Source organism: Gopherus evgoodei, chromosome 8 (genome assembly GCF_007399415.2).
Source record: "Gopherus evgoodei ecotype Sinaloan lineage chromosome 8, rGopEvg1_v1.p, whole genome shotgun sequence".
NCBI lineage: Eukaryota > Metazoa > Chordata > Testudines > Testudinidae > Gopherus > Gopherus evgoodei.
The window spans coordinates 25,057,882-25,202,060 of record NC_044329.1 but is presented as its reverse complement, the minus strand read 5'-3'; the positions used below and the strand labels follow the sequence as shown (position 1 = coordinate 25,202,060).

The window sequence follows — 144,179 nt, the reverse complement described above, 5'->3', positions numbered from 1 at the left end:
CAGCATAGTTTCTCCCATATAACAGGATTCAGAGATGGTACAACTACTTTTCCAGTAGGTTAACCTGTGTCAAAGAGCACTGAGCTTATTGTACAGGTGCAAAATGGAAAATCTACAAGTGTTCTAGTATGAACTGATCCCAGTTTCTTCATGCATAACATTGCTAGAAACTAATGGGAAATGTCACTCAAATCAAGATCTTGTCTACACTTAAAAATTAGATTGATCTAGCTACTTCACTCAGGGCTGTGAAAAATTTTGCACCCTCATTAGATCAATCTAATCCCCCTGTGCAGTTATGGCTAGGTCAACAGAAGACTTTTATGTTGGACCTAGCTACTACCTCTCAGTGACATGTATTAACTACATCAATGGAAAAGCCCCTTGCTCCAGTGTAGGAAACATCTATACTACAGCGCTTCAGTGGCACAGCTGCAACAGCTGTAATGTAGACAGACCCCAAGATAAATGGATGCATTCCAATATCTGAAGTTTTTGTGGTCCAAATCTTCATATTAAAAGGCTAAAAACCTTGAGGAATGCATTTTAGGCACTTTCCCATAGGCATTTTAATCTCAATATTAATCTATTTAACAATACACTGCTTCCGTTGAACAGCCATTTTAATAATAAATACTACCTAGACATGCTTGAAAGCTTTTATGGTGTTATACAATGTTTCATGACTGTTAATTTTATAGATTTGTGCTGTTGTCACTCTAACAGGACCTCCTAACTATAAAGAGCTTTAGAAACTTATTGAGCATATATAATAGCAAATATTTGGTAGTGAATCAATAGGTCATCTTGTCATGAAGAATAATGTTAAATAAAATAGGCAAAGGTTACTATTTTCACAGCATGATGATGTCTTTTATGGCAGATCACTTGCTTCTCTTATGCATAGTTGCAGCTGGTTCCAGCAATATGGAGAATCTCACAAAAAGTGGAGCAGGTAAATAGGATGAACATAGACTGGAGAAATCTAGGCTGAACTGGAATGCAATGTAGCAACTATAGCTGGCTTCAAGTGAAGTAAAAAAAACACTCAGTGGGCTTCTGACTAATAAATAAGTTGAAGAGATAGTGTAACCTGGGATCTGCTAGTATGTTGTATTCCAAGGAAAAACAAAATGGATAAAAGAGTTTTGAAAAGAGATGAGTCCATGCTGCCTATTTGGTCAGCTACAATAGAAATCGGCATATATCCAGCATAAGATATTAAGCTAACATCTATAACCAAGAAAAATGGGCAGACAAATGAGTCACCCTTAACAGAAGAAGAGAGTTTGTCTACAACAAAAGTTATATACCAGTTAGAATGACACAACCTCCATTAATATGGATGAAGTTATAGGAGGCATATAGGATGAAGGCATAGGAAATAAGCTATACCATTTTAAGGAATTTTTATACCACTATACCTCTGTCTGTGTTAGGGGTTGTAATGGTATAAAAAAATTCACACACCTAACTGAAACAGTTGTATTGGTACATACATTGCATGTAGATGAAGACTAAGGAAGTGGAGATTAACTAATTTTGGGATGATGCATTTGGAACAGGAAAGTGAGGGAACCTTTCAGAGGTGATGAGAGAATAGTTGTCCTTATATAAGGCAGAAAGACATTGGCATTTCTTCCAGGTGGCACTCCTGATCAAACACTCCTTTGTGAAAATGTTAATGTAACCTTGCCTGCTATGATAATGAACTCCTTCACCTTGGACCTGCCAAGCAGGTTCTCTGGTCAAAAGGGAGAGGTTGTCAGAATGACAAGGGAATGGTCAGAGAGGTGAGCTGTTGACTTCTAGAGAGAGAAATTATTTATTTTTTCCTCTAAGTTAAGGGGAGCCTACCTGACTCGGCTTTGCCAAGTATATAGATGTTTTAGGTTGTTTTGTTTTACTAGCAGGTTGTTGATAAAAGTTGGGAAATTGAGTCACAAGTCCACCCAATTTAGGCTTAATCAATTTTTTTATTTATACAATTTCAGACAGAATTAATGTCAATTACGGTGTCTGAACATACATATATACATTAAATGCCAGGTAAATAACAATAGAAAGGATAGAACTGGCACTGGAAAGTCCTTTTCCCTTCCTTGATAGTCATCACCTTCTCTATTCCATTGGGGTTCTTCAATCCCATCCTTCAGCTTCTGGTCCGGTGTGTCTCCAGTATGGGGCCATGTTTACTTAGCTCTTCTATACAGTTCTATATTACCGATTAACTAATCTTTATTCAATTGCCTTTTATCACATTAATCCTTTGGGTATTAGGTAACCTGTATGTTACACATGAGCAAGCTTCAATTAATCAATTTCTGCATTTTTCATGCTGGTATTTGCACTTTCTGAGTCATGTCATTTTATCACCCTGTCCTGGGTCCTTTTTTGGTACAGGTTTGCTTGTGTTTATCTCAAAACTTCCCGCACAATATGTTTCATTTGTTCTTCTTCGAGTGATTGCTCACATCCATTCCAGTTAGGTGTGCGCGCCGCGCGTGCACGTTCGTCGGAAACTTTTTACCCTAGCAACTCCAGTGGGCCGGCAGGTCGCCCCCTGGAGTGGCGCCGCCATGGCGCCCAATATATATCCCTGCCGGCCCGCCCGCTCCTCAGTTCCTTCTTACCGCCGTGTCGGTCGTTGGAACTGTGGAGCGCGGCATAGCTGTCCTCCACGTCCCTAGCTCTCCTAGTTATCTATCGTTATCTATCGTTATCTCTAGTTTCATTATAGTTGTTAATTAGTTTGTTAAGTTGATAGTTAAGTTAATTAGTTGTAAAGTACTTCTATCGCCGGGGGCTTAGCCCTTCCCGGCACCCGGCACCGGGCTCATGCCTGGTTCGCCGGGCTTCAAGCAGTGTGCGGCCTGCAAGAAGCCTATGCCTACCAGCGATCCCCACGAAGCGTGCCTGAAGTGCCTCGGGGAATCGCACAGATCCGACAAGTGCCGCATCTGTAAGGCCTTTAAGCCGAGGACAAAGAAGGAGAGGGATCAAAGGCTCCGAACTCTCCTAATGGAGGCGGCACTTGACCCGACGGCTTCGCAGGCCGTGGTATCGGCACCGGCACCGGATCGCTCCGGCACCGAGAAGACTCCTCGGCACCGACCCTCTCCGGCACTGGAGCCAGAGCCAAGGCCGTCGAAGTCTAATACTCCGGCCAGGCAGACCCGGCTAGAGCGCCCGGCCTCGACATCGGCCGCGGCGCCGCCGGCACCGTCAGCACCGTTGACTCCGGGCCCGGCGGGTCCGTTGAGTCCGGTGCCGCCGAGCTCCCCCATGAGATCTGGGGTTGAGATAGTGGTCCCGTCCACACCGGAGACCTTCGCCTCGGCTCGGGACCTTATTGCCCTGACGGAGCCTACTCGGCTGCCACCCCCGGTACCTCCGGTGCGGGTCGTGTCCAGAGGCAAGCCCATGATGTCGGCACCGCCCAGAGACAGTCGTTCCCGATCCAGGTCCCGACGTCTTGGGCGCTCCAGATCCCGACGCCGCTCGCAGTCCCGGCACCGCTCCCTTCAGCGGTACCGGTCGCACTCGCGGCACCGGTCGGCATTGAGAAGGTCGCGGTCAGGCTCCAGTCGACACCGGCACCGCGACTCCAGGAGCAGGTCCCGACGCTACTCGCCGCACCGGTCGACCTCCCGGCACCGAGCTGGTGGCAGGTCCCGGTCCCGGTCTCGCTCGACCTCCCGGCACCGAACTGGTGGCAGGTCCCGGTCGACCTCCCGGCACCGAGCTGGTAGCAGGTCCCGGCACCGAAGCGGCGCCCGGCACCGAAGCGGCGCCCGGCACCGATCAGGATCACGGCACCGATCAGGATCACGGCACCGTGACAGATCCCGGTCCCGATCCCGGCACCGGTATGACTCCCGGTACCGGTCCCCGGCACCGAGACGATCCTCCGTGCCGGCCCGCGCAGACCCGTACCATCCAGGGTCGGCCCCACCGTGGCCCTCGAGACAGCCGTCCGTATCCTCCCAGACGGACAGCGGCTATGCGCTGGGCACCGACCGGCAGGCGGCGCTGTTTGGTGATCCGCCACTGCAGGACCAAGGCCCACAACAGTGGGGATTCTGGACACCCTGGGCGTACCATCAGGCCCAGGGCCCCCAGCAGCTCCCTCCTAGGCCGGCGACTGCGGAGCGTAGGGCCCCGGAAGCCTCGTTGTCTCGCCCCCCTCCCTCCCCGGAAGGGGAGGAAGGGTCCAAGCAGCAGGACTCCGCTGTGGCTCCGGAGGCAGAGGCGAGGGCTGAGGAAGACCCTCAGTTAGACACTCTCGGGCCGGGGGTCTCATCATCCTCCTCCCCGGATGAGGCGGTGGCGGGTACCTCCTCCAACAGTCCCCCCCCGCTGGATCTCAGGGCGCACCAAGACCTCCTCAGGCGATTGGCTCAAAATCTGAGTCTGCAGGCGGAGGAGGTCTCGGAGATAGAGGATCCAATTGTAACCATCATCTCCTCTGATGCTCCCACCAGGGTCGCCCTGCCCTTTATACGAACCATCCAGGCCAACGCCAACACCATCTGGCAGTCTCCGGCCTCCATCTCTCCGACAGCAAAAGGCGTCGAGAGGAAGTACATGGCCCCTTCCAGGGGATACGAATATCTCCATGTACACCCGACCCCGTGTTCACTGGTGGTTCAATCGGTGAACGATAGGGAGCGTCATGGCCAGGAGGCTCCGGCCCCCAAATCAAGAGAGGCCAGGCGGATGGACCTCCTTGGCCGTAAGGTGTATTCGGCTGGGGCGCTGCAGCTCAGGGTCTCCAACCAGCAGGCCCTGCTGAGCAGATATGCCTTTGATTCCTGGGTGGCAGTGGACAAATTTAAGGAGCTGCTGCCACAGGATGCTCGCCAAGAGTTTACGGCCATCTTGGACGAAGGCAAGAAGGTCGCACGCACGGCCTTGCAAGCCTCCTTGGACGCTGCGGACTCGGCTGCCCGTACCCTTGCGTCAGGTGTTACGATGCGTCGCATCTCCTGGCTGCAGGTTTCCGGCCTTCCGCCGGAGCTCCAGCATACCATACAGGACCTTCCTTTCGAAGGCCAGGGCCTATTTTCTGACAAAACAGACCCCAGACTCAAGAGTCTGAAAGATAACCGAGTCGTTATGCGGTCCCTCGGGATGCACACTCCCGTGACGCAGCGTAGACCCTTCCGGCCGCAACAACAACAACAACAACAACGCAGGCCGTTTTCCCAGTTCCGCCAGCGGCAGGACCTTTACAGGCGCCGCGGCAGGAACGGGAGGCGCAGGCAGTCGGGGAACCAAGGGGGGCAGAACCAAGGCTCCTCAAAACCCCCGCCTGGTCCTAAACCTTCATTTTGAAGGTGCGCTCGAGGGCGCAGTAACAGTTTCCCCTATGGATCCTTCCCCCCCATTTTCCAACCGCCTTTCGTTTTTCCTCCCGGCGTGGTCCCAAATAACATCGGACCGCTGGGTCTTAAGCGTGGTGCAGACGGGATACCTCCTGCAGTTTGTTTCGTTTCCTCCTTCCCGCCCTCCTTCCTCGTCCCTCTTCAGGGACCCCTCTCACGAGCAATTCCTTCGGCAGGAGGTGCAGACGCTCCTCAGCAAAGGAGCTATAGAGGCGGTTCCGGAAAACGAGAAAGGCAAGGGGTTTTATTCCCGCTACTTTCTGATCCCCAAGGCCAAGGGGGGCCTCAGGCCTATCCTCGACCTGCGAGAGCTCAACAAATACCTCGTGAAGTTGAAGTTCCGCACGGTATCCCTGGGGACCATTATTCCATCCCTGGATCCGGGAGACTGGTACGCCGCCCTCGACATGCAGGACGCGTATTTCCACATTGCCATTTGGCCGCGCCACAGACGCTTTCTCCGCTTCGTTGTGGGGGCTCTTCATTATCAATTTGCAGTCCTCCCGTTCGGCCTGTCCACGGCCCCGAGGGTGTTTACAAAATGCATGGCAGTTGTCGTGGCGCATCTTCGGCGCAACCGTGTCCACGTGTTCCCTTATCTGGACGATTGGTTGATTCGGGGCACGTCGGAACAGCAGGTGACCGGCCATGTCCGCGTGATCACCGGCATGTTTGCGAGTCTGGGCCTGTTGATAAACACAGACAAGTCCACCCTGAGGCCCTCTCAGAAGGTGGAATTTATCGGGGCCGTCCTGGACGCCACTGTGGGCAGGGCCTCGCTGCCTCTGCAGCGGTTCCAGACCATGGCGGCGATCGTTCAACGCTTGCGGTCAGCCCCGTTGACGTCAGTGAGGACATGTCTAACCCTGTTAGGCCACATGGCGGCGTGCACCTTTGTGACCGACTACGCTCGGCTCCGCATGAGACCTCTCCAGCTGTGGCTTATCAGTCATTACAGGCCGGCAAGGCAACCGTTAGACATGTTACTCACAATCCCCCAGAAGGTCTTAGATTCCCTCGGCTGGTGGTTGGACCAGTCCGTATTGTGTGCGGGTCTTCCCTTTCACCCGTCTCAGCCCTCGGTATCCCTGACAACGGATGCCTCAGATCTAGGCTGGGGGGCCCACCTAGGGACCCTGCGGACGCAGGGCCTGTGGTCTCAGGAGGAGGTGGGGCTACACATCAACATGAGGGAGTTGAGAGCGGTCCGCCTTGCTTGCCAAACGTTTTGTCATCAGCTTCAGGGTCGTTGTGTAGCCGTGTTCACGGACAACACGACGACCATGTATTATATCAACAAGCAGGGCGGCTCCAGGTCCTCCTCCCTGTGCCTCGAGGCGATACGACTCTGGGACTTTTGCGTAGCCCACTCCATTCACCTCAGGGCTTCCTTCCTTCCCGGAGTACGGAACACGCTGGCGGATCGATTGAGCAGATCCTTCCTGTCACACGAGTGGTCCCTTCGCCCGGACGTCGCTCTCTCCATTTTCCGGAGGTGGGGTTATCCCCGGGTGGACCTCTTTGCGTCCAAGGGGAACAGGAAGTGCCAAGCGTTCTGCTCCTTTCAGGGCAGGGAGCCGGGGTCGATAGCGGATGCCTTCCTCATCCAGTGGTCGACCCACCTGTACTATGCGTTTCCTCCGTTCCCTCTGGTTCACAAGGTCCTCCTGAAGGTGCGCAGAGACAGGGCTCGTGTGATCATGGTGGCCCCGGCATGGCCCAGACAGCACTGGTACACCATGCTGCTGGACTTGGCCGTAGCCGACCCAGTTCCCCTGCCCCTTCATCCGGACCTGATTACCCAGGACCACGGGTCTCTCTGTCACCCAGACCTGCAGTCGCTGCACCTAGCGGCGTGGCTCCTGCGTGGCTAACTGGTTCCGAGCTGCGCTGCTCCACGCCCGTGAGAGAGGTGCTCTTGAGCAGCAGGAAACCGTCCACAAGAGCCACGTATTCGGCGAAATGGAAACGCTTCTCCTGTTGGTGCGTAGAGAAAAATCTCCGCCCTATGGAAGTTTCGGTAACCGAAATCTTAGACTATGTTTGGTCCCTCAAAGAGCAAGGTCTGGCTTTATCGTCGTTGCGAGTCCATCTAGCAGCTATCTCCACCTTTCACCCGGGTGCGGACGGTCGCTCCGTTTTTTCTCACCCGACGGTGTCGAGATTCCTTAAAGGGCTGGAACGGTTATTCCCTAACGTCCGTCCCCCTGCTCCAACCTGGGATCTTAACCTGGTGTTGTCCCGGCTCATGGGGCCCCCCTTTGAGCCGTTAGCTACTTGCTCCCTGCTTTACCTCTCTTGGAAGGCTGCCTTTCTAGTAGCTATCACCTCAGCTAGACGGGTGTCGGAACTCCGAGCCCTTGTGGTAGACCCCCCATACACGGTCTTCCACAAAGACAAGGTGCAGCTTAGACCGCACCCTGCCTTTCTACCCAAGGTGGTCTCAGCCTTCCACGTCAGCCAAGAGATTTTCCTCCCGGTTTTTTTCCCAAAACCTCACTCCTCAGGCAGGGAGCAGCAGCTCCACTCGCTGGATGTCCGTAGAGCTCTCGCGTTCTACATAGAGAGGACCAAACCCTTCCGCAAATCCCCCCAGCTTTTCGTGGCGGTAGCGGACCGTATGAAAGGGCTTCCTATCTCCTCCCAGAGGTTATCCTCGTGGGTTACGTCCTGTATCAGGACCTGTTATGACTTGGCCCATGTCCCTACGGGCCGTGTGACTGCGCATTCTACCAGGGCGCAGGCGTCGTCGCTGGCTTTCCTCGCCCGTGTACCCATCCAGGAAATCTGTCGGGCAGCGACCTGGTCATTGGTCCACACCTTTGCTTCCCACTACGCCCTGGTACAGCAGTCGAGAGAGGATGCGGCCTTCGGAACTGCAGTGCTCCATGCCGCGACTTCTCACTCCGACCCCACCGCCTAGGTATGGCTTGGGAGTCACCTAACTGGAATGGATGTGAGCAATCACTCGAAGAAGAAAAGACGGTTACTCACCTTTGTAACTGTTGTTCTTCGAGATGTGTTGCTCACATCCATTCCACACCCGCCCTCCTTCCCCACTGTCGGAGTAGCCGGCAAGAAGGAACTGAGGAGCGGGCGGGCCGGCAGGGATATATATTGGGCGCCATGGCGGCGCCACTCCAGGGGGCGACCTGCCGGCCCACTGGAGTTGCTAGGGTAAAAAGTTTCCGACGAACGTGCACGCGCGGCGCGCACACCTAACTGGAATGGATGTGAGCAACACATCTCGAAGAACAACAGTTACAAAGGTGAGTAACCGTCTTTTCTGTCATCAGTAACATAATTTTAAGCAGCTTAGCAATTCTATGAAAAAGAAGATTTGGGAAAACCACACTTATGCCATCAAGATCTTTGCCTAAGTCTTACCTCATCTGTACTCATTCACTGTGCATAATTACAAATTATTAAAATATATCTATCAAAGCTTTTAATTTTACCATTTAGCAATCCTTCATTTTATATTTCAGTGTTATAAGCTGGTATATCTTTTATCTTTATGTTTGGGGAGGGGATTTTGGAAAGCATGCTATGATTCTTTAATGTCCGCATTTCTTATCCTTTTTAAATATGAGTTTTCCATACAAAGTTCAGTTTTCTTTGTGAATCATTAGAAAGAAACTTCATTCTAATTTTTCCTGTGAACACATTTTGAGGGGTGTCTCAATTTTAAGGTCTTGATATTTAGTTGCTTCTAATGGTACCCCAAGAACCATTATCTCTGTATTTTTAACTAATTTTGCTTTAAAAATTAGTATCATATCAGGTATTTTCATGCATTACCCCAAAAGAGATGAGAATCCATCAATGCCTAAAGAAAGAGATTGAAGGATGAGGAGATTCTGAAGCTTAACTCACTATTCCAGGTCTCAGACAGAAGAGGCATGGATCTCCTGCCTAGTTATTAGCATCTATGGCAGTGGTCACACCTAGTGGATATGGTTCAGTGGGCGGCAACTCCACCTAGTGGATGCAGAACTCTTGTCAACAACTCCACCTGGTGGATAAATGCAGGGGGCAGTAGGAGAACCTGGGCCCTCCCGCTCTACCAGTTTCCGACTGAGTGTCCTGGGAGGCTCGTTCAGCTGCTCACTTGTCTGTGTTTTGTGTCAGCTTCATGTCAGCTTACCTGGATCACTTCCTACTTCAGTCTGCACCCCATCTGGCCACTGCCCATCCCTGGGGAGAGTCGCCTTCTGGTTTTCCAGCCCCAGTCCTAGTTACTGTGTGTTGTGGCTCCTCTGCTCACTGATTCGGAATGGGCCCATGCTCATATACTCCACTGGAGCTCCCAGGGCACATCCTCATCCCTGATTTACAAGCTTCTGACTGAGCTGCCTGGCAGGCTTCTAAACCCTGTCTCCAACTTGACCATGCTCAGCACAGGTGGAAGGGTGGGGACTCCATAGCCCAGAGTTGCTCCTTAAGCCCCTCCTGTACAGTGAAGGGTTTGTACACCCTGTCACACATGGACACAGATGTCCTTGCCCAGTAAAGTGTATCACCAGAAATGCAGCAGATGAACAAAGGGGAGACACACAAAGACAAGGTACATTTGTGAGTTGGCATGGGGTGCAGGTGACAAACCGCAGAGAATGAGGAGAGGAATCATCCAGTATCACCTTCTAAAAAGAAAGAAAGAATGAAAAATAGAGGCTAGTGAAACGGCATGATCAACAACTTAGCATTATTAATTATGTGACAGCATTATCAACATATTAAAGATTTTAATTATGTGACAGCTTCCAGCCCACCTCTTCAAATAATTGTCTTTTCCATGTTAATTCATGACAATTAATTCAGCATAGCTGTAATATTTGACGTGTAAATAGATGTTGTTTAAAAATAAGTGCTTTCAGACTTGATTCCTTGATCCACCTGATCATCTAGTCTGACCTCCTGCATATCATGCCACCAATACCCCCACATGGTAATTAGACCAAAGTATCACAGCCATTGATGGGCTGTACATATTTAAACAAGGGGCTTCTAACGAAATGTCTCCCTTTAGCCACACTTAACCCCATGTCATGGGACATGCACTTGCAGAAAGAAGGGCTGAGTGACTGAGAACTCTATTCATTTGACTTCCCATTTAAACAAATACACTTTCTCATAAGCACAACCAGAGCTGAGGCACACAAACTGGCATTCAAACTAATGTTATCTGCCACTTGCTAGAAATGCTTCTGCTTTGTTATTGAGAACTAGACTCACTGTTCAACTTCTGCAATTTAAGGGTCTCTTCCCTTAGAGATTACCTGACATATGGCACATTCCACAGGCAAAATAATGGCTGGTCTGAATTAATTTTATATACCCATGTGTTGGGCTGGTGCCAAATTATTATGAATTGCTGTGATTGATACGAATAAATGTGGAAAGCATGAGTTTGGTATGACTTGGTAAAATGAACCTACTAGAACAGTGGTTCTCAAACTAGGGCTGCCACTTGTTCAGGGAAAGCCCCTGGCGGGCCAGGCTAGTTTGTTTACTTGCTGTATCTGCAGGTTAGGCCAATCGCGGCTCCCACTGGCCGCGGTTTGCAGCTCCAGGCCAATGGGGTGGGCAGGAAGCAACACAGGACAAGGGACTTGCTGGCCGCCTTTCCTGCAACCCCCATTGACCCCTGTAGACCAAAAGACCTGAGAGGGGAAGGAAAAGAAGAGAAGTGTCCATCTAGAATTGGTATATATGCCTGCTTTGTTTGACAATCAGGATACTGTTTAGAGCTAACATAGTTACCGAGTGTTTATGCTTGGGGAGCTAAGGCTTATAGGAAAAGATATGTACTATGTAATCTTGACTGCTTGTGTGATTCTTTCTCAAACAAATTACTGTGCATTAAGCATATTGGTTTCCAAGTTCTCACTGGTACCAGTACCATCTGTCAAGCTGTTGGCCATAAAAGATCCATTTCAACACCATGAGATAATAGTCATTTCAGGCAGGAATGATTCAGCAGTATCCAGAGGGCTGGAGGGAGGGGAGTAACTGGGCAGGAATCAAAAGTTGGGAAATCTCTCTAAAGTTCCCTTCAACATGGGTACCAGATTTTAACAAAGGACTCTCAAAAGTCTCCTCCAGCACATCACTGCAATTCCTGCAAGGAGATTGGAAACTTCTGTCACTCCCAAGAGACAGCCTATTAACATGTTAATGTAAATGAAAGCTCTCCCAGCAAGTGGATGAAACATTAAGAAACAAATCACTGAATTTTAATCATGTGCTACTGGTGGATGTTCTGAAGGCTAACTGCCAAAACAAGTGAGAAGTACTGGAAAATTACCTCAAAAGAAAAACAAATCTACAGATATTCACTGACATTTCTAATGATGACTCTCATACTTCCTTTGCTTCTTTTTTGTATTCACTTTCCTTTACTATTCTAGGGAAAACTTTACTAAAAGTGAGTATTCATGAATTGCTAAATTTAAACTCAAATGCTCAGCTATTCACTGAAAGTGAATGTGCAATTAAATATTTGATTGTGTATTTTTTTCAGTGTAACCTGTGTTGGTTATTGACATGAAGAGATAAGAAATGGTCCCACATGACTTATGCTGGTAGCCAACATGGCACACATTTTGAAGTTTGAATATTTGCAATGAACTCTTCATAAATGACCCACAGACCTAGAATTCTTTGCTAAAGAAATTGCTAAATAATATTAAATGATGAAATAGAGAAAAACACAACTTGTTTATGGACAATTTGTGAATCTAAGAAGAGGTGACATTAATTGACTAAGTTGTCCTTTATGATTTATTATTCAGGATGGATTGCATCAGCCAATCTGGAGAAGCAGAAGAACATTTTTCTCTCCATTGCAACCATGGGGGCATGAAAAGCATTTTCCCCTTTTCCTCTTCAGTGAGACACATTTTCAGCAAACAATTTTAAAAAGGGGCCTAGTATCTGTCGGTTAGGAGTGTTTTAATATGGAGGATAATTACATTGGCAGTTATGAAAGTGCTTGTGTTTCTTTGCTAAATACAGGCAAGGGCTGTTGAATGGATAGCACAGAGGAAACCAGAAACTGCATGTTTGACTTCTTCCGCATAATGGGCAATCATCTTTGTGATGCAGAATGTATACTGACACTTAGGCCCTGATCTTGCCTTTTGTGTGGCATGCAGCTGATCAGCTTCACCCATGTGGTGTTGCATTGAAGTTAACTTGACTTTGATGATTCTCCAGGAGATGCAGCTGTCCATCTGTACACTACACAGCACAGGATTCGGGCTCTACTTTAGATCTACCCACAATGGACTATTGGGCGAGATTAGAGTAAAACTGGCCAGTGTGATAATAAACTAGAACACCTGGGGAAATGCCAGTGTGAGGGGAGTGTGGGCTGAAGACAAGCCAGGCACATTGACCAAATCATTGACAAGGGGGGTTGAAAAACAGGACTGAGGGCAGAGGAGAGAGACCCTGGGAAACAGGGAAATGAACAAATTTCTAACAGGTTGTCTTTGACAAAAAATGGGGTAGGAGATCAATATTGTATACGTTATTATTGTGTGTTTGTGTTTACATTGCTTTCTAGAACCACGCTGCAACTAAGCTGAGGTGTCTTATCTTGGGAGAAGCTTTAATCTAGATAGATTCTGCAAATCAATTCTTTTTTAACTATAATGTTTTCTCTATTTTAATAATAAAACTATATAAGTCTTAGACTTTGTGTAATTGATCCCCTCAAAGAGAGCAAAACTATTGCTCTCTTGGAAGAAGTAGGCAAGGAGGTAGAGTGCCTGGAGCATGTCTCTTTTCATTAGGTGTTTCATAAAAGGATGCAGACTCAAGAGAGAAGCCCACCAGCCAAAGAGGGATGCGAGTGGTAAGGGTGCTGTGGCAGGGGAGCCTGAGAGCAACACGGTCTCCATTTGGGAAGACAACTCCATTGACATTACTGGAGTTTTGATCATATGCTTGAATTTGCCCATATATGACTACATTCAACAATACTTTTAACTAGCAAAAGAGGAATAGCAAATAGTATTTCTATGATTAAATATTAAATATATTTGCAACTTGGTCAAATTATAATTGATTTTGAAACTTTACCATCACATTATAAATAAAATACGATTATAAGGGATATAAACTCAACATACTTAAGTAGTTTTCTGCTCTAAAACTCTTATAAAACATTTTTTATAAAAGTTACTGGCACATGAGAGATAGAGAGCTTATGTGGATATTAGGCACCATGCCTCAATTTGCTTTGCTTGTGCTTAAGGCTAGTCCTTGGTAAATGAATAAAAAGAGCCCTTGAATAATAACTCTGGAGATTGATTTTGCTATGTTAATCTCAGTCCTTCAAGAATGAGTGATGGAGCAGATAGAAGTAAGAGTGAATAAAGATTTTTTTCCCTTTGTGCTGAGAATTCAAGTAAGTATACTTTGATCAATAATGTATACGTTATTATTGTGTGTTTGTGTTTACATACAAGAGCATCACTTAAGGCAAGATGATGATAGTACAAATTGATTTTTACATATTAAATTATCTTCCCCGATATTTCTTTTTTCCAGAGAAATGTGACACTGTCTCCATCTTATGCTATGACATTTATCTTGCACTCATAACACTGGAAAGTTATATAGGCAACACTCCGAAACTGCTTTAGCTTTTATTGGCAATGCTTATTAATGATAATTCCTCCATCAGGTACCTACCTACTATCATGCATCAGCAATAACTTTCAATACCTAACAGCCACTGGGCACTTGGCCCAAAATGTCCTTCAGTCATTTACAATGACCTGATTTTAAAAGTGCTCTACAGCTGCAGTTCTCACTGAAGTCAATGGAAGCTGCAGTGCTCAGCACCTTTAAAAATTAAGGCCATAATTAGCTAGCTGGAATTTAGTCCATAGTACATTTTCAGCTGTACAAAAGATTTTGGTTTTGCTTCCAAAAATATTGTCTTTCTACGTGCCTTCATTTTAGCATGCAGTTTGGTGCAAAGCATCAAGTAGGCTTGTCGTGATCCTGCCATTTCTAGAACTCAGTTATTTGTATTTTGGGGTCATTTCCCTGAGGGATTTAGACACAGTTAATGGGGAGGTTTTACTGGACTAGAGCCAGTGTTTAAAACTTTTCTAACAATACATTTCTATAGGACTGTGAACTTTCTGCTCATAAAAGGTGAAACCCCTGAAGACTGAAGTCCTGTTCATCTATAGAACAGATGCAGCCAAGGTGATAGTAGTGCTTGCTTCCCCTTACTCTGCCCTGGCAATATTCATCAAAGTTAATTTGGAAGGCACACTTCTTGGAGAGATAAGGTTAGTTCAATCTCCCATGCCCTTTAAGTCCTTGGAATTGCGAAGGTCTGAAAGCGCTAGCTTCATTCTCACAAATAGATTAGAGAATAGAGCTGCAGATTCATGACAGCTGAGTACACTGTATAGTAAAATTAATGTCAATTTCCTGCCAGAAGTATGTAACATATCTTAAAAGTAACCCAGAAAATTCCAAGCGCTTGGATTTCTAATTCATTAATGCTATTTTATGTCCTGTATGCTATGCAAAATGGCCTTGAAGCAGCTGGAGATGGCCACTGGAGAGTTCCCTCTGTGCAAGAGAACTCTGAGCACATGGAGATCTAGTGGAGGCAGTTCCTGAGCTAGTCATCTCTCACAGAGATGACAGGGGAAGGAAAGGGCATGCTGGAGATTTTAAAGGAAAATATTTGGCTTTAGGAAGAAGGGGCAACGTAGCATGATGGAGAAAAACTCTGCTACATTTGATCATCCAATGGCATAATGTCTCTGAGTAACAAAACTGGCCAGAACATTTTTGAAGAAATGAGCTGAAACTCCTCATGAGAAAGTGACAGTTTCAACTATACTTACAACAAGAAGGTTTCAGAGATCCCAGGTGGACTGTCTGGTTACTTCCATAATGCAAGAGAGACCTGAATTGAAAACCTGATCTTTTAACCCAAAAACTGACCTTTTATCACAATTCCATTTTGTGAAATGTTTGTTTCAGAACAAAAACAAAGTTCAAAACCTCAAAAGTTGTCATGAAATGGAACTGTCTTTCTCTGGCCAGTTCCACTGAAAGATTTCCTGCTTGTAGAATAAGTTTATCACTGTGCTTGTCCAGCTGAGAATTTGGGATTCTCAACCGTCTCCTTGTATCCTCCCTACTTCACTTTGTCTGAATCAAACCCTAAATATTTATCTCTAGTTCTGTTCTTTCTGGTATAGCCAAAAGGCTGATAACCCCTGGATCATTTTCTCTCTTCTCTTTGAACATCAATGTTCACGTTTATATTCTGGTAGGTGACCTGTCCGACTGTCAGCATTTCCTTTTGGGGAGGATGAAGAAAGGATTCTAAACATGTTGTGAGCACTTCTTTCTCCAAGAAATCACTTTTAGAGTCACCTGTTTCCCAAACCTGTTTCCTTAAACCTTTAGGCGCTCACCCAGAAGGTGTCTCAAAAAAATTGTGGTGAAGCACAGTGTTGTTAGTTTGTGAATGTGATGATGATAATTAACCACCTGCGAAAGACCTTAAAATCCTTTAAATATTTGATCCTCACAACACTTTGTTGAGGGAGGTAAGTACCAATCACAAATAAACTGGAGTAAATAGTGTCAAAGAGGTAAAATCTTTGTTGAAATTCTATAATGGAGAAGAGGGGGGAATCTTAGGAAGAAACTTATCCCGCTGGACTATAGCTACCTGAAATATCCAGATCTTACATGCTGTGTAGTTCCTACAAGTTACAGTTACCTCAGAACAAACAGCCTCTCATTCCATCTCTCCCCAGTTAAGGAAAAGCCCTGGAATTCCTGAGATTTAAAGGAAGCAGACAGCCAAGGCCGGCTACATATTAGCAAACTATTACCTAGCAGCTCTGTGTTCTTGGGGAACCAGTACTCAGCCTGTCTGACTCACAAAAGACCTCCTTCCTCCCCCAGCCTCTACTTGAACCAAACCTGCATCAGAAGAAAGACTTACAAAAAACAATGAAAAGGCAGTGGGAGACACACCTAAACCCTTGGGATAAGGATGACAGACTTGCAGGGAGGGATAGCTCAGTGGTTTCAGCATTGGCCTGCTAAGCCCAGGGTTGTAAATTCAATCCTTGAGGTGCCAGTTGGGGATCTAGGGCAAAATCAGTACTTGGTCCTGCTAGTGAAGGCAGGGGATGGGACTCAATAACCTTTCAGAGTCCCTTCCAGCTCTGTGAGATAGGTATATCTCAATTTTAAAATTAAGAAAACTCCCCTAGCCTCATTTACATTGAAGATGGGACAAGGAGGCATCTCCATTAGCATACAGAATGGAGAACAGAGATTCCAAGGCAAGAACCGCATGGAATTCTGGGACCAGAAAAGCAGGGAAGCACTGCATGGTGGGGGATCTCTGCTCCAGATGTTAATGAACCCACACCTGCACACACCCAGCTCAGTAGTTATCAGACCAATTCTAGTAATAAATCCTTTATTGGTATCCAAATAGTGAAGCTCCCTAATTGCATTGTGAGCTTCCTCCAAGGAACAGTGCCCAAAGCCAGGAATGATCAATTCCCATGTCTAGCCTGAACAAAACAACTTTGATATTCTCCCTTGTTTACATATAAACAAATCTAGTGTTCTCCCTTGAACCATTGTTGTTTCTCTACAAAAACTCCTACCCATGCTCAAGTAAATGTTCTGATGCCTGGATCCAAAATTTGCATCAGTTCCTTTGGGACTTCATCTTCTCCTGACTGATCATACTGGGAGCTCTGCCTGTCTCCAGCATTCCAGACCCTCAGCTACCACCACCACCTTGGACCCCTAATCGATTCAAGCATCACAGAGTGGTGGGAACCCAGCTCTCTCTCTCTCTCTCTCTCTCTCTCTCTCTCTCAGAGTATAGCTTTTTGATCCTGATTTGTGTGATCAGTTATATTTTTCTAAACCTGACTTTTATAATCAAATTTAATTTAAATTTAATATTATAACTAGTTTGTTCGTTTGATTCCCCTATGGTTATTACCTGGCAATAAATAACTTTCATGATTAAGCTGGTTGCTTCTGTCTCACTCTCGCTCTTCCCCTTATGAGTGGTTTCTTTTGGATTCCTCATTCACTCTGCGGCACCCAAAAATCCTGTGGGATTTGCTCAACAAGTAGGTTACTACCAAAACAATTGTAACGTGAAAGTGGGAATAGAGATGTGCTGAGGTTTTTAAGGTCAGGCTTGACAAAGCCCTGGCTGGGATGATTTAGTTGGGAATTTGTCCTGCTTTGAGCAGGGGATTGGACTAGATGACCTCCTGAGGTCCCTTCCAACCCTGATATTCTATGATTCTATGAACCTGGGACATACAAGCGTGGCAGCTTGAAAGGGTTGCTTGACCCAGTCTGCTGAGTCCAGGGGCATATGAGGGTGGCAGATTGAAAGTACTGCTTGACCCAGCCTACTGAGGCCAAGGACATATAAGGGATCAGCGAGGGAGTGCTGTTTAACCTGGTCCTCTCAGATGTGTGTGTTAGTCTGATTCTGGGGCTGGAAAAACCCAGCCCTGGGGAACCTAGGTCCTGCAGGTTAGCTCCATTGAGAGAGAACTTGCAGCAGGGAGAAGTAGAGCTCTGTATGAGAACACAAGTAGTACATTGATAGTAGTACAGACCTCCCCACACACACACTCCAGAAGAATAATCCTAATAAATGAGCATATCCAAAAGTAATGGGCAAACCTGGTAACAAAATGTGTAAGAAGCTTTTTGGTGGATGGTAGGAAGGACTCTGTATATTCCTAATCTTTTAACCAAAGAGCCAAAAAAAGTTTGAGTTTGATTTATTTCAAGATTAAGGCTAAGGTTAAAGATAATTATAATTTACCAACATAATTTGCCTGGTCAATTGCTAATATAAAGATTCTCTATGGCTGTGAGAAACAAAAGTATTGGAGCCATATGATATAGTAGACACTACAATATTTCCTATCTGAGTTCAGTATTTCAAAGCACTATTGTTAGGAAATGGAAAAATAACATTGTACTGAAACTGTAACACTATAATAATTGTATATAACTTAACCTATTTTCCAGACTCCTTTTGTTCATATACTGCACTCTGGTCTTAATAGGCTAATTGTCCTTTCTCAGGCTAGTCGAGTTAATTCATGGGCATCCAACATGCCTTTTTAAATCATTTTGGCAGTCTAAAAAAGGGCATTCTTCCTGAACTGTATTCAGCTGTTTGCTTTATTAAGAGTGTGAGAGTGACTGTCCTCTGTCTCTGGGATAATAGCCACTGCACTGATACAGAAGTACATTACTGGTAGCAGTAAAAAAATGAGGCTATATGGTAGATGTCATTTTCAACAAATAGAAACTCTGTGTCTCTGTAGTAGAGAGCAATACATAGCGAGAAAAATTATTTGTGAACATTTTGATGACTTCTAAATAAAATTTTGCTTCTCCCTTCTCTTCTTTGTTTTTCATGAAAATTTGAGTGAGTGCTATTTTGTTTACATGCATGCTGATCAAAAGCAAATTTCAGCCCTGTAGTCAAGATTTGCTTAATGAAAAACTTAAAATAATTTCATAAGGAAGTGGAAGTTGCTAACAAAGTGTAGGTCACCCAGTCAGGGAAAGAAATAATACCATGTGAGTTAGGTGGTCATAATACAAGTACTGAATACCTGAATAGTCAAAATGTGTAGAGTCCTGCTCTACCAGGAGCTGCAGTGACGAAAGCAGCAGCATGTCCGGCCGCTACTCTCAGGAGCCAGTGTCGAGCCTAGGGAGCTCCTCCAGCATGGCTGTCCCACCCCCAGCCCTGCCTGCTGGGGCGGGTAATAGGCTAACTGGCAGCCACTTGCACACACTAGCTTTACCAGGGATAGCTGCTGGTGAACCTGATGCCCGCCGCCATGGGCAGGACAGGGAAGGTTATAGCCACGCTGGAGAAGATGATCAGGCTGGCTGTTGGCTGTTGCTTTCACCACTGCAGTTCCTGATAGAGCCCTTCACCTCCACAGATATCCACTTTATATGCATGGATATCTGCATCTGTAGAAATACATTTTGCATCTGTGCAGGGCTCTAAAATGTGTGATTTTTGTGCTCTCTAGAGGATGAAATGTACTTGTCCAAATGAATTAATGGGTGAATGAATTAACAAAAAATAACAGTCTCTTTGATGGCAGGTTGTGAACAAAAAAAGGGCTAAATTAACCAAATAAAGTATTCATTGCAAATTGTTTGCACAGTTCTATCACTGTAATCTATTTGAACGTAATAGTTAAATTAGCAGAGCCTCCCCCCCCCCTTTTAACATATCAAGCTAATGTTGCCTACATCAAGTATGGAAGTTAAAGTAAAGTGAACTAACACATGTTCACTATATTAATAGCATACTTCAAATTATCAAGTGAACAATTGTAAAGAATATCCAGTGAGTGCACAAAATATACAGTATGTCAAGTTAATCAAGAGAGTTTAGTGAAATAATATAGTGAACAGGACATTCCCTAATGCATGAATAGGCAATATGGATATTGCAGCATTACTCTGTTTATACTTACAGTACACCAAACAACTTAATGTTGGTACTGGATATTCAGACTGAAAGCATACAGTTTGTTAAAATAGTTGTGTTACTATTTATGCACAGTGACAACTGATACAATTTAGTTTCAACATCAGTCTGGTATAATATAAGTAAGGGGCTAATCCAACATGCTATACTAGACATTATCTTTATAACAATGTATAATATAAAGAAGAGTATGATCTAGTATAACTGAAGAAAGGAGAGGAAGAATAGCAAGTTATCCTCTTTTACTAACTAGAGCCCAGATCCAGCACTGAAATCAATGGGATTGCTCATGTGTTTTAAAATTAAGCACATGCTTAAATGCCTTGTTCAATAAGAGCTTGGGTATATTTTGAAAACTTCCAAGCTCTTAGCGTTTATCTATAAGTAATGCAATTGCATTTGAGTTCTTTATCCTGTCAACTACAAATGCTTGGTTAGAAAATGTAGCAATTGCAATAGGATGGGCATATCTATTAAGAAAACCAGCCATGTAAAAGCAGAAGTTTCAGAAGGCCAAAGTGGATGAGAGATTATTGTGGCTCAAACTACATAAGGAGAATCCCTTATTCTTTGTAATATGTTTTTTTAGATGCAATATTTCAAAGCATTCAACTTCCATATTTGGTGGAACAGAGCAAGCCAAGATCTATTCTCCCTGCAGTGAAAGCTATGAAACCCCATTAACTCTGAGAGGAAGGGTACTCCTGAGGTGGCACTGAGGCTGGGGATAAGGTGAATTGAGTTCAGTTCTCTATGTTGCCACAGACTTTGTACAACATCTAGCAGGGCCAATAAGAGGAGGGCCATTTGGCCTGGGCCTCAAGTTCAAAGGGGGCCTCAAATTTAGACACTTGTTAATTTTTTGGCATGTAAGTTTCACAACTTGTTTTTATGTGCAGTGCCGCTCAGAGGATTCAGGGGGCCTGGGGCAAAGCAATTTTGGGGGCCCCTTCCATAAAAAAGAACTTTCAATACTATATTCTTGCGGAGGGGCAAATTGCCCCACTTGCCCACCCCACTTTCAGCGGCCCTGGTTATGTGCTTTCCTATTGGACCAAAATGTGACACATTCTCTCAGCTTAGAAATGAAAGTTTAAGCAAATAAGAGATGTGATTTGGTAAAAGACATAATTTTTTTGATGGTTGTAATCAACTCAGACTCTAGAACACTAGATTCACCTAAATCTATACAAGGTTTGCTACTGTAACTCACACATCTCCTGTCCCAGCTAATGGCACCAATACCACTTAATGTAAGAAATAAAAAAATGAGTCTGCTCTACAACCTTAGCTAACAGCCAGTTGGCTTTTAGCTCATGCTCTAAGGTCCCAGGTTCAATCCCGCCCAGGGGTGACCGGGGTCTGTCAGCATTACACTACCAGCTCCTCCTAAATAAAGGCTAATCTCATGGTAGATTGAAGCTCTCATGGATTCTCTGGCTCACATGAAACATGTTTCTTCTTTGTTTTATTTTAACAACATTGTTTCACCTTTTAGTGTTCTGCAATTATTTAAAAAGGAAATTATAGGAATTGACAGTTTTAATAATATATGTTTTTCTTCAGTTATATAGCCAATGATTTAGGTCTGTTCCCTCTGTAAGTGCATGTCAGCAAATGTCTTCTTTGTTTCATTGCAGGCATGAATGCACAATGTACTATTACTACAATACCACTAGTGATTCCCTAATTAAAGAGGAATTTGTCTCACAATGAGTTAAAAGTGAAACATGCATGTAATTTTTCAGTCTACATTCCAAAATTGTTAGCGTCTTAATTTTCTTTTATCTACCAAATATTTATTAAGAAATAGAAAAATATTCAGAGTAGACAATCCTCCAGCCATCTCTTTCACTTACAGTATGAATTTTTCTCATAGCACTCAGGCCCGTGCACACCATTATATTTTAGTTTTACCTACTTATTTGCAGATGTCACCAGCCTCCATTGCCTCCTCCAACTCCCCAAGACCTCCTTTAGTGCTATTTTAGGCCTGTTTCTGTATCTTTTTCCAGATTTTAGCCAGATCTCAACTTGCATGTCCCAAATGTGGGATACAATGTGTGACAAAGACTCAAAAAGAGAGAGATGATAAAGTTATTCATGCATGTGGGATTTCTTCCTTTAGTGCAAATAATTCCTTCTATATCTTCAGTTTCATGATTCCTTACTTATGATGCAAATAATCTTCAACAATACAAGTAAGAGATGCCAAATTTGGTACCGAAATGAGTAATGTCCCTGGAGATGAGCTGAAGCCTATAACCTAAAAATCCAAGACCTAATATAGGCAGTACTGGGTTTATCATGGTGCCAGTGGCTCCATGGGGCCAGACCCACACTCAGAAGGGGTCCCAGTGTCAGGACCATGGCTCCAACTCCCCTTCCGGCTCTGCTTGCGCTCTGCCCCAAGTCCCTATGCAACGCTCACTCCTCTGTCTTCACCCGCCTCCCTCCATCTGACCCCTGGGTGTGGGGCCAGTAGTGTGGCTGGGTTGGGCAGGCTCTCAGGGGTCACAACCCAGGGGTCTGCCCTACTCCCCAATGTAGCTCTGGCTTGGGCAGGCTCTGCTGACTGCCACCCGTGGGGCCCCGCCCACCTCCCTGGGCTGAGCTGCTTGGGACAGGGCATGGGTGGGGCTGTTTTGGCCAGTGTGGGGGCAATGAACGGGGCTTAGCTGCACCCCTCCAGGCAAGTGGGTCCTGAGGGAGCTCGGCCCAGGCAGGCCCCACTCCCACTTTGTCCTGGCTGATTGCGCCATTCCCAGGGGGCTAGAGCAATCCCTGATGGGCCCCAGCTGTACTGCCAGCTCAGCTCACATGCTGACATCGTCACTTCCCAAGGGGCTGGTGGGTGAGGCTGGGGGGCAGACAAAGTGTGGGGGAGTGGTGGGAGATCTGTTGGGGGTGTCTGTGTGTGTTGGGGCTTTGGGCACTGGGGGTCTGTGTGCTGGCATAGAAGGGCAGGGCTCCAGGTTGTTTCTGGGGCAGGCCTGGACCTTTCACTGTGTCAGGGTTGAGTGCAGCCTCACTGCCTAGTCCCTGTCATGGGGTGGGGTGGGAGAGGCTGTAGGGTGATTTCCCACCTCCATACAACCAGTGGCCTGTGCTCCCCATTGTCATTCTGGAGCTTCCACATTTATTGGCAAATAAAATGTGTGGAATTTTTAAATATTGTGCGTAGATTTTTTTTTTAATGCAGAATTCCCTCATGGGATGCTGTGCAGTTATGAGGTGGGTGCTGGGCAGTGAGGGGTCTGTGGGCGGGGGGCTCTGGGCAGGAAGTGTGGTGTGCAAGGCGCTGTGCAGTTGTGGTTGGAGGCCAGTGTGGGAGGTCTCTGGGTGGAGGGGCGCTGGGCATAGACAATGAGGAGAGGTGTCAGTGAGGGGGTGCTGGGCATAGGGATCTGTGGTGTAGGTCCCTGGGCAAGGGAGTGCTGGGAATAGGCTGGGGCACTGGGTACGGGGGAAGTGTGGTGCGGGCCCACCCCTGAGTGGAAGGGGCATGCTGGGAGTGCAGGGCTGTGTGGGCCAGTGTGTGTCAGGCAGCTGTGGGTTTGTAAATGCTGCCCTTGTGCTGGGCTGCGTGGAGTGGGGCCGCTCCTGCCATGCCCTGCCTCATTGCCCCCAGCCCGACCCTCACTATGGGGACTGACCCTCCCCTGCACCATTCCCAATTGTCCCCATGGTGGCACACAAATACATTTGGCGCTGGGCCCACAAAATGTTAATCCGGCCCTGATACATGAAAATTATGTTAACCTCACTTCTAAAATGTATACTGGTATGAAAACAAGATTAAAAGCAAGGTAGTAAAAGGAGATTAAAGTATACCCAGGAAATTAAAGACATATTTTAGTTTCCTTCCTCAAACTTTTCCTTCAGCAACTAGAACCATCACCGTTGGATGCAACCAGAAGACTGAGCTCCTTAACCAGTAATGCTGATTTGAAGAGTCATTTTAAAGTCACTTTAAGTACTCAGATGTGATTGGGGGTGGGGTGAAGTAAACCTGTAACACTTTACTTGATGGTTAAGAGACATCAGCACATCCTTTTTGTTATTCAGTGGTATATTCAATACAAGCTGATGGAATTTGGGAAATGGCACACTGAGCAACTGTGACAACAGATGTCAATGCATAAGGGCAGCAGCTCAGTTCAGAGGCCCTTTAACCTAATGAGAAGGCATGTATGTTTAGGTGAGTAGTAGCTGCAATTACAAAGGATAGAAAATTAGAATGGAGGGTATCAGTGACAGTGCATGAGGAGAAAACACTGAAATCTCACCAGTTCCAAAGGTCATCCTAAATAATTGCAAGTATAGAGGAGGGAAAGGCAACTTTTGAGGACAATGGAACATGCAAAGCAAAATCCAGGAAAGCAGAGGGAAGGGACAGAAGACAAATACATAAAACAAGAAATATGCTCCCTTTGACCCTGTATTGCAGGGATCGGCAACCTGTGGCCCACGGCCTGCCAGGGTAAGCACCCTGGCTGGCCGGGCCGGTTTGTTTACCTGCCATGTCTGCAGGTTTGGATGATTGCGGCTCCCACTGGCCACAGTTCACCACTCCAGGCCAATGGGGGCAGCAGGAAGTGGCAGCCAGCACCCTCAGCCCGCATTGCTTCCTGCCGTCCCCATTGGCCTGGAGCGGCAAACCGCGGCCAGTGGAACCTGCAGTCGGCTGAACCTGCGGACGTGGCAGCTAAACACACCAGCCTGGCCCACCAGAGTGCTTACCTGTGAGCCACGTGCCAAAGGTTGCCGATCTCTGCTGTATTACCTGTGCTCCTTAACTCTTATTTGAAAATTATTTGGAAGTTGGAGTCTGAGGCCTTTCCAGGGAATCTTTTTTTTATTCAAGTAAATCTTTAAATTGGAAATATTTCTAAAAGGTGATTGCTAGATATTCTCTTTTGCCCCCTATTGGCTCTGTTTATTTATTTATAAACAAATGCCCAAATGGAGTGTGTTCTTCATCTGTAAAATAGGGCAATAATCCTTCTTATCAGTGGGATGAATGTTGTATTATGTCAAATCTCCACCCTGACTTGTTGTTGGGGACATAAAAATCATCTCAGATTCCACCCACACTTTGTTCAAATCATTCCCCAAATACACTTACACTCTGAACCTCACTCAAAGATTCCCTTTGGCTTCAATGAGCTTTGGATCAGGCCTTTTTTCCATGTGTGCCCCTTTTCTCCTTCAACTCCGCCACTCCTTTTCTCTTTTATGTTCTACCCTTTACTTGTCTGTCAAGTTAATTATTTATATCCTGATCATGTAACTTGTTCCATGACCCCTACACACAGCACCATTAACTTCCCTGGAGTTCTGTATAGGAGCAGGGGTCTCCCCATCCCAAGCTTAATGCCAGATTGGCACCTTAGGGCATGGTTATATAGAGGTGGGTATTATTTCACACTGAGATTGAGCATAGTGGTTGGTATGTAGTAGGTAACCTGCAGTAAGAGCATGCACACGCACTACTTCCTGTTTCACTTCTGTTTCAATCCATATAATTGTGTACACATGACAGGGACTTTGTGTGGAATAAGCATGCAACATTTTGGGTGTGTATCCCATGGTCCTTTGCCTTGCTTTTGGGCAGAGTGCATTCTGGGACTTTTCTCCTAGCGCATTGCGAGATACATACTAGAAGTCATAAAATCATAGAAGATTAGGAGGTCTTCTAGTCCAATCCCTTGCTCAGAGCAGGCCCAACCTTGTCTTTTAAGTCTTTTAAGTGTTTGCTGTGAAACACTGAGCACATTTATGGATGCAATATAATAATTACAGTGCAAGTTAAAAGGAGAGGTAGCTTTAGGGAGATTGTTCTAAATGGCAGAGAAAAGAAGCAGCAGGTCACAGAAATGAGAACAGGAGAAATGTAGCTGCAGTATTCAGAACACCTGCCGTTAAGCTACAAGGCTGTGCAGTAACTAATATTTGTTTTTTCGACAGGCTGTTCATAGACTTTGTGGCTTCCTCTAATTGCCTGAACCCCTGTACTGGCTGTAGGTAGAGGGCATGACAAAAAACTTTGCTAGAAATCAAGGATGAGTCACAAACCCATGATTTCAACATTTGCCAGGATTCATCTGTGAGTGTTCTCAGAAATTTCTGTGACCACACAGACATATTGGTAACCCATTAAGATCTTCACTCCAGAGAAATAACAAGTAATTGATTTAGTACATACTCTGCTTTTAGCTGATGTTGCTGAGTGTCGACAGGGTCCCAAGAAGCATACTATAAAATGGAGTAGGAATAAAAAATACATTTTTTTTGGAAAATGAACATTTAAAAGGAGAAAAGAGAAAAATGCAGGATTGAGAAAGCTAATCTTCCCAACATCATTCTCCTATTAGTGTGGCTGCACTAATATGTCAACTCACAACAGATAATATTCCATTGTGTCTTGCAAACTTGAAGGTCACCTTAAGATTCAGCATATGGGGAACAAACAATTCTGGCTAGGGTACATGTAGGATGTCTGTGACCTCTCATAGTTTTTCACTAAAGGACCATGTGGCAAAATGCAAGGGGAAAAAAACAGTTAAACTCAGCCAGCCTTTCACAGTTGGGAGCTATTGGATTTTGGCATGGAGTATGACAGAGGAGCTATGAAAATGAATGCCAGCAAGAACCTGGAATGGTTAACTTGGCTGTTGCAACCAATTAAGTAATTCACTAAGCTCATATTGAAATGCTTTGTAAAATGTAAAAGTCAAGGAGTGCCAGCAGAGTCAATGTATTTATAACATCCCATCTTCATTGAAAAGAAGCATCATCTTGAGTGCTTCTGGGCAATCCTAAAGGAATTCTGAATAATTTCCAACTCATAGTTTTATCTTTCTTCATCAGTGCCAGCAAAGAGTAACTCTGAGATGAAACTGAGCCAAATACTAATGTGGCCTCTTTCAGCTTTGAGTTGCTCAAGTTCCAACAATCTCAACAAACCAAAGTAACCTCACCTGTCCACCTCCCAATTACTTAAGCAAAATACAACTTGCTGGATTTCCCTCAGTGTTCCTGATCTCATTCCTGCTCTCTCAGTACAGTCCCTTGCCACATCAGCTATGGGATTTGTTCAAGAAAACGCTTTCTTAAAAAACAACTCCAGCATAAAAGGATATATAATGTGAGTTCAGACGGAAGTCTAGAATATAATCTATATATTTTTAAACAAACACAAATAGGTTTTCTTTAAAAAAATGTTAGCCTCTAAAAACTAAACTGAGGTGCCTTCAATTGGCATACCAAAGAGCCTACATTTTACTTCATGTAAATGAAGCAAAAATGTAGCCTACTGAGCTGAACTTTTAGCCTTCACTTAGTGCCTTTAGTATCCTATTCAGCATGACCAACATTTTAACAGCTTTGCTTGAGATTTATACACAAAAGGAAGCACTCTTTAGAAACCAATATTCCCCACACTTGCTAATTAATGTATCGAGTTAATATCCATCCAGAAACTGAAAGCTACTTCCTTGCACTATTATCATTTCCACAAATTCATGGCACAGCCTCTGTGAAGAACAGAACATCTTTGCATTAGCCAAGATTATTATTCCAGTAGTTGGATACTAACTCTCCTACCTAGACCAGTTATTTGCATAGATTTTTAATGTTCTTGGTAGGGGAAAAAAGATTTCTTATTGCATTAGAAGGGGAAAAGCTTGGATGCTCTCTCCTCACTGTATTGAGTGTTTGTTGAAATGTTCCAGGTTTATTTTATTTGCTTTTATTTGTACACAGAACAGAGAAATCATGAGGCAGCTGTGGCAGTTTCTCCACATGACCAGCAGTGCCACTAATGTGTTTCCACCTGCCCTAAAGAGAAACCAAGGTAGCTCAGTCTCTGTGCCTATTCAATCCTCAGCCTCCCTGAAACTTCCATCAAGGGTGTCAATTAGTATAACTGTGAGAGCAGACTTGGGGATGTGCCCTGAGAATAGGAAGAATAACACCCACACATTTTCACATGGTATGGGCCACCAAACATATCTAACAGCTTTGAGAGCTACTGTTAGTTTCAATTTGTATCTGTGACCCAGAGGTAGAAAGTTCTGTAAACTATCATCCTTAAAGCAACCATTCTCCTAAATAATTGTCATGATGTTTGAGATCCTAATACATTTCTATCCACAGTTCACTCATAGAATAGCAGGGTTGGAAGGGACCTCAGGAGATCATCTAGTCCATCCCCCTGCTGAAAGCAGGGCTGATCTCCAGACAGATTTTTGCCTCAGATCCCTAAATGGCCCACTCAATGGCCCACTCAAGGATGGGTTTAGCAGGTCAATGCTCAAACCACTGAGCTATCCCTCTACCTGTTTTTGCCTCTTCTCTCGCCTCTATCCTCTTTCCCCAGCTAGAGAAGCTTTAACACCAAGCAAATAGAAATTAACTGATGTTGCTTGATTTAATATCACTCTAAAAAGCTTTAGGGACTTGCTCACTTTGTGTGCTACTTTATTTGGTGTGTAGTCCCAATGAACTGAAAGGAACATTTGTAGTATTCAGCAAGGGTAGCAGATTCTCTCCCTTAATTACCAACTGATCATTTGTTCAATAGCATTTGTATGAAACATTAACTTCCTTGCATAAGGGTGAAATTCTTCATATATTTTTAATTAAACTGAAAGCCTTCCAGGTTTGCATAACTTTTTTTTTCCTTTCTATGTTGTATATCTTTGCCTATTCTTTTTAACATTTTTAATGAGTTCTTCTTCTTAGCCAAGAAACCTGCATGGCTTCTCTTTACTGTCTCTGAGCAATTTGTTGTTCTCCACAGTCTGATCCTCACTGACAGTTTTCTTGACTCTATTTTCTGTGCACAAAGAGAAAAACATGCACTTCAGTCTAGATTACTTTCATTTTAGATTAGGGAAAACAGCAGTACAAAGTGAGAACGAATATAAAATCTTCATGAGAGGAAAGAAAAGTATCTGTACAATCGGTAATGTAAAACACTCTGTAAATTCTTTAATCCTCTTGGAGCCCCGTCACTAGCGGAAAGGCAGTTGGAGAGACTTCTCATTTCATGGTGTAGGAAGGATTGGTGGGAGATAAGGTCCAGGATTGGGACTGAGTAGATCTAGGTTCCTTTCTCTGGCATGAGCTTCATGTGTGTGCTGAGGCACATTGTATGCATTCTCTGTACCTCTGTTTCTCATCTGTAAAATGGGAAGATTAATACTTCCTTTGCCTATCTTGTCTATTTTTATTTTTGCTCTTTAACAATACCTCCACAGCAATAGAAGAAATATCTGCTTGATATCATTCAAATATTACAACATGTGCCTTAAGCTGTTATAACAACAGCCCAAATTCAGCAAAGCACTTAAACATATGCTTATGTTTAATCAAGAGCTTAAACCCCATTGACATCAATGAGATTAAAGCACCATTACTAAACAAGGATGCTTTCCTAAATCGATGCCCAAGATTGCAGGGTATTAAATATCTTGAAGGGGAGTGTCACTCATACAAAATAAAACATATAACATAATATAATAACATAACATAATATAATATAATGTAATAAGTATATGAAATGTCCATTGCAAAATGTAAACATTAGATTTGTCTCCAAAATAAGGTAAGGCTGAGGATGAAGTGAGAACAAAGCTATATTTATTTTTTCATTTATTTATATTTATTTTGCGTTGCCATTCCCAAACTTTAAACACAAATGAACTTTACCTTTTTGATGTTCAATGGATATAAGCTGCTATTCTGGAGATAGTTTCAATCGTTTGCAATTCCTTTCATCAACATTGTTAAAAAATTCATTTTAGCCCACTTTCACACTGCCAAAAAATGTGTTCACTGTTCTCTTTGAACTGGGTCAGATTTTCACTTTGTGGATCTGACCACTGACGTCAGGGGATCAGGCATTTGCACTGCGGGTAGAGTTTATTCATTTAACGGAAGACCGTACAAGCTCCTCTGGCTTATTTAATCCTTCATTGCTCCTGCTGAGTGAGGGGGCTATGAGCAGAACACCTGCACAGGGGGCTTTCTGGTAAGTAGTACTGCACCTTCAGCAAGATGTCTAACTAATGTCTATAGAGATATTGTAGAGAAGGAGATATCCAAGAGAAGATACTCGGTGCCCTGAGCATCAGCACCGTGCTCTCTACTGCATCTCACCCTCGTGCATTCCAATATCATGAGTCAGGCCCCTAAAAATCATGAGATTGTCTTAAAAACCAGAAAAAATAGTTATTTTTTTTAAAAAGTGTCTTCTGGTTTTCAAAGTTTTAGAATTCATGTTTCTAGTTTTTCTCCATATCCTTGTTGTCTAGAGAACAGGTCTATAAACCCTGCACTAGCCTGGGAGAGGTTAAGGAGCTACTTTGGGCTGGCATGGTCCTGCCCCTCTGCACTTGTACATCATGCCAGGACTAGAGGAGGAATTAAAAGGAGGGAGCCCTGGTAAAGGAACAGGCTATTGAGCTTTTCCAGCCTGAAGACAGGGCTGACAGCCTGCAGAGCCCCTGCTGTCTCAGAAGAAAGGTGCAGATCCCCTAAAAGGGAAAAAGAGACTGAGACTTGCACTGGAGACCCAGTGAAAGCTGAAGTGGACAGTGATACTGAAGCCAGAGCCGCATATGCTGACCAGAGCTGCCTGCAGATTTCCCCCTCCACATTTCCTTTCCTTTCTACCCTTCTTTCATTTTATTTGCTGTGTGCTCTGTTGTTGTTACCCCTGGAGCCACAAGAGGGCCAGAAATAGCCAAGAGGTCTTCTTGGCCAAAGGGCTAAGTGCTGGGCTGCTAGAAAGACACCCCCCTCCTGCAGCACCTGCTAGGGTGTGAGTAATCAGAATCACACGAGTCCCCAAGTAGCCCCTAAAGAAGACACACTATCACAGACTGATCAAGACAGCTAGAAACTTGCTTTTCTAGAATATGAATGTTGAGATTCTGATGCGCTAATATGGCTGCAAGACAAGAGCTGAGACTTGGGGGAAAAAAGACCAAACATTATGAAGTTCACAATAACATTTTGAGGGTTGGTTCACGTTCTGCCTTGGAGAGATTGTGTTTGTGTGATTGTCATAAACAGACAGTTAAGGGTTAATGCCTCTTTTACCTGTAAAGGGTTAAGAAGCTCAGTGAACCTGGCTGACACCCAATAAGGGGACAAGATACTTTCAAATCTTGGTGGAGGGAAGTCTTTGTTTGTGCTCTTTGTTTTGGGTGTTGTTCGCTCTTGGGACTAAGAGGGACCAGACGTCCATCCAGGCTCTCCAAATCTTTCTGAATCAGTCTCTCATGTTTCAAAATTGTAGGTAATAGCCAGGGAAGATGGATTAGTCTTATTTTTGTTTCCTCAACCTGTAAATGTCCTTTTTTTTGCTGAGAGGATTTTACCTCTGCTTGCTGCTAGAGGGGGTTCCTCTGGGCTATACGAATTTGATTACCCTGTAAAGTATTTTCCATCTTTATTTTACAGAGATGATTTTTACCTTTCTTCTTTAATTAAAAGTTTACTTTTTAAGAACCTGATTGATTTTTCCTTGTTTTAAGATCCAAGGGGATTGGATCTGGACTCACCAGGGATTGGTGGGGGAAAGGAGAGGGGATGGTTAATTTCTCCTTGTTTTAAGATCCAAGGGGTTTGGATCTGAGTTCACCAGGGAATAGGTGAAGTCCCTCAAGGCCACTCAGGGAGGGGAGAGTTTGGGGGGACAGGAAGTGCTCCAGATACTAAAATTTCTGGATGGTGGCAGAGTTACCAGATCAAAGCTAGTAAATAAGCTTAGAAGTGTCCACGAAGGTCCCCATATTTGTACCCTAATGTTCAGAGTGGGGAAGGAACCTTGACAGTGATAAAACTGAACAAATAAAGGTTAGAGAGAAAAGCTTTCCACTTGTATTAAACTAGCTTCCAGAGCTGAGGCCTGGGAATCTTTCAGTATATATCATGGGATTCTGTTAATTTAGATTTAAAAAAATTATTTTCTAATCATAGCAAAAAGAGATTCAGGAACTGGAACTAGTTTGCTAACTCTAAAAAAGTAGTTCAGAGATTTTGTAAAATCTTGTACTCCATTACTTTACTTATCCCTTAGGACTGCATCTCTTAAAAACATGTCTCTTTCACCTGCTCTTCTAATTACTCTTCCTTATCTAATACACAATTACTATTTTCCTCAGGGATACAGGGTTGGAATTAACAAGAAAGAAGGTTTTCATTTGTTTTAAGTATATTTTGAAAAATTACTGAATATCTCTAGAAAACTGGTCCCTATTGTATCTATAACAAAATATATTATGTATAAATTTTCTTTTTATGTTATAAATTGTATGGCTTTTGAGTGGTTAGTGGAATTGTCTCATTTACATATGGATTAAAGAGCCCTATAAATGTTAACAAGTTTTTTACTGATGTAACTAGAGAATCAGTTCAGTCCATTTTTATTTTTTGAAGTGTTCAGAGAACACAAATATTTGCTGGGCAACATGACTGTGTCAGCCTATTCAATGGAACTATAATAAATAATTCACACATTGTAGAATTACTTAATTGTACTACCACCAGAAAAGATGTAGGAAACTTCTCTTTTTCAAGGACCTCTGATTTGGTGAAAGGTATTTAAGAGCAAGGCTTTTAGATAGTCAGTGTATGAAATAGCAATTTGGATTACCTATTTAATTTAAATTCTTTTTAAAATAATTTCGAACATACTGTTTCTTAGTTGTATGTGTCATCATTTTTTCTGATATTTTAACACTGGATAAAATGTAGGTATCTGTGAAAAATTAAGCATATCACATTATATTCTACCTGATGAAGTGACAAGAGGAATCTTCCATGAATTTCAAACTACTAAAGCCTGAATACATCCTTTCTATAGGAAAGACAATCCCTTAACTAAATAATATTACTCAGAACATATAGAGCCAAATCCTTGTAGATAGTTTTGCCATTGACTCTAATAGTCATACAATTAGGTCATCAGTGTGCTTTATGTAGACGACATCCAGGAATATTTTAACTCATAGACTCATAGGTCAGAAGGGACCAATATGATCATCTAGTCTGACCTCCTGCACAAGGCAGGCCACAGAACCCCACCCATCCAATTTTATAACAACCCCTAACCCAGGACCGAGTTATTGAAATCCTCAAAATTGGTTTGAAGACCTCAAGCTGCAGAGAATCCACCAGCAAGTGACCCGTGCCCCACGCTGCAGGGGAAGGCGAAAAACCTCCAGGGCCCCTGCCAATCCGCCCTGGAGGAAAATTCCTTCCCGACCCCAAATATGGCGATCAGCTAAACCCTGAGCATGTGGGCAAGACTCACCAGCCAGCACCCAAGAAGGAATTCTCTGCAGTAACTCAGTTCCCATCCCATCCAACATCTCCCCGCAGACCATTGAGCAGACCTATCTGGTGGTAATCCAAGATCAATTGCCCAAATTAACGATCATATCATAACATCCCCTCCATATACTCATCAAGCTTTGTCTTAAAGCCAGAAAAGTCTTTTGCCCCTACTACTTCCCTCGGAAGGCTGTTCCAGAACTTCACTCCCCTAATGGTTAGAAACCTTCGTCTAATTTCAAGTCTAAACTTCCTAATATCCAATTTATACCCATTTGTCCTCGTGCCTACATTAGTACTAAACTTAAATAATTCCTCTCCCTCCCTAACGTTAACCCCCCTGATATATTTATATAGAGCAAGCATATCCCCCCACAGCCTTCTTTTGGCCAGGCTAAACAAGCCAAGCTCTTTGAGTCTCCTTTCATAAGGCAGGTTTTCCATTCCTCGGATCATCCTTGTAGCCTGTCTCTGAACCTGTTCCAGTTTGGATTCATCCTTCTTGAACATGGGACACCAGAACTGCACACAGTATTCCAGATGGGGTCTCACCAACGCCTTATATAACGGTACTAACACCTCCTTATCCTTGCAGGAAATACCCCGCCTGATGCATCCCAAAATCGCATTTGCTTTTTTAACAGCCGTATCACATTGGCGACTCATAGTCATCCTGCTATCAACCAGTACCCCAAGGTCCTTCTCCTCCTCCGTTGCTTCCAACTGATGCGCCCCCAACGTATATCCAAAATTCTTATTATTAATTCCTAAGTGCATGACCTTGTACTTTTCACTATTGTATTTCATCCTATTTCTATTACTCCAGTTTACAAGGTGGTTCAGATCTTCCTGAATAGTATCCCTGTCCTTCTCCGTGTTAGCAATATCCCCCAGCTTTGTGTCATCCGCAAACTTTATTAGCACATTCCTGCTCTTTGTGCCAAGGTCAGTAATAAAAAGGTTAAATAAGATCGGTCCCAAAACTGATCCTTGAGGGACTCCGCTAGTGACCTCCTTCCAGCCTGACAGTTCACCTTTCAATACTACCCACTGGAGTCTCCCCTTTAACCAGTTCCTTATCCACCTTACAACTTTCATATTCATCCCCATCTTTTCCAATTTAACTAACAGTTCCCCATGTGGAACCGTGTCGAACGCCTTACTGAAATCTAGGTACATTATATCTACCGCATTTCCTTTATCTAAGTAATCCGTCACCTTCTCAAAGAAGGAGATCAGATTGGTTTGACATGATCTACCTTTAGTAAATCCGTGTTGCAATTCGTCCGAATTACCATTGACCTCTATGTCCTTAACTACTTTCTCCCTTAAAATTTTTTCCAAGACCTTACATACTACAGATGTCAAGCTAACAGGCCTATAATTACCTGGATCACTTTTATTCCCTTTCTTAAAAATAGTAACTACATTAGCAATCCTCCAGTCATACGGCACAACCCCCGAGTTTATCGATTGCTTAAAAATTCTCGCTAACGGGCTCTCAATTTCATGCGCCAGTTCCTTTAATATCCTCGGATGGAGATTGTCTGGGCCCTCCGACTTTGTCCCATTGAGCTGTTCAAGTACGGCCTCTACCTCAGTTGCGGTAATATCCACTTCCATATCCACATTCCCGTTTATCATCCCTCCATCATCGCTAGATTCCTCACTAGTCTTATTAAAAACTGAGGCAAAGTACTTGTTTAGATGTTGGGCCATGCCTAGGTTATCCTTAACCTCCATTCCATCCTCAGTGTATAGCGGCCCCACTTCTTCTTTCTTTGTTTTCTTCTTATTTATGTGGCTGTAGAACCTTTTACTATTGGTTTTGATTCCCTTTGCAAGGTCCAGTTCAATGCGGCTTTTAGCCTTCCTCACTTTATCCCTACATGTTCTGACCTCACCAAGGTAGCTTTCCTTACTGATCCTGCCTTTCTTCCACTCCTGTAAGCTTTCTGCTTTTGTCTAATCCCCTCTCTGAGTTGCTTGCTCATCCAGTTTGGCCTACAACTCCTGCCCATGTTTTTTTCCCCCTTTCTTGGGATGCAGGTTTCTGACAGTCTCCGCAGCTGCGACTTAAAGTAATTCCAGGCCTCCTCCGCATTTAAATCCACTAATTCCTCCGTCCAATCCACTTCCCTAACTAATTTCCTTAACTCTTTAAAATTAGCCCTCGAGAAGTCGAAAACCCTAATCCCAGATCTACATTTGTTTATCCTTCCATCTAGTTTGAACTGAATCAGCTCATGATCACTCGAACCAAGGTTGTCCCCTACCACCATTTCTTCTACGAGGTCCTCACTGCTCACCAACACCAAATCTAAAATGGCATCCCCTCTCGTAGGTACTTCAACTACTTGATGAAGAAATCCATCCGCTATCACATCCAGGAAAATCTGACCCCTATTATTCTTGCAAGCACTCGTCCTCCAGTCTATATCCGGGAAGTTGAAGGCCCCAATAATCACACATTTCCCCTTTGTGTTTACTTCATTAAAGACATTAAAGAGGTCTCTATCTATATCCCAATCAGATCCCGGCGGTCTATAGCACACCCCAAGCACTATCTCAGGGGAAGCTCTAGTTGCTTTTTTACCCAGTGTGATTTTTGCCCAGACAGACTCTGTCTTATCCATTCCATCGCTTCTTATTTCGCTACAGTTAATTTCATCATTGATGTACAAGGCTACTCCACCACCTTTGCCTTTCTTCCTGTCTTTTCTAAACAGCACATAGCCTTCAATACCCGTGCTCCAGTCATGAGTACTATTCCACCAGGTTTCGGTTATGCCTATAATATCCGGTTTCACTTCCTGCACCAGTAACTCCAGTTCCTCCATCTTGTTACCTAGGCTCCTCGCATTAGTGTACAGACCTTTTAATTTTTGGCGTTTGGCGTCAGTGACATTCTTTCCCCCATTGTGCAGAGACCTTCTACCACCAGCATCACCTGTTACTCTGGTTTCTACTATTTAATCCCTACAACAGTCCTGTGAGGTAAATATATATTATTGTTATTCCCACTTCTAAAGATAGGAAAATGAATAGATAGGAAAGGTTAAGCCCAAGGTCACATAGTAAGTGAGAAACTTCATTACTTCTAGGTCATTCCTCTTATGTCCTCCTCAGAGAGCTCCATCACAGGAGCTCCCAAATATGCACCTCATAGGGTTGGAGTGAATTTTGAGAACTTTCAGAGGGGCAACTGCACCTGTATGCTCCCTTGTGGTCCTGCAAGGACACCCACTTTTGGGGTCTTGGCTCCCCAGCCAACATCTCTTTTGGGCAGAGACCTGCATAGCTCTCCTTCTAACTGGGATTTCTCCAGGCTGCACATTTCTCTGCCTCCACTATGTAATCCCAGCAAGCCAGACTGCCTAGACCAGCCAGCATCTTTGTGCTTTGTTTTCTCCTCAGAGGCTATAAACAGAGTAATTACCCACAGTTATAAGTTACCACACTGCCATTTCTAAACAAGCATATGTACTCTTAAAGTGGAAGTATTACAGAGAAAACATTAAAAACAATAAAAGAACCTACACGCATGCTAATAATCCTATCAGAGATCACCCCAGCTCCCGTCAACTTCAGAAGAACCCCACCAAGGAGTTCTTCTGTGGTTACAAGTTCATAAAAGCTTTTTCTCAGAACAATCACAGCCATGAATATATCAATCTCTCCTTTATATGTCTTGGTGTTTGATCTTCAGAGTCAGGGACTAGCTAGTTAGCAGACAATGGTTCTCTCTTCAGGGCATAGCTTCAAAAGGTTGGATATTTGAATTATTGAGGTGGAATTTTGTAATCACCTTTCCCCAGGTATTTCCTAGAAAACCCACTTAACTTTGTTTGCAAAAGGTCATTCTTGTCTGGAACATTATTTCAAATAGCCTTTTTAAGTTTCTAACACTTCCCAGGATTTACACTGGTCACATCTCCCCTTTAGAGAAGTTCCATACAATCCTACAGTGATATATTCGTTTTGTATTTTTAATACAATGGACTCCAAAGCTACTTCAACTTAATTTAATTAGGATTTTCAAGGACACTGCAGGAAATTGCTCTATCTGTCACATACCCCGTAATCTCCCTGCTGCATGAGATAATGCAATATAAACCATGAGACTCTCAACTCCTGAAATGTTTGGGCAGAGCTATTCAAATGTTGTTTCTTGGGACTCCTCTCTCACATAAGACAATGGCTGTGCCTCTGTTGTTTTTTTCTACTGTGCCTGCTCCTAAATCCTCGCCCTTACATGTCCCTTCCTACACATATTACTATGAGAGAGAGATTGATAGAACCAGGATAAATTTCTGTTGTGCCATCACTATATATTTTCATGCTGTAAGCACTACCCACCATAAAATCTGTGATGGGTAGTGTGAACCTGGGCCCCAGCTGTACTGGGGCAGGAGTTCCTGGCCAAGGCAGCTACTGCCAGTGCAAAGGATAAACCATCTCCAAGAGCAAATACTTGAAGTCAACAGTCTGCAGGCAAACCACAGGCTGAACATTGATCCAGAGTATTCAGCAAATATTTATGAATATTGGAAATATTCTTAGAAACCAGGATCATTTCACAAATAATCCACAAACAATAATAAAAAAAATACAAATAATTTTTTGGAGAATTTGTTTGCAATAAAGAATTCAATTAATTTTCTCCAGCTCTAGAATGTTTGGACATTATTTATTTATTTGCTTGGATATATTGTTCTGTACTGTTCAGTATCTTATACTGCACTTACCACCATTGGATCTGAATGTCTTAGATAGCTCGGGTGCAAGTAGGTCAGTATGTGTAGCACCTAAGAAATGATTCAGTAAGACAGTGAACAGGTCCTTCTGGTGATGAGCATGGCTTCTAAAAAGAATTGTATCACAGTTAGCAATAAGCATTTCTCCAGGATCTAAATGCCTGCATAGTCAGTTAAAAAGAACTTGTAAAACTACCTGTCATGGTGCCATTTAGTGATTTTCAGTATAAGAAATTTCTTCTGGCTCTTCATCCAATTATATTGCTGGATCAATGTTTTGGCTTTGTGTTTGTTTCTTTATACAGGATTCAGGGTATATTTGATATTTTCCTTTGTTTAAGAGGAATTCAGGGGCCAAATTTATGCAAGCATGTGCTTTAACAATTATCTATAGGGAATGAGGGTGGAGGAGCAACTTTTTATTGCCCATAACCATTTCCTAAGCAGATATCTTGGTTATATTGTTCTGCATACTTACTCAGAAACAACTACAGGGCTGATATTTCTTTAATACCCAGAAGGGACTGTCAGATCCCATCCTTCCAACTTCTTCCATTAATATAACACTGGTCTACAATTTTTGAGAAGTCGTCTGCTTCAGAGATAAAATGTGATATTTATTATGTATTTTGATGTGCTGAATTCAAATATGACAATTAAAACAACTGATTGGCTACTGTTTCTAAGATATTTAAGTTTCTACATTTTATGTCTATGTATATTGTGTAGATAGTAGAGTTTTCATCATAAATTGTAAACCTAGGTCTTTTCATGTGTTTATGGTTGTTTTACATGAGAATATTTCACCTATCCTGTTTATGTAACACTTTAAAAATCAGCAGAAGGGTTATATAAATAAAATTTATTAGGAAACAGAAGGCAAAAAACTATTATGTACATAGTTTAGTCCTCTTCAGTGTCTACTCGGTGCTTCTTGGCTTGTCTCTTGTATTCATTAAATGGAGCATCTCTTGTCACTGTCCAGCAATAGTCTGCAAGCATTGATGGGCTCCATTTGCCCTGATAGCCTGCCAAGAGATTCCACTGCTGTAGTCTGGAGCCCAACAGTTCTGCCTTACTCTTGGGTAGTTCCAAATCCCTGACAAGGTCATTCAGTTCACTTTCTGTTATGAGGTGTGGTTCAGAGGAGAAGGATGGGAGAAAATGTGGATTCTGTGACATTGATGGTTCAGGACCAGAAGTTTCATTCTCTTCCTCATCTAACTCAAGTGAGAATGATTCTCATGCATCAGGAAGCGGCAGTCTTTTCCGTGGGGTACTGGGGGTATAGCTGATGGAATGTTTGGATAATGCACAGTCCACTTTTTCTTCTTTGACACACCTTTCCTAACTGGAGGCACCATGCAGAAGTAACAATTGCTGGTATGATCTGTTGGCTCTCTCCAAATCATTGGCACTGCAAAAGGCATAGATTTCCTTTTCCTCTTCAACCACTGGCGAAGATTTGTTGCACAAGTGCTGCAGCATATGTGTGGGGCCCACCTCTTGTCCTGATCTCCAATTTTGCAGCCAAAATAAAGATGATAGGCTTTCTTAACCAGAGTGGTTATACTGTGCTTTTGTGATGCAAAAGTCACTTCACCACAAACATGGCAGAAGTTATCTGCACTGTTCACACAAGTACGAGGCATCTCTTCTCACTTTGGCTAAACAGAAATGTGTCCCTTTGCAAAATCAAACACTGACAAAGAAGAGAGCACCACACTGTATGATTTCTAGAGCTGATATAGGGCAATTTGTTCAACAGAGTGATGTAAGCTTCGTTCTGATTGCATCATCCATGACTTGTAGGAATAACATGATGCAATTCATATCATGTATGATGCAATACCAGCTTCAGATTGCATCATTCATTGTTTTGCCTCAAAAGCAAGTACTGTCCAAACCCAGTCATAGATTTATTCATAGATCCAGTCAAAGATGTATTTTAGTCATTTCTGGTTTAAATTGAGATCTCTTCCCTTTATAACTCACTTATCCTCCGCCATTCCCAAGTCAAGGGTCGTATAAACTGACCCAATAGCATATCTTGAAAACTAGAGCCAATCAACAATTTTAAGCATCATTTTCATTCTCAGTGACCCAGAATTAGTAAAGTTGGACTACATTTGTTTCAGAAGCATTTTGGCTGTAGAGCAGTGTAATCGGAGTGTGGGAATAATGTTGTGCTACTGTCCCATACATTTTTAACAAAATTATTAGTATACGCCTCGTTACCAGTTGTCAAGATCCTATATTGCTATCATTTGTAAGGTAAGCTTGTGCCTAGCTAGTCTGCATCCAACATTCCCTGACACTCTGAAGCCCCTTAACAACCCTCCAGGGTACATTCTGCGTATGTGTTTATATTCTCTAAAGAATAGTTGAAGCTTCACGAGAAACTGAAAAATTATTGAAACTAGAGAATATGGAGGGGAAAAAATATCCACAGATTGGCTCATAAAGTTCAAAATACATTCACTGTGGCCACACTTAAACTCTTTTGTTTTTTGCTTTCTGAAAACATTCTGGTGATATGAGCATTCATGGAAAGAAAATTTCAGGCTACAAACCCAGTGAGGATCACTACAGTAGCAGGGAAAAGAAGGTGTGACCATAAATAAAGATGGATCAAAAGAGTATAAAGCCACTCTTGCGCATATGTGCCCCTGACCTACACTATAACTCCATCAATAATACCCTAGGACAGTGGTGGGCAATCTGCAGCCCATGGGCTGCACGCGGCCCATTAGGTCAAGCGCTGGTGGGCCCCCAGACCATTTGTTTACATTTTCATGACTGATCCCAGCGGCTGTGGTTCACTGTTCCTGGCCAATGGGAGCTGCAGGCAGCCGTGCAAATGTAAACAAACGGTTTGGGGGTGCGCCAGTGGCTTGCCCTGAGAGGCCACATGTGGTCCGCGGACGGCAGGTTCCTCATCACTGCCCTAGGATCTAGTCCACTAGCTCCTAAAAGATCACCTATTATTTCTCAAAACTTATTTCACAGTATTGTTTCAAGGGATAAAATTAAGTTGTTATTATTGTTGTTAAGTGCAGAAGATTCATTATGTCTGTAAGGAACAACAAGAGTTACCACTGGAGTTGTATGGTTGCATGTGACTGTTGGGGAAGGGAAATAGGAGTGGACCCAGTAAACTGCAAGACTTCTTTCACACTGTAAAGGAGCCCTTATAGAACAAACCTCTCTGCATTCCAAGAAGCCAGTTTATAGCCCATCTAAATTAATATTGTTATGGGCAAACCTGCAATTAGTAACCAGTAACCAGACAGATGGATTATTTTATGCATGTTCATCATATGAATGTTAAGAATGAAATGACAAAGCATCAGCATTTTTCCCTGTGAATCAATTGGGGTGATTTGTTTTTGAAGCTCTGCCTCATTCTCCAAAGAAAAAGATGACATTGATCATTCATCTTATAGATCTTATCTCATCTCTAAACTGTAAAGAAAAATAGAGTGTTAGTAGGATAAAACTAGGTCTTATCAGATATAGATTTCATTATGCTAGTAGCACAAAGCGTGTGCCTGATGTGAAGATCAATACTTTTAATGTGCTTTACTACTGAGTGAATTAAATCTTTGTTAATTCTTTCTTTTCTTTCTTTCCTGGTTCGATAGATATTAATTTTAAATAAGGCAAAATGAGAGAGGCTTTTGCACTCTTGATGTCCTCAAATTTTTTTTCTATAAAAATCTTATTTACTTTTCTGAAGAAATTCACACTTGGGAGTGAAAACAATGAGGAGTCCTTGTGGCACCTTGGAGACTAACAAATTTATTTATGCATAAGCTTTCTTGGGCTAAAACCTACTTAATCGGTTATTATTCAAAAGGGTGTTAACTTGTAAGCAGAACTGTAGCACATTGTTCACACTCTAGTGCTCAAGATGCCTGAAAGCTTATGTACTATGTCTTCTACATTTTTCACTGTATATCAAAAAACACTGCAATTAAAAAAACAAAAACAAAAACAAAAAAACCTCTCAGTGATGTGTCAGCTGGGAACTCAGAGCTTTTCAGTCATGAAATTCTCTGTATATGCTGAATATGAGCATCCAAAGTGGGTATCATTGAGAACGTTGCTTTTGACTTTTATGGGAGGAGGATTAGGCCAATAACTGACATAATGATACTTATTAACCTGTAAAGGCTTCCATGAGATTTAATTAATCATTGTTTGAAAAGCAGTTTGAAATCTGGTATTAAGGATAATACAGACATTTTAAAATATTATTATTTCTCCTAGGCTTTGGTTAGGACTGGTTTGGTTTGTGCTTCTTGCATATGCTTTATTCTCATTACAAATGCATCTATATAGTTGAATTCTGCCCTCTCTGAGAATTCTTCATCAAATGGTAAGTAAAATCATTATTTATTTACCATGGATGACACCACCATCCACCCCGTTACACAGGCCTGGGAGATAGTTTCATTTTTCACTTGGGTCCTATCACTGGACCCGCATATTCAGTCCACTTATAAATGTTGCTGATTTTTTGTACATATTGCTTCTAAAATCTGGCCTTTCTTCCATGGCCACATAGCCTAAATCCTTGCCCACATTTAATTCATTTCTTTTATTAATTACTGCCACCTCCACGTTTGTGTCCTCAGCTATTGCTCCCTTGTTCCTATTCAGGATGCTGCTGAGAGAGAATTAATGTGACTGGGTGGTAAAGATGGTGGGTAATGAGATCGGAGAGGCAGGTGGGATGAGTGAGGCCAAAGCAAGGACAATTTTGAACTGAATTTTCATTTATCATTAATAATGGTAAAAACATAAGTTCAGTCACTCTGTCTGTGGTCAGCTTCCCATCTGTAAAATGGGATAAGAATAATGCTTCTTTTGTCTGCCTTTTCTCTCGAAGTTTCAAGTTTTTTCAGACAAGTTCTCTTGCTATTCATCTGTAAGCAACTAGCACAATAGGGCCTTATCTTGGCTGGGGGCACTAGGCACTGTCAGAATACAAACAACAAAGAAATAATAATTCTTGGCCGTGCTCTTACCTACCATATGGACATTCCTGAAGGGTGTCCCAGTGCAACTGTGGCAGCCTGTGCCATATTGGGCTTGAATGTATTTAGCAAGTGTATTCAGTTAACAGGCAAAGCGCTTCCTTGGAATAAAGCTGACTATTTTCTGTTGCAGCAGATCTCTGTAGAGAGCAGAAAAACCCTCACTGAGTCCATTGAAATGTCACTTTGCTTGTTGCTTCATGTTTGCTTTGATAGCCTAACATTACAATACACAGGTGACCTTTGAGCCCGTATTGAATAAGCAGTGGAGCGCATGTTCAGAGGAATGTGTCTATTCCTGCTCACTCTGAGCCAGATTCTGTTTCCCTTACTACTGCCTGAGTCTATGAATAGTTTTAGTGAAACTAATCAGGTTCCTTGAGGAGTAAGTTCGTACTCAGCCCAATTAAGGCTAGCAGGATCATGGCAGGTGGTGTTTGAAATGGTTGTTTTCTTTCCTTCCTGTAGCTATACATGCTGAGATAAAGATACTCAAATCTCATGCTTCAGATTTAAGATGGTTACCACAAAGTCCTGAAATGGATATTTTCTTCACTTGCATCACTGTACACCCTTGAAGGCTTGATGCATTATTGAAATGGGAATGTATTAGCCTTTATTTAAAATATTTATTGTCTCCTACTGGAAAAAGGATGCTAGCCTTGATGATGGTGAGTGATCTGTTCTGGCATAGTAAATCCTAAATCATAATAGTTTTATTTTGGTCAATATTTGGCATGATTTGCTCCTGCCGTGCACCTTGCATAGTCATACTTTCAGATGGAGACTCAAACTAGTATCCTTTTTCAGACCAATACATCCATTCCATTGGTTTTCAAGAGTGGGGTGAACCTAAAGTGGTGATCTACTTGAAGGCCTTGATCCTGCAAATACTTCTTCAAAAGCTCATTTTCTCATTTTGAAGTCAAAGAGCCTATTCACACGCTTAAAGTTAAGCACATGTATAAATGGTTTCCGGATTGGGGGCTAAATCATTATTATATCACAATCTAGCCAGTTTAAAAATAAAACCTTCTCAAGAGCAAACTGTAATACTGTTCTAATACGCTTTAAGCTACTTTTAACAAAGTAACCACAAGGATACTGTAGAGTGGAGTGCAGCAATTTTATTGAAAAAGTCCACTAGGGTGTGCAGTTCCTTTATTAAAAGGTTGTCAAATACATTGGACAAGGAACAATTGATGATCAAGAATTAGTTATACCTTGCTATACATGTTTGTTTCCAAAACTATACAAACAGTGGAAAACTGTCCTTATGTCTCCATATAATCTATTAGTAATTGTGTAATAACATACATATACATCTCTCATTGCAAACTCCAAACCCATTTTTCTAGAGTTGACATTTTACATCTTTGACAATAAAAAAAATGTCAGTAATATTTACATGTGCTTAACATTGCATAATTGAGCATCATACAGGTTCTGAAAACCACTGGCTAAATGAGTTTCAAGATTCACCCAGGTGGGTTAAATAGTTTTTAATACACATAAGCTATGCACATATGATTTATTAACAAAGAAACTCTTCATTTCCTTTCATTGTTTCAAGGTTACTTGTAAAGTGTGTGCTAGCCAGGGTTAGCGTCTGTACTTTTGGAAAGGTATGCACAAAGCAAAAAGCAGCACTGACTAATATTGCTGTTCAGAAACATGAATGGGTGGTGAATGATAGGTGTATACATAGTGCAAAGTATAATGAACCAAAATGAACCTGAAGTTTGCCTAAAAAATAAATATTTGTTGTGGTTGCTAAGAATCAAAGCTGTTTCTAATCCTTCTGATTAATTCAAATTGATTGTGTATTATTATTATTATTTATTTATTAGTGTATTTGTATTACTGTAGCACTTAGGTGCTCTACTCATGGGCCAGGACTCCAGTGTGTTAGGTGTTGTGCAAACACACAACAAAAAGATGGTGTCTGTTCCAAGAGGCTTACAATCTATTTCCCCAAAACACCCTGTGTGAGAAGAAGAATCAAAGTTCAGGTTCAATATGGGAAAAGATTCACTAAAAACTTAAAAGACCACAGATGATCTTGCAATGTATAATAATTGTAAATTCAGCTGAGACTTAACAATTTTATCATTGGAAAATGAGGGCTAAAACAGCAGGGAACACATACAGTTACTTTATAAACTAAGTATCGATTGCTCATACAGATTGTTCTGTCTACATGTTAGTTGTTTCAATCCATAAGGCTTCTCCAAAGTCTTACATGAAAGTTTTGTTGTCTGCTTGAATCTTCCCTGCATAAGGGAAAGGGGTAATTCTTCCAGAGGGGAAAAAAAAAACCCACATTTCAGTTATAATAGCACAGCCAGAGACACAAAATAAAAGACAATACGTTATGGTACCTTTGCTTCATTTATTTTGGCCAAAAGAGATGCATGCACTAGAGACTTTAAGTACTACAAGGTATTGAAATATTTACAGCATTGTACATGTGTTCTTAAAAGGATGGCATAGTGAAATGTCTATTTTTATTTGAGAGGGAAAGTTACTTTGCTAGCCTAGTAACATTTATTTGAAGTGAAAGGTGAAAGATGACTCTTCCAAAAAGAAAAGCCCACAGAGGACCAAGATATAGCATATTTATAGTAGATGCTAACAAACTGTACAATACTTTACCTTGAAATTCTAGCCTCAGTCACTTATAATTGAAATGACAATATCCAATCATTACTGAAAGTTGGCATGTTTCCCTCCCTTTTCCCCAATACTGCTCTGTTTGTTTCTATTCCAGCTGGTAGAGCTGTATGTTACCTGTTTTATTTTTTGTTTCAAATCACTTAAACATATTGAATGGAATCGTTTAAATCACAATAATTATATGATAGTTTTAGATGAACAATACGATATGGTTGATATTTACTGGGTTATGGCACTAGAGAATTCAGACCACTATAAAGCGTGTCATAAATACCTTAAGTGGACTTCAAAAGGAAACCATCTCTCTAAGAAATTCAGTGAGTAAGGCTTATGTCACCTATTTCCTTTCTGATTTTAAAGGTAAAGGTAGGATACCCAGTACACCAGGTTGAACAAACAGAAGGCAGTTGGAAAGAAGATGCGGGCATAGGAGTCCATTTTGGCAACGCGGATGTGTATTCTTCCATGCCGCCACGCCCCTGTTCGGCAATCCTCAAAGCAGCAGAAAAAACTGGCACAGTCCTTGCCATCGAGACACTCATACCCATACTCTTCATCCCTTTCTTGAAGGTGTGTGGCATTGTTCATTTGAATAGTAGCTGATCTTGGTCGGATATCAATTGTAGGTGCCTGTGATGAATGAGGGACAAAATATGGGAGCAGGAAGAAAGAGATTGTTACAATCTTCGTAACAAAACTTGATTTAGACTAATGGTCTGTCTATGCAAATAGGACTAAATAGGGATTAATAGGGACTTGCTAAAGAACAAGGAGCTCTAATATTAAATCCTTAATTTTAAATTATTAAAAGAATATATATATATAGCTTAAATTCTGAGATAAGCAATGCAGATTAATATTACATATTAATAAATATGAGTAGGTAGGTTTGGTGTCAAATAAATTAAACTTTAGAGGTTAAAGAAAACATTCAGGAATGCAACTTAATGGCCATTTGGATTGCTTTTCCTTTTTATATTTTAAGTAGTTGCATGATATATGAAGACATTTATTGGTGTTGCACATGAAAGGAATTGCAGTAATCAACTGGAAATGCAGGATTTTATTTAATAAAAGTAAGTCCATGCTTAGGCACTGTCAAATATCTGTAATCTGCTGAAAAGAGCGAAGAGAATGTTAACTGGTTCTTCTGAATCAAGAGGTTTGAACAGTCTCCAAAAGTTTGCTTTTATTAATCCATACAGCTCAGCATCTACCATTGTTCACCATCTAGAAGCCTCTACATGTCCAACATTATATACAGTAGTTGTACATGTATGTACATTTGCTATAACTTGAATTAATTAGGCATTTCCAACTATTTTGAGCAAGTGGTGAACATAGCATTGCATAATGCATGCCACCCAAACTTTTGGCTGACACCTGCCCAATTTTTTTTGTGATTCTAGAAAATTACGACAGGTCAGTTTCCACAGAATATGTCAATTCTATTCGCTTCAGCTCAGACCTTCTTAATTTTTTCCCTCTGGAACTCAATCTCTGCATTTCTGAATGAAGATCAGAGTCAGATGTAGTATACAGCTATCTATATTTGCTATTTTGGATAACAACAGTATGTGGATCCAGTGACAGTATTAGAAAATGTATGCATTTAAAACCCTTTCAAAACTCTGACATTAGGCATAAGAACACCATAGTGGTAATTAATGATGGCAGTGAATTTTGAACAGCTCATCATTAGAGGAGATTTTGGTTTTGTTTATTTAAATTAGATCACAAACGTTAAAAGGGGTCAGAGTTGAGTTCTAAAAGGGTGCATTACTGGTGCTCAGTGTGGCTGGTGGTATGGGATCCCATGGGTAATTGATAAAGAGAGCTATACAGATGCTTTAAACACATGAAGCTCTCTTAACTCATGCGATCCAAAAATGTTGGGCTCTCTTGAACTTCAAGTTCAAAACCATAAGTGAATCAGGGTTTGGGCTGCTGAATCAACTCTACAAATTTGTTTAGAAATCTGTAGCCATTCTACTTATTTAGGATGTTGCCCTGAGTAGAATGTTTAAATATCTAATTAAAAAGGAATAATCTCATTTAAGCTCTAATAGTTAAATTCAGCAGTCGCATGCAGTAAATTTCCATTCCAAAAACTTTATACCTTGAAGGAAAACATCCGAAGAAGCTTTTGTTTTGTAGACAGAAAAAAGAATCAGAATTTTTTAAATAAAGAAAGAAAGAAGAGGAAGAAAGAGACAAAAATGATATAAATTGAAGATACTTTTTAAAAATGTAGTAAGTAAAAAAATAAGTAAATTATAAACAGGAAAGGGGGACAGCCTTTTAAATAAAAAACTGTTATAATACGGATAAGAAAATATTTCTCTCATCTCAGTAATGTGTAATTAAAGTGGACAAAGCCACAAAATAGAGAACTTGGTTTCAATCTTTTTGTTGTTCAGGGGAATTAAGAGCTGTCATTTGGGTCATCCCATTTTAAAATCAGAGGCTATCTGCAAAGTTTGGATTTACATTTGGGGCCAAAGTCTCTGCTGCTGGAAACTGGCCCTTCAACTCTCCACCCTAATGTTTTTGGTTTCTTTGAGCCTTGATTTAACATCAGGCCCATCCCTTCTTCTGATCTGAGGAAAGAAAACCTAATCTTCTATTGGACTGTAGAAAAGAGTTGTAAATTTCCCCAGGTGCCCACAAACCTTTAGTGTTTACATGACTTCTTCATTTGGTTATTTATCCAGCACAAACAAATTCACGTTTTGTTTTGTTCTTTTTGGTAAATCAGCAGATCATTGACAAGCTTTTAAAGAATGAAGTTATAACAAAATTATTTACAATAAGATAAAACTGTGCATTACAGTGACAAAATATGTTAATATTTATTTGCTCTCCTGTGTATTTGCTCTCCTATGCACTATAAGTGCCAAAAGGATTTAGAGTAGCAGTCATGTTAGTCTGTATCTGCAAAAAGAACAGGAGTACTTGTGGCACCTTAGAGACTAACCAATTTATTTGAGCATAAGTTTTCATGGGCCCCATGCGTCCGATGAAGTGGGCTGTAGCCCATGAAAGCTTATGCTCAAATAAATTTGTTAGTCTCTAAGGGGCCACAAGTACTCCTGTTCTTTTTTTTAAAGGATTTAGGTGCTCAATTGACTTAGGTACATTTGAAAATGTCCCTTAGGTACATTTGAAAATCTCCACTGGTGTACTCCACGTACTGTGAGTGTGTGTAGAGGGAATGCAGAGGAGAAACTTCAAATGCATTTTTTTTCTTTTTATCTTTTGTCTCTTTTGGTTCCCTCCCTCCTCCACACACTTAGGCCTTGGCTATACTTGGAGGTCTGCAGCGCTGGTAGTTACAGCTGTCTTCGTACAGCTGTGTATGGAAAGCGCTGGAGTGCGGCCATGCTGACAGCTACCAGCGCTGCAGTGTGGCCATATTTGCAGCATTTGCAGTGCTGTTGGGAGTGGTGCATTGTAGGCAGCTATCCCACAGAGCACGTCGTCCCATTTTGGTGCCATGGGTTGTGGGAAGGGGACAGAAGGGTGCAGGTCATTCTGCTTCCTGTCCCAATGCCCTGTGATGCATCGCTTTGCATCCCAGCAGTCCCTGTTTTTCCGTCCACGTTTGGCGCCATTGTGACTCTCCCAACGGTTTCTGTGCAGCGCGATTTCTGTGAGAAATGGAGCCCAAACTGCTGAGAACTTTGCTGATGAGTGTCGCCAGCACATCAAGTTTGGCAGTTGAGCTATTCCTTAAGCTCCAAAGTGATGAGGAGTCCGACGATGATTGCGAGTCGCCTGACGCGTACGACACGACATTGCTTGTGGCTTTCACGGAAATGCTCAGCACCGTGGAATGCCGCTCTTGGGCTTGGGAAACAAGCACTGAGTGGTGGGATCACATCGTCATGGAAGTCTGGGATGATGAGCAGTGGCTGCAGAACTTTCAGATGAGAAAAGCCACTTTCATGGGACTGTGTGCTGAGCTCACCCCCACCCTGCAGTGCAAGGACATGAGATTGAGAGCTGCTCTGCCGGTGGAGAAGCAGGTGGCTATTGCAGTCTGGAAGCTGGCAACTCCAGACAGCTACCGATCGGTCGGGAACCAGTTTGGAGTGGGAAAGTCGACCGTTGGAGTTGTTTTGATGCAAGTTTGCAGGGCCATTAATTGCATCCTGCTAAGAAGAACTGTGACTCTGGGGAATGTGCAGGACATTGTGGATGGCTTTGCACAAATGGGTTTCCCTAACTGTGGAGGGGCAATAGATGAGATGCATATTCCTATTCTAGCACCACCCCACCTAGCATCCGAGTACATTAATCGGAAGGGGTATTTCTCTATGGTTCTCCAGGCGCTTGTGGATCACCGTGGGCGTTTCACTGACATTAACGCAGGCTGGCCTGGAAAGGTGCATGATGCACGCAGCTTTCAGAACACTGGCAGTTCAGGAAGCTGCAGGCAGATACTTTTTTCCCAGACCGGAAGATCAGAGTAGGGGACGTTGAAATGCCCATTGCGATCCTTGGAGACCCCGCTTACCCGTTAATGCCTTGGCTCATGAAACCATATACAGGGAAGCTTGACAGGAGCAAGGACCAGTTGAACTACAGGCTGAGCTGGTGCTGAATGACTGTGGAGTGTGCTTTTGGCCGTTTAAAAGGGCGCTGGCGATCTCTGTATGGGAAGCTAGACTTGGGGGAAAGCAGCATCCCTGCGGTTATATCTGCGTGCTGTACCCTCCATAATATTTGTGAAGGGAAGGGTGAAACATTCAGTGAGGCATGGACCTCTGAGGTTCAACGCCTGGAGGCTGAGTTTGCAAAGCCAGAGAGCAGGGCTACTAGAGAGGCCCAGCACAGGGCTTCAAGGATCAGGGATGCTTTGAGGGACGAATTTGAGGCTGAAAACCAACAGAAATGTTTGGTGCCTTGCACGGGAGTGAAGTGCAGTGATTACAATATTAGTAGGAATCTGTTTTTCCTCAGCTGATTTGCAGTGCCTGTTTCTTTCCTGGGCTAAGGTATCTTTGACTTTCTGCAATAATAAAGACTGTTTTCAAAGCCAATAATTCATTTATTGAAAAGAAAATAACTTTCTTGACAGACACACAACATTTTGGGAACCTAAAAGGGCAGGAGGGTGGGGTGGGGAACTGTCCAGTCACAGGTTTGAATATGTCCTGTCTGGAGTGCTGTGCAATGACTGTAGCACTTCAGGATGCCTATACTGCATGGTGATGGGGGTTGAGTGCAGAGGGTAAGGATCGTAGTTCTCAGGGCTGGTTGGTGAATGTACAGGTATTGGAGGCAGCTGGTGGAGGTAAGAACCTAGATGTTGGGCAAGGGGGTTTGGAGCTGACATTGGGGCACAAGGGAAAGAGCTTTGGGACGGGGGGGGAGCGGTGCGGTAGTGCTCTGCCTGCATGGCTACGAGCGCCTGGATAGAGTCCGCTTGGCACGCCAGGATGCTTATCAGCTGCTTTGTGCTTTTCTTCCTGGCTATTGCGTTCCTCTAGTGGATCCTGCTTTCCCTTTCCCTCCAGTCCTGCAGTTCTTTATTCTTTCTGGCAGAGTGATCCATAACTGTTTGCAGCAGGTCGTCTTTGCTTTTCGTGGCTTCTTCCGCAGGTATTGGAGTCTTTGAGCTGCTGTTAACACAGGCAGCTGAGACCTCAAGGTCGTTTGTGGAAGGAAAAAAAGGCAACAGTTAACAGAGGCAGCATTGTTTATATCTCAGACAGTTATTCCCACACAGTAAAGGAGTTTACAGTCTTCACTTTAGCATAATTTTCCCATACCAAATAGAGCGCACATAACCCACAGGAGCCCTGAAATGGTGAGTAAGGGGGAATGATCGCTTCAGGGCTGTGCTGGGGTTTCTGTGCATTGGGGAAAGCAAACAGCTGCGGGGGGCACCTACACTGAACACGCTCCCAACATTTCCCACAGGAGTTAATCCTTGAAGATATCTCGCTGCTGTGGGTCACCTGAGAAGAGCAGGAGGGTCTTCTATAGCAATGCGGATTCTGCCCTGGCCCCTATGTAGGTTGCCTGTGTGAGCAATGGTCCCCCCACCCCTCGTGGCACAGTGGTGTGGACGCGTTAGCCTGACTGGGAAAAGGACCACAGTTGCTCTACCTATAAACTTGCAGAAGCGCATTGCCCACGCTCTGGCTGAAACTTTTGAAGAGATTACTGAGGCCGATTACTACGACATGATAGACCACATCAATGGGCTATTCCACATCTAGGCATGCATGCATGCAGCCCTAACCCTCCCTCCTCTCCCAAAACATTTCCATCCTGAAAATAAAAGCCGCTTACCGGGAACCCGCTCCTCTGTTTGTCCTTCACCAAGTACCGGCTGCTGCAACTGATTGCCTTCCTCCTGGCTTGAGAAGAGCTCCTGGCTGCATGCCTCCTGGGACTCTGGGGTGTCTCCCCCCCCAGTACCCTCACTCTTGGTATCCTCCTCCCCCCACTCCTCCTCCGCCTCCACTTCTCCCCCTGCTCTGAAGTGTCCATCTTGGTCCTTGGATTGGCGGTGGGGTCACCCCCAAGTATCGCGTCCAGCTCTTTGTAAAAATGGCAGCTCGTGGGGGCAGCACCAGAGCGGCAGTTTCCCTCACGGGCTTTGCAATAGGCACTCCGCAGCTCCTTCACTCTAATCCTGCACTGCACCGCACCATGTCCCGGTCATGGCCCCTTTCCAGAATGGCCCTTGATATCTGCCCATAGGTATCGTAATTCCTATGGCTGGAGTGCAGCTGTGACTGCACAGCTTCCTCCCCCCAAACACTGATGAGGTCCATCAACTTGCCATTGCTCCATGCTGGGGCTCGTTTGGAGCGTGGAGGCATGGTCACCTGGAAAGATTCACTGATTGCACTCCACACCTGGCTGAGCAAACTGGAAGGGGATTTTTAAAATTCCCGGGGCATTTAAAGGGCGGGTCACCTGAGGCCAGGGCAGGAGAGTTTGAATTGATGAGCAGAGTGGCTGAGCAGACATTCTGGGATACCTCTGAATACATCTGGAGGCCAATAACTGTGCTTTTGGTGGCCACACTGGCAGAGCAGCGCTGCATCACCAGCGATGCAGTCGTTGTTCCCCAGGCAGAGGAGGAGTACAGCCAGCACTGTATCCAGTGAGATACAGCGTTGTATGTGCCTTGCAAGTGTGGACGGTGAGTAAGTTGCAGCGCTGTAAAGCCACCACCAGCGCTGCAACTCTCCAGTGTAGCCAAGCCCTTAGATTCTGTTGCTCTAGAAGAACAGAGTTTTGCTTCAGCATAGAAGGGTAAGATGCCAACCTCACTGAAACCAAATAGTCTGCAAATACTGCACTGACAACAGGGGAGTTCCAATGGCCTTCACTGCAGCTGTTATAAAGGCTGTTATCATATACTTGTTACTGCTAGCAGGTAATGTTACAAGTGTTAATAGAATCACATTCTGGGGTAAAAAATAAAAAAAGAGATTCAGGAGAGAGGGTACAGAAAGGAAAATAAAACAAGGAAAGAATGGTAAGGACAGAGAGACAGGGATTTGCAAGAAATACATTTTGTGCTTTGAAAATAAAAATTAAACACACAAGTGCTCTGTATTCTTCGCTTTGCCTTTGTCATTCCCCAAGAAATAATGGCACATAAACAGGTATTTTTTCCCTATATGAATGAATCTAACAGAGAAAATTCCCATTGTGACCAGAAGTTTTGATAATCATGCAACAAGATGGGGACAGCAATAAAAAGTAGAATAGCTGAATTTTTAAATCTGTCGTGTGCAGTCAAGAAAAGAGAATCATTTCAGCGTACAAACAGGAAGTCACCATATAGGGTCACAAGATATGGGCAGAGCTAAGACAGAGAAAGTGATTCTCATATCAGTGACTCTATTTACCATAACACAAAGGTATGGTTTTGGTAATAGTTGTATCTTCCAGAACACTTTGGTTAGATGGAGCCTGCCACTAAGAAATCAATCTCTAGGCTCCCAAACAACTGTAATATGTCAGCTATTCATTCCTCATGGTTGACTGAGTTCACATTCCCATTTATGTCTGTAAACGGTTTACAGCTATAGCACAGTATAATGAAAAGACAAACACAAAATAGGATTTAATTGCTATCTCAGAAAACATAATTGAGAATTTATATAGGGAAGTGTTCAGTCTTGATAGTAAAACAATACATACTGGGTTTTTCTTCTTTTTGTCTTTATCCTTGCTTGGCTTTCTGTTGCTGACAAAGTAGTGCAGGGTCCCATACTCCACCAGTGCAGAAAAAACAAAAATAAAACAAACTGACACGAAAAGATCCATTGCTGTCACATAAGAGACCTTGGGAAGAGATTTACGAGCAATTGTACTGAGGGTGGTCATTGTCAGGACAGTTGTAATACCTGGTAAGGAGACAGAATTTAACAAAAGGAATGTTACTATTTAAGGTGACAAAGTAATTCTGTCACTTGCCACATGCTGACTGGTTTTGAAGGATGCCCTGGAGTCCTGACATACAGCAAGAGTGTTAAAAAGGAGCATGCTAGGCACTGAGGGGCTGGTGTATTCAGTGAGAGACTCCAGGCAGTCACAGGAAATACAAATTACAATGCATTGTTTCCAATGGGACTCCCATGCCGTAGCACCTGAAGAATATTAGGAAAAAAGATAACTTTTCAGCAGAGGTAGCCAAACTCAACTGGGAAATAAAGATCAACGTCAACAACTTTGTCCTTCCATAGAACTGAACTTTTTGAAGGTTCTTTACTGTTGAAATAAGTTTCCTTCATTTTCAGTTTCTGGGCAGTGCTGAAATACCCAAAGAAAAGTGTTTGCAGCTATGACAAGAGGTGGAAATGCCTATAATCTCTCAAGGAAGTATTATGAAAAAAAAAAGTGGAGAAAAAAAAAGGGAGCTAGAATCTTAAATGTCAACAAAAAGTCAAGACCTATATTTAACGTCTCATATGAATATCTCATATGAATGAGTTTGATGTTCATTAAATAAAGGATTAAGGATGCAATCCAAAGCCCATTGACAGTGGAAAAACTCCTACTGATTTCATTTGGATTTGCCTCTGTTCTTCATAGCAGTCAAATATGTGGGGAAACTTGCACCTCACTATCCACACTATAATTCTGACAATTCATCTTAATTGTAACTAATCCACTGTTTGTGGGACTATCCTGTAATTTTAAAGTTTTGGATGCAAAAATCAGAATTTCTATAGGGCCTAATCCAGAGACTCCCAGAGACTATAATGGCCTGTGGATCAAGCCCATAAAGATTTAACAGAAAAAAACCCACAATTTAATCCCAATTTGTGCTTTTAAGGATTGAAAAATAAAAAAAAAATGGGGAAATTACCATTTTTCCCTAATTACAAAACCCCTAATTATAATAACAATAAATAATTGTCAGCTTGAGCTTTCACACTTGCCTACATTCTTATATTTTGAGTTTACATTATGAATACCTATATACTTTGAGTACAGAAAACTGCTCATCCACACACAAGAATTGAAAACCAACATTGATTACCAAATAGAATCTGAACTTGTATGTATGTGAAGTGACTTCTCCTGTATAATGTTGAAAGTGAACATCACGGATGGTTTCCCACAGTTGAAATAGCCCCAAAATCCACATACAAAATGACAGAAACTCTGCTGATCCTTGTATGACACTAAGAACATTGGTATTCACACCCTTCACATGATTGAAATAATCTTTGTACAAAATATGTCTTGTAAGGTATCATAAGAAAACTAATAACTCACAGATCATTAATATTCTTCTGAGAAGTATGCATGCAGTGGGAGTATTAAGAGTTCTGGATGTATGTATGCTAGAATTATGACTAAAGTATGTAATCCTGGAAGGTCAGGGGGAATTGTTAAACAGGTTTATGTCCAATTTTTTATATATTTGTTTTGTTTTGTAAAAACAAAACAAAACACAACTCTGTGCTGTGTTTAATTGGAAGGGTGTACTTACTACAGGTAAGTTAATAAGTTGTGATGTGCTTTTGGGTCATTAGAGGAAAAAAATAACCTTATTATTTCTCTGAACTGTCCCAGAGAGGGCTGGATTTTGCAGAGAACACAGTTCTGGGAAAATTTGGGACTGGGAGGGTGTTGGGGTCACCTTGCTGGTTGTAACCAAAGTGGGTAGAAGTCAGATTGGGGCTGCAGACAGGCTGCTGTAGTCAGAGTTGCTAAACCAGGCCTATATAGCATATGGACATTCAGGGCATGATCTGCATGTTGGTAGGTTGGCTAAGCACAAAGCATTGTAAAGCACCCAGGGCTGCAAGGCAAGTAGTGACACAATCCCTCACTGGTCTGGATTGTCCCACTCCCACTCTTGAACCCCATCACACCCTTTGGTAGGGAATGACTGGCACAAAGCCAAGATTCAGTACATTTGCAACAGGGAATTTCCTTCTAACACAGAGAATTCTCTGCTGCCCATTTGTGGTCAATTTCTGGTCCCTTTAAGCCTCCTGAGTGGTGCAAACAGGCCAGTTCTCAAGAGAGAATCTGATCCATGCTGTACATCTGAAAAATAATTGAATTCATTTACTGATCTTGTACGCATACAACATTATTTTAAAATGCTCTGTCCTGCAAGTCCTTGATAATCCAGTTCTGAGTCTCCATTGGAAAGAGCTTTACAATCGTGTTGGCTAACCTGTATTGTGTTTTTGTGCAGAACTGAAAATTAGCCTGGCAAATCTAAAGACATTTTTACTTCTCAGGACTCAAATCCAGGTCTCTGAAAGTGAAAAGTGGGTGGCCTTAATTTTATCATCTAGACTCATAATTTTACTTTGCATTTTTAGTGCCATCAGCTGTTTCTCAGACACAAATTATATTTGTCCTACTCTTAGTTTATCAATCGGCCAATTCATGTAGAAATTGCTAATTGTAACTAATTGCATATGAGACTTTTGGGACAACATATGATAGGAACTCTGATGGCATCTCAAAATTCATTTGATTTATAGTTGAGAGGACTCTGTTCCTGTGAAGTTTCCCTCCTAACTTTTGCCAGACCGAGAGGTTTGGAGATTCTTAGAAGGCTGGTTTGAATTTTGGGGTTGTTTACTTGAAAGAAACCCAGACTTGGGCCTTTTGAAGTTTGCCCATCACTAGTATAAAGTCATGTGATAAAAACTGCCATGAAATATTTCAGGTATATTTCAGAAATGCACATATTCACATACCTACCTTCAATGTCCCAGTCTGTAGGTGAAGTAAACCCCATGGATGAAGTTCATCCCTCAGGGAAACTTACAAAGCATAGACCGACCACTGCAAGAGCACAGAATGCTGCTGAAATCAATGGAGCAGGCTGGCTGTGCATTGTAAATTGCAGGATCAGAGCCTTAAAGTCTAATTTAAGATCTTAAAATAGGTCTTATGTGGTGTATAGGCCTTGTGTGTGCCATCCGCAGAGGGCTGTCTGAAGATGGGTGATGTTCAGAGACAATAACTTTGGCAATAGCTGAATATTTTTTGTGGAAGCAGAGGGCCAGGAGAGGTCACACAGTAAACAGTCAGGTTTTAAAACACATAATCATACAGAAATAAGTATGGAATTAAAATACAAACAACTGAGATACCAAAACATGGTGAACAATAACTCTTTAAATAGAGACAAAAACAAATCTTATAACTAAACACCACCACTTCTTAATAGAGGTAAAAGAACAGCTGATTTTTGGTGCTTTTGAGACATACATAAGAGATTTGGTAAAAAGAAAGATTGTCCAGATAGCAAGATAATAAAAATAGGTTTTATCCTTTAGGGAAATAAATTTCTCTCATGCATGGATGTCCTTTACTGAACCAGATGTTCACACAAGGAAACTGGGAGTTAGACTATTGTGCAGCTATCGAAAGAAAAAGGATGGAATCAATTTTTCTAGTGTGAATATCACATCTTTTTCCAATAATCCATTGTTTCTGCTACCATTTAAAAAAAAATAATAGTGGGATATACAGACTTGTAAAATGTTAAGCTATGTGATATGCTGCCCAACACACTTATAACTGATTTTTTTAAGGATATTCTTATTAAGCAGGCAAAGGAGGGTAAATATCCATTTTCTTCATGAATACACATGCACTATGATGGCTAGTACAGATATGACGGGAGATCTTGCAGCACCCTTAGAGACACCTCAGTAGAGGAAAGCTCAGGACTTCACACGATACATACCCCTGCTCCATGCATGTACCTTTGTTCACCTTTCTTCATAGTATCTCATCGGTAACTGGCCAGATTAACTCTTTCTTGGCATTGACTATATTCATAGCATTGGATGTTTTTGTGTAAATGCCAAGCTGCTCAAATATCAGAAAAATGTTCCCCAACATTTTTATGGCAAAAAAAGGATGAATTTCCAACTAGCTCTTCAAAAAATGCAAGGTCTTGAGTATATAATGGAATTAGGTGTTCCTGAAACTCACTGCTGTGCAGGCTTCCACTGTAATTATTTGAAATATGCAATTCCTTTGCAGGATTCAAAATAGTAAAAGGAGGATGGGAAAGAGATGCAAATATTGCTTGACTCACATTATACCTTGACAAGTGACATAAACTCCAGTTGCCATCTAAGTGACAAATGGAACTCTTTTGCATGTGATACATAGGGAACTATACTAGACCTGCAGCCAGATGCTCCCCTATAGTGGAGCTCTGGTAGAGACATAGATCATAACATACATGCTGGAAGACATGGCAACTCACCCAGAGATGTTCTGGCTGGAACTGCATCCTTGTTAATCCAGAAAGAGACCCAGGATAGCACTACAATGAGTGTGCAGGGTATGTAGGTCTGAATAGTGAAATAACCCATTCTTCTGCTCAGGTCAAAGTAAACTGACATGACTACGTAGTCCCCTGTAAAACAAAGATATACATAGAATTGCATTTAAAAAACCTTTTAGATTTACCATGTGTTACCTAGGTATATATATACTGAGTGGTGTTCAGCATATTTGGATAGGCACAGGCACACACACATATTCTGTAGAGCTGTGTAAACCTGGCTAAGTTTGATTTCCTGCTGTTCTTTATTAAATGAATCCCGCTCGCTTCCATGTTAGGGAAGGAAGCATCCGCCATGGCCCCACATGTATGATGTACTCCAACCTTCAAGAGGAACTACTGTCTACACAGCACAAGGTGCTCCCTCCCCTACTGTCTTATTCCCCTCAACCTGCTCTCCTTACAGCTGGATTTATTGACCAATTTGCAAATCCCTAGCATAGTGCTCCATGTATCCTAGCACCTGTCTCACTAGTGGTACAGCATGTCTCCAATCACTGTATTCTGCTGATCAAAGTGTTCATGCTCTCAGTTGTGCTTCAGAGTGCTTTTCACACCTATACTGGGAAATCCTTGATGCAAAAGAGTTGGTGGGAGAACATGGCCCCAGGCCCACCAAAGGCTCCATTCCAATTTGTGGAAGTCTCTGTTAAAGAGAAGCCCCAGACTAGAATAGCAGGGACTATTGTAAATCTACATTGAGGTACATTTGCAGAGCTGTAGGAGGGAGGGTTGACCAAAACTTACTCTTGCTCAAGTCAGCATAGTTAGTTCTTCATTTTGAATACAAAATTTACAGGCATATTAAAATTAAAAACCAGTACTTAATCTTCATTGGAATAATCCCTAATAAACTCTAAACATGAAAGAGTTTAGAAGTAGCCTTTCCAGGACCAGTGCTTTTTCCAATGGAAATGTCTCCGTCCTCGCCATTCCTCACTGCCCATACTAACTATATTGACTATTACTGGTAATATAGTCTTTATCAACTAAAGCAAAAGAAACTTCCTTACTACCATTAGAATACTGACAAACTAATATAATAGATATCTGGTATATACTGAAGAGTCCGAGCTAAATGCTAAGGTTCTGTTTTTATTACTTTACCCTAATTCTCATATCATTTCATGGACAGGCTAAAGTTAAATATTTACAACATACATGGTTAAAGAGTGCTATAAAATCAAAAGCCATACAATTGCAATGTGAACGATTCTCATCTCCTGTGAGTCTAATTGCCCACTTTATGAAAGATAGGTTTTTTTGTCAATTTGAATTTCTGTATTGATTCACTTTAACACCTGCTATTAACAGCCCTGGCATTTCTAAAATGAGTTATCTCTCTGCCATGCTATGATAGAGATTACACTATGTATCAGCTGCTGTATTTCAAAGGAAACATCCTTTAAGAGGAAGCTTTTTTCATGTTTATAGGTTTTTTGTTGTTGTTGTTGTTTTTGTTTTTTTTTAATGAGGCTAAAATCAGCAGAGGAACAAGAGGTAAAACAAAGACCAAAAAGTCTGACAAGGAACGGATACAAAACACTGGTTCATGGCAGAACTAACAGAAAACAGGTTTTCAATGTGCCTCAATAACTCATCAGAATATTAGAGTCCAAAGTCACAGCCAAGGACATACATAGATTGTAGACCCTATGAATGTTGAAAATTGTATTTATATTATATAAAATTACAACAATCCACTGCAGGGTTTCTTGCTTCTTTCTCTGAAATTGCTGGTCTTGAGCCAGTATGTTGGAATGGATGGACTGGTATGTAACTAATTGTTAACCCCACATTTTATCCTAGTTTAGAGCTGATTTCTTTTGGTCCAGAGCTCCAGAACCTGTAGCACTCTCAGCTCCAAGCACTTTTTACTCATAAGAATAGGAAATGGCATGGCTAACTCATGCCAATACCCTTTTTGTTATTGTTGTTATTGTTGTTGTTGTTGTTTTTAGGCCTTCTAGGACAAAATCCAGACCTCAGAATCCACCCTGACAAGATAGGCAGATTAACTTCACCTACTCAGGTAGCAGAACTGCTGTGAAGTCCCTGTGCAAAGCATATTCAATAGGACTTTATGCAACATGCCCCTGACTCCCACACCTTGCCCCAACTTACAGGGTGGGGAAAAAAGAATAATTAGAGGTATACCTACCTCCCAGAACTGGAACAGGTACAGAGACAGGCTACAAGGATGATCCGAGGAATGGAAAACCTGCCTTATGAAAGGAGACTCAAAGAGCTTGGCTTGTTTAGCCTGGCCAAAAGAAGGCTGCGGGGGGTTATGCTTGCTCTATATAAATATATCAGGGGGGTTAACGTTAGGGAGGGAGAGGAATTATTTAAGTTTAGTACTAATGTAGGCACGAGGACGAATGGGTATAAACTGGATATTAGGAAGTTTAGACTTGAAATTAGACGAAGGTTTCTAACCATTAGGGGAGTGAAGTTCTGGAACAGCCTTCCGAGGGAAGTAGTGGGGGCAAAAGACTTTCCTGGCTTTAAGACAAAGCTTGATAAGTATATGGAGGGGATGTTATGATAGGATTGTTAATTTGGGCAATTGATCTTGGATTACCACCAGATAGGTCTGCTCAATGGTCTGCGGGGAGATGTTGGATGGAATGGGAACTGAGTTACTGCAGAGAATTCCTTCTTGGGTGCTGGCTGGTGAGTCTTGCCCACATGCTCAGGGTTTAGCTGATCGCCATATTTGGGGTCGGGAAGGAATTTTCCTCCAGGGCGGATTGGCAGGGGCCCTGGAGGTTTTTCGCCTTCCCCTGCAGCGTGGGGCACGGATCGCTTGCTGGTGGTTTCTCTGCAGCTTGAGGTCTTCAAACCAATTTTGAGGATTTCAATAACTCGGTCCTGGGTTAGGGGTTGTTATAAAATTGGATGGGTGGGGTTCTGTGGCCTGCCTTGTGCAGGAGGTCAGACTAGATGATCAGATTGGTCCCTTCTGACCTATGAGTCTATGTAACTGGAGGAGACCTTGAAAGGTCATGGAGTCCAGCCCCCTACCTTCACTAGCAGAACCAAGTACTGATTTTTGCCCCAGATCCCTAAGTGGCCCCCTCAAGGATTAAACTCACAACCCTGGGTTTAGCACACCAATGCTCAAACCACTGAGCTATCCTGACAGAAGAATATACTGTTACCTATATTTCCCCAGTTTGCCCAGGTCCTATCCTATGTGAGACCCCTATAGAGCCATCCACATCCAGTCTTCTATTGTGCTACTACTGTCTGGGAGCTATGAGGCAGGTGCTTTGTTTGTTCCTTAAGGCAAATATGAAGTATTAAGTATTATAATTATTATTATTATTTTATTATATAGTACATTTAATGGACACATTTTCTTATTTAATTAAAAAAATTAATAAAATTATGTCATTCCTTCATCCTCCTCTCCCCTATCCCCCCAAAAAAGTATATAAGGAAACTCTCAAGAAGTTAATAAACTAGTAGAGGTCTTGACCCACTTAGCACCATTTAAACATACCTTGGATTCTCACTCTGATGTCAACAGCTCTTCTCTATGAAAATTTATTTCCATGGAAATGTGAGTTCTCTTTCATCTGGCACTTGCTATAGACACTGGGGACACTCCAGAGCAGAGGCGGCCAATCTGTGGCTCCGGAGCCATAGGCAGCCCTTCAGAAGTTAATATGAGGCTCCTTGTATAGGCACCTACTCCGGGGCTGGAGCTACAGGTGCCAACTTTCCAGTGTGCTGGGGGATGCTTACTGCTCAACCCCTGGCTCTGCCACAGGCCCTGCCCCCACCCCACCCCTTCCCATACCCTCCTCTGAACCTGCTGTGCCCTCTCCCCCTCACCCCCGAGCCTCCTGAATGCCATGAAACAGCTGATCGGGAGATGCAGGGAGGGAGGGTGAGGCGTTGATCGGTGTGGCTGCCGGTGGGTGGGAGGCGCTGGGAGGTGGACGAGCTGATGGGGGGCTGCTGACGTATTACTGTGGCTCTTTGGCAATGTACATTGGTAAATTCTGGCTCCTTCTCAGGCTCAGGCTGGCCACCACTGCTCCAGGTGCTAATGTTTTCTATTTAATTTATCAAGAGTTTTGGTCCTTTTTCTGCTGCTGCATTCCTGAATTGGAAATGTTGGTAAATGACACATTTCGGTCAACATGTTCCCTTGAATCAGACACTGATCTAAGCTTTTAGATTTTGTTCCTTCTTCACAAACACCTTTTATTCTTTCCTGCACTCAAGACTTGCCTAAGGAACTTGATTAGTGCCCCTGAATGTATCAGCTCATAGCAACATCTGCATAGTTCCCAGGTCTCACTCCCAAGGTCTGGGCGAGGTTAGGGGAAAAGTTCCTTGGGGGCTGAAGCAGCTGCACTCATAAGGGTAAAATGCAAGCTAAAGTCAATGGGAAGTCTACCTGAAGAAGTGCTGCTGGACTACATCTCCAGTGGTAAAGAGTGTTTATATCTGTGCAGCTGCTTTGAGGTGTTTGTGGGGAGTTGATGATGAAGGACTGTCTACCACTCAGGGCACTGGATTGGCATTCAGGAAAGCTGGGTTAAATTCCCAGCTCAGCTACAGATTTCTTGTAGAAAATGCTGGCCCTGTTGAAGTCAAGGTGAGTTTGGCCATAGGCTTCAATAGGGCCAGGATTCCACCCTTTTAAGTGAAACCCACTTACTCTAATCTATCTTGCCTCTGTTGCCTATTTGTAAAATGAGGCTAATACTTCCCTAACTCACAGTGCTGTTGTGAAGATGAAATCCATTAATGATCACACGCTACAGTTGGTGGCGATGGTTTATAAAAGTAGCTAGTTAGAGAGACCCTCTGCTGTATATTTATACAGAACCAAGCTTTGTGACATATAGACAACGAAGTGTTCTTTACACTGTAAAGATATCAGTAGTATCAAGGATCACTTGTAATAGCAGCCACTGTGACCCCACACTGCAAAAGTGCTCTGTCTGAGATGATAGGCTTGTTGTGTCTCTCACACCATTTTCACACTAATATATCACTCTATTGACTCCTCTGGAGTTATTCTTTATTTCCACATGTGTAAAAGTGTGAGAGGAGGACCATGCAAGGTATCTTAGCCAGCAAAAATTATGTCAACACTTCATCAAAAATCCCACCTGACTCCCAGCCCAGTGTTCTACCCATTATATTCCATATCTAATTCCATAAATTAAATATAGTTGACTAAATTTTCTTGAACGAGTGACATTGTACATACTGATAAAGAGAGCCCAAACTGTGCAAACACATACATTGCAACTAAAATATTTCTCAGTGAAAACTATGGGATAATTGGTCCCATAGCATGAAAAAGAAAATAACTGTTCACTTTCAGACTATGAAAGATGATAGCCTATATTATGTTCACTATATCTATAAGCAGTTTCTTGATGGATATTTATTGGCAGTTAAAAGCCAGGATGCAGTCATTTGGAATATTGCTGACACAACCATATTTGCACCCATCTATGAACACTCGACAACATATCTTATAAACATACCAAATGCTAATTCACTTCAATTATTTTAATAAGTAGCTCTCAGATTTTGGGCAATAAAATTATGCTTGCCTTTTGTTCAACCCTAGATCCAAAGTACAGGTTAATTACATATCTGTGTTGAAAGTAGTCAAAGGTAACAATAAAATATTATTTTTATGCAGCTTCTTTCAGAGTACCATATTACTGTGACACTGTAAGGGCCATTAATTAGCCTTCCTCACTGTTAGCTATACACTGTATCCCCATTTCAGAAGAAATTCTTCAAATTCTACCTGTAAACTTCCCTTTCACAATTGTCTCATTTTCCATCAAGCATATGCTTGGCTTTATTTTTAAATTTCCAAAGTACACCTGGAAGATCCTCTCTCAGCACAGGTGTATGATATGAAAAATAATTGCACAACTTGCAGATATTCAAGCTATCCAGATTTCTAATGTTTCTCTCCCCACACCCCTTTTACTTGCAACTGAAGCCAAAGGAAAAAATAAACATGATTTAAAAGTATGGAAACATGGAGACATAGATAGGAATAATATTTTATTTCAAATTAAAAAGAATAAAAGAATGTATGATTTAGAATGTGTGGAGAATCCCATCTTTTTCAATTAGCATGAACTGTAAATGCTAAAAGCTATTCACTAGGAAATATTTCTGTAAGAATACGTGGTTTTGACCACAAGAGGGCACTGTCACCTCAGAAAGGAAACATGCAAAGACCATAAGTCTGTCAACGGAAAACAGAATCTTAAAGATATCAATGACTGCTCCTTAAAATGATTTGCATAAACACAGCAATGGCATGATGCATTCTGTAAGTATATTGACATGGATGCTCCTTCAAGAGAATGTACTACAACTTTAAGACAACCCAAATCCTATGTGATAGCAATGTTACTAAAGTAATGGTGCCATTATAATATCAGTAATTGAATATAAACTCCATGTAAATTGTTAATGGGAAAATTGTTGTACTGTGGTGGCAGACCTTACCGTCATTTTCCCCATAAATAACTACATTAATGGGCAATAGGTCCATCAATAGTCATTAGCCAAGATGATCAAAGACATCCCATGCTCAAGTTGTCCCTAAACAACTGCCAGAAGCAAAAGGACAGGGAACTGATCACTCAAAATTGCTCTGTTCTGTTCATTCTCTCTGAAGCATCTGGCATTGGCCACTGTCAGAGGACAGGATTCTGGGCTAGATGGACAAACAATCTGACCAAGTATGGCCATTCTTATGATCTTAATAGATACATTCTTGATCTCTTTTATTGTTAACACCACCAAAAGAATCTACTTCTAGCATACAAAGATTCCATTTCATACAGGGTTTAAAGAATTAACTGATTAGGCAAAATACTGGGGTTTAATGGAAAAGGCATATTTTGTTATTTTTAAGATCTATTATATGAAAATATCTTCACTATATAAGGGGTTGGCTTTCATGAATATAGCCTTTCAATTCGACATGATAGTTATACTACCTTAATCAAAGCAATCCTGGGCATCACTCTGAATAAAACTTTTAGCCAAGGTAAAGAAACAAGTGTTAAGTGACTACAAAGGTCCCTCTCTTACTTATTTCCCAAGACCTATATATGGTTTTCTGCAGGAATTTGCTATATTTATGGGGAAGCTGGTGGGAACTCCATAACTAAGGTACTACTGAAAAATGCATTTAGAGAGACATCTTACCCTATGGTGGTTTTGCAAGAAAAACAAAATTGCTATTTTCCAGACTCTCACAATTTACAAAAGTGATGCAGATTTAATATCTATGAAAAATGTACACGATTCCACTGAATAAGTTAAAGTTTAGAAGCTGTTCAAAATGACTCATTTCTGATTTTTATAAGTCTTATTAAGTTCTTAGGGTTCCGCTACTTTAATACCTTTAAAGAGGTGAAGTGTCAAATTTACCATGTGAAGAGATATTGATAGTATCTTGTCTAACATAGCATGCTTTTGTTTGCATTTTTCACCATAACTTCTTTCATTTCTGGCAAAGCATTTGATGATAAATGCACATGATGATGGATGGATTTTAATATAAATGCGACCGTGAAGCTACAATGAAAGTGATATATAATGCATTTAACCAGGGCCACTGCCAGGATTTAAAGAGCCCAGGAAAAAGAGCCCACCAGCTGTTCCATCCGCACCGCACCACCAAGTTGCAGACCCTACCATCCAACCTACAGCCCCATCCTACCCTTAATTTTGTTTCTGTCCCTCACAGTGATTTTAATTCTGTTCCTCAGTCAAAAATGACTATTTTTCTTACTATTTCCATGCTTCATTGTATTTGTTCATTCATTCATTTTCCAATTACACAAGGACTAAACAGTTTAAAAAAGAATTAAAACATTCATCTGCTGCTACAACAACAAGAACAAATAATAATAACAGTTCCTTTCCTTGCAGTTGTAAAGCTGCCAAACTTCAATAAATGACCAAACAGATTTCTGGTTTTGGAGAAAATACATTCAACATTAATATCTTGGGGGGGGGGGGAGTGGAAATCTGCTGCAGTACTGTAGATAGCTGCTTAAAACAAAACAAAAGCCCTCAGAACCTCTGAAATCCTACAACCGAATGTTCAGTATTTGGTGTGTCTGTCTGTTATATAAGGGACAAGGCAAGTGAGTTCCATTCCTGTCCATTTCAAAACCATGATTATAGTTTGATTATGTAATGAAGTAAAACAACATTAAGGTTGACATGCATCTGACGAAGTGGGTATTCACCCACGAAAGCTCATGCTCCAAAATGTCTGTTAGTCTATAAGGTGCCACAGGATTCTTTGCTGCTTTTACAGATCCAAACTAACACGGCTGCCCCTCTGATACTTAACATTAAGGTTTGCACTGTAGTCGATTTATAGAGGATTATCTCTGGGATTCAGCTATCCACAAGCCTGGTTTTCAATTTACATTCCAAAAGATGAATTAATCCTAATTACCTTCTACAACATGAAGAGAGAGAGAGAGGTTGGGGGGTAGTGTTTTGTTATTAAACAAATTGTGTGTGTGTGTGTGTGTGTGTGTGTGTGTGTGTGTGTGTGTGTGTGTGTGTGTGTGTGTGTGTGTGTGTGTGTGTGAGAGAGAGAGAGAGAGAGAGAGAGAGAGAGAACAAACACATTCTGATCATGGAGAAAAAAAACTGGTTTGTGCTTGTTTTTGTAATGACAACCCCAGAAGATGAAACTACTGCAAAATTAGAAGAATCATATGGCTATTCAAAGAAATGAAATAACTTTACTGCTGGCTACCAGCCTGACAAGTCATGGAGTTTTGTTCAGTCCATAGCCACTTATTTCAACTTGGATTTTGATATCTCATTTCATTTCACAGATGGTGTTCCAATATCATTTAGTTTCTAATTATAGGATGGACCACTGTAATGATGCCAGACAGTAGCTAAATGTCCACAGGTTTCATTAGTGGAACTCTCCTTTCTCCCCTTTGAATCTATGGGAACAAAACTCAACCATAAGAATTCACTGTGGCCTGAAAATTTTGGCATGTTAGGGGGTATCATTGTGGTGTGTGTTTTAAATAGTCCATATCTGAACACTAAAAATTTGAATAAATCTTGAATGTGGGTGGCTTTGCATTGTCCAAACAATTTTCAAATGCAATTCTGTCAGTCCTCCTTTCCCCGTTTGGGATGTAATTAAAAACAAACTAAATCTTTTATTTTGAAAAGCAGCAAAGCAACTGAGCTGGCATTAGCAAGCACTTTCCAGCAAAAACAGGAGGATTTTTCGTGTGCAGGATTAATGTGCATGTGTGACAATGGCATTGATGTAATAGATTGTAACCGCTCTAAAGGAACTGTTCTGTGTAAATAATCTGCAAATTAAAGAACCTTCTGTTTGGTATATATAATAATGAAGCAAATAACTTAGCAAAATAAAATAAATGCACATGTATATGACTAACATCTGCAGTTACAGCAGCTAGAATAAAAATAATATGCCCAGATTTTCAAAACAACTCAGCATGTAAGGGTGGAGTTCTTTTGCAAATCTGGCCAGATATGTCACATTGGGTCCTCAACACTTTTGAAAAACTGGGCCTTATTTAGATGCCTAAATGAAAGCTGTTCTCTGTAAACCTGGCCCTGAGAGTGGGTGCTGAACCTGGCCTTGATTTACTTTCAACATTTTGACCAAAAGAGTCATCATTATAAGTGTGAAAGCTCCAAAAAATAGCGTGATTGTGAATTTGCGTAAGGAAAAAATATTGTCCAATGATATAATCTTGCATAGTTAGAAACTCTGAGGTGGAGCTCTAACCTTGCTGCTGTTACAGGGAGGCGATGTGGCTGGATGGATTATTGTTGTGGTCGTGTATGGATGTTTCAATGTTTATTAATTTATTTACCTATCGCTGTTGGTTTAGATTAGATACTATGCTAGGATTATGGAACTGCATGAGATGGAATTTGTAAAGATGCTATTAATTTAGTCATGATAAAAACATAACCATTCCTTTGGATAGATAGTGACAAGGAAAGAAATAACCTAAAATGGAGGATTTTTTAAAAATTGGTTGGGAGGGTGTTGGATGAAGACAAATTATTAAGAGACCGTATTATGTGGGAGGTTTTGCATTTATAGACTTCCTAGACAAGAATGTATTTTCAATAAATATTTGAATGACAAGAGGGAGGGAGTCCACTGTGCTGAGGATATGGAAATTATTCTGAGTACAGTAGCATGCTTGGAAGAAGGCATGGAGGTAGGAGTGGAACAAACAGAGCAGGAGAAGACTTTGTAGGGGTCCAGTTGTATCTAGTTCTTGCATCTGGGAATGGCACATTGGGAAGCTTCTTAAACATAAATTTTCCCAGGCACAACCTTCCACATTCTTGCCCAAAACTTCAGGAGAAGGTGCTGTAAAATAAATATAATGCTGATCTCCACAACAGGAGAAATCAAATTAGCTAAAGCTTCTGTTCCAACTAACAAACCACTTGCATCTAGTGTCAGCAAAGCTCCCAAAAAACAGCATTACTGTTGAATGAGCAGAATTTTGGGCATGCCATGGGCAATGATGTGACCACTGATGAGTGGTATAGTTCATAGAATGTTGCCTTACGAATTCTCTTTAAAGTCTTTGTGGATTGTCTGTGATATGGCAAAGGTCAGTTTGAAATTCCTCTGAAAGACTTTCATTCTGGGAGAGGAGAGAAATTCAAGGGTACTGAGCATTAATTTTTCATCTTTATATTTCTAGTTATTTTCAGAACCAAGAAACAGCGTTATATAACCTCCACTACTGTAATAAAACCAGATTTTTTTTCTGTTTTTCCCTCAACAGAGTGGAGTATATGAAATGGGAAGTCAAGTTCTATAGGGAGGGTACAGATTGTACAGATTTATTCTGTCTGAACCCCTAGCAGGAAGTACCACTAGAACACCAGCATCATGCTTCCACAGAATGCACACAGAAATCACTCGAATGTTGGTCTTATAAACAAAGAGCCAGGAAGATTCTGGGATGCAAGGAGGAACATAAGATGCTTTATTGCTGTGATGTTGAGCAAGTCACTTCATCTCTCTGTTCCTTTACTGGCCCTGTTGTTACTTCAGAATATAAGTTCTTTGGAGGAAGGACTATCTCTCATTATGTGCTTGTGCAGTGCCTGGTTGATTGGTGTCCTAAATTACATGGTATTTTTTACTGGAAAAAGGTTTCAGCTAAAAATTTTTGCCCAGCTTTTGTGAGGAGGAGATTGGTTTCCTGGCTGCCAGGACTAAGGGCAAGGGCTGTCTGTACTTTCTGCATTTGCTTTTGTGTCAGCGTTCTAGGGAAATACTCATTAGTGAATTACATCCGTTATTGGTATATGCTGAAGAACTGTGAAGCACCCACTAGGACATCCTTTAAGTGTGTACATTAATCTTCATTAGACATAGAAATAAGCTCCCATGAAGGAAAGAAAGATAAGAAATCACAGTCTAAACAGCTTAGAGGCTGGTAGTCTCTTCTGTCAGAACCTTCCTCAGGCCAGTTATGTCTAACAACTAAGGCACAGAGGCAAGCTTGAATATCAGATACAACAATCTTTTCCCTGTTCCAGCCAAAACCAGATATTTTAATTAACCCATGTCTGCATTTTTGTCTAGAGTCTCACTTGAGAATGAGGAACAAAGGAGTCAGATAAGCATGATAAAGATGCAGTCACTAAAAAGAAGTTGGCCACAGTGATTTTTGTGGATCCTCATCTCCTGGACATTGCATGTCTTTGTAACAGAAAGACATGATGGAAGGGTCAGGGAGAAAGGAATGATAATACTTCTACTTCACTCTTAATGATTTAGTGGTTTTCTGGGTAATATCAGAGACCACGAGACTGAAGGAGTGAGCAAAGCAATTGATAATATAATGGCCTTCAGAACCATTATGTAAGAACTACAGAGCTGGAACTTGGGAGGTTTTGGGCCACTGACACCTCTGCATCACCACAGGAGGATTAGGCTAGGCTCTCTGCTGGGCTCAGCAGAAAGTAGCACCAGCAGGACCCGAGTGGCAGCCCCTCACAGCATACTGATTGGCCGATAGCAGTATTTAAACCAGTAAGCCATGAAGCAGAGCTTTCTGAGGAACAATACAGACTGCCTGCCTGTCTCTGCTCCATACCAGGCTTGTGATAGACCCTCGGTTTGGCTTTTGACCCTGGTTTGTCCTCAACTTCACTATTTGACTGCTGTCTGTAACCTGGCACCTGACTGTGATCTATTGGTAACCTGATCCTGCCTGCCTCCTGAGGCCTGATTCTTAGTTTGCTCTCTTGCCTGTCTCACATTGTGATCTCCTGGTACCTGATGGGCCTGACTTCTGCTGTGACCACTACATATGACCCGCATCCCAGTTGTGACACATTAAGTGACTTCAGCTATTGGACCCATTGTTAGAGGCAAGGAAAATAGCCTAAACTTTCCATATTCTAACCACATTCAGAAGGTTGTCCGATATGTACTGGGGAATGTGGACTTTTACAAGGTGATCACGTTGTGATTTTTTGACCAAAAATTTTACCCTTAGCAACTGTGAATGTATATGAAAGTTCATAACATGTCACAATAATCTTTTTGTCTGCCTGAGAATTAACCTTGGAGAATAGGTCAAGTTATTGTCAATAAATAAATGTTGTGAATGGGTGCAAGAAAGCCAGAGAGAAAAATGGAATTAATCCAAACAAAAATGGCCTATTGATGTAAGTCAAGAACTATGGTGAGAGCATTCTTAGTAAGCAAGAAAATGTGGGAATGAAGTTACTTATACCAAGTTTGGCCTTATGGAAATGGATTTACTTGGTGGACAAAATAATGAGGATAAAATATGCCACCCGTTTTTACTCCTTAAAAAGAGACTTTTAAAAAAGTCATCTTCTTTTCCCATGTCATTCCCCAACCTTACGGCATTACAACTCATGTAGACTCTTCTCAGATTCCTTGACTTCAGGTCAGAAGGATCAGATCAGGCTAAGGGATTTTTTTCCAAGAGAAAGGCCAGCTTGCCTTGCTCTTGTTTAAGGACTTTGTTTTCAGCTGTGAGTGGTGAATGTCATCACATTTAGTTCTCAGCGCATCACTGGGGATATTTAGTTACCCACACTGCAGAGACACATAAGATCCGATATTGATCTCCCTTCCCATATTTTATTGTTTTCTGCCTCTTTTCATCTTTTCTACTAATTCTCTCTCTCATTCCCTTGGCTTTTCATCATATCCTGAAATCCAGGCCTGCCATGTTTAAAGAAAAAAGATCAAACCAAATGATGTCCTTTACCATAATGTGAACCAAGATCCAATCAGCAGGCGTCGAAGTAAACTTTCCAGCTCAAAGCATCCATTCATAACCAACTAGTAGTCCAATGTTCCAAAAACATCAGCAAAAGCTGTATTTCACCCATCTTTTTTATCCCGTCTCTCCTCCACCTTTTGTCTGTCTGTTTCTTAAAAACAGGATAAATGAATGCCCTCCACACATCAGGACTGAGAGTAAAATTAACACATTCCTTTTCATCAAAGAAAGGTTATTAATGAAAATAAGAAACTTTATTATTTTAATTAAAAAAAAATAAAAACTTCAATTGGGTGCAAATAAGGTATGTGTTGCATAATCACCCAACCACAGTTTCAATATAAATGCTGGTTTTCATTTCCTAGGGTTTTTTTTTTGTGTGTTTAATCAATCAACTTTCAATTTATGGATTCATAGATTCATAGACTCTACTGGAAGGGACCTCGAGAGGTCGAGTCCAGTCTCCTGCCCTCATGGCAGGACCAAATACTGTCTAGACCATGCCTGATAGACATTTATCTAACCTACTCTTAAATATCTCCAGAGATGGAGATTCCACAACCTTCCCAGGCAATTTATTCCAGTGTTTAACCACCCTGACAGTTAGGAGCTTTTTCCTAATGTCCAACCTAAACTTCCCTTGCTGCAGTTTAAGCCCATTGCTTCTTATTCTATCTTTAGAGGCTAAGGTGAACAAGTTTTCTCCCTCCTCCTTATGACACCCTTTTAGATACCTGAAAACTACTATCATGTCCCCTCTCAGTCTTCTCTTTTCCAAACTAAACAAACCCAATTCTTTCAGCCTTCCTTCATAGGTCATGTTCTCAAGACTTTTAATCATTCTTGTTGCTGTTCTCTGGACCCTCTCCAGTTTCTCCACATCTTTCTTGAAATGCGGTGCCCAGAACTGGACACAATACTCCAGTTGAGGCCTAACCAGCGCAGAGTAGAGCGGCAGAATGACTTCTCGTGTCTTGCCCACAACACACCTGTTAATGCATCCCAGAATCACGTTTGCTTTTTTTGCAACAGCATCACACTGTTGATTCATATTTAGCTTGTGGTCCACTTGAATGAATGTTTTTGTGTGTGGCCATATAACCAAGTAAATCCAAGATCTCTGTAAAAAATAAATAAATAAACATAACCCTATCACTGTTTAATGTTGGACAGTGCAGCCCATAGAGATAGTGCTTGCTTACGTTTATATAGAAATGTGTTGAAATGTAAGTAGGATCAAAAATCGATTTCCTAAAAATAGGCTTGACAATAGTTAAATGGGACCTGGTAAAATTAATGCAGTAAAGTGGGAGAGCTCAGAGGCAAGTTAGAGATAAGTTAGGATATAACCCCAGGTCATGTTGTAAACACGCTCTGGTACTAAGTGGTTTTTACAAATGTTTTTGCATTTTTCTAAACATTAACAATTTACCTATCTATATTGATAGTTATTGATTACCTCCCAATAATCATTTCATTTTATCATGCAAGTACAAGTTAAGCAAATGAGCATCACAATATAACCATAGACTGCACTATTTTATAATAAAGGGTTTTTTTTTAAATGTATAATTCATTGAGTCATTCATAGTCCTCCAATAAATTAAATTATCTGTAACTGCCCTACAGGCTGGACCCTTAAAGAATTCAGTTTGGTTTTCCTTTTCCTTTTGTAAATTACTAATTGGGAACACGTGCATTGAAAGTTACATAGAGAAAGAGTTTATAAACACCTTTACCTCTTGGGCATTTAAGAACACTATCGCTACAACATTTCTGGCGCTGTGACTCTAGGCAATGATAAAACTGATCTGCTTGCCAAGGAAGGTGCACTAAACAGATTGCCGCAGGAATTTACATGATCTGACCAGGCATCTCCTGTAAAATTCCAAGCAGGAACATTCACTTGAGGACAGGGAAAGAAAGCACAAGCTACTTATGATGCCACTGCTTTCACTTCTGCAGGTGGGAGTCAGACAGAGCTGGTATGACCTTTATCAAAGATGACCCCAAAAAGGATTTGGTCCAGGCCCAACTGAATGATCCAAAGGTATCCATTATGTCCAAGATCCTGTTAAATATTCTATTAGAGATAACAATGGGAAACAAAATCCAGCACTGCAAACAATGTAATTCAAAAGTCAGACTTAGCATTAAAAAAAAAACCAACCACTGTTTATAAAAACCAGGCAAAATTAATCAGGATGGTGCCTGGGTTCTGGTGGTGTCACCGAGCAGAGAACTTAGTGGTGTGTAAAGAACAACAGGAGAGCTGGTAGGAGCGCCCCTGAGCAATCAACCACTCCAGTGAGCTGTCAAAGACAGCTAAACATGAATGACCTCTGTACAGCCAGGGGGAAGCAGGGACTGTACTTGACATGGGGATCTCTGAGACACAATATCTCTCGGGGTTATTTCTGGGCTGATGCAGCTTATGCATGACTCCTTGCTGAGGGCTGTGTCTAATTTGCACCACCTTAAACAACTTTTCAGAATATGTCCTCCTCCAATCCCCAACGAATCTCAGTTATACTCCATGTCTCTCTGCTCACATTTGTATTACTGCTGCACTGTGACTCAATACCATCTTGCTGCAGCAAGCTGTAGCTGTTTGTGACTATCGGCATGAGTTGATCACACCTGAGCAGTTCACTGAATCAGTCTATGAGCTCCACTCTGTCCCTTATCTTATGCAAGTTTTGTGTGTGTGTGTGTGTGTGTGCTGGAGCTGGGAGAAGAAGGAGACAACGTCCTTTTTATCAATGAGCATTTGTCAGTGTTCACGTAATAATAATATCAGTCCTAGTGTTCTCTGCTCTGACTCTCACTCCCAATATGCAACCAAGTGCAGTTTGTATAATATGTATCACTGAATTCTACACTGTGTCCTTCCTATAGTCTAGCCAAATGCAGTGGTGAAAGTAGAAATCATTTCTTGCTGGTACTGCACTCATGGACACAAGGAAGGGCATGTGACCTCCCCACATGACCCTCCATGTGACTCCTCCCCGTCCCACCCATAGTCCAGGCACCCAAACAGATGCATTTGTAAAATGATTCTTTAGGCCTCTGGTACCACCTGTACTTCCAGGTGTCATTGAGGATCCAGCAGCACCCCAAATTGAAGACTTCTTAAATGAAAGGAGGCTAGGAAGGACAATCACCCCATTTTCCCTTAACACACTATCAGTGCCTCCCTTACGTCCAAACTAAGCTTCTGCCAGCTTTCCTTTATCTAAGTATTGCTTTCCACCAGTCACTAGGAAAGCAAAGATGCTGCGCCATCTGGGTTTGATGGAAAAGAGGCCTAGAACTGTGTGTGCCATGTGCATTTTGACAGAACTACAGCTCAAATTGTTTTATTATTTTCCTCAAAATGACATACAGGAGGGGCAATCAAAATCAGCCTGGCAGAACATGCATGAGAACTGTCTCTGGACAGAGAAACAGTTGATTGAAATCACGTTCTGTGATCTCCTGGGGCCAAATCCTGTTCCCATTGAGATCAAAAGGAGTTTCGTGATTGAGTTCAATGGGAACAGGCTTTGACACTTGGAAAGGAAAGAACAAAACCACTCAAGCAAGGGCTGCGTTGCTTATACCACAGGTATCAAAGGCTGCTGACTCATGTGAGAAAATCAGCAGACATTTGATCTTTGTCCATTGCAAAGGAGAAATCAGCAATCAATAGGCTAAAACAGTCTCTGTACCATCTCCAACTCATAAGTCCATATGCAAAGGATCAAGGAAATATGAAGGCTCCAGATTACCTTTAAGTCCTCAGTCCCTTGGTTAGAATGCTCCTATTAGCATATGTTCATAGACCAGAGAATGGAGCAGGAAAGAGGCCAGAGGAGGAAAGAGACAAAACTGAGATGTTTCCAGGCCAGGGCCTTTTTGGCTTCTGCCAAGTGCCAAGTAAAGGGAAATCTGTTCTTACTGTGAGACGGTGTTTGGATCATATGGGCAAGTTACATGTCCATCACCCCCACCCATATTCTAGTTAGAATATTCACAAAAAAAGTCCATTAAGTGTAGATAAGCATTTTCCAGGGTCCATTGTGAACTTAGTGTTCCTTAATGGGTCATTCAACTTGAGTTGTCCCTTCATGTGCTAGCTAAATACCTTGTGGGCTTTATCACAGGAGCAAACATGTAGTAAACACAGCTAATATTCAAAACTTCAGAGACCAAGATGAATATAGATGCATAGAAATACCAGCTATTTCACCTCCATGACTATTCCCAAAAGAGATTCTGAAAAATCACACCACGCACCTCAGAGCCTATGTGCCAGCACCATGCCCCACTGGAGCTTTGTTATCTGTTATGTAACAACAGAGATGAAGCCAGTGACATGACTCCATTTAGCTTAAAAGGGCAAAGTTAATTTTTAGCTGTGCAGGTGTGACGGCACCTTTAGTCCATGAGGGCGTCCTGGCTGGCACACATTCAGGTTAATAGGCTTCAGTGTTCCTTTGCAGTTAATTTTTTAATGTTCATAAACCTGGTATGTGCTGAGGCGGCTTAAAGCATAACACAGGTTTTTAGTTTGCAAATCTGTGAACCTCTGCCTCTTTGAGAATGTATTAATTATTATTATTATTACTGGTCATAACGTGGGAGGGTCTCCTCTCTGCCCTATGCTCTTGAGGTTATGTATGTATCTTGTAGCACTCATCTGAACACCAGCTGGAAGGAATTTTTTTCCAGTAAGTGTGGACTGATTCTTTTCTCTTAGAAGGCATGCAATTTTTTCAGGTTTACACTGATTAACACAGAAAACAATTGGGGCTGTTAAAATTTCTTCAAATTCTATAAAAATTTAAGTTCAGCTATATTTTCCAGTAAAGTGATGAAACGGGTGTTTGTATGTACAAACATCAACATGCTTAACTACTCACTTCCCCCCTCCACCCCCGAATATGCAGTATTTCAGACTGTTTATATGGAATATGGGAGTTCGGTGAGGAGCCATTTCAGCATATGTATGACTTATTAAAAGACAAATTTTAAGTAGAACTGTATCCTAAATTGCATTATTGTATTGTACCTAAACACTGCATTTCAATGGGAGATTCAACTTCCTTTATAGGGACAGAATAGACTCCTGAAACTCTTACCACAAAAGTGGTCCATAGACATGCAAATAGTAAGAGTTCCTGGAGTCTGTTAGACTAGTTTGGCTGCAAAGAAGAATTCTATATACACTGGGGACAACACCTGATAGCTGTCAGGCTGCAGAACTGGGCTAACATCAGAATTCAAACATCCTCTGGTCAGTGCAAGCAGAGGCCTGCCTCTACTGATTTGGACTTGATGTGATGCGGTATGAATATCATGGATATCGAGCCCTGATTTTTGTAAAACACATGGGCAGTAGGATTTTGTTAGGTTATTTGCTAATTATAAGCTTTAGAACATTGAGGTGCCACTGAAGATGAGACTTTGCTTTTTGTTTCTGATCATTAAAAAACAGCTTCAAAAGTTGGGGATGCTGTGAAAAAATTCGCTTACACTAAATCTGCAAAGACTTCAAAACCTGACTAAGATTTTAGGAAGATTGGTGTATTGTATGTTGTAAAATAAAGGGAGTATATGTTTCCTGAGGGACATACTGACCGCCACTTCCAGCAGCTCCCATGGGCCTGGAGCGGTGAACCACGGCCAGTGGGAGCTGCGATTGGCCGGACCTGCGGACGGGGCAGGTAAACAAACTGGCCCGGCCAGCCAGGGGCTTTCCCTACACAAGGGGTGTCCCAAGTTTGGGAAACACTGGTTTACAGGATAGTCACTTAACCACTATAGATTGTATTTGTAAACTGAGGGTGGTAACTAACTGGTGTTTATGTAATGCTTTTTCATCTGTAGATCTCAAAGCACATTAAGGTGCTATAGCAGACTTGGAATTTAGTGTTTTCAGACTTCTATCACTTTTAAAAATATAATACTTGGACTCATAGTTCTGACCTTTTATCATTATTTAGGCATGTTAACAAATAAAGAAAAAACCTAATACACTTGTATTTTAAAGTGAAATGTCTCACTAGGATGGACTCTCCTTCAAAAATACCACTGCAGACTCCAACTGAGACACAGATAAATGCCATTACTCATTCTCATTCTCCCATCAATCTGCCTAAGGATGATGTCTCCTCCGTCTGTAGATTCCAAAGTAATCATGGTTTGTTGAGCATTTTGTCTTGCAGAGCCAGGTGCAAACCTTCAGCAATGTGCAAATTAATCTTGCTCACAATCACAGCCAACATTTAACAGCACAAGCAAACACTGCCAAAAGGAGGTGCTGCAGAACAGCCCACTACATGATTGGTGAGGAAACTGAATAGAGGAAACTGTCAAGTTTAGCTTTAACAGAACAGTTATTTATGTGCTGGGAAAGGAGATGACAAATGTATCTGGGTATATTTTTAGCCTTCTTGAGCGTTTTAGAAAGATATTGTTGCCAGGTGGAGAGTGAGCAGCTTTGGAAGAAAGAGAGAGGGAGAGAAATGCCAGGAGTGTGAAGGAAAGAAAGAGAGAGAGAGAGGACATGTCAAACCCAGGAGCCCTACAAATTTTAGATCAAAATATAAAGTTTATGGATGTGGGAAAAGAAATGGAGCAAGAAGAATGGCCCCGATTATGGGAGAACAAGAGGAGATGATTGCACATAGCAAGGACACAGTCAGAAAGAGATGGTTGGGGGAAGAAAGGAAGTATGATCAGAGTATAGAAAGTATAAAGTAATAGAGACAGATTGAGTCAGAGACAGTGATATGTAAAAAACGACAGAGTCCTGTGGCATCTTATAGACTAACAGACGTATTGGGGCATAAGCTTTTGTGGACGAATACCCACTTCGTCGGATGCATGGCAGTGATACGATATTCTAGAATCATACTGGCTCTAGAATAAAGGAAGAAGACAGCCTTGAGACCTTGAAGGAGCAAATCCTAAGGAAAGAATAGAGCAAGAGTGTGTTTTGCTCAGGGATAATATCTTAAAAGATCCAGCTGAAGAAACATCAATATTTTATATTCATTATCATCATTTAAGTCCTAACAGATCAGTTTAGGATGTGAAAAGTCCCCATGAGACTACAGACACCATCTTCGACTTACTGTTTTTGAGTATTCAGATTTATATTAGAAAATGAAGCTCTTCCAAACAAATACAGGCATTCACTCATCAAAATAAACATACCCAGGGAAATGTTCAGAGTCATGCAAAGTGTGGTCATGCGGGAACTTATAGCTTACATTACAATGTGAAAATGATGGCACTGGATTTGTTTTCTGGACTCAAATTGTATCCTAAAAGAAACATACATATTTTGGGTTCATATGAACCCAAAACTCACAGTGAAACTTGGGCACCCAAAATCATCGGCGTATCCTAAAAAGAAATATTCCATTGTGAATACGAATCCTGACTGGAATAAAAAACAGCTTTAAAAATGTTTTACCTTGGGAAGCCTTAAACATAAGAGGAAACAGAGGAAAACTCCCTTTAGTCATTGAGAAATTGTTCAGATTTTCCTTACAGAATTAGAACAGATGAAGTGAGAGGCAGAAGGGAAATCCAACATAAACCCCAAACATGACAAATAGAAGAAGATAAAGTGACAAGTACAACTATCAGCACAAGCATTATAGTCAGTGCCAGGATCATGCTGCGTCATATAATCCAAGCCCAGACAGATAACCCAAACATTATGCTTCTCCCCCATGTCATGTAGGTCATACCACAGTTTTGGTCTATTGATCCTAGAGCTAGTGGCAGCTGAGCTCACAGAACTGCTGCAAGATTCTTGCTCACTTCATTAAGCTTTGGATCAGACTTTTACTTCCCCAAGTAGTCATCCTGAGCTCAGTCCTGACTTGGTAGTGTTTTATAGACACTTTGCACAGCTCTGTATGGCAACAAAAGGTATGGCAGTGGAGAATCAGGTCCAATGTATTTCTTAGCCAAGAGGTTATGCATTAAGATATAAGTTAAAACATCAACCAGCAAAAAAGCCCATAAAATGCAACACTTGAGGCACAATTTTACAACCACTGGTATATGTGGGCACAAAATTGTGAATGCAGTTATTTGTGCTCCAATACAGATACTAACTATTCAGCTACCAAACATAGGTCAGCATTGGAGCTAAAATTAAGGGCCTAAAATTCAGTGGAAAAGATAGTATGATGTAAAGATGAAGTCACTAGAATATCTAAATTGCAGTGTTTTATTCCAAGATGTAAATATTTTTGTGGGGGAGAAAAAATAGGGGTATTGTTATGCTGTCATAACCCAAGTTAAAAATTCTTCCTACAGTGAAGTGATCATTTCTGTACCATTTAAAGTATAAAAAGAGAAGACACTGAAAGTGTGGAGAGGAGGGAGGCTGTTTAAAATCAATACATATTTCCTACTAGACTATTAATGGTTTTAAGTAGTAAATTGTCTCTCTTCATTCCATTACTAACATAAACACAATTGATGTTACATCACAGAGTATAATAAGCAGCATGGTACTATCTGCATCATATAGTGTGCTGAAGAGATCTGCACTGAGCCTGACCCAACTCCTCTTTGAATGAGTGGAAGAAGAGGTGGGCTGAGCCATAAGATATGGATGCTCTTATTTGAGATGGTGGAGAGAAGCTTCATGTATGTCTCAGTACTCCCTATGGAATGAAGCAGCACTGTAAACACTGTCAGTCAAATACACTTTGACTTTTAAATAGAACTCTCAGCTGTTTTGTTTCTAAGAGGGTCCCTTCCAATGCGATGGGGCTAGCTGCCATCTCCTAAATAAACATAATGCACTTTTGCCAGTCCAGCAGCCTTACTCCAAGACAGCAAGATCTGAAAACCCTGCTACAGAGTAACTCTTATGGTCCCCTGTTTGCTGAACTGAACTGGAAGTACCTGCTCACTCTCTCCTTCTTTCTCCCTTCCTGCTGAATATCTTTAGGGCAACACTATGGTTTGAGATGACATTCAGAAAATCCAGTGAATCCCCTCTGCTTATAAATGCAAGGGCTGTGCAACCCCTTTTTCACTATTTCAGTTCACTAGGACCCTTTCAGACCTTACTAAGGAGTTCAGTGCCTATGATTTCTGGTGCCCAAGCTTCACTGTGAGTTATGGGTTCACATGAACTTCAAAGTGTATGTTTTAACTTCATTTTATATTATTAAAACAAAATTAAGCAAAAACCATGCAAATCAGGTAAGCTTAGCCAAAAATGATACGTGCAGTGCTCTTCTCTTTGGGTCTTCTGTGAGGCTAACTATTGGCACAGGAGTTAACCCACATAGATTCAGATTGGGGCTGAGGTGAATTTCATCTGGTTCAGGGTTTCATAGCCAATTATAAAATTTTTTGTTCAGCATCAGTTACTTTGTCTCTGTCTTCATTCCCCTCTCTCTTTGTGGACACAAAGCCAAATTAGCATACGGGGTTTGTTCAGGAGCTTCATCATCCCCTGCTGTTGTACAAACCTGTTCATTTTACTCAGTGTTCTGTCCATTTTACACTCCTGTACCAGTCCTCTCAGTTAGGGTTTAGGTGATAATGTTACAATCTGCCTTGTGTAAAGGGGCTGCATTGTAGTAGGATCACCAGAGAAGGAATTAAGACTCAGAGAGAGACACACAGCCTCTCCTGCTGCTCACTTTTTTCTGGATGAGCAGGAAATTAATCCACTTCTTTGCTGGAAAAGTCTACTCTTCACTGTGCACTCAGCCAGTTATTTTAGCCAACAAAAAGAGGGGACAGAGCCAGAGCTCCACACACTTCTTGACTTCTCTGGCTGTTCCACACCGACTTCCTCCAAGTAGAATGTTCTCAGTTCACCAGAGTCACTACCTGAGCAGAGCAGTGCAAGGAAATAAGAGAGAACCTTACCATTATTATCCTAAGTACATCCTGTGACAATCTAGCCCTTAGTAAGAGGGCAGAGGGCAGGTCTGCCTGTCATTGAAGAATTCTATAGCAGAAACTTTTGGAGATGGGCAAAAAGGGACTCATTTTTCATGACATTTTTCACAAAATATTGTCCTTTTTCCTGCCAAAAAAGATTGAAATTGTCCAATCAGCTCTAGCATCTTTTATTTTATCCATTAATTCCAAACTATGAAAATCAACTTTCACATGTCTCTGACCTATTGAATTTAATGGTATTTTCTGCTGTAAAGTCCTTATGGATTTTAGGATGAGTTTTTTCCTTTCCTCACAAATAGTACAGGAGCTGATAAACGTAATTTTATAAGGTCTTCCTCAGGTCTCCAAGGCCTTGCCTCATCTCTTAGGCACCATTAAGGATAGACAACAAAGACATTTCCTATCCCCATAGCTCAGATACTGTCGTGATGAGGGATATATAAGCACATAAATGGAGACTGATATTGGTATGAAGGATAATAGAGAAGCTTATCTTGGAAAATGGTTTCATTCATCAGGTGTATGCGAACACCATAATGCGGTATTGGGTGCCACTCCTAAACTTACTGAATCAGCAGCAAGGGCAGAAAAAGTTGATTTTGCTAAAATATGAGGTTAGCCAAACCTAATGGAAATTCCAATAACCTCCATGAGGCTTCTTTTGGTTTCAACAGGAGTGTCAGTATCTTCAGAAGCCATAAGTCCCGAGAACCAGTACCACAATAGACGTTGTTTTCTGTTAAACTAGTTACATCAACTGGACCGGTTAAAAATGTTCAGTTGAAACTTCTGAACCCCATTTCTTAAAACAGTGCTTATGAAGCCTGTTTGAAGTTCTGTGAAATTCTGGTTAAGGCCCGTGGTCTCCTTTGGTTCCTGCTATTCATACTGGTCATAGTTGATGGCTTGCAGAGCAAACAGAATAGCTAGTGCTATTTCATGTCTGAGTTAACATTTCTACCTTGTTTGCTGAACAAAATGGGAGGGCTATTGGGAATAAGAGACAATTTGAATTTTGGAAACCTGTACCCCAGATGTTGACTTCCCAATGCTGATTATGCAGATACATTACCAATTCCAAGCAGGGATGGACCTATGTTTTGCAGGGCCCTGTATGAGGCAAATGGGTCTCATCATCCCTTCGCATTCAACACACCTATGAAACTCAGCCTGTCTCCTCCTTCCTGCTATAAACATTTCTTGTATGGTGATTCAGCAGCTCGTAGTGACCCCCTAAATGGACTGGGAAGCTAGGAGATAGAGCTGGCACCACACTGCATTCTTGCAAAATTCATTTTTTGCTGTAATTTGCAGCAGTAAAGTAAGGCAGAAACACAGAGAGGGAATAAGGGATGATGCTTGTCCTGGCAGGTTGGATATGTGCATTGTAATACAGAATCTATGGAAGTGCAGGGTCCCGTATGGTCACATAGGTTGCATTGCGCTAAGACTGCCATTCTGTTCATGTTATTTGTTTTCTACAGATAAAGCTGTCAATGTGACTAAATAGATTAGGATGCATAAAACAGTCACCCAAGCTTGTTCATGTTTATCTTTCTGTGGAAGACACTATCATAATAGACCTGAGGTCGAGATGATTGGTTGGATGTAGGAATAATACACTGACTATTCACTTGCAGCTGGAGTCCGTTACTTATAGCCTGTAAGTGAGTCAGTTGTTATAGCTGAGCAGGGTACATAAAAAACAAAGCAATAAAAACCCTACTGATAGCTCATGATACTACATGGAGGTATTTGTTTAGCGGGAGCCCAGGAATTTCCTGGCAGGGATGTGAAAATGCTCCTTTCTTACTGTTGCCAGTTTCTTTAGACAAGTTGACATTCTTATAAAGACAGAGGAAGCAATCTTCCTTTAACAAGCTGTCTGTCCAGCAGCATGTTTCTTTTTAGCCTCCAGTGGCACCATTCCATAAGAAGCATTTACCATTAATTCACACATGCTGCATACAGGAGAGTGAAGTAGTAGCCAAGAGAGTCAGCAGTTCATGTAAAGCACTGCAGTAAAGCGAAACAGGATGAGTAAACAATTCACAATGACCACAGGCTTTAACTGCATAAACAACAGTAATGGTGTTATTAAATTGCATCCCAAAGGGATGCCAATGAATCTTAAATCTTACATCTAGTTTTAGTATACAAATGTCTCTGTTCAAAAGAAAACCTTTGTGTCTGCTCAGCTTTGTGGGTCAGATTTTGGAGTCCTTATATCCCTTCAGAAGCACTTACTCACTTAAATAATCCTATTGGAGCCAATGGGACTGCTTGCATGAGCAAGTTCTCACAATTCTGAGCAAGGGTTCCAAGATCTCGTTCTTTTTTTTTCACCTCTATTGCTACTATTTATATGTATTGCCATAGAATTGAGGAGCCCCAGCCCCGGAGCAGGACTCATTGTGCTAGATGCTATACAGAGAACAAAAGGCCAGTTCCTGACCCCAAAGAGTTTACAATTTAAGTAAATTATCACTGAAACTTTGTAATATTATAATTCAGAAAGTCAATTTCTATTCCTTGTGATTTTTCTTCATTCTGGATCATTACTGAGTCTTTCCTTTATATTTATTTTTATTTAAACACTGTACACCCAGTTTTCAAACTTGGGACCACCATTAGTACCACCAATTTTGCATTCGGATGTTCATACTGACAGTCTCTAAATTCACCTTTTGAGTTCCAGTGCTGACTTGAGTAACTGCAGGGAGCTATAGTTCAACTAGTCAAGTCTGAAAACTGGGCTCTGCAAATGAATTTTAGCACTTCTAAAAGTGAGGGAAATCAGCACAGGCAGGAGACAGGCATAGATATGGGAGAATTTGTTGTGAAGGCTTTTGTCTCAGCTCTGTTAATGTACTGCCATCCGGATTGGAACTGGTCGATGATTATTAGACATATTTTGCCTAATTTTGCATGCAGAGCTCACTAGGTACCCAAAATCCTGGATGCTTGTCTGAACCATATCCAACTACATACATCTCTTAGAACTGAAAATTTAGGCTGAAAATTGCAGAAGGGTTCTATATTTCATGCTTTCAGTGTATATCCAAAAAATGTCATGGGAACACACTTCAGCTATTTTTGGCTCTTCCAGTTTGCAACCCATCTGGAAGCTGAAGTTGCAGAGGCTTGAGAAAATTAATTAAAAACAAAATGAACTTAACTTTCTCAGGAATGGCTCTGTTTGGAGCTTTGGTTGACATTCTGAGTCACGTATTCCTTTTTTAAAAAATCTAAATGTGTTCTTACAGGGAATCCTCTTATCACTCAGGGAAACACAAATCCTCTGATCAACTTGCATACATTTATGGACAAATGTGAACACACTACAGAGAGGAATACAGGGTAAGGAGCCCTTTTCACCTACCTTACCTGGGACCACGCTTATGTCTGTTGGATGGGTTGAAACTAGGTGTGCTGAGAGCTCCAGAGGGGGAATTCCTGCTTGTCATCGTTAGGGTGTTTTAGCATTACAATCTTGAGGAGTTGTGGTAACTAACACAATATTAATCATGACTTAACAGTCAGCATAATATCAGCTGGATTTACCTTAGCTTAGCCAGCTGGCATGACATTAAACAGTGACAGTCCTTGTCTGCACTGAGTGTTTAACATAATATTACCATGACACTCAAGAACATGTTTTAATATGAGTTAATTGTCTAGTGAAGTCTTATGTTGGGTGGAGTGAAAAATAAAGGCATTACCCCTCTCCTCTGTGTGTACAAATACACCAAGGGAGACGTGTAGAACACTTTGCAAAGGTGTAACTTGAACTGTTTCCAGAGCAGGCTTCCCTCAGTGCCCAGACAGTATTATGCCTTTCGAAGAGTTAAAGTTCTTTCTATTTTTATAACATGTCTGTTAATAGAGTTATTGGTTTTTTTAATGATAGAGATGGTGGGGAAAAAGTAACTGGGTCCTTGTGTGTTAGTCAGTAATATCTTTGGTTTTCTCTGGATGGCAACTTAACACTGCTACTAAGTTGTTTTTCAAGAAAACCTGATAAAAAGGACCCTGGCTCTAGAACAGTAGCAGAGGCAGCAGGAGTGGAAGATACTCTAATAAATTACCTTTGGTTACTGCTACTGAACCTGCACAGGCAGTGGGAGTAAGAGCCATTGTAGTGTCCGAGACATTAACTTTCTTCTTTGTGATTTTACCCTTCTCATTATTCTTGATTACTAGTCTGGAACAAAGCTGTCTACTGCAGTGAGCTGAGAAATGGACTTCAATGAGGGAGGCTTGGAAGGATTCAGTTTTTATTTTATAAGAATTTGAGTGGATAATAGCAGATTATATTCCAAGAAAATCCCCCCAGTTTTTACTAACTTTAATTTTTGCGTAATTTTATGTGTATACTATATGACCACAAATAATAATTATTTATTCAAAATATAAAGGCTTCTGCTCTCATTTATATTGGTTTTTCACTTATTTAGTCAGGAAATACCAAAAATAGCACATGACCAGTTATGACACACGTTATATGACAAATCAGCAATAGTTCAAACTAGCATTGTCAAGGTGCTCTAAACTCAGAGAGAGGAAAAATTGTTGGATGAGCTACAACCTAAGTGATCTGGAAAATAAGCATTTTTCCAGCCATCCGTATTATTGACTTCTAAAAACAGATATTTTCTGACTAGTACCACAACCCTCACCCTCAGCCCTCAGCCCTCACAAACCAAGGAGTTTGTTCTTCATGTCACAGTAAGACTTGTCCACTTAAAAACCAGTGTTGTGAGGCATCATTCATTAGCCTGTAAAGTGTTCTGAGATTCCTTCATATAGGGCATAATAGAAAAGGAAAGCATTATTACATTAACTGTATCCTGCAGCTCTTTAGCAGCATATGTTATATTTTATTTATTATATTAATCTAATAATTGTACACTCTGCTCAGTGGCAGCAAGGAACAAATTTAATAGACTGTATTTTCTTTTTAGATAAGTGGCATATATATAGCTGATATATATGTATATATATCGAAATGAGGAAATTATGCCTTATTTAAGAGGAAATAAAGAAATATGGTATTTGCAATAAAGAATTCATCTCACCAGCAGAAATAGGTCAGTTCATATTAATTTATTAAACTTGATTTCATAAGGATAAAATATTGTTTCCCATTCAGAAGGAGAGATTACTGTATTTAATATTTCACTCTTGTGTTTCCCTTGCTAGGCTACTGATCCTAAGAAGTATACTAAAAATGTGACCAAAGCAAAATGGTCTCATGTGTGGAACTGCAGAGTACATCTACCAATAAATGTAATATAACAGCATGTGCAGTATTTACCTACAGGGTAGCTATATTATAGGGAATTCTACTAAAAGCCTGCACATGCTGTGCCCATTTCCATTTAACCTCCTATTCCTATTTTCTTTTTATTTCTAACACAATTAAAAGTAAAATCTAGACCTAATGGAACTATGCCGATTGATGTCAGCTGATCACCTGGTCTCTTAAAAACCCGATGGTCTTAAATTTATTTTTCATATCATTTTTCCATATTGAAATATTTAAGTTGATTTGGTTGTTATTACCACCTATTGACGTTGTGAGACTCTGACAGGTCTGTTGCACTGCCATGTATTTAATCAGTCTCTTCAATTATATCAATTCAAATACAGTGATGGAAAACCCACAGCATCTTAGCTAAGTAGGTTACCAAAAATGCTGTGTAATGACATGAAGCTGAGAAGCTAGCAATTGCACTTACAGAGTGAAGGAATTTAATTGGGCAAGAACAACCTTGGAGGCATATGTGTTTATTATTTAGGACACACATACACCAGAGGCAAATCCAAATTTATTTCAAATGAGCAATCCCTCTGTGATGCACAGCATCCGCGTCAAGCTATCACTGCCTTCACACATTCCTTCTAATGTTAATTTTTAAACAGGCAATTTAGGTTTGTTAAAGCCTGATTCAAATATATTACTCCCACAGCAAGAGGAACAGGAAGGAGCTGAGGAAGGAAGAAGTGGAGGGAGGAAAAAAGAGAGAGGTAATCATGGCCAAAATAATTGTACAGTGAGTCAGTTGTTATGTTTGGACGCTTGGAGTTTCCAGAAATAAAGCATGAGTAGGGAAGAAATTCAAAAATCAGTGCAATGCGGATCAGCGTACCGTTTACCTAGCCTATTTCATGACTCCATAACTGCATAATAGCCTTAGTTTGAAGAGTTCAGGATATCAAAGTAGATTCACATCCTACTTCCATTGCAGAATTGTTTAATGTATCAAGTTGTTTAGACGTGGAAGTTACTAGGTGCTGAGAATTCTAAATAGCATTTTAGGCAACTCACCAGAATATAGCACTTATTCCTATAAAATTTTTAATATGCCCTTCTATTATACAGAAAAGTCTTCTAAAATAGGACTTAATATACAGACTCAGAGTAGTTCAAAAGTAATTATGAATCTACATTTTCTTTAGCCACTAAGCCATTGTGTATAATCTTTTTGAACTAAGGATTTCCCATCACAATTCATTTTAATTAGATCCATCTCCAACTGCAAACAATAAAATTACAGTGATTTTCTCTTGTGGTACTACAACAGTTTCCCAGACAATCAATCATTCATACCAATATTATGATTTTATTGCAAACAGGAAAGAGGGAAAAAAAGAAGAAGAAAAAGGAAAAAACAGAAGTGAGCTGTGTAGAGGAAGTTTTCATTTTATATACATAATGTGCCTCAAAAACTCATCAGTACTTACAAAGCTATATTCACAACTGTGCTAAGGACAACATGATTGTTTTTGTGATGTCTGTAAGCTATTTGCTTTGTGGAAAATGCTTCTGAACATGTGATCAAACTATGGATTTGCTGTTTTTATCCTAAGAAAAAAAACAGTCAAGGGACCTTTTTTTTTTCTTTCTTTTTTACAAGTTTAAATTTCATACTTTATATGTTCGATATTATTTGTCCTACTATTTTAAATAGATGAGTAATGTTTTTCCCTTGAAGTCACTGTTCTCTCATATCAGAAACAGTCCTATATTTATATGTATTACAAAACCAATTATTGCATTCAGCATAGGTGCTTTTCTAATTAATACTGCCTGGGAAGCAACTGAGATGTTTATAAAATCTGGCAGCTCCTTCACTCTCTGATTGTTTGTATATTAATCTCTTTTTCCCTTACCTGTCCTTCCTAAAGCTGTAGTAAACCATGATGCAGGGCAGATATATAGAAAGGCAAACTTGAGCCCAAAGAGCATCTGCTCAATAGAGCACTCTTACTATCTGAGGGTAAGAGCACTTTTATGACTCGGCTACAATACCCGCCAGGGGAAGTCATCTTTTTACTTTGTTGGGGTGACTCAGACAGCGTTACAGCCATGAATAGGCAAGACTGATCAAGGAATAAGATGGCTGAATTATGGTCACTGAAATGTCAACACCCATGTGATTACTGAAACCTTTAACCTTCCCTAAAGGGAGAAAATCTTTATCAAAGAGTCTTTCAACTCTCCTTATAGCCACAGTTAGCAACAAGCAAACCTGAGGCAGAAAATGGAAGTGTAAAGTTCTCAGTATCTTTATCAATGCAAACTTGAATAGAAAAGTACATCTTTCAAAGTACAGGAGTTCAAAATATGTATTTCCATAAGAACACAGGATTTTCCCCATCAGTTCAGACCTTTAGTCCACAAAGCCTAAACTTCCACTGTAAAATGATAGTTACAAAGTTAGGACGTCTTTTTGTTCTGAATGCTTTTATGCATTAACAATGAAACTCTGATAGCCCTTCAAACTCAGTTACAATAGCAGTATGTGGCTAATGCATCTTTTATAATTCAGCTTTCTTGGCTGTGTGCTCCCTCTCAGCATTTTGCATTGAGCTGTTTTCCAATAGTTATGGCAGACAACAAAATTATGGAATCATAGCATGCACTGACGCAACTATCGTGGTCACATTAGTCCAAAAGTTCTCACCGAGAGCTGTTGTTCCTGAAAGAATGACATTTATTTTTTTCCAACCAGCATGGCAGGGCTGCATCACAAACTTTGCTGCACCATGTCCAAAAATAATAGGCCTCAATTAATTATATTTCCTGGATGCCCTGACTGTGTCCTGTTGGATTTCACAAATGTGTGTATTAGAAGTCCTTGTTCCCTAAGGGCTGAAGTCAATATAAGTTTTGTTATTGACTTCACTTGCCATGGGATCAGATTCGTGGTGATTACAACAACTTCAGACTATAGCACAGAATGGCTTGGTGGATGGTCTTTTCACACTGTCGTCATGAGGTGCTACTCACCTGCCTCTGCTAGACAGTAATATCTCATTGGATTGTATGTGCTATTGTCATATGTGAAGTTATGAAGTTCAGCTATATATATGTTACTGAAACATGTTGTGAGGTTGAAAACACCTATGAGCAGCCTGTCAGGTACAACAGTAAAACGGCCAAACAATGATAATAGCTTATTGAGGAAATGCACACAGCTATTGCCCCAGGAACTGTGTACAATAGAACTATCTCAGAGACAGCATTACACTGTTTGATCCAGGTCACAGCTAAAGGGCTTTCCAGCCAGTAGGAAGAAGATATAAAAAGGGGAAAATGACATCATGATGGTTCCTTGTTCTCTCTACAACAACACACCTGGAAATACCTGAGGACAAGGACTGTGTGAAGTGATGGTCCCAGGCTAGAGTGATTTTTAGTCTGTGTATGAAAATCTGGGAAAGCCAAGGCAATTTGTACCTTAAGAATCTGCCAACCTGTTTATCACTCAGGGTGAGAATTTGCTAATTCATATCTTACCTATCCAGTGTTTTAAGTTCAGTTTGCAATTTTATTTCCTACTTTGCTTTTATCTGTTTGCTATCACTTAAAATCTATCTTTTGTAGTTAATAAAACTTGTTTTTATTTTGTCTAAAACCAGTGTGTGGAAAATATAACTTGGGGCAGAAAGTTGTTGCATATCTCTCTCCACATTGAGGGAGGGGTGAATTTTATGAGCTTACGCTGTACAGTTCCCTTTGCAGCACAAGACAGTGTAAGTTTGGGATTACACTCCGGGGGGGGGGCATGTCTTAGCAATGGAGAGGTGTCTTAACTGAGCCTTCCCATGCAGAGGATCTCAGCATCTGTGTGTGAAGCTGCAGCTGGGTATGTCCCTATCTGTATGTATAGTATTAGGAGACAGAAAAAAATCAGGCAAAAACTTAATCATGTGTAAATTGGTTCATCCATATAGTTGAGTAAATATATTTATAATTATTCATTTGTCACACAATTAACCAATTTGGATGGCCAAAGGTGGGACATGCAGTGTATATTTTTGTGCTCTCACCTCCACCTTTTCTTTGTGAACAGATGACTCTCATCGAGAGTGGTACAAATTATTCACAGTAAACAAATGTTCCTGAACAAATTATAATTTCTACAGATGTGTTCATTATTCATAATTGTTTGATTCATAGTTATATGACTAAATTTGAACTTGTGGACTATTCAGAAAATGGTTGCTAAGCAGATTCACTCATCTTGTTTGCTATTGTAGGATTGGTTACATAAATTATATGGTATTATTTCTATTCCCTAGTTGGGGGTTCTCAATTTTATAAATAGGAAAAGTCCTTTTTTCTGTTCACAGATTATCCAGAACTATATAAATGTTGTGAAACAAGAAATAAACAACAAGTATTTTGTGTGAATAATAATAAAAAAACTTTACTGAAGAGTGGACCCAGTGTGGATCCACTCACAAGTATTATTGTATTAATGGCAATTTTGCTTTCTGTAGATATTGTTATGAATAAAACTTTTTCACTTGAATATTCACAAATCAATGAATAAAAGGGTGGTCTGGTATGCCATCAACAAATAGGTTTTGTTATCAAAAGTATTCACTAGTATTGTTTATACTGTATCGGCTGTACCCTAAAGTTTATTTTCATAGGCAGCATGACAAGGAAGACTCCTGGGTGATTCTCTCTGTGTCTTCTGGAGTACTGAGTTTATTTCTGGATGCTACATTTCAGGAAAGATGTGGAAAAATTGGAGCCAGTCCAGAGGAGAGCAACAAAAATGACTAAAGGTCTACAAAACATGAGCTATGAGGAAAGAGTGAAAAAAATGGGTTTGTTTAGTTTGGAGAGGAAAAAACTGAGGGTGGATATAACAGTTTTCAAGTACATAAAAGGTTGTTACAAGGAGTTAGGGTGAAAAATTGTTTTTGTAAATCTCTGAGGGTAGGACAAAAAGCAATGGGCTTAAATTGCAGCAAAAGAGGTTTAGGTTGGGCATTAGGAAAAACTTCCTAACTGTCAGGATAGTTAAGCACTGGAACAAATTGCCTAGGGAGATTGTGGAATCTCCATCATTGGAGAGTTTTTTAAGACCAGGCTAGACAAACACCTATCAGGAATGGTCTAGTTCAGTGGTTCCCAAACTTGTTCTACCACTTATGCATGGAAAGCCCCTGGTGGGCCTGGCAAATTTGTTTACCTGCCATGTCCGCAGGTTCAGCCAGTCGTGGCTCCCAGTAGCTGCGGTTCACTGCTCCAAGACAATGAAAGCTGCTGGAAGCAGCGAACCGCGGCCACTGGAAGCCACAATCGGCCAAATCTGCGAATGAGGCAGGTAGACAAACCGTCCCAGCCCGCCAGTCCCTTTCCCTGCACAAGCAGCGGAACAAGTTTGCGAACTATTCATCTAGTTATTACTTAGTCCCACCTTAAGTGCAGAGGACTGGACCAGATGACCTACTGAGGTCCCTTCCAGTCCTGCACTTCTATGATTCCTTAGGATAATTCAGCCAGAAATATTTAAATTGACATAAAACATAAGAGTTACTGTACCATTGGGGTGCTGAATATCAAGATTTGGAATTTCAGTCTGTCTTTTCTGCCTGCTTTAAATGTTCCATTGTCCTACAGAGAAGATGTTCTTTTGGCTCTTGTGTCTGAAGTCATAATTTAGTATTGTTTTAAAAAAAAAAAGCAAACAAGGGTTGTGAAATAAATCTCCCCCTAAAGCATTAAGAAGGGACCAATAAAGATCCTAAAGATAATCTCAGACACATTGGTTGTCCACTGCCTTGCACCTGTGCAATGTGATGTTTAGGTGAGTGCTGCTCACTGCAAAATCAGAATACAAGTATATAACACCTATTCACTAACTAAATTCTTCAGTTTTGGCCATGGAACACTTGGTACTGCTCAGGAGGGATTACTTGCATAAGTGGCTATAAAACCCCCTCCTCCCTACCACTCCTACTCCCGTGGCTGCTGTTCACTGAGCTGGACAATTTAGAGCAACTTAAGGGTTGCAGTAACTTGCATTGTCTGCCTGAGGCATTGCTAGGTACAGGGACATTTCAGCCATGACCCTTTGGCCCTATCCCTGTACTATGCTGGCTTCTAAGCAATCTCAGGATTGTGCTATGTAGAGGAGAACCTCCTGCAGTCACTCAAGCCAGTTTTACAGTAGCCTTGAAACAGAAGAGCAGTTAGAAATCTGGCCTAATGCAGGTGAGAACTGGGCTATATAAGTCATCTTTGTACTTTCCTGATCCTGAGTTGGCTGTGCCACCCATGGTCATCTCCCATCATAAGTTAGAACAGACTTAGGTTGCACTAATGTTCACTGGCTGTTAGTGGCGCAAAGAACTGTTATGGTGGTTGGGGATAGCCAGCACATAGCGAGGCATTGGACATGCCCCTGTCCCCTAAATATGCCACTATTCAATTAACATTGCTGATCACTGCCTGAAGCTGCTGTGCAATTGCAGTCTCCTGTCTGCTGGAGGACATCAGTCTACTCCCTGATAAACATGATTTAAAAGATTATCAAGTAGATACGAAATATTTCTGTGAATAATAATGTATAGAATACACTATGTGATGCTTTGCTGAATTTACATTAGCATCTCCATTTCCTATAGCGACATCTAAATATGACATACAAAGTATATGTGTCAATACCATAGTTCAGATTAAAGCAGAAACATGGGAGAAAACTGATGGCTGTTAGGAGCTCTCTAGGATTTAGGAGGATTGACTGCCTGCCAACTGTTCACTTCATTACAATGGTGCATCAAGATCAAATATAAGAGCATGTAAATGTGTTCTGTTTAAAAGAACAATGCCTCTGACCAAATTAACTTGTACAAACAAAGAAGGCTGCTTGGGGAAGAAAGGTTCGTTTCCTACCTGAGTGAAAAACATCAATACAGGTTGACCAAGATTTTGTGAGCATGGACTGAAGTTCATGGACTGCATGAAACCTCACGCCCAAGCTCAGTTCAATATGAATGTTTCATACAGCCATGTGGTAATGGCCTATGGACATGTGAAATATTTGATTGTAAAGAATGTGAGCTAAATCACTGTGGTTCCAACAACACAGATCTCAGGAAATGAAAACTTAATTCTCAATGACATTCTGCCCCTTTGCTCAACTTCACAGCACAGACAGCTCACTTCACCCATGGCTAAAACACAGTTACCTCTGTTGTTGTGCTAGAGGTGGCAGCCATTCTGTACCAGCATCACAATAGCTTTTCAGTAGGGAAAAAAATGGTGCATCCAACTGAAACTACGGGGGAATATTTGCAGGCAGAATGCAATTATTTCCACTTAGGAATCTGATGCTGAAGAGCTGTCTCCTGCTGCACAGTGAAATCATTTGGCAAATGAATTAACTGCCTGAAAGCTTCCAAATGTTCCAGGTATATTCACATAGAATGCACTGGCTGTGTCTCTGACTGTTACTGTGCTACTGAGTGTCTAACAATCCATTCCTTTCAGTGGAGTATTCAGAGACAACAGCAGCAGCAGCTTAGCACCTTTAGAGTTAATATTTCTTATTTACATTAAACAAATCCCGGATGTCATCAAAGGCTAGAGCCCATTTGCTCAGTCACCACTTGATTTTTTGGTTCCATGTGACTTTCCAGGTACATTAGAGATGGTTTGAGAAGTTCACTATTTATGGGAACAGGTTCACAACTCAGGATGACTCACTGCATTTAAAAGGAGATGATAGGTTGGCTTGTGATATTCTAGTCGTCTTTTTTTCTTTTGTAGAGGGCAATAGTCTAGGGCCAGATTTCCAAATTTGGGCTCTCCCAATTGTGTGCTGATAGGGGTGTGTGTGTGTGTGGCTAACATGCTGGTTGTGTGTATGCACATTAGGGAGTTGCATGTGCAGGCAGTCAGGTCTTACACATCTTAGTGTCACATATTGTGATATCCAGGTCCCATTGGTTGTTCACTACTCTGTGTCAGCAGCTCCTGTGAGGCCTGACACACTCACCCTACCTAACACATTGTTGTCATAATCTGTATCTAAAAGGTGTCATGTAAGACATCATATCAAAACTCAACTCACTAGTCCTGAAAATCGTGGAGTCTATGTATGGCATGGGTACAAATAGTTATAATTGTTCTTAAAATGTGTTGGGCAACAATACATAAGCCCAGTCTGTCACAGATAAAAGAATGTGAATTTGCATATCTGATCAGCCTCGTCCTCAGGCAGAGATAATGGAAGTTCGCTTACACATAGGGTAACAAAGCTATCAAGATAACAAGCAGTGGGGTAGACAGCACGGTGTCTATACCCCAGCAGCAGAGAGAAACTTTGTCTGGGCTTACTTTTCAAACAATACATTTCAAAGGTTTGCTTGACTATAAAAAGAAGGGGAGAGAACCCCATAGTTATCCTTCACCTAAGGAGTCAAGGAAACCAAGCGCTTTGAGCTCTGTGTGTTGTGTCCTCGCTAAAGGTTTAACCAGCCATGCTGGAAGAAAGTCCATGGTGAGAAAAACTTCTTTGAACAAAAGACTCTTGTTTGTTAAGTTGAGTTTTAGTCTTAGAAACACATTTTTACTTTTTCTTTGTTTGTAGCCATTTCTATCCTTATTGCTTATACTTGATATCATTGAAACCTATGACCTTTTGTTAATAAACTTGTTTTACTTTTACCATAAAGCAACACGGAGGGGTTGACTGAAGTGAAGCGTTTGTCAACCCCAGTTAATAAGCTGCTGTGTACCATCTCTTCAAAGGAGCAGCAAACTTGCTAAGGCTTTCTAGATGCTACAGCAGGGGTCGGCAACCTCTGGCATGCGGCTTGCCAGGGTAAGCACTCTGGTGGGCCGGGCCAGTTTGTTTATCTGCCGCGTCAGCAGATTTGGTGGACCGTGACTCCCACTGGCAGCGGTTCGCCGTCCCAGGCCAATGGGGTGGCAGGAAGCCGCGGCCAGCACACCCCTCGGCCCGCAGCTCTTCCCACCACCCCCATTGGCCTGGGACGGTGATTCGCAGCCAGTGGGAGCCATGCAAATAGCTCTAGCAATAAAAAACCGAGAAAAGAAAATAGAGAGAACATATGATAAACACTACAGGGAGGAGATGCCTATGAACACAATGTTTTTCCAAGTTGTCTGTGCAGTCCCAGCAGGCCTTTAAGAGAAGCTTGGCAGGACTAAGTTGCTTTGGAAAGCATTTCTTGTCACTGATCTAGCGTTGGCTAAAGTAGGTATTTACTGACTTTAAATGCACAATTAATATTGATTAGTTTATTTGTTTAAGTAAATGAAAAAGGGAAACAACAAATATGAGCTTTAAATTATATTGGTTCTCTCAGAGCACTATCATGGTTTCTCAGACCAGATTAAGGGTCCCACAGGAAGAGCTTTTCCTTTTGTGAGAATGCATCATTTCTTTCAATGAACACTCTCTTAATATTACAAGGAACATCATCAAATGCTCTTGATTCACAAATGCAGGAAGCAGCGGAACAATGGAACTGAAGCTTGTAGTATGTTCAAATTGTATTACTTTCCTCTTCCAGACAAATATTTTCCATTAGAGAATGGAAAAAAAAAACAAAGGAAAGGGAAACAGCAAATAAAAGAAACACAAGTCAAGTCTGAGTGAAGTCAATGTGAGATTTGCTGCAGACTTTAATAGGAGCAAGACCAGACCCTAGAACCATCCACTTATTCATTGCTGTCTTTTGTGGATGTGCCTATTTTAGGGGCATGACTGAGGAGAGATGCTATGCTGATTATATATTTTTTGCTCTGGGGGTGAGTGACTCAACCATGCCTTACACAATGCAAATTATTAGTAGCTGTGTTCCACCACTCTCCCCTTGCCCTCCTTTGCACCTTTCATCTGCCAGAAATGGTGGAAGGTCAAACATTTCCTTAATGAGATGACAAAATATTTTCTACAGCGAGGATGGCAGAAGGTGCTTTGAGACAAATGTGACCACAGACTAAGAAGCTTCAGTCCTTTTCTTCCTACCCAGAAGACTAAATATGTCATCAGTGGTTAATATCCACTTTCTCAGGAACTAGGAACCCGACATATCCTGAACCGCATTGCTTTCACTGCGTATAATGTATAAGCAGGCAGCTTTCAGCACTAGCATACCTCCTTTTGGATTATGCTGGTAATGTGACCCTTTTATTAATAATTATTATCATTAATTATTGTCACAAACCCACAGATCTCTTTCAACTTGTGGAATAAAATTTGGTATCATCAAAAGAAACCTCTTTCATTTCAGCTTTCCTTTTGAAAGAAAGAATCAATGACAAAATAAATGTACATGAAAGAATATTAGTATGCAATACCCTTTTGGACTCTTAATAGCTTCCACCAGTCTCCAAATGGCTAATCCTTTCCACCACCAATGCTAGAGTGTATGTGTTTGTGACCTGATTTATTAAGTGGCATGCACTTTCCTGCCTAGTTAATGGAGTAGTATTAAAAATGGTGACCTTACTTTATCATTTTAAAGTCTATTACATACTGAAGGAGGGTAACACAGATAGAAATATGGAGCAGAACTACCTGAGACACACCATATCTAGTTCACGGTAGCTTTTAATAATTCAGAGCTAGCCCTGAGTAAGGGGCAGTGTGCAGCTATGTTGCTGCAACAAGAGAATTGTAACTTTGGGTCACAATTCTCTCCCTGGCTACCCCCCTTGCTTTGGGGGAGAGGGGGTGGGAGGGACAGGTATCATGTAGTATGGTCCAATAGTAGCTTATTACCCTCTGCACAACTGCTCAGCTACACAGCCCAGTGTCCTTAGGGATCCAGTCAAGGCTCCACTTATTCTCTGCTACCCACTCCCTGTCCACCTCCATTGGAGGGGGGACTATGGCCTCCGAGCGGCTGCTCTCTCCTTCCTGTGCTGCTGAATGTGCAGGGCAAGCTTGTGCAAGAGACAGCATTTCATTTTGTAGGATACATGAAGATCTGGTGACTCATAAGGAGTTAAAATCAATTTGTTCTATTAATTGCCAGTGCTGAGCTCCATATATAACATAAAACAAAGAATTTGAATGAAAACAGATTAGAAAAAAGCAGCTTATCTTACCTGAGGTTGTCTTCACTACCTCAGTGGAATTTCTCAGTCCAATAAAAGAAAACTGGTAGAGCCTCCAAGATCTGGTGTCTCCCACTTCCACCGAACTGCGTTTCCACTGATAAATAATTTCTTCCCTGGGGTAGCCATCTTCAAGACAATTACAAATACAGCTGCATACTCTTATTTTTTTTTTTATTTTAATTTAAAAATTTACATTGTGGGAAACATGTTCATTTTCTATTTATCCAGAAAAAATATGGAGCAACATAGTCAGGGGAGTGGGGGTATGTTAGTTACCTTTTAATTAATTTAATATTTTATTTATTTTCCAAAAGCGCATTTTTGGATGGGTTCTCTTTTTGCCTCGCCCCACCTCACCAACTTGACATCTAGAGCACAATCTGACCCTTCTGAAGTCATTGTCAAATCTCTCATTTCACCTTATAGCTTGATTTCAGAGATGTCAACCCACATGCCAACAGTAGTCAATGGAGTGACACACGTATGCAACAAGTGTGACAAAGATCCAGATCACAACATTTATTAATAAAAGCCAACTCTAATGGCAAGCATAATTAAGTATTATGAATATCTGTGTATTCTGATCTAAGCTATGTGTCTCAAAGCACATACCATTCTCAAGTATAATTATTTATTATATCTGTGAACATATACAATGTGTACACATTTACAGAATAAGTTCCAGATCCTCCCTGATCCAAATTCAATTGAAGACAACAGATTGTGCTGATTTACCCTAGCTAAGAATCTTGCCCTACCTATGTCAATGAAATGAAGGTGGAACAGGAAATTTAGCACACTACTTACAGCTTGAAAACTCCAGTGGACAGGAATGTTCATCCATTGGGAAGTTGTGCAACTGCAACTGGCACTCAGCATCTATTGTCAACCTAAAGAGAAGAGATGACAAAGATTTAGTATCAGAATATACAGTGCATGCCATAGTAATTTCTATTGAAAACTAGTGTGGCACACAAACCAAGATTCTTATCAACATGCCCCCAACATACCAAATATACAAAACACAAAATACTATACACACATAAGCACTGTATACAATGGGTATAATTAAGACATGATAATGGGTTTGAAATGGGAGCAGGGTTGGGCATCTAGTAATTCTTTGCTCACATTACTGCCTTTTTCTTCCTTTCTCATTTCATCCCTCATCAATCCAACTTCAAGATTACCTGATATACACTAAGAAGGCAAAGCAATCTGCTCATCAGATAATGATATTCTGATCTCTAAATACAATTTTTTCACTCATGTCCTTGTTTAAAACTGTTTGAATTTACCACATGCTCCATAAATTCAGTGACAATTTGGGTTTGTATTCTGTTGTGGGGATGTTTTAATATCACTCATTAGCATGAGTCCAGTTGGATCTTTCAGGCTTGCAAAAGAGCTTAAGTCTGTGGGTACGTCTACACTACAGGATTATTCCTATTTTACATAAACTGGTTTTATAAAACAGATTGTATAAAGTTGAGTGCACGCAGCCACACTAAGCACATTAATTTGGCAGTGTGCGTCCATGGTCCGAGGCTAGCGTCAATTTCCGAAGCATTGCACTGTGGGTAGCTATTCCGTAGCTATCCCATAGTTCCCGCAGTCTCCCCCGTCCCTTAGAATTCTGGGTTGACAGCCCAGTGGCTGATGGGGCAAAAAATCATTGTCGCGGGTGGTTCTGGGTAAACGTCATCAGTCATTCCTTCCTCCGGGAAAGCAACGGCAGACAATCATTTCGTGCCCTTATTCCCTGGATTGCCCTGGCAGACGCCATAGCACGGCAACCATGGAGCCCGTTCAGCCTTTTTTTTTTTTTTTTTTTTACAGTCACCGTATGTGTACTGGATGCCGCGGACAGAGGCGATACTCCAGTGCTACACAGCAGCATTCATTTGCTTTTGCATGATAGCAGAGATGGTTAACAGTCATTCTGTACCGTCTGCTGCCAGTGTAAACTGGCAATGAGATGATGGTTATCTGTCCTTCTGTACTGTCTGCTGCTATCACGGGTGCCCCTGGCTCAGATCGGCTGGGGGCGCAAAGGCAAAACTGGGAATGACACTCTGAGTCAATCCCTCCTTTATGGTTTCTAAAAATAGAGTCAGTTCTGTCTAGAATATGGGGCAAGTGTACTAGAGAGCCAATGTATCAGAGAGCACAGCTGCTACATGTCAGATCCCACAGAAATGATGAGCTACATGCCATGAAGTTATAAAGAATGAAGGAATAAGAAACAATGACTTGTTAGTGAGATAAAATGAGGGGGAGGCAGCCTCCCGGTGCTATGACAGTCCAGGCAGGACATTAAGCGATGCGGAGGAGAGGAGCCTAGCATTCCGCCGCTATGATAGTCCAGGCAGTACAGAATCTTTTCTTTACACAGGAAAGGGAGGGGGCTGATGGAGCTCAGCCCCCCAGTTGCTACGATGAGGGCGGTTACCAGCCATTCTGTCCCATCTACTGGGAATGACCAGGAATCATTCCTATTTTTACCCAGGCACCCCCGGCCGACCTCACTTGAGGCCAGCCAGGAGCTCTCATGGGCTGATGGTAATGACGGATATCAGTCATATTGTACCGTCTGCCACCGGGGAGGGGAGAGGAGCAAATACTGTTCTTCACTGCTGCACATCGCGTAGTGTAGACCAAGCCTCTGTTAGTAATTCTACCTTGAGGGGCAAGGTTGGCTAGAACATAGTCATACAAATGCCAAGATTTTCACTATTTTCATTAGAAAATCACTTAAGATTTGTTAGGGAATTTAGTGCTCATGACAGTGAGTGACCAACAGCAATGGCTACAGCCAGGCATAATTCCGGCATGCGCTGTGCAAGCTTCAACATACAAGTCTTTGCTCAATATACCATATTTCATCACTTCCAATACTTTTGTAATATGGGATCTTGACTCAAGCTAAGATTTATTATCAGAATTTGAATGTTACTGGAGCTAATCATGATATTTAATAGAACTACGATTACACGTTAATGTCAGATCACTAAAGACAGAAACTGAATGTTTTGAGGAGAAAAGTAGTGAGGTCTTAAGAGAGAAGAGAGCATGGCTTGAGATATTAAGACCTATTTAACATGTCAAAAGCAGATGTAGAATGTGATTTATCAGACTGACTTTGATTCACTCTGGATTTAAATTCCAATCATTTTCCTATCTCTTCCTCAAAATGTGATGCATAATGAATGTAAAATAAATGCAAAATAAAACTCTTGTAATTCAGACATTTCTTCCAACATCAAAAAAAAATTCTTAACCAATGAAGAATGAAGAAATTTTTTACTAACCTCTAAAAAACCAAAAGAGAAATACATGAACTGATAGATACATACAGTGTCCTAATAAAACTTTGATGAATATGCTTTGCATCAGACCTTAAATGACTAATATTACCTCACCAATTTTGTCTTTATTTCCACCAGGATTTTCAAGAATTAAACATTTTTCACCTTGGAGCTTTATCCAGCTCCACTGACGTCAGAAGGAGCTTGAAATGGACTTGAATGAGAACAGGAAACTTTGATGCAAATTAGGTCATAAATACTGATTAATTCAATCAATGATTTTAAAATCCTCTAATTTAATAGCTAAAAGAGAAAATGATAAGAGTGGCAAAAAAAAACCTGGTAAGCGATAAATTGTAAACACAAATCAGGGACAAGATTGTGATACCCTTATATTGAATAGTTCCTTACGCCTCATATAGTTCTATTTACTTTAGTGAGATTCCTTGAGGAATAGGATAGTAAAATCTGAATGGAAATGAGACCCTTAAACTATGGCAATATCCAGCCTTCTAAATAGACAAAGTACAAATGATCTAAGCATTTCACATTTACCAGGACATTTTAAAAATACAATCAGACAAGTTATATTCTAAGTTATGCATTCCAGTTATGTTTAAACCTCTCCTATGATTAGAAATTAATTTATAAGGTATTCCCTATTCACGTTGCAATTGCAGAAAATGTACTTCTTTGGCTTTTCCTTGAGGAACCAAATTCAAATTCAGGTGTAAATACCTTAGTGTATATAGCACTCTGCCATCATTCCAGATCCTGAGCATCCTATTGGGTGTTGTTATCCAATGAGCATCAGCCTTCTTGGAGTTTCGGAAAAATGTATCTGGTATCCAAATCTTCCCAACCATATTACTGTTCAGTCGGAGCACTTTTATTGTGCTGTTGAATTTCAGACGTCTGTCATACCAGGTTTGGGCGAAAAATATATCGATTGTGTATTCCTGTTCATTAACCAGAAATAGTAGTGAAAACATTGTGCACGGCAATGTCAGAGGTGCACTTTTAAAAGCATTTCTCTGAAAAACCTGAAAAAGTATTTTCAGTCACTACAAGAGGGATTGATTCTAAAGCTGGTTGAAAAACTTATTTGATAAATGTTGTGATTTTTATTTTCAAAAATAAGGTTTGATGCTCCCTCCCCGCCATTATTCACCCAGTTATAACTGATAGCTGCTGGTTGTATCTTTTTTCAAGTCAGTGCATCCCTCCCACCATCCAACCAGTCTTAGTTGGGAGAGGTGTGTTTGATCAGGTAGGTAGGGGATACATAATTCCTAGGGTCCTGTGAGGAGGCGCGGAAGGAAGGGGAAGGCTTAGCTGAGCTGGAACCTTCCCTTTCTCTTTCCCTGCCCTGGCACCCCGAATGCACATGGAGGTCATGCCTGATCAGGGAGTGGGGTCAGTGGAAGGGAGAGAATTCTCTGCCTCTTTTTGTCCTCCCATTGGCCAGTCTGTGGTAAGGAAGGAAGACTTGATTGTCCCTCATGCTTGTCCCCTTGCTGCAGCCATTCTGCAGATCTTAGAGGTGTAGTTTGAACTGTGTTTCCAAGAGGCTATGGATCTGGCCAATCACTAGTTTGGGGCATGAGGAAAATATTTGTTTCATATGGCAAGACTGGCAAGGTGTCTGATCAGGGTTTTTTTCTCCTTCCTTGCAGCATCCTGGAGGTCCAATTCTAGGTTAGTTAAGAGAGAAATTTAAAAGCTTTATGTTAATAAGTGATATTTGTAACTTTGTTGCAATTTGCCGTCACTTTGAAGATCAAAGGGGTTAGCTACCAACGGTAAACATAAGAGACCCAGTAGAAAGCTGGTTGACCCTATCAGCATGCAGACCTTAAGTCTTCACTATCTAATCTTTCATGGACATCTTCATTCCACCTCATGGAGAGAGGGGGAGAGGATTCAGAAGTGTACTGAATCCTAGGGATCAGGCGGAAGGGGGCCACCCTTAACTATGGGATATTTGACATCAGGTCATTTAAAACCACACTGGATCAAAGTAAATGTCAGATATTTCCTGTGGAAGGTCTATCACCCTCCAAAAATTAAAAGTTAATTAAATTGCAGATCCATCCCTCCATCTCTGCTTCATTCTACTGTGTGTCATGATCAATGTCTGTATTTCTATATCAAACATTGCCTCTAACACAAGTGTTATGATGTACGTATTTCACAGGTTGTTTCTGGCTGTGAGATGACACAAATACTAAAGAGTTGGCCCCTCCTCTCCCAAATTATCAACATGTTCTGGACTGGATCTTGCAAGCTCTTGCATGATTAAATAAGGGACGACAACATGGTTGCACAATTGTGAGCTAGAAACCGTATAATAATGTTAAACACACTCACACTTTTTTCTGATATAAAGAAAACCTCTGCTTCCACTTGTCCTTACAAACATGCCCTACTCTTTTCCATGAGATTGATATAATAAGACTTTTAAAATAAAATACATACAGTGCAAGTGTCAAAAATAATGAAAACATAATTGCACTGCAACTATAAAGGAATTATTGCATGCATCAAACCAAATATACCAATCATTAAAAGTGTAGCAAAGTGTTAAAAACAGTTACCTACCATATTGATAGCATTCACTGGACCGATGCTATTTACATACATGTCAGTGTGAATTACTGTTGGTTTCACTGTAAGTAAAACAATAAGAATTGCTAATACAAATGATGGTTAAAATCCACAACATAAAAACCACACATAGGGTTATTATTTTGGAGTGTCTATTTTGTGTGTGGTTGGGAAGTGAAAAGTAGGAGTGTGAGCGTGTGTGTGTGTGTGTGTGTGTGTGTGAGCGTGTGTGTGTGTGTGTGTGAGCGTGTGTGTGTGTGTGTGAGAGAGAGAAAAATACAGATTTCCAAACAGCAAATATAGTACAAAATAAATTTTACAGCAATAATTCTAGTTCCTCAATAGACAGAGACACTTCAGAGCCGGATTCTGATTGCACTTATACTGGTGTAAATGAGGAATAATTATTGGACTCAAAGGCAATACACTGGTGTGAGTGAGATCAGAATGATGCTATGCCCATGTGGTGTTGTCTGTGTAGGGGACTTTGTTTCTCAAAAACATATTTTATCAAATGCTACTTCTTGAGGAAAACAAACACTTCTTTCACAGTCCTCTTACACTGTGTTTCATCACTCATTTCACATGATGGGACTCAATGCAATGTGACTGGCATAGCCTGAAGTGATGTCTGCAGATAAACAATCACTTCATGAGCCCAAAACAACATTTGGGGCTTGCAAAACAGGAACAGAAAACAATTGTTAAACTAATTTAGTTTGAAATATTGTTCCCCCACTTTGATCATATTAATTCCAGACACTCTTTACTAAAACAAAATCAATCTTCCTAGATTACTTTTATGGATGTTCCACTCCTTTTATTCCCTAAATACTGGGATTGGGAGAACAAGCCATAGAACATTTCTGGTTATATGTGTTTCATTGGGAATTCCTCTGCTATTTTTACAATGTATAAGTAAATATTATCATTGGGTGTTACCCACATAAACACTCAGGTTAACTTTCTTTGTGGAGTAGGTAAAAATTTTCATCCTTGGTTTTAAACTTCTTCACAGACTTTCTTGAGCTAACCTATTTCATGGAGCTTGCTGCCCCCTACTTCCCTTTGTTTCTCTAGTCCACGACTTCTCTGCTCCTTTCCACAATCTCATTATTATTATTATTATTAGACCCTTCACTTCTGTAGCTTTTTATGATCTGGGACAGGCTTCATATGTTGCTTCATTTCTTTAACTAGTCCATTGCTTTTCTAAGCTCATGTGAAAACCCATATGAGTGACAGCCTCAGCTGATGAAAATGGATATAAATCATATTGTCTCCCTTTCTCTATACTCCTTTCTGTCCTCTCCATCTACTGCTATGTATTATTTGTAACTCTGTGACTGTATAATTTAACTGTTTAGAGCACTTAGTGATTCTCACCAACATTTACAAATCTGAATGCTTAAAGTTAAACGCCTAACTTCATGTTTAGGCACAAAATAGAAGTGGCCTGATTTTCAAAGTAGTTGAGTTTCCGCAGCTTGAGCAATTTCAATAGAATTTGTGGGTGCTCAGAACTATTGCAAATCAGGCCACTTAGGTTCCTTGAGATGGATTTATCAGCCTATCCTTATACCCCTTATATACAAGTCTGACTTACATATCGTGGCCAGAGAGTTTATGATAGATATTTTAAAAAATGAAGTTATATTGTATTATATTATGTTTTCATACCTTCTTTGTGTGGATTATGCTTCCAATATATATATTGCAATGTGAGAAATTCTCTTCCTCCAGCCCCCATTTCAATTAAAAATAGGTTAGAAAACACACCTCCTATGTCAGGTCTCAGTTTGTTGTCATATCCCTCCAGCAAGCCATTTAAAATCAGGGTGACATCACTCTCGTGGACTTTGGGAGTCAAAACCCATGTTTTGTTGGATGTATAATCTTCATAGTCATCATCCCCCTTTTGGCTAGAACTGTGAAGGAAAGAAAATTGAAGAACAAGAAAGTCTTGAAAAATCCGAATGTTGGAATTACATCCATACACAGCCCCTTTTGAAAATGTGCTAAATGAATAATCCTGTTCTAACAGCACTGCAGTGCTTCACAGAGCATTACACAATGTTGCCCATTTGACAACAGAAATATTGTAGACAGGATGTCACTTATTACCTAAGGTTAAAGCTCACTTTAGTGAACTTTCCTTTGGTATAACAGAGATCATTTCCTGTGTATTCTATGGTATATCAATGCTTTTGTCCTTTGAGACATCTGTTTCTTCTCTTCTTGGCTCAGCTGGGACCTATTATAAAAAAATCTCTTCTTGTCACTTAGTTTATGCAAAAATCCAGTAGAATATTACTTTGTACGGACACCATGTACTTGCATTATTTCCCTTTGAGATGATAACTTGACATATCCTATTAATGACAGGACCAATAATTAGATGAATTCAGACAAACTGTCATGTAGCCTCACTGCTCTATGACGAGCCTGAGTTTGTTGCGCAAATGGAAAGTTCAACACAAATAGTTTTGGACTTGGTTTTCACTTTCACTTTTGCTCACCAGAGGCCAATCAAAAATAAAATAGCTGATTTGCAATTTTTTTCCTGTCACCAAACTAGGACTCACAGGAAATCCAGTAACCCAACTCTCATACTATAGAAAGGGCAAGTCAGATGCTGAGAACTGTAAATTACAGCTTGCGTTTTCTTCAAAATGCCTGGTTCTAATACCAGGGAAAGTGATATTTCTCTGGCACAGTGTTAGGAGATACTGTGCAAGCTCTTTCACACAGCTCTGCCAATGCTCCTCTATCCTGAGCTGCTGCAAGATTCTTCCTATTCCAGCCTTCAGATCGTTCTTGATTTGAGACTGTTATTGGTGCTGAAAACATGCTAAATTATATGGGAGTTCACAAATAGGAACTAAAAGGAGGTCGTCACACTCACCTTTGCTTGAGAACACAGTCTCATATCCATAATGTGCAAATTATAGCCACACCTGTAAGAGGCACTAGTGGGGGAGGGGTACAGGAACTCTATCTGCTGGATCATCAGCTGTGCTGAACTCATGCTTGAGGGGAGGCAACCCCAGTGCAAATAAGTGCAGCCATGGGATCCCCAGTGACCACTGTACTGGCCCAGAACTGCAGTGAGCTAAGAGCCCATACTTTCATCCTTAGATCACCATCTCTTTGCCTTTGGCCCACTCTGGAAAACCGTTCTGTAGCGAGAAGAAAGGCTGGGTGGCATAAAGCCAACTATGCTTACTCTATGCCACCATGGGATTCCAGCAGCACAAATGAAATTTAACGAGGCCTGAAGATATGGATCAGTTTCTCATCCCTTCCCATTACAATATCATGGGAAGAAGCCTTAATGAAGCAGCTTGCTTTCCCTGGTCGTGATCATGCAAGGTTCTTAATGTCTCTGAAAGGAGCCGAATGCCCTGCCCTTGAAGTCCATGGGATTTAAACGCATTTGGCATCCCTCAGGAAGCAATGCAGGACTGGACTCCAGAGTGGAAGACAGGGCTATTTGGTGATGCTGTCAGAACCACATTCCAGAGGAGATAAGGCTGGGACAAGGTCAGCACTGCCTTCCCTGTACACAAGCTAGCACTCGGAAGCTGATACTGGAGGTAGTGCATGCTATACTCTTTAAACATGTTTAGCAATACCGTTGTTGTGTGCACTCCCCCAGGCATCCCTCTGTACTGCTTAGGCATCATGTGCCACCAGCCATCACTGGTCAGATACTACCTAATCCTCCTCCACCCAGCCAGAGAGAGAGATGCACATAATTGAGCCTTTAATGTTTATTGGCGATCAAAAGGACAATTTTTAATTGACACTGTGCTGCACAACTCTCCACTATGTAGAGACAAACCGGGCACGAATAATTAAATTGGTGAGAGAAGCTGGTTTATTCAACTGTCTGGAGTTTCAAACATTTAATTGCATTTCAAAGGAACAAATCTCAGGCAACATACACCCTCCTGTATGGTGCAAGAAGCCATATAATCTATATTGCAAACACGGGATTGGATTATATGTTTTTTAATCTGTATGAAATGCATAGAAAACCCAAAGTAATTTATCAAAGTCATGTGTCTTTGATGTAATCAATTAAAAGCTTTTTCAGAGTTCCTTCTGAAGCAGAATTTTCTATTTTCCTAAGTGAAAAAGAAACTCTAAATTAAACATCTCTTCACTCACAGAACACATTCCTGAATATGAGGGAGGTGAATGAGGTTTAAAACTTGAGCTGCTAATTACAATGGCTAGAATGACAGAGAGAATAGTATTCTTATTTGGCCTAAAAGGATAATTCTGAAGACATAGTCCACAAAAGACTTTACAGTCTGGATTCAAAGTTTTATGTTGTCTGCTTAGTACTGCTCTGGTGACACAAAATTGCCATAAACCCAATTTAACTGACCAGTGAAGCCAAGTTTATTATAGCTGTGTTGCATCATCAGAGCAGTGCAAGGCAGCCAGAGCGAGATGATGAATCTGGCTCCAGGGAGTCAGTGGACGATGAATCTTCAGTAACTGTATTATTATCTGAACTAATAGTCAGTCTTTTATGAGTAAACCTAAGCAGAAGATTAGACCAAGTAGGAGATTTTGTTTAAACTTGTTTATTTTTAATGTTACTCCTTGGTGCCTTTCTTTTACATTTTATAATTTATATTTTTGATTAAGTGAATACAGATATATTTTAGAAAAGTTAGATGCCTGCAAGTCACCAGGGCCTGATGAAATGCATCCTAGAATACTCAAGGAGTTAATAGAGGAGGTCTCTGAGCCTCTAGCTATTATCTTTGGAAAGTCATGGGAGACGGAAAGATTCCAGAAGACTGGAAAAGGGCAAATATAGTGCCCATCTATAAAAAGGGAAATAAAAACAACCCAGGAAACTACAGACCAGTTAGTTTAACTTCTGTGCCAGGGAAGAAAATGGAGCAAGTAATTAAAGAAATCATCTGCAAAACTTGGAAGGTGGTAAGGTGATAGGGAATAGCCAGCATGGATTTGTAAAGAACAAATCGTGTAAAACCAATCTGACAGCTTTCTTTGATAGGATAACGAGCCTTGTGGATAAGGGAGAAGCGGTGGATGTGGTATACCTAGACTTTAGTAAGACATTTGATATGGTCTCTCATGATATCCTTATCAATAAACTAGGCAAATACAATTTAGATGGGGCTACTATAAGGTGAGTGCATAACTGGCTGGATAACCGTACTCAGAGAGTAGTTATTAATGGCTCCCAATAACCAGGTAAATGTTGCCTGTGATTTAATAGCAAACTTTTTAAAAATGCATTTACTAGACAAACAGTGATGAAGTTTAATAATGAGCATGCTCTGGGTATATAAGAAAGCAACTATTAAATTGTAAATCATGACCCTGAAGGAGGAGGCTGGTCATGCTCTAATCAATGCTGGAGGCAAATCAGGGACAAAAATGGCCCCAGCTGTAGATGTTAGTTTTATGATCAGAAAACTTGCTATGTGAAAACGGCATCTCCTCACACAACAGAGCTGCACCTTGTGTCACTGAGAGACAAAAATCAAGTTTTTGCTATCTTAGACAGTAAGCATTAATTTTTGCAGAGTCCACAGTTATAAGATAGTGAGCTATAATGCATTCTGCTCATGCATCTAATGAAGATTAATCAAAACCATGCCATTTCATGGATATAATATAGTTTGGCCCACCAAATGTTATTACTGGTGATGATTCACAAGCCAAAAGTTAGTGTTTCTGGCCTCAAGATACATTTTAAGGACTAATATGTAGAAAAGAGTTCCATCTTTTTACTTGTAAACTAAGCAAATGTGGTATAAAAATCCTACAGAGAACAATATTTTTAGAGTGACTATTCAGAATAGAACCTGGCTTTAAATTGAATAAATTCTCATATAGCAATATTTCCACAATCATATCAATATTTATTTCAGAGATCTAAAGTACATACCAAGAAGAAATTCTCTCCTAGATCTCTAAAATGAGTTTGCTTCATTGTGTTTCTGTCTTATTTAAATAATGTATGACTTCCAACTTCTAGCTCTAAAGAGCATTTTAGAGGGAAAAAGAACAATTTTAACAGCTGTCTCTTGTTTATGCAATGTTGAGTAAAATTTACAAATTTGTAAATGTTCCCTTTGGCAGTACATGAAAAAAAATATTTAAAACTCTTTTTCCTTGTGTGTTTTATATACTTACAATCTATTAGTTTGAATATTTTCATCTTTTTATGATTAAAGTATGCCCAATACTGCTAATCTCTCAATTATATTTAGATATAAAGGACATATATAGCATTTTAGAAGACCATGTCTATTACATTGATAGAAAAAGAAAATATAGTGCAGAGCCGAATGTATATGGAAAATAAAAACGTTCAAAATTGAAGAAATGAAACACAGTAGGATACAATAGGAGCTAGAATGCTAAGGGACCAATAAGACTTCTTGAAATATCATGCATAGTTATCTATCTAATTAGGCTGGAAGCTCTTCTGATCTGTGTTTGTACAGAGTCTCACACAATGGCCCAATTTTGATTGGAGTCTCCAGGTGGTAATGTAATACAACTATATTATTGAGTATTATGATATGCTCTTTTGAAAAATATTTAAGTTGAGAACATCTCCTCATGGTACCAATGTTTTCTATTCACAATTGACAGTTCCTGAGTGGTGATGAGCACCCGTAGCTCTCATTGACTTCATGGGGACTTGCAAGTATTCAGCACCTGGCAGGATCAGGCCTAATAGTATTTAAGGATGGGAGAGTTTAGGACTTTTCAGATTTTTTTTTTTGAGAAATCTACAGACAACTTTGTTGATTTGCAGCCCTCTAGTGCTAAAGACTCCATCTCATACTTGATGATGAATTGCAGGAGTGGGACAGTGATCTGTTTGCTCTCCGGGGAGGTGGTGTCTACTAAACCTTCATCAGTTGCCACTTCTGGCATTTTGAAATCCCAAACCTAAAAGGAAGTCTAAGGCTTCAGGAGTGATTAATGAAGGAACAGTCAGTCTAATACCTAATGAAAGTTATGTTCTTAAAGCCCCATTCATATTCTTAAGACCCTCTGAGCCTATATTATCAGAAATAGACTGGTCTATCTTCCCAGTGTTTTCAGCATCATGAAACTAAACTGCTAAAATTCTCCTATCAAGATTATTTGGAAACACTTTAGGAATTATCTTTTTTTCCTTATGAATATTGGGGGACTTCAGATGGAATACTCAAAACAAGTAAGCAAATGTACACTCCTATCTTGCTAATGTGCATTAAAGCATATTTTTTAAGAAGTTAATTTGTTTTAGCAATTTTGACACATATGCCCTCTTATCCTGTTGATAGCCTGGAAGAATAAAATATATGAATTCAAGCCATTTTATTAGAGGTGTTTGGTCTACTGTTTTGAGGTAGAACTTCCTGAGTTCTAATCCCTGCTATAAGCCAACTCTTTCTCTAGTTTTGGACAAGTCACTTAATGTCTCTACTCCGTTTTCCCATCTGAAAAATCCAAATAATAGTAATACCAGCATAGGTCAGACTCTGATCTCCTAGCTTAATATTTAATAGAACTTCAATTTCGATGGGAGTACTTCTTCAGTAAAGTACTATTTAGTGTGACTATAGGAGCCATAATCAGGCCCTTAGAAACAGATCCTGAAAACACTTATGTTCCTATATAATCTGCCATGGTTGAAGAGTTACTTATGTGCATGTTTGCATGATTCTATTTGCATTTCAGTGGAACTCCTTACTTGACTCAAGCTACTGACATGCATGTTTGCAAAATACTTTGAAGTTGAAAGTTGCTAAACACTAATCATTATTTATTAAATTAGATCAGAGAATGCGTAAATTTAGATCCAAAGACACCTCATCTGGTGGTGACATCACAAGACTGGGAATCAGGAGATTTTAATTATATTTAATGTATGCGTATTTAAATGTGTCTGTCTAAAGCTCAAGGCACACATGGATCAGTTCACAAATGCTAAGAGTCAATTCCGAGTAGTGTTAAAGATTTTGGACTTTGGGTAATGTAGCCTTTTTTGTCTCAACTTTCCCAACTCTAAAATGTGGGTAGCAATACCAGCCCTACCGTACAGTAGACTTAGCATTTAATTCGTAATGTTCATTAAGTTCTTCAGATGGGTGGCACTATAGAAGTGCAAGTCTTATTCAAGTTGTTAACTCTTATAGGCCAGATCTTTAGGTCCTATGCTGATTTCATAGAATCACAGGGTTAGAAGAGACTGCAAGGGTCATCTAATCTAAACCCCTGCCAAGATGTAGGATTTGTTGTGACTAACCATCCAAGACAGATGGCTATCCCACCTCCTTTTCAAAATCTCCAGTGAAGGAGCTACCACAACCTCCCTAGACAGTCTGGTCCATTGTCCTACTGTTCTTACAATTAGGAAGTTCCTGAGATTTAATTTAAATCTGCTATGACGTAGTTTGAATCCATTGCCTCTTGTCCTGCCCTCTGTTGTAAGAGAAAAACTTTTCTCCGTCTTTTTTATGGCAGCTTTTCAAGTATATGAAGATCGCTAACATTTCCCCCTCTTAATCTCCTCTTTTCCAAACTTAAATATACCCATTTCCTTCAGACTTTGCCCATGTGACTTGCATTCCATCCCTGTATTATCTTTGTCACTTGCCTCTGGATCCTTTCCAGTTTCTCTACATGCATTGACCAAAACTGGACACAGTACTCCAGCTGAGCCCTAACCAGTGCTGAATACCATGGTACTATTACCTCCAATGACTTGCATACTATGCCTCTATTAATGCAACCTAAAATTGCATTTCCTTCTTTTGCAACAGCATTGCATTGCTGACTCATGTTGAGTTGTGACCTACCCCAACTCCCAGATCCTTCTCAGCAGTGCTGCTGCCAAGCCAGTTTGCCCTCATTTTGTATTTGTGCATTTGGTTTTTCTTCCCTAAATGTAGCATCTTACATTTGTCTTTGTTGAATTTCATTTTGGTTTCTATAGCCCATTTCTCCAATTTATCAGGGTCCCTCTGAATGTTATCTGTATCCTCCAAAGTGTCGGCAACCCTCTCCCCTTAGCTTTGTGCCATCTGCAAATTTGATCAGTATACTCTCTATTTTTTCATCAAGTTCAGCATAATAGAAGTTAAACAACACCAGACCAAGAACAGATCTCTGTGGAACCCCACTTGAGACCTCTCTCCAATCTGACATTGTTCCATTATTAATTATTCTTTGTGGTTGTTTAATCAGTTATGTATCTACTTAATGGCAGTTCCTCCTAGCTTACATTTCTCCAGGTTACTTATCAGAATGTCATGTGGGACTGTGTCAAAATCCTTGCTAAAGTCCAGGTATATTATGTAAATATGTTACCTCATGTATTAGCTAATCTTGTTACCTGCTTGTAGAATGACTCATCCACTTCCTCTTCCTGATTTGGTGATCTACAAGAGACTCCCATCATAACATCACTACTACTCTTTTCCCTTTTTATCTTCAACCAGAGACTCTGTAGGTCTGTTGCTCACTTTCTCTTGGACCACAGAGCAAGTGTATATATTCTGGACTTACAGCGCAACACCTCCTCCTTTTTTCCCTTATCTATCCTTCTGGAACAATCTGTATTCCTCCATGTTGGTACTCCAATCAGGTGAGTTGTCTCACTAAGTCTCTGTAATGCCAGTTAAGTCATAATTTTCTTCATATACCATGACATCCTGACAATGGCACTGGAACCCTTTTAATAGTGGGGTGCTGAAAGTTGGGTCTGGACAGGGATAATAGGGCAGTCTGGGGGCAGGCATGGGGCCAGAAGTGGAGCCACGTAGCCAGGACCCTGTGTGCAGTGCCAGCAGCAGAGCCCTGGATGCAGGGCCAGCAGCCAGCAGCCATGACCCTGAGAACAGAGCCCTGAGAGTGGGACCCTAGGCGCGGGGCCAGCGACTGGGAAGCTGGACCTGAGCCTGGGTGCAGGGCAGGAGACCAGAGTCCTGGGCACAGGGTCCCAGGAGCAGGGCCCCGGCAAGGAGCCCCAGTCACAGGGCCAGCAGCTGGGGATCAGGTCTGGTGGCTGGGACCCAAGCACTGGGCTAGAGAGTGGAGGCCTGGACACGGGGCCAGCGGCAACACATAAAACCTGGGGTGCTGCAGCACTCCCCACACCCCTAGTTCCTGCTCCTATGCATCCTGCTTGTAATGTCAGCTGAGGATCCAGTCCTCTATATTTATTGCAATACCAACTGTTCACACTTCTGGTGATCACTGTTCTCAGGAGGGCAAATGTAGTCTCTATATCCCTGGTTATGGAAGCCCTTTGATGGTATAGATGGTTCTCTTGTGCGAGCAGATGAGGTTTGCAGCCCTTAACTAGCACAAAGCCCAGTTCCATTGACATGTGCTCTTCCTCAGTGCACAAGAGTGGAGGATAGCAGGGTTAAAGGATCATCCCTTCCCAAGTATCCTGCTCCCATGGTGGAGTTGTGTTGGTGCTATGGGGAGTTACTTTATTCAGTCAGTGGGCTGATGCAGCCTGTGAAGAGCAGCTCCTCAGCTCTTGGGAGGGGATACTTTCCTCCTCCTCGTCTTCTCTGGGCTGTCTAGGGAGACACCCATAGTGCAACCCAGTACTAACAGACATGGCCAGTGTGCTCATATGCTACTCTTTAAATAAATACAAAGAATGGAAATGTGCATCTTCATTGTGTATCTGCTCCTGCTCCTAATATTTTGCCACTACTTTAAATGAGGCTAAGGTACAAGATGTGACCTCAAAAAATGACATTTCAGTGCCTTAAATATATTCTTCCTTGGAGATTTTGGAGATGAGTTTGTTTGGTTCACAATTCAACATAACAGGCCTACTTATCTATTTCTATACTATCATGATTTGTTTAGTTTCTTATACAATGCCCATCATTACACTTTTGGATTGCTTTTTTGCTAATTCATTTAATCCATGACCATTCAGGTTTCTGTTTGCAAAGAGTAATGCATGTAGCTGGCAGTATCCTCAAGGGGAGATCAACTCCTGTTTGAAGTTTATTTGGAGTAACTCTAATCAAGTCAAAATTATCCAAATCAGAGACAATTTAGTGTAATTGAGAGGTGAATCAGACTCACAATTTCTTGGCCAGCTACACCTAACATATGAAAATCAAGCTGCACTCTTTCTGATTTCTATATTATCATGATCAACAATAGTATTTTTGAAATCTAAATCTAGAGCCAGATTGTTAACCACATACTTCTACTAGTGATCAATTAATCATGCAGGTAATCCCACTGAAGTTATGCAAACAACTGTTCACTGATGGGAGTAAAGGGTTCACAAGCTGGCATTTAGCAAACAATTTGGTTGGTGTTTCAGGAAGTAGAACAGAATGCCACTCACTTCTCTCCAGCTGTAATGACCCCCACATAGCCTCAACATTCAGACCTGGGGCCAGATACCCAGCTGGTGTAAATCTGAATAACTTCAGTGTCTTCAGCTGAGATATACTGATTTAGACCAGCTGTAGCTCTGTCCCTTGATTCTTTGGCCATGTCAAAGCTTCCTATTAAAATAAATTTCAAACAGGAGTTGATCTCCATTTGAGGAAACTGCCAGCTACATACATTACTTCTTGCAAACAGAAATCAGAGTGGTCATGTTGTCCCTGAACAAAAAACCTGCAACAGTCCTGGATAGTCACTGACTAATAAGCTCAAATCTACTAGAATATGTTTTGTTTGGTTGCAGGTGATTGTTGCTTGTTCACAATCTAATCTTTTATACCAAAAAGGCCATAAGAGCCATAGAACCTGCAGCAGTCAGTTAAACTATTCACGCATACGGTAAATCTTCCACTAAAAGCACTGCTGTTTTCTCCCTCACTCTCAAGGATTGCTCTCTTCCTTTGTAATACTGTTTAATTTAAGTAAACACAGTCAAGCTAAACTCATTCTCTGATACATAAAAAAAAAATTATCCCAATCTGTCTGTTATCCATTATTCATAATGATAATGTGCTCATTCAGAGGGAAGGATGTTTTCCAAGTTCCCATTGCGGATACAGTAAGGCATGAGACACTGTGGAGACTGGAGTTTTTGCAGGAGTTTACAGTATCTCTGGAGATATAGTCATAGTCATATAATTTCTGGTTGATTGCAGATAATATTCTATGTAAATCTAACTCAATTAAAATGAAATATATGGTTACATAAAATTATGGGTCAAAAAATTCTATCTTTCTCTCTTAGGTACATAGATAGCCACCACTTCCACACTGAGTCTCCTACAATCTTTAAGTCCTAGGCTAGTGCTTTAACCACTGGACAATGTTTCCTGCACTACCCTTAATTCTTTATTATTAATACCAACTCTATTTCTATAGTCGTGTCTTGACACTCCAACCCAGTTGTCGTTTGGAACTATACAGTCATGTAACTAAAGGATGGTTCCTGTCCCAAAGAGCTAACCCAGTATGTAGCACCACTGAAATCAATGGAACTACTTGCAGGATACAAACAGACCAATGCTCAAAACTTTTGAAGATGTAGTAATGTTAGTCTTGGGTGTGATTTTTTTTATAGCATTTTCATTCTGGCAAAAGCACAAGGTAGAAGCAGTTAAACCTGCAAAAAAGTGCTTTCGCCAGCATAACTTGTTTTATTCAGGGAACTGGCATGAGCTATACTAGCAGAAGCACATTTTTTTCTGGTACGAGCTGTGTCCATATTAGAAGAGTTTGCTGGTAAAGCTATATAGGACTTAGGTACTAAGATTGTCAGTAAAGGTATCATAGTCTGTCTGCAAATGAGACTTATCTAGACAGCGACATGGAAGGGTATATCGAAGAAGCTGATCTGATTTACAACTCAAGTACTCTAGTTTTACAGTGGTATAATTTCATTGAAATAAAAATTGGATCCCCAAAACACACTAAATGTATTTGTTCTAATTTTCCCCCTTTTAGAAGAATAACTCTATGAATGGCTTTTTTTTTAATTATTGCTTGGGCTGTGATCACATTCCTCACATAAGCATATGACATCCCGCAATTACAACACATTACACTATACACAGCTAATAATTTATTTATTCCATGAATTTATAACCAACAACCAATCAGTCACACTAGCATAGAATCTTTCCAGAAGCAACAAGCTAATTTCCAAGGTAACACACACACACATGTCACCCGCATTGTTTCTTCTAGGAAAAGCAGGATATGAACTTAAAACAAACAAGCCATTATTCTCTCGGGGGGGGGGGGGGGGGGAATATTAACACAAATCTTGTAAATCTAGCAAGTAATTATTGGGAAAGAAATTAATATCTGTTCCTTTACTGCTGCTGAGATAAAAGGGTGATGAGCAAATTGATTCATAGAATCCTAAAATCATAAAAATTAAAGAGGGAAAAGATGGTGCATATAGTTCAACATCTCTGCCAAAGTACAACTGTTCTCTGTGGTATATTTTCCAGGGATATGACACCCAGCGAGCAAAGTGTCATAGCCTGAACCATTCAAATCATTTAGATAATCAACACAAATATTATTGAACTTTTCAGATTTATAGTTAAATAATCAGATTGAAACTTAAGATATCTAACAGTAGTAAATGCTGTTGAAACAGACAAAAGATAAATTACTAGATGCCCCCCAATTGTAGTTCAATACAAAGAACTATGAACAATTATCAGAAAAAAATGCTAAGGGAAACAAAAATGATGGGAATTTCTGTCTTATCTGTCTGTCTATGTATCTTGTCTGTCTGTCTGTTAAATTGTGTTCATCAGTGTTGTGTCCAAGCTGTTAGTTGGTCCTGTCATTGCTCTTTCTTCATATTTGGATATCCACAACAAGCATCAAAATGTTTCACTTCATTTATTTAACATTTATAGGATTATAGCGTATGAAGCAATCGTTGATTTAATTGTGTTGACTGCTGCAACATTTAGTACATTTAACATAGCAATTTTACCACAGTCTGCAGGGATCTTAAAGCAGCCACATTGTATGTCCTTGGTATTACATTGTCCTCATCTGAATTAATAAATTCATACTTTTAAGAAAATCATGTTCAAGAGTAAGAGAAATTAAACTTCAGAGTTACTCATGTAACTGGGGTTGTTCTATTAGTTATGGATTTTATTTGGCTCCTAAATATGATTTCTCTCCTTATGTTAAAAGACAAAGGGGCTTTTAGTCAAATCATTGAATTAATATTGATAAATAATGTGACTCTTCTGGGGCGGATTAAGACAGTATTGACAACCCGAAGTGTTCAAAAATGATAAAGTACGCCCTCAAAAGCTCACAAGATTGACTTAAAATGCATGAGATTTCCAAAATATACTCAGGGCTTTCTTTTAATTTACCTTCCAGTTTTCAAGCTTTTGAGGCACACATTTTCAAGCTTTTCTCTATGATGGAGATTATAACTTTTCATTACCATGAAGATTATAAACTCACTTATGACTCATGATTTATGTCATCCTATGGCTTGAGGCACTGGAGCTTTAAATAGAAAACAACAAATATTGCAAGACTCACAATTTAATAATAGATACATAGATTCTAAGGCCAGAAGGGGCCATTGTGATCATCTAGTCTGACCTCCCGTGCAACACAGGACATAGAACTTCCCCTAAATAATTCCTATAGAACATCTTTTTTAAAAAATCCTATCTTGATTTAAAAATGATCAGTGATGGAGAATCCACCACCACCCTTAGTAAATTGTTCCAATAGTTAATTACTCTTGCTGTTAAAAAATTACACCTTATTTACAGTCTGAGAACAGGAACATTATTTGCAATTAAATAGAGTTCAAACCCACAAAAATCACTGAATAATCTTCCTGAAACTAACGAGAGTTAGAAGAACCCAGAGGGCTAGTCACAGTAGAATACTCTTAAATCAAGGAAGGAGCCTGAAAGCCTCTTCAGAGATGGGTCCTGGATTTCAAATATACCAAGATCCTGGTTAAGACACATGGTTGAGGACTGTAAGACACATCTGAAATTTACTTACGTATTGAAACTTGCAGCTTCACTTGGTTACAGTAAATATCCCTATGGATTTCTCCTGAATATGCAATGTCTGTCAACTCACAGCCTATGAACACAGACCATGCTTTGGGTTCTACATGTCTTCTGACAGTCATTCAGCCTCAGTGGCAGAAATCAGCCATTTCTAGCATATCCCGACTATTGTTAAATCTCTTCAGTGACTCCTGCTAAAATACTGCGTGACATTGAAGACTTTATTAGTCACTATAAAGCTGTTATTCACAAAAGACTGGTTTATCTTTCAGTCATTCTGTGTCCACCTCCAAGACATTCTCTCAAATAAGCAACTTCTTGTTAACCACATGATAAATGTAAGTGCCTCAGTAGCTGGGATTTCATCAGCTATGCTCCACATATGTGGATTCAACTGAGGTTCAAAATGCAGAATTCAAAGTTTTGTTTGCTTTCTAAAATAGCTCTGGGATTACTTTTTATAAATTCCATTGGGAATACATGTAAAAAGTGCTGTGTTTGCATATTGCATTTTATTGTGATTTGTTGTGTATTCATTGAGATGGAAAGAAGACAAAGAGAGCTGAATGGCTCAAAGGACTGCACTAGGCTTTGATGTCTTTCATATCTATGTCATTGGTTCAAATCTAGCCCAGACTGGTAGTGACTGAAAGTAATGACTGATAGTGAAATGGGCTGGTGGCTTCTGGCCATTTCCTCAATTGTTGCCAAATTACTGGGAATGGACACCATTGTCAGCAATCTCAGCAGAGAGGTCAAAGGTTAATGGGAACGTGCCATGAAATGCAGCATCCCACCCAAAAGAGGTTGAGGGAGTTGATGTTGAGGACTGTGATAAATAAAGAGCTTTCAATCTCCAGTTCTGTCAAGATGAACTTATACATGTAGTCAGTGTTGAATTATCTTGCAATGCAGGACTCCCTGACAGAGATGCTTCAATAAAAGCTATGCTAGCCAGTGAGAAATGCATACAGCAAGTAAGGAATGGGGTACCTATGATGAGAGGTTTAAATATTCAATAAGCTGCAAAAACAACATTTGTACCTTTACAGAATCTAATGGATTCGTAAAAGTGAACAAGTGATTCATACAAGCACCCACAATATCAGATGATTATTTCAATTTAACATAGGATTCAAACTGAACTGAACATTTTATAAGAAAGTTTTCTCATATTCTATTTCCTGGAAATTATATAATTTACCCACCTTCCTCAGGTTTTTTGTTTTGTTTTTCTAATGTGCTTATTTAAGTGGCAAAAACACAAAAGCAGCAATATGCAATATGTCACCAGGTTTGATTCCCATTTGGCCAGAAAAAAGGAAGAATAGAGTTGTCATAAACAGATAGCTAAGGGTTAATGTCTCTTTCACCTGGAGCACCTGACCAGAGGACCAATCAGGAAACCGGATTTTTTCAACTTTGGGTGGAGGAAATTGTGTGTCTGGGGTCTTTGTTTTCTGGCTGCCTGCTTTCTCTGAGCTTTGGAGAAGTAGTTCTGTTTTCTAATCTTCTGTTTCTAAGTGTAAGGACAAAGAGATCAGATAGTAAGTTATATGGGTTCTTTTATTTGGTATTTGCATGAATATAAGTGCTGGAGTGCTTTGATTTGTATTCTTTTTGAATAAGGCTGTTTATTCAATATTCTTTTAAGAAATTGCCCTGTGTTGTGTCATCTTAATACAGAGAGACCATTTGTATTTTTTTCTTTCTTTTTTTTATAAAGCTTTCTTTTAAGACCTGTTGGAGTTTTTCTTTACTTCAGGGAAATTGAGTCTATACTCACCAGGGAATTGGTGGGAGGAAGAAATCAGGGGAGATCGGTGTGTGTTGAATTGGCTAGCCTGATTTTGCATTCCCTCTGGGGGAATAGGAAAGTCCTTTTTGTTTCCAGGATTGGGAACGGAGAGGGTAGTTTCACAGAGCTTGTGTCTGTGTATCTCTCCAGGAGCACCTGGAGGGGGGAAGGGAAAAAGGATTATTTCCCTTTGTTGTGAGACTCAAGGGATTTGGGTCTTGGGGTCCCCAGGGAAGGGTTTTCAGTGGGACCAGAGTGCCCCAAAACACTAATTTTTTGGGTGGTGGCAGCAGGTACCAGGTCCAAGCTGGTGACTAAGCTTGGAGGTTTTCATGCTAACCCCCATATTTTGGACGCTAAGGTGCAGCATCCCACCCAAAAGAGGTTGAGGGAGTTGATGTTGAGAACTGTGATAAATAAAGAGCTTTCAATCTCCAGTTCTGTCAAGATGAACTTATACATGTAGTCAGTGTTGAATTATCTTGCAATGCAGGACTCCCTGACAGAGATGCTTCAATAAAAGCTATGCTAGCCAGTGAGAAATGCATACAGCAAGTAAGGAATGGGGTACCTATGATGAGAGGTTTAAATATTCAATAAGCTGCAAAAACAACATTTGTGCCTTTACAGAATCTAATGGATTCGTAAAAGTGAACAAGTGATTCATACAAGCACCCACAATATCAGATGATTATTTCAATTTAACATAGGATTCAAACTGAACTGAACATTTTATAAGAAAGTTTTCTCATATTCTACTTCCTGGAAATTATATAATTTACCCACCTTCCTCAGGTTTTTTATTTTGTTTTTCTAATGTGCTTATTTAAGTGGCAAAAACACAAAAGCAGCAATATGCAATATGTCACCAGGTTTGATTCCCATTTGGCCAGAAAAAAGGAAGAATAGAGTCATAGAGTTTAAAGCCTGAAGAGACCTCTAAATCATCTAGTCCAGGAATTGGTAACCTTTGGCCAGTGGCCAATCAGGGAAAGCCACTGTTGAGCTGGGACGGTTTGTTTACTTGTGGTGTCCGCAGGTTTGGTTGATCGCAGCTCCCACGGGAATAGGTGGCCCAGCCCGCGCTGCTTCCCACAGCCCCCATTGGCTTGGAAAGGCGAATCGCAGGCAGTTGGAGCTGCAATCGCCCGAACCTGTGGATGCCGCAGGTAAACAAACTGTCCTGGACCACTAGTGACTTTCTCTGATGGCCATGTGCCAAAGGCTGCCGATCCCTGATCAAGTCTGAGCTCCTGGATTTCACAGGCCACAGCTATGAACCTTCACCTGCACACTAAGCCCAACAACCAAATAGAGGTATGTATGGAATGTATGTATGTATGTATGTATGGAAATGAATAAGAGGAGAAATAAGTGAGGGTAAACTTTTCATTTTAAATTCTTACTTTATTCCAAATTGTTTGCCTATAGCTAAGTACAGTCATGGCCCTAGTAAAATTAAGATCCTCAAATGGGTATTTGCAGTTTTTGAGATCAAAACTTTCAGAAGTGGTGTTTAATTTTGAATGCCTCTAATTCTGTGTGCCAAATTGGTGATACCTTCAGCCTGACTGTCATAGCTCCCATTGCTGAGCTTTCATGGTGTGACATTTTGGAGATCATCCAGACCAGGAATGGGTTCTGTCACCACCTTTCCTGTAACCGTGGGGTGCCTTAACACTGTGCTTCTATAGCTCAGATCCCTGACACCCAGCCTATCCACAAGCACAAGGTCTCACCCTGGCTTCCACCAACCTAGTTATTCCTTGCAGGGTAACACCAACAGCTCTTCTGGTCCTGAGTCTCCCCAAATCTGTCCTTCCTGAGTTCTTTCCTGCCAGACACTTGGACTTTTCTCCTTAGGTTCATCACCCCCAAAGTTGTGAAACCAGTCACCCAAATACCAGTTTACTCTATCCCCTATCCTCCACACAGTTTGCACAAAAGAGACCTGCTTGGTGTAAAAATATTATTATTTAGTAGAAAAATCAGATTCAAATATGAACTAGTAAGGGAAAGCCAGCATATACAAGTTACCCAGAAAATAAATATAATAATGAAATAGGGTGACCAGATAGCAATTGTGAAAAGTCAGGATAGTAATAGGCACCTATATAAGCCAAAGTCCCAAATATTGCGACTGTCCCTATAAAATCGGGACATCTGGTCATCCTATGACAAAACCTCAGGTTTTACATTTCCATATTAGATAAAATCCCCTTTCCAATACAAAATACCTATTGCCTTTGAATAATTTCCCAGTGGACCCCCAACCATAGGGGGATCCAGCAGAGCTAAAATTGCAGTGCACACATGTGAGCTCGTCTGGAGCCCAGGCTTGGAAATCTGACCAGGGCATAGGGATCTCAAAGCCCAGACTCCAGCTCAACCCCAAATGCCTACATTGGAATTTTTAGCCCTACAGCCCAAGTCCCATGAGCCCAAATCAGTTAACCCAGACTGGGACACTCAGTGGCCTGGTTTTTTTTTATTGCAGCATAGATATACTCAAACATGCCTCATTACAAGGCCTGGCCTACGACCCTTCCTGGGATATTCACTACTTGTTGCATAGACTCTAATCAAACAGTTTTTCATGTTTAGAATCCCATTTGGGGCTATAAATGTGATGTTAAAAATATGTAAAACTAAAAAAAAATCTAAATATTAAAATGTAAATGTCTTGTGTGTGTGAATTTCGTACATTCTCATCTTCCATGCCTCACGGGCTGGCAATAGTGACCAGGGTATAGGGTACTGGAATGGGACTCAGGAGACCTGGGTGCTTACCCTGCCTCTTCCACTTGTTTTCTGTATTATAATGCTTTGTGATCTGTGGGTGAGAAGCACTGAGATAAATATTATAAATTATTGGAAGGACAGTTGAGAAAGAAAAATCTTCCTGCTGCTGATTTCACAATGGATTAGTTACCCAATTGATTAGCCAAATACATAGGTGCTGAGTTTTTCTTTTCCCCAAGGGTGTTCCAACCCAGCTCTGCCCTGAGGCTTCTCCTCTACTCCACCCCCTCTTCTGAGGCCCCATTCTCACTCCACCTGTTCCCGCCTCTGCTCCATCCCTTCCCTGAGGCTCCTGCCTTCCTCCAAGCATCTCCCCCAACTGCCAAACAGCTGTTTGGCAATACATCTGATCTGTGATTTGGCGGTGCCTCCAATCAGCTGTTTAGCAAGGCCCTGATCAGCTAAGAACCTTGACAAGAACCCTGTGAGGTATGTGGAAAGAGGTTCAGGTATTGGCAGATTAACAAAAAACAGTTTTCCATCAGAGGAAAATAGACTTTCTGCATATTCTGTGTAAATCAATGTTTTAAAAAAAATCTTGTAAACTGAGGATTATTTATATTTCTTGGGCACTATCATGATAGTTGACTGCACCAGGTAACATACAGTCCAAACTGGAATAATAATATAAATGCAGACATAGGAACCAGGGACTAGATTTTCTGTAGCTCTACACAAATAACACATAGGAGTCATAGGAGACAAGGTCGCCTCATCCCCTTACATGGTTGCATTTGAGTGTTCCCAGTGTGGCTTGGGTGCCACGGGAGGAGAGCAAGGGCTGCACACCCAACACTGCCTCCATGGGAAAGTGGACTGGTGGGGTTGGAACCAAGACTACAGCCTCCTTATACACCGGACAGTGTAGTTGGCCAGGTACAAGGAGGGAAGCACCTTTAAAAGGAAGAAGTAATTTACTTCAGAGCACAGGAATAATTGTCTGCAAGTATGAATCACAATTCCATCCCAGAGCTCCTCCTTGGGTGTTGCTCCTATATAACATCTCATACTGAAGGCTGAGCCTAAAAGTTCAAGCAAGCTCCAAGGATCTTGAGGTATGATTTAAAAAGCAGTGCAGAGGGGGCTTGTTTGTTCATGTTAGTCTCATTTCTTCCTTCTTTCAGTTCATCGGAGGATTTCGATTGAAATACTTCTCAGAAGGATGTCTTGAGGAGGGATCTAAATGATGTTAAATCGTTTACAAAAGTTCAAATGAACAAAGCCTGAGCTATTTGAATTCTTTTCTAAAATACATTTGATTTCACAACACTCTGAATACACAATATATAGTAACTCATGCACCTATAAACCAATTTATATCATGTACAGTACGGCCCTGTTTGCACTCATGCTTGAGGAAACAGAATGTGCAGAGGCGGATGTAGAGTTTATTCCTGATCACAATGATGATGTGTGATACTTTAAGAAGACAAACGGTATTTAAGTGGCTTTGTGTTGATGAGTGGGAAAATATGCTTTACAAATATAGGCATGTGTAGACACTTGTTTCTTGTTTACTCTAATAACATTGCCTGTGTTGTGGTTATCATGGATCTCTGATGTACTTGGTTGCTTGGTATCCATGATGACCTAATAGAAAAGGATGTCAATCACAGATCTGTGACTGTGTGGGCAGTAAGCCCTTTATGGCATCTGGATAAGGACCATCAGTGCACTTTACATAAATGCAGATATGGTTAATCAGGGCCCAATTCTCCCACTTATATTCCCACAAAGTAACACCTTATTCTGCAAGTAGTTTGAAAGGCTACGCAAGGAAGGAGTCATCTTTCCTTCCCACTTCCCTTGCCTGGCATACATAAGGGTCAGACTGCAAGTGGGAAGCTCAAGATCTGCTACTGGGATGCTCTGCATTGAGAGCAACTTGCCCAAAGGAGAGTTGTAGTGGCTGAGCTTAGGCAAAGCAATGGCTTCACCTTTTCTGAGAGCAGATCTTCATGCTGAGAAAAAGCTGCATGGCTCAAAGCGGTATAGCAAACTGTGCTCCCTCCTACAAACCAGGGCAATGAGGGAGCTCCAAGATGCTCATTCTGCCTCCAAAACACAAGTGTTCCCCTCAGGGTGGTACAGATCTACAGTGCCACTTCCTGTGTATTTGGTCAGTTGAACTACATTTTTCACATAAAGTATACAGTGGACCCATTTAAAATTAGTCACTGAACTTTAAAAATATTATTTAGTAGGCCTTCCTACTTGTAGAGCACCTTGCAATAGAGATATCAAAGCATGTCCACAAACATTCATTAATTAAGCTTTAATATACTGCCCCCCACCCTGGTTGATATTAACAAACCCTTTCTACAAGCCAATCAGCAAGGAAGTTTAATTGACTTTCCTGTAGGACTCTCAATTAATCTCAATTAATTTAAGCAATGAACACAAACAAATTAACTAGATTAAAAAATAGTCACAATTAATCACAGTTTTAATTGCAGTGTTAAACAATAAATAGAATACCAAGTTAAATTTGTTATAAATATTTTTGGATGTTTTTCGACATTTTCAAATAATGTTCTATTTGGAATGTTCCCCTTTCAAGCGTGCAGTAGTTCTACCTAACATGATGTCTGAGTCACTGCTGAACTGTCTTTCCCTACTGGGAAACATGGCAAGGAAAGGAAGGAGAGAGAAGTTGAGTGGAAAGCAGTGCTTCCAAGACCTCACTCTGCCCTCCTTGGCCTATGACAGTACAGCCCTGAAGGAGACTCTCCTAATGATCTCACTCCATTACTGAAGAGGAGAATGCAAACCTAATACTAGCTCAGTCAGATATAATTTTATTGTTAATTCCCTTCTTCAGATACAGAACAAATGTTCACTTATCGTCCACAGTGACCATGAAGAAGGCAGGTTGCCTAGACAGCCACAGAGGGACTGGCCCTGTTACACAGCTAATGACAGAACTCATGGAGATCCCCCATTTTAGGCACCACAAATGGCTACCACAAAACTGAATCATGGATGATCAGAGATTCAAATCTAGACTGGGTAGTGATGAAGAGTTGTTAGCAGCTGATACTACTAGCCTATCTTGAATTAGTTCAACATAAGCTTTCCTATTAAAAATAACAAAATACTGTATTCTTCGTTAACTGGCAAACACATTTACAGTCTCATCAGGGCGGCCAAGGAATGAATGGGCATTAGGGTCTTGATTCAATTGTCTTTGAAGTTAGTAGAAGTCTTTCCAACGACTTCAGCAATTGATTGATCAGACTTTTACACTGACTTCTCCTCTAAAGATAGTCCCCAGGTGTGAAATGAGGCACTTTGGTGGTTCTATGATTGGAAAGTCCTATTGTGGCTGAACAGCTGCTCTGTGCCAAACCATTGGGGTGTGAGGAGGATTTCCCTCTGCCTCATCAACCCTTTTTTGATACCCTGCATAGAGCCTTTTTAGTCTTGATTTGCGTGGAGCAGGAATATTTGTCCTTAAGGATTTAAAGTGATTTAATCTGATGTGCTGCAGTAACGACTTACAAAGGAAGGTTTATTTATTAAGGTGGATCTTAAGGCATTTTAGCCACAAGTAATGCCTAAAATCCTTACAGCAGCATAGTCAGGAATTTTAGCCTTTTCCTGAAAAAGAAGGGAAATGAAAAAGAAAAAAATACTGTGTTAAGGTAATGTTCATTGTAAGCTTTTTGAGGCAGGAACCATAGCTCTGTGTTGGTCCAGCACAAAGCACAATGGGGCTTTCATGCTGAGCATAGTCACTTTTGGCACTACCCAATGCAGCCTTATTATATTCCACCCCCCAGGACTGCAAAACATTTTACTACTGACAACCTTCCTTCTTCCTACAACTCCATCTCCTCCAAAAAATAGTGATTTCTGTTCCATCCCTCACAAAAAAAGTAAAAACAAAAAAACAAACAAAACCCACAACCCCACCCTGATTCTGTTCCACAATGCTCCCAGTCAATCAGAATGAAAATCACGGTTTTGATGTTTAGAGAGAAATTAATATGGTAGTCATGTATTCGCAGCCTGTTCATGTGTGGATTTTTAAACAGAAACCATCTTTGTTCTGTTTTTCATAAACCCAGCATACAAGCCTTATCTTCTATCCCAAACATTCTTTTCTTCTCTCCTCTTCTGTCACTCTTAAAACATCACCATCCTCCCCATCACTCAGACCCACTTAGGGTTTTATTTTTGATTCCTCCGTCTCCATAGTCCCAGAGATCCAGGTCATTTCCAAACTTGCCACTTCTTCCTCCTTAACATCTCCAAGATACATCCTTTTGTCTCCATCCCCATAGACAGATCTCTCATTTGAAGCATTGTTATAATCCTCCTTGATTGCTGCAATGTCCTGCTCTTTGGCCTAACAAACACACACATTTCCATCCATATAAAATGCTGTTGGCTAACCTCATGTTCCTTGCCCATGGGTCTGATCATATAATTCCCCCCTCTGAATCCATTCATTGGCTTCCTGTTCAATAAAGTATCAAATGTAGGCTTCTTGTCACCAAATACAATGTTCTACATGATGCTTCCCTTCTCAGATCACCTCCATTCCTTCTTCCTTGCAGCCCTCTATGCATGGCACAGAATCCCCAGGTTCATACGCAAGGCCCTTACTTTGTATATATTTAAGTCTCTCTTAAAGACTTGTCACTACTGTCTACAAGTTGACTTTTATATACACTGTCTGTTGTAATTCTCCTTCCCCTGACCTCTGTCTGCTTGTTAGTCTTTAGATTGTGAGCTCCTTAAAGCAGGGACTATCCTTCTTAACTGTTTGGAAAGCACATTGTATAAATAAAAAAAATACATAAATAATAATAATAATAATAGCTGTGGCCATTGGAAAGCTCCACTGGTAAATTGAGCTGTTGACCTTGACAGCTTGGTGTGACATGTGCACCTAAGTCCCCCACCCAACCCCAGAGTTATCTTACAATAGTGCTGCCACCCTGGCCTTCAAGAAACCTCTTCTCATTCTAACCAGTCTTTCCCTCCACATAGAATCAGATCCAACTGGGCATTGCTGCAAGTTCGGAGCCTATAAGCTGTACCCCTGAAACACCATGGTATGCAGGTGGCTATTGACCTAGACTACCAGCTGGTGGCCATGCTTATTCTCACCTCTTTTGTAGAACAGGGGAACACTGGTTTGTGTCAGAGTTGGAGAGGGACAAAAAAGAACAAGGTGGAGAGAGAAAACTACGAGTATATTTAATAGAGAGATGTAATAAGTGTGGCAAAGGGAGAGTGAGAGCTAAGGAGGGAAGTGAAAAGGGGGAGAAGATTAGAGGAAAAGGAAGGTGAGAAGAGAATGAACAATTGCTTCCGACCAGCACCAAAGTCTCCTCCTGACCCAGATACTCTTATCGCTGTTTTGTTGCGCTGCTTCTGCAAGTTACCATGCACAGGAAGAGATTTGGACCTTTAACATTTCTTTCTTTTTGGAAGATAGCTTTTTCTAAAGAGCTCTCGAAAATGAATTACCCCTCTTTTTTTTCATGATGGGAACCCAGAGAAGTATAAAAATGGAAATAACTTACATTTACTTTGACTTACACACTTACTTTGACACATCTTTTTGTCAGATGTGCAGCACAGTGAATCAGGGCCGTAGAAGCACAACAGTGTTTATTATAAAATGCTGCTTACATCTTAATGAGGTTTTCTTATATATATAAAACCCTCCATTACTTATGTTCTGCCTCTCTCTCATTGTTTGCAAGATTTTATAAGGAACATTTTGCGAAAGGATCGGTCAACTGGAAATGCAATTTAGTAGTTAATCCTCAATCTGCCAGGGTGCACAGACATCCGTTTATTTCTGAAGATATCCTGATGCAGATTAACAAAAGCCTCATATGACCAGAATATGCTATTTATGTTACAAAAATATAACACTGAATCATTATTGAGAAAAAACATTCATGTTCTGATTTTCTACTGATTCCTAAGAAACACTGTACTATTTCTGAAGGATTATTTAGGGTAAACGACGCCCTTTAAAATGTGTTTCTCTACATAGGTTTACAGTACCATAGATATTTCTTCTGTAAAGCATGGAAAGTTCATAAAGGTTAAGAAGATAAATGGCTCAGCAAATTGCCAGCCTTTCAACTCAAGGATTTGCGCTGAATTCCAAGAAGAGGACCAATAAAAAATCACAACTTCATACAAGATTAGCAATTTCATATGAACAGGCCTAAGTCAAATGTAAAAATTATATCTTCCCCCTCCAATATTCATTTCAAATGTTCCCAGTTCTCCTGATAAAGCTCAGGTGCTGTTGTCATCATGAACAGGTCTGACTACCAAAAGGAGGCTGCCAGACAACTCTCCAACACCAAATTCTACAGGCCACTTCCCTCAGATCCCACTGAGGAATACACTAAGAAACTGCAACATCTACTTAGGACACTTCCTACACTAACACCGGAACAAATCAACATACCCTTAGAGCCCCGACCAGGGTTATTCTATCTACTACCCAAGATCCACAAACCCGGAAATCCTGGAAGCCCCATCATCTTGGGCATTGGCACTCTCACTGAAGGACTGTCTGGAAATGTGGACTGTCTACTCAGATCCTATGCCATCAGCACTCCCAGCTATCTCCATGACACCACTGATTTCCTGAGGAAACTACAATGCATTGGTGACCTTCCAGAAAACACCATCTTAGCCACCATGGACGTAGAGGCTCTCTACACGAACATCCCCCACACAGATGGACTACAAGCTGTCAGGAACAGTATCCCTGATGATGCCACAGCACAACTGGCTGCTGAGCTCTGTGCCTTTATCCTCACACACAACTATGTCAAATCTGATGACAATATATATCTCCAGATCAGTGGCACCGCTATGGGCACTCGCATGGCCCCACATATGCCAATATTTCTATGGTTGACCTGGAACAATGCTTCCTCGGCTCTTGTCCACTCACGCCTCTTCTCTACCTGCACTACATTGATGACATCTTCATCATCTGGATCTATGGGAAGGAGACTCTGGAAAAATTCCACCACGATTTCAACAGCTTCCACCCCACCATCAACCTCAGCCTGGACCAATCTACACAGGAGGTCCACTTCCTAGACACCATGGTGCAAATAAGTGATGGTCACATTAACACCACCCTATATCGAAAACCTACCGACTGCTATGCCTACCTTCATGCCTCCAGTTTCCATCCCAGGCACATCACATGATCCATTGTCTACAGCCAAGCTCTGAGGTACAATCGCATCTGCTCTAACCCCTCAGACAGAGACCAACACCTACAAAATCTCCACCAAGCATTCTCAAAACTACAATACCCACACGAGGAAATAAGGAAACAGATCAACAGAGCCAGACAGGTACCCAGAAGCCTCCTACTGCAAGACAAACCCAAGAAAGAAATCAACAGGACTCCACTGGCCATCACATATAATCCCCAGCCAAAACCCCTCCAATGCATCATCAGGAATCTACAACCCATCCTGGACAACAATCCCACACTTTCACAGGCCTTGGGTGGCAGGCCAGTCCTTGCCCACAGGCAACCTGCCAACCTGAAACATATTCTCACCAGTAATTGCACACCGCACCTTAGTAACTCTAGCTCAGGAACCAATCCATGCAACAAACCTTGATGCCAATTCTGCCCACATATCTACACCAGCGACACCATGACAGGACCTAACCAGATCAGCCATACCATCACCAGTTCATTCACCTGCAAGTCCACCAATGTAATATATGCCATCATATGCCAGCAATGCCCCTCTGCTATGTACACCGGCCAAACTGGACAGTCGCTACGGAAAAGGATAAACGGACACAAATCAGATATTAGGAATGGCAATATACAAAAACCTGTAGGAGAACACTTCAACCTCCCTGGCCACACTATAGCAGACCTTAAGGTGGCCATCCTGCAGCAAAAAAACTTCAGGACCAGACTTCAAAGAGAAACTGCTTCAGTTCATCTGCAAATTTGACAACATCAGCTCGGGATTAAACAAAGACTGTGAATGGCTTGCCAACTACAAAACCAGTTTCTCCTCCCTTGGTTTTCACACCTCAACTGCTAGAACAGGGCCTCATCCTCCCTCATTGAACTAACCTCATTATCTCTAGCTTGCCTGCATATATATACCTGCCCCTGGAAATTTCCATTACATGCATCTGACGAAGTGGGTATTCACCCACGAAAGCTCATGCTCCAAAACGTCTGTTACTCTATAAGGTGCCACAGGATTCTTTGCTGCTTTTACAGATCCAGACTAACATGGCTACCCCTCTGATACCAGTTCTCCTTGTCATTCTTAGAGGTTTCCTCTCCCTTACATATGTATAAATAGAGTCTTTAGTTTTACATTGTCCATATATAAAATAGATGATAATGCCTTATTTAAAAGTAATATTTACTTTTCTTAGATAAAGGCCAGATTTTCACAGTTAGGCATGTATTTTCATTTGGACATGCCTAACGTATGTCCAAATAGCCACTATATCTATGCCTTTAAAACAACTAAGTGGCTATGTACATATGGAAATATCAAATTTGCACATGCATGCATTGTCTCATATACATAATTTACTTATCATTTTGATATAAAAAGGTGCCTATCTCAAGTTCTATTCACCTTTGCCATCTCTTTGAAAATACACATCACATAATAGAAACAATTCCAACAGAGACTTCTGTAAAACCTCAGGTAAGTGTGCTAATCACGTATGTTTTTGTGAGGTTGGTTAATTTCTATTATGCTTATCCTATCACTGTCTTACTTGATTTAATCTTGGAAAATTGACACGTCTGTTTATTTATTTGGTACATTTTTAAAAGGTAGTCAAGGGTGCCCAAATGCTCTTTTCTTATGGTTTCTAAAAAAACAGACAAATAAATAAATGATCACTGATACATGGTGATCCATCTATTTTTATCACACTCCCAACTTATAGATTCAAGTGACAAATGGTTTACCACCTACCAACACCGCCTCTGTTTTCTTGTTTACTTTCTCCGACAATTAGAACATGCTTGTGTCTTTGAGCAGAGATCTTTAAAAATGGCCCCAAATGGCCTCAAATGCTGCATTACTTATATTTCCATATTTTCAGAATTGGCCAAAAACATGGTAGGCTTTATATAGCTAGATATAGATAATCACTCCTCCCTCAAAGGAAAAGATTGCACTTACTGATTTAATATCTTACTGCTTTCTATAGTGTTCAGAAAAGTCATTTTCAAAGAAGACAGAGCCTCCAGCTTCTGGCTAATTGTATTTTGATTTGAGCAATAAATCTGAGGCAAGTTACTTTTGGACATCATTGGTGAAATCCTGGACCTACTGGCAAAGCTCCTATTCACTTCAGTGGAGCCAGAAGTTCACCTAAATGAGTAATTAAGTTTAGAGGGATTTAAAATTGGTGTAACTTGCACCTTCTGACACCACCAATGTACATGTTACCCCCAATTTAGACCCCCCTTATATTTAATTTGTTACTTGTGTCATGATACAGCAAAAAAATGGAATCTCACACGCACATTAAGCATGTAATTAATCCCATTGACTTCAAAATCTGTCCCATTAACTTTAACATTGTGTGTGTGATTCTAAATGTGTCTAAAGACTGATCCAGTATAGCATGGAAACATACACTTAACTTAAAGTCTCATTGACTTATAATTAAGAATATAATAAATAATAGCAATAATAAATAGTAATATGCAAAGACTTTTACGAAGGAGGTCAGTATCATTATCCGCATTTTACAGGTCAGTGGCAGAACTAGGAATATAATCCAGGTTCCCTGAGTTCCAGTGCTTTGCTGAAGCAGGTTCTTAGTTACATTTAGATTCACATGCCCAACTTGCAACTTATTCCTCCAGTTCACACCTTCTATCACATCTGAATTTGTCGTAGTGAATCTGATATGCTGTAACTCATGTGCCAAGGGCCAAAACAAAGGAGCATAGTAAGAAAAACAAGTCACAGGGTGTTGCTGGAAGTATTTTATCTTACAAGTTCCTGTGCATTCTTCTGGGTCTTCAGCAAACAAATTACAAGAACTTGGACTCTCTTATGACCTCCTCCCCTCAGCAAATGGATGTATTTAGATCTAAGGAAATATAAATAAGTTTAAGGGAGAAATTTTATACTACTTTACAAATCACTTCTGAATCTGAGTCAATGAGCACAAATCCTGTTCCCTGGAAAGTCACTGGGAGGTTTCCCACTAATTTCTCTGGTGGCAAGACTGGACCTGTTTGAATATTTTGTTTTGAAATAAGCATGCAACGCTTTGTTTATTAACACCACATATTATTCACAGTTCATGTTTGCAACTTTCACTCAGAGAATGCAAGTTCTGCACTTAAGTGGAGAAATTCTCTCATCTCCAGAGGGCAAAACAAGATGTATGCATCACTTAAGTCCCATTTAAGACCAGCTTTGTTAGCAAAAGTGGAAATTAAGTAGATGATCGACATTAGACTGGCCCTCTGTTCAAGAGTGAATTTCACTGTAGAAGAAGGCAGTGTATTTTCCAAATCATTTCTCTGGCTAGAAACTGAGAGTTTTCTACAATGAGTGAAAGAAAGAAAGAAAGATTTAAGTATGAGGATTTTTTTTTTAAAAGGTTGAAGAAAATGCTTTGTCCAATGTAATGTATTATGATTACATATTTTCATCCATCTATAGTGTATCTTAATGTTATTTCCAAGTTCCCATTTATGAAAACATCTTTATCTATAAGAAATTGTACTATATTGTCCAAATTCTCCTCTCAGGTATACTTGTGAGATCCCACTGACTTCAATGGGTATAACACCAGTGTGAGGAGAGAACTGGGTCCATAGTATCCATTGCAGATTTTCAGTCACCTAATGGATAAGAATGTCCAGCTCTCATTAGAAATTAATGGGAACTGGGTAATCAATTCCTACTATCTGTGTTCAAAGGAACTGGTAATTTATAAATGTCCATAAAATATGCTGTACTGTCTAGTCGACCTGACATGAAAGTTGAATTATCTTAAATAATGCCTAGGTGAACAATTTATTTTATATCCGGTATTTATTTTCAAATCGCAGCTCCACACTCCTTCATCTCCCATCCTGCTAGGAATAGCTACTCAGGCATTCTCTACTACCACTCTCACTTTTAACCATGGCCTGCCTATCTGTCTGTCTGTCTGTCTGGAGCCGCTGTTGTGTAAGAATCCTGGGTGCATCTCCAGAGACCTATGATAGTTCTCTATTGTGTGAGACAGTGGTTCTTACTACAGGGAGAGAGCAGAGAAATTCAGACTGCAGCAGACTCTAATTACTGTGTTAAATAATGTTTACTAAAGGAATAATTGGACTGTTAAATACAAACTCTTGTTGCTTTAATACAGACCACAATACACTGTCTATCTAAGAACTCATGACTCTCATCACCATAGTACTTATTCACATAGGTAGGAATATGAAATGGTAGCAATATGAAACAAAAGAAAACAAATAAAGCCCAAGGAGTGTATATGTATTACAGTAGATGGTGTGTTGCATGTTCTCTTCTGTGCCCAATCTGCGGAGAATATGAGTTTGTTACAGCCCTATCTTTACCTTAAGCTGTATCAGCTCTGGAGGCCACCAGCCCTTCCTTGATGAACACAGAGGCATAAGCAGGGGCTTGTCTAGGATTTAATTGCTGTGGGACTCACACAGTTGAGATGAGCTTTCTCTGCCCAGACGTATGTGAATTCCTACCTCTATCCACTTCATTGAGAACCCTCTTCTGTGCACTGAATTCAAGTCTGAGAATTGTGAGAAGAATCTCTGTATGTCTTAACTGCTGGGATGGAATATAAGCAGAAAAGGGACCAAAGTAACACAGGTCCCTCTACACCAGAATCAACAGCTTAAAATGAAACCAGAAACAAGCTGGAAGGTTGCGGAGTCTGTGGAGCACAGATGTAATATGGACCATATAAGAAACATCACCTAATAAGAACAATGAAAAGAGTAGTTTTGTTTATATTCTAATATCCTGGAAATGCTGTTTGTTGCTGTGTAAACAGCAAAACTCAAACTTTTTTCCTTTTTTATTAAACATTTCTTCCCTCTCAGAGTTTGAGAGATAAAGGTTCTCTGTGAAAGACTTTCCAGCATCGCTTTACATTTCCACCAGTGTAATTTGGAGTACACTAAAAGCAATTTAGCTTGAATGTTATGGATAAGTGATGTAGTTGCTAAAGCGGAAGTTACTAAAAGGGCTTATCTTGTTTCTAAAATCCCTTACACACTTGCCAGCAGGAGACGAGTCTTTCCGTGCATCATCTATCATCTTTTAAGATATATGAAGTTATTGATAATGGGATCCTGGTGGGACGTTCACCTCCCTATTAATGTGTCAAATCCAGCTCATGTCAGGCTGTTTGGTGGTCTAAGTTTGATAAATACAGGCTGTTCCTAGTTCCAGTTCCTATTGGTCTGATAACCACATTACAAACTAACACCATAATTGATACAAACTAGAACCTTTGCCGGAAGTCTCAGCAGAAGGGCCAAGAAAGAATGGGTATGAAGAGCTAAACAACACCTTAACTCAGGTATGCCACTGTCCCCGAACTCTGGAATACTTGTTGGGCGGGGAAGCTCACATTTACTCTCCCTGTGCTGTACCAACTCTGTTGGCACTAACACTTCAGTATCCAAGACAGTCAGAACCCCAAGCTTCACAATAATCTAAACAATTATAATACTAAAAAGCTATTAACAAAAAAATCAATTCCATTTTCCTGTAGCAATTTACAACATGACATTTCTTACACTGCAGTTTTCTATGTTAGTAAGATTCAGTCTGTGCCTTGTCATAGGGACATAACTTGATATCCTGCTCCTGCTGAGTAGGACCTTACTCCATGAATGGTCCCATTGATTTCAGTAGGACCTTTAATTAACAAAGTGCTAGTTGGTATTTGTGAAAGTATCAGAATCTAACACATAATAAAAACAGCTCTGTGAATGTAGTGAAACCAAAGTTCAGCAATATTTACTCAGTTTCTGAATGACTATTCAGTTCCACAATAGTCACACCAATTTTTACTTGCTATCTACTCACATTTCATGTGTTTTTGTTTATATTAATGTTTGAGAAACATGTTCATATGAATATCCATATTCACATGTGAAGAAGAGTATTTCTGTGCTAACACATGATGAATTTTGTTGTTCATTGTTCATTATTTGCTACGAAGCATTTGTTATTTTCCTGCTTTAGCCAGTTACAGAGCAGAAATATTACCATGTAATGAGGCAAGTGATCTGACACCATAAATAAAAAAAAGTGAATAGTCAAAGTCCAGCATTTCACAAATGACCAATACTCTGAGATTTGTTCAGATAAACAATTTCTACAACAACTAAGAATACTGAAAGAATTCAAAAGCTGCTCATGAACAATATGCAAACAGAATAAGGGCCTAAATTAGTGAGCGAACTTATTCACAGACAATAGCTGCAGTAATTAGATGTACATTGGCTTGTAGCTGCATGTGCAAGGAGTTTAATTAAACATTTATGCTCATCAGTATGGTGTCTCTCTGGAACAAATATGTAATTATCGTAGGAATATCAAATAAGTCATGTGTTAATTCATTTAACTTTCCAGAGGTACAGTGCAGTTTACCATAGCCGTTCTATTTGACATCAAGTATCAGCATTTTTAAAATGTTTACAAAAACAAATATTTTAATGCACAAATATGATATGAAATATGAACACTGAGCCTGATTCTTGTCTTGCTTTCACTACTGGAAAGTAACTCTACTTTAGTCAATGATGTTCCACTCCTGTGAAACAGGTGAATGTGAGGGGACAAACTGTATATGCAATACAATTATGAACATCATGAAACTGTGTACAAGCATATCTTAACATGTTAGTGCGCAGGGTCATAAGAATGTGCTTTGTGGCAGTGCAAAAAAAAAAATCTAAACTAATAGATGTTGTGAAACTGTAGTGGTAAAGTAGTCTAGTGTTGTATCACATTTGTTTTGAGACAATGAATGAACTCCCGGTCCCATTGAAGTCAATGGGGCTGGAATTTCACCCAATGAATTTAACTTACTTTATTATTCTAAAAGTCTCTCTTAAAGCTTTTAAATGCCCACAAAGTGCAACAAGTGAAATTTCAATTCACACAAGTTGTTCTGTGGAGCTATTTGACTTCATAGTAAGAAATATCCTCATGAGAATTTTTTTTGCTATATTTTGTGTGTGCTTAATTATTTTGGGCAGATCCTGCAAATACTTACATGTATTTAACTTTACAGTTCCACTGAAGTCAATAAGCCTGTTCATGTGCTTTACATTCAGAACTTATTTAAATTCTTATCTGAACTGAGATATAATCTCCAGGTGGTTCAGTGTTTCAAAACAAAAGCTACATAAAGCAATGGCAGACAAAAAATATGTCTGGTGAGTTGTTAATATCACTAGAATGCCAGACAAATACTTACACACATCTCATTATGAATAACGACTACGTCTCCACGTGCTTTCAAGACTAATGTTTTAATAGGAACATTGTCTCCACAATAGAAGTAAAAGAAATTTCTTAAATTATATTTAGAATTAAAGTTATTCTTTTATGCTGACAGATTTTAATGAAGTGATTATCACCTTTATTTTTCAAATACTAATGTACTAAAATATCAAAGTTAAGATGTCTCTGTTATTTACTCTCTAGAATATGAGGTCAATGAAAGGATGGGACCATTTTGAATACCAACTGGTTATTAGCATAACATAGCACTTTCTGGTGGGTCTTCAGATGTAATTTAAAATCATGAATTCACATTTCAAAGAGTTTTATTTAGTCTTTTAAAAGTTCATTAGGAAATTCATCTCCAATAACATGTGTTCAGAAAATCCACCAGCAAGAGCAAAGGAATGGGTAAAAGAAAGTTAAAAAATGTCTGGTTTTATTTTACTTGAAGAAAGATGACAACATAGTCTGGAACCCTGTGTGTATGTAAACTGTGCACATTTTCCAGTAAAGAAAAAGAAAGACACACATGGAAGGATATAAACAAAGATACGGTCACCTCAAAAGAAGGCCTTAACATTTATTTAGGGTGTTTCTTAATTTTAATTGCTGTAAAAGTTCATTTTCCATTTCTTTATTCATGGTAGTAGTAAAACACTATTTAAGAAATCAAAGAGATGTTACACATCCTTCCTACAAATAAACAAAATGTGTTTCCTCATGGGCTCATCACACTTCACATCACTATTACACCTTTGCTCTATTTCTACTTATTTTACTTTCCATCTGGGATTGTGTGAAGCTCAGTCTTGCAGCGAATAACCTTATTTTTGTTGTTTCCCTACACAGAGAAAACCAATGGCTTTTCTGCCTGGGAAAGAAAAATCCAACCGGTGGAACTGCTCAGTCTGATTTATATTTAAAATCATGAGACCCTGCTTTCAATATGGCAGTATACATGAGGGGGGGGGAGTGAAAAAAGAAAGTACATGTGAAACAGGAGCCCATCTGTTTTTCAATATTATTAAAAATATAAAGAGGAAGGGATACTACTTGTAATAACACATGAAAGAAAGGCACCCTTGTGTGACTATGGCTAATATTCTCTCAGGCCATGAATGGCCAGGTACTTTGCAATGCAATGATACTTTGTCACCTAACCTGTTAAATGCACAGTTCACAGTTTTTACAAGAATGCCTGGTTCAGCATAATGCTTTGCAATGCAGCAGTACTGACCCCTACCCCTTTATATACCCCCTATACACACACTCCCTCTTTTTTTATTTATGTATGCAACAGACACACACAGCAAGCATAGGTCTTCCGTACTGTACACGTCAGTATCTATGTGTGAGGAATACACCGCTTATGCCAGCGTAAACATTTGCCGAACATGAGTGACTATATGGCTAACATACACTGTAATACTACATCTCAGTGCTGACTGCCTTGGTTCCCAATACCATCAATAACAGACATGCAGATCTGTCCTGGCTTCCTCAAGCCAGCGAGGTTTGCATACAAAAGTGGATCTCTGTCCTTGGTCCTGATTTCTTTCACTGGTTTTGTTATCCTGGTACTGAAGAATTGTAAATACAGGGTCTTGGAGACAAATAAGCCATGATGTGACTGCTTAAGAGGAAGCAAGGATGAATACAGTGAAAATCTGTCCATAAAACACGGCTATATTATAACTCCATGCACTGTAGCAAACCTTAAATCAGAGAGAAAAGGCTTTCTTAACATGGCATCAAATTCCACACAAAAGTCACGCGTGTACCACCCTTCACTTTGCCTCCCCATTCCTCTCAATGCAAGAATTATAAAGCCAATAAAACATAGCAAGATCCCAGCAGCAAAGGAGATCGATGAAGGCAATGGTACTCTCTAAACCTTCAGAATTCTCACAACAGCTCTGTGCATTTACAAACGGTATCTTCGTTTCCCCCCCCCCCCGCCAACCCCCAGCAAACAAGCAGAAAAGCAGATCTTACCACTGGATGAGGGAGAGAAGCACAAGTGCCCACACCATCATTTTGAGAGAAAATGCAGGATTCGAGCTCCCCAGGCTTGTTGGATTTGGAGGACTCATCTCGCTTTCCCCCCTCCCACCTTTCCCTTTTCCTCTTGGTTGCAGATGGATCCGTCCCTTTCCTTCTTTATTTTTATTTTGTTGGTGGTTCCCACCCCACCCCCTCTACCAGGTCCCGTCAGTGGGATGATACATTGCACCCAGCTGCAGGAAATGATATTCAGAGGGTGCAGATATTAAATCTGCCCAAGCCTTTTGCAGCAACAATAAAAAAAAAGTCAGCTTAGGCAGCAGCTTCCAATTCTAGAGAAATAATATAACTGGGAGGAAAAGGGTGGGAGAGAGGGAGGACACACACAAGAAAAGCAGGCAAGGTAAGGAGAAACACACTCACACACAAGCACATACTCACACAGACACCGGTACACAGACAACACAATCCATCAGCACAGGAGAAAGGGAAAGGAGGGGGGAGGGTAAAAAGAGGGGAGAAAAGAATAAAGCAATGGAGCTTCTGCCTGAATGCAGATTTACTCTGAGGTCAAAGTTGAAATGATGCACACTGCTGCAGCACAGATTAACACATGCGTGGTGTCAGCCAAGGTGCTTTTTAACCTTTGATTACACATATGCAGACAGCCCAGGTTTTTATTTTGGAGGCAAGAAAGATCAGGCAAGCACAGAAAGGAAGGTTGAAAGAAAAAGCTTCCCCCACGATGCAGAGCATCCTCATTGCTTTTAACAGCCTGGAAATCGTTATTGCAAAGGGTAAAAAATAGAAAGGATGGAGATGGGGGGAGTGAAAGAGGGGAGGGATGGTTGTTGCTAAGTAACTCAGGAAATGGAGAAGGCAGCATTGGTGGAGTTGCTATGAACGAGGTGGTTTAGTGTGTGATAGGATTAGGGAGAATTTGCAGGGATCTGATTTCCCCTCCCCCTAATAAAATCAGACTAGAGAGATGCAGGAAATGCCCTAAAACAAGACTAAATGGATAGAGTGAAGAACAATGAGTGTGTGTAAAAGCTGGACCTTGTCAGATCCTACCAATTTGTGTGCCCAGCCTCCCAAATTCCACTGCCCAAAGAGAAAATAAATCTTGATGCTTTTTGCCACACACATACACAAATTGAGACCGCAACATATCCCAGTGCAAGAATGCCATACAAATCCCAATCTAGCATCTGGATTCTGCCAGATCCTACCAAGTTTTGGCCCCAAATGCCACTGCCTAAATAGAGAACAAGTCTAGATGCCAATATTGGATGCACAACTGCAAGAAAAATCAGAATAATTCCATTTCTTGAATGGAGAACAAGTTGAGATGTTCCTCATGAAGCAAAAACTTCTGGATCTTAGTACTAGCCAAAATACTTAGATCTGGCATCTGGATCCTGCTGGAAAATGCCAATTTCTAGCCCCATCTCCCCAAATCCCACTGCTAAAAAGAGAATAAATCTAGCTAATCCAAGTGTATCTAAAATTATATACATTGATGCATTTTGGTGCAACAAAGCCTCAAAAACCCGGATCCAACCCCTGGAAGCCAATTTTCCTTTTAATTCCCTCACATAAAAAGAGAACAAGCTTAGCTACTCTGAGTGCATAAAAATATCCTGACCCTGATGTAGCCTCATGCTATGATGCCTCAAAAACTTATATCTAACACCTAGATCCTATGTTTATCGTTGATTTACAAATTATGGTCATGATTCCTAAAATCACTGTAACTTGATGGACTTCAGTGGAAATACTCTTTATTTATACTAAAATAAGTGAGGTCATGTTTAGCCCTACACATATAAGAATCACTTCACCCACCAGTGGCATGCAGACAGTTCTGAGATGAAATGCTATCAAATCTGTCAGTATCTCAATACGTATATATTATACATATTTATATTTGGGGCCCAATTCATATTGCTTTCATTCCTCTCTGGTAGAATAAAAGATTGTAAACTGGCCAGATCTGGCCCATGAGGAATACTCCTAGCATTAACGCATTCCCAGACTGCTGTTAAACTGCTGTAATGGACCTCTGGTATGCCATGGCCAGGGCATAGCTGCATTCCATCTATTCAGTTTTCAGAACAGCCTTTTGGGAGTTCTTGTCTTTGAGAGTAGTTTAGAACAGCCCCTAGGCTGAGAGCCAAATTGGCCTCTGATTGGCTTAGGAACCCAGGAGATATAAAGGTGGTGTTCAGCCACCATTGTCCTACCCATTGGGTGCTAGGCTGAATAGATCTCAGCCACACCTATGAATGTGGCCCATCATATTTATAAGGAACCCATCACCTTTTTCTCACTGTCAATTAACAGACTGTTCAATGGGAAACAGTGAGGCCAGCAGAGAATTTCCCTATTGGAGAACAAAACCCCAGCTGGTGTAAATGACCTACTGCACCTCTGCCTCACCTTTCCAGAAGAGAGGTCATGTTGGGCAATTTAGGAGGGGTGCTACACTAATCCTCCACTGGCTAACAGTCCATTAAGGACTCTGTGTGAGTGGCACAATTTAGAGCAGCCTGGCAGCAGCTCTGTCTTGGTCAGAGACAGGGCTGACCCTTATAATAAGGGAAGTATAACTGTATCCCTGACACTTCCCCCACCTTCTATCCTGACCAAGCAAACCTCTACTGCTTGAATGAAACTTACCCTTCAATGGCTATTACCCCAACGGCTATTACATTAGTTTTACATTTCACCCATATTATGGCACAATATTACAATACCTTTGATGGCTCTAACAGCATAACATGAATTAAAATACATCAAGTCTAGTCTTTAAAAGAAATTTGTAATTTTGGGGTGTCTATATATATGAGTGATTTTAGTGACAATTTTTTAACCCAAGTTCACCCGGTTTTGTGCCCATGCGTCCATGAAACCACAACTAATTAGCAGCAAATTCCCCCCTCTTCCCCATTCCACCTGAGGTCACTCAGACATGAAAATACTTGACCACAACCATTAATCAATATTTGGATATCAGAGCAGTAGGAAATGTGGCTGCACATGGTTATGAATGAAAAACTGTTCCTACAATTAAGGAGATGCTAGCTATTGAGTACCTGGCCTTTCATGTGTTTTTAGTGCTTTAGTTTCTGGTTATATAGACAACTTTTTCTGCGAACAGGTTGTTTATTTGTTCCAGGTAACAAGTAATGTAGCATCTGTTGCTAGCTAAATCTAGTAGGCTATTGGCCATTTATATACATATTGCTAAAGGAAATGTGGCCTTCTAGTTTTGCTGGCAGATATGCTGGAATTAGACTGTGAAGTTTTAATAAGATCTTATTAAATTAACATGAAGGACCAAATTCACAGCCAGGCTGAGATTTAGTCTAATTTTGTGTGTGATTTTTTTTTGTAGTATGTATGAGAAATTAACGGCCCCCCATATGAACATGCCATTGAACTTTTCAATTGAACATATGACGACTGCACAATTTTTATGACTGCATTTATGTATAACCATGCCTTTCTGAAAATGTAGATGTAATAATTATACAGGTAGGTAATTATGCTAAAAAAATTGTTCATTCAGACTTAGACAAGAAATAGAATTTTGGAAAGTGCCTTAGTGACCTACGAACCTAAATTCCATTTTCCAAAGTGCTGATGCAGGTTAGGTGCCTAACTCCCAATCGGTCAGAATCCTTCCAGATTCTGTAAACCTATATGAATATCTGGTAATTGCAGATATTTTCCAAGAAAGTTTAATTATTATTATTTTATTACTTTCCTCTGAGAATCTCAAAGCAAATGAAACAGTTGGGCAAAATATAATTACCTTA

General features: G+C 40.8%; 1 protein-coding gene across 4 annotated transcripts; it reads right to left on the bottom strand.

Moving 5' to 3' along the window:
* Positions 1-44,242: 44,242 nt before the first annotated feature.
* On the bottom strand, positions 44,243-141,128 carry GABRG2 (gamma-aminobutyric acid type A receptor gamma2 subunit). Of its 4 annotated transcripts, XM_030573607.1 has the most exons (11): positions 140,347-140,405; positions 107,112-107,385; positions 105,986-106,134; positions 104,201-104,268; positions 102,338-102,558; positions 99,099-99,181; positions 98,280-98,417; positions 58,530-58,682; positions 53,969-54,174; positions 47,913-47,936; positions 44,243-46,423 (listed from the first exon to the last, which is right to left on the bottom strand). In XM_030573607.1, the coding sequence occupies exons 4-11, from the start codon at positions 104,240-104,242 to the stop codon at positions 46,148-46,150; spliced, it is 1,143 nt and encodes a 380-aa protein (XP_030429467.1). In that variant the 5' UTR covers positions 104,243-104,268; positions 105,986-106,134; positions 107,112-107,385; positions 140,347-140,405; the 3' UTR covers positions 44,243-46,147. The 4 variants fall into 4 exon arrangements, with proteins under 4 accessions (XP_030429467.1, XP_030429463.1, XP_030429465.1 ...); XM_030573603.1 differs by lacking the exon at positions 107,112-107,385 and having other exon boundaries at positions 140,347-141,128; XM_030573605.1 differs by lacking the exons at positions 107,112-107,385; positions 140,347-140,405 and adding an exon at positions 133,840-133,883.
* Positions 141,129-144,179: the final 3,051 nt, after the last annotated feature.

Bases quoted from the DNA above. Each gene is read 5' to 3' on its own strand.
- GABRG2 (XM_030573603.1), bottom strand. From the start codon at position 140,444: ATGAGTCCTCCAAATCCAACAAGCCTGGGGAGCTCGAATCCTGCATTT. The intron at 102,559-104,200 runs GTAGGTAACTGT...GTTAATGAACAG, and splicing joins CAGTGAATGCTATCAATATG to GAATACACAATCGATATATT. The intron at 99,182-102,337 runs GTATTTACACCT...TCTTCTCTTTAG, and splicing joins AGAGTGCTATATACACTAAG to GTTGACAATAGATGCTGAGT.